The following is a 144,179-nucleotide window of genomic DNA, read 5'->3' as shown; positions in this document are numbered from 1 at the left end:
TGTGTTACAATGTCCAAGATTGTCAGACAAAAAAAATAAAAATGGAAGACATGTCAATCTTAGATCCCAATCGCCAATGAAAGTCAATGGCCCAGGGAAAGACAAAGCATAGCACACTGGCGTCATCTGTGTGTTTTCTGTATTTTACGTAAAATGGGAAGGAGAAGAGACTTAATATTTTATCTTCATATGAGAGAAAACAGATGAAACAAGAATTGTTAAAACTGACACAGATTAAAAATGGGGAAAAGCATCGTGAAAAAAACATAGATCGTTTTTCACAAGAAAATTAAATTATTACGGGTGTAACCAGCTTTAGTTTGTGCTGTGTTTTTGCTTGGCCGTAATACTGGGCATGTACTCTAAGTGTGCGATATTCATATCTGCATTTTGCCCCATATCTTGTGTATGTGAGACTCGCATGGATTTCACCTGTAGAAATAATCTTAGCACAGGCTTTCTCTAGGCAAGACAAGAATCCAGATACACAAGTCAAGAAGAAAAACATGACCAAAGTACACTCTTCATATAATAACACTGAGTACGGAGGCAGAGGGTAGGAGATAATAGTTGTCAGTTGTCTCATATTACAGCTCAACAACACTGGACTCTGACTGATCTTCAGTACCAGATACAACCCAGCATAGTGCTCTTTCGGGACACAAAAATCAAGACTTTATATATATATATATATATATATATATATATATATATATATATATATATATTTGGTCTGTACTATAATATATATATATATATATATATATATATATATATATATATATATATATATATATATTAGTTACCAAGGTTGAAAAAAGACCTAGGTCCATCCAGTTCACCCTTCCTCCACCAGTTCTACATTTGGACACAAAGTCATTTATAACCAACAATGTTGTGTGTACTGAGGAAATCATCCAGCCCTTTTTTGAAAGCTGTTATAGTATCTGCCATTACTACCTCTTGTGGTAGGGTATTCCACAGTCTGACTGCTCTAACTGTAAAGAACCCTTTCCTATTTAGCTGTCGGAATCGCTTTTCTTCCACTCGCAGTGAGTGCCCCCTTGTTCTTAGTATTGTCTTCGGAAGAAATAAGTCATGTGCCAGTCCTTTATATTGACCACACATGTATTTATACATATAAATGAGATCTCCTCTGAGACGTCTTTTTTCTAAGCTAAACATATCTAACCTTTTCAACCTGTCATCATATGGGAGGCCTTCCATTCCTTGTAGTAGTCTAGTTACGTGCCTTTGAACTGACTCCAACTTCTGAATGTCCTTTTTAAAATGTGGAGCCCAAAACTGAATCCCATATTCCAAATGTGGCCTTACAAGTGATTTATAGAGGGGTAACAATACGTTGGGATCACGGGATCTAATCTCTCTTTTTATACACCCTAGAATCTTGTTTGCTTTTGCAGCTGCTGCTTGACATTGAGTGCTGCTGCTCAACTTATTTCTAATGAGAATAGCCAAGTCCTTCTCCTGATCTGTAGTCCCGAGTTTACTTCCATTTAATGTATATGCAGTTATAGGATTACTCCGTCCTAGGTGCATTACTTTACATTTATCAACATTAAATCTCATTTGCCAAGTATCTGCCCATTCTGACATCTTATCCAGATCTTTTTGTAATATTATACTATCAAGGTCAGTTTTTAATATGCTACATAGTTTGGTGTCATCAGCAAAGACTGACACTTTACTATCAATCCCATCCACAAGGTCATTAATAAAGAGATTAAAAAGAATTGGTCCTAGCACAGATCCCTGCGGCACCCCACTGCTGACTATGGCCCATTTAGAGAATGTTCCATTTATGACTACTCTTTGTTTCCTATCTTTTAGCCAATTCCTTACCCAGTTGCATATAGTTTCCCCTAGTCCTTGCTTCTGGAGCTTTAGTATAAGGCTATTATGTGGTACAGTATCAAATGCCTTTACAAAGTCCAAATAAATCACATCAGCTACATTACCAATATCCAGGTTTGCACTTACCCCCTCATAGAACCCCAACAGGTTGGTTAGACACGATTTATCTTTCATGAATCCATGCTGTCTGTCAGTTATTATATTATTTTCTGCAACATATTTTTGCATGTCATCCCTTAAAATGCCCTCAAAAACTTTGCATACTACTGATGTCAGGCTTACTGGACGGTAGTTGCCTGGATCTACCCTCTTACCTTTCTTAAATATCGGTACCACATCAGCAATCCTCCAATCCTGAGGCACCAACCCTGTTACAAGCGAGTCTAAAAAGATAAGATACAGCGGTCTGTCAATTACGGAGCTCAATTCCCTTAATATTCGTGGATGAATGCCATCTGGCCCTAGGGATTTGTCAATGTTTAATTTACTCAGACGTAGGCGTACTTCTTCTTGTGTTAAATTAATTATATCGGGTGGTGAACTTTGATTTTTCACTTGTTGAATGATGCCTGGTACAGTCAGTTCCTTGGTGAACACAGAAGAGAAATGCCTATTTAATATCTCAGTCTTTTGTTTGTCCTCTATAACTAACTTGTTATTATATTTTAAGGGCCCATATATATATATTATAGTACTGACCAAAAGTTTGGACACACTTTCTCATTCAAAGAGTTTTCTTTATTTTCAGGACTCTGAAAATTGTAGATTCACATTGAAGGCATCAAAACTATGAATTAAAACATGGGGAATGAAATACTTAAAAAAGTGTGAAACAACTGAAAATATGTCTTATATTCTGGGTTCTTCAAAGTAGCCACTTTTTGCTTTGATTACTGCTTTGCACACTCTTGGCATTCTCTTGATGAGCTTAAAGAGGTATAACAATTTCGCCATCATACTTATAACACCATGGAGGCCATAAATGGAGACCCCCTATGGCAAGAGCCTACTCCAAATAGCATGCATAATAGGAGGACAAAGGAGATTGGGCAACAACGTGCACATAAAAAATTCAATTTTATTAGATAAAATCATGTGAAAAACAACTAGTACAAAAGACATATAGTAAGACAAGTCGTACCAGGATGAGGAACAATAGAAAAAAGTGGTAAAAATTAGGTGGGCAAATCAATGCCACACAGCCTGCCCATATACTGTACAGGAGTAAAAAGGCGTCACATTCCACAATTATATGGCGTGGTGATATAGCAATAGAGTGACAGCCTAATGGAGAAAAACAATAGCAGGCATAAAGTGGCGTGCTAAATATTTAGAGTCTTAAGTATACAAGACTAATATTAAATTATATTGTCTCCATATAGGCACATCATAAAAACAATAACACCGCGTCACAGGGGCACTCAGGCAAGGACAAAAGGGAAATGCTATCCCAGTATGGGTATGCGCTGATGGATATGTCCCAGCATGAGTGACCCGGCTGTCAAAATAACACAGGGAGCGTGAACAATACCTGAGGTGTAGCGGGGCAGGCTGTGGGGGCAGAGAGCCTCCTTGACAGCTGTTTCGCCTATGGCTTTATCGAAAGGAGGTGTAGATACTACATGTTGCACCATTTTTATTTAGGAACCAACAGGTGTGTGTGATCAAACTGACTGCGACGTGTGTACTGCGCGTGCGCCGGCGCCGGAGTACGGAGGGCGGCAGGGAACAAGGAGCCCGCTGTGTAAGGCGCACGCGCGGGACCACAGGACGCGTCGCTATGGTACCCGGGCGCGCGCACCAGCCAGGCTCGCTCCCCACCGTCGCCCGCAGTCAGCGCGCCGAGGGACGCGCAACACCACAGCCAGGTGATCACAGAAGGAGTACACTGGCGGTCGGACACTGTGTAAGTATACAGTGCATTAGATGAAACCAGAATAGCATATATTAAGACCACCAGTGACGTGATGAAATCAATATCAAAATAGCAGGGTAATCTTGTCCAAAAGGAGGAGACGTGAAAGGGACCTAAAAAGAGAAAAACAGACATAAAACGAAAAAAGTAAATATCAGATAAAAACAACACATTAAAATAAGGGAGCCCACATGATACCACTTATTCCATATAGCATGTGCCACACACATATTGTGAGGCACAAATGACCCGAAAATAATATCCTAAGACAGTGGAGTATAAAACCTCCACTTCACAGGCAATCAATTAGGAATTACAGGGATAGAAGCAAGGGAACGGAAGACATCACAAAAATGGAGCATAGCTCACCACTTCATTTAAACCAAAGGGCACGAGGGTGTTCAGAGAGACAATCCACCTCGACTCCCGCTGGGCGAGGATCTTGCGTAGATTGCCGCCCCGAACACCCCCGTGAATAACATCAATGCCCCTAAACTGCAGAGATTTCGGGCTGCAATTATGAACAGTTCTAAAGTGGCGAGGCAATGTTTTCAGCAGAGTAATGTCCTCCACTGAGGCCGCCGCAAGGATGTCTCTCACGTGCTCCCTGACCCTAATGCGGAACTCACGGGAGGTGAGTCCGACATAGATCAGGGAGCACGAGCATGTGGCATAATAAACCACATGTGTGGTGCCACATGTAATGTAATCCTTGATGGAAAACACCTTTTTACCATCCGAAGAGGAGAACGTAGGTGCCCTGACGATATTACCACATGCGGCACAATGACCGCATGGAAAGCAGCCACGGAGAGGACCCCTGGACCCAAAAGGATTTTGTCTGGGGGGAACATAATGGCTCCTGACGAGAAGATCCCCCAGGTTCTTCGCCCGTCTAGCCGTCATGAGGGGTCTCCTAGGAAGCACACCGGCCAAAGTAGGCTCGGTGAACAACACCGGCCAGTGCCTCTCAAGGATTCCCCTCATCGTGTCCCATTCATGATTAAATGTCCCAATAAACCGGATCTCACTGCTCATGGTTGGCCGACGTTGTTTGTATTGGAGAAGATGTTCTCTGGGGGTATTTTTTGCACGCAAATAGCCTTTTTTAATACATCTATTGCTATACCCCCTCGCTCTAAACCTGCACCGGAGATCGGACGACTGGGTTTCAAAGGTGGAAGAGGTGGAGCAAATCCGCTTCATCCTCAAGAACTGTCCGGTCGGGATGGCGCGTATGGTTGACATGGTATGACCCGAGGATGCGTGTAGGAGGGCATTCACCGACGTGTCCTTACGGAAGACGTCGGTTTGAATGCCCCCCAACGCATCCACATAAATATTGATATCCAAAAAATCCAGCTGTGTTTTGCTGGATCTATATGTCAATTTGATGTTAAGGGAATTGGAATTGAGGTCATCCATGAACTGGCTGAGCTGCCCGGCAGTGCCCTGCCAAACAATAAAAATATCATCAATGTAGCGGAGCCAGCACTGCACATGGGAGCCCCCCACAGCGCCACCATCCCCAAACACCAACCTCTCCCAGAAACCCAGAAAGAAATTGGCGAAGGCGGGCGCGCAGGAAGCCCCCATCGCAGTGCCGCGCCGCTGCAGATAAAAAAGATCTTTAAAAACAAAAAAATTATGTGTCAGGGCAAAGTCGAGCAGCTCTAAAACCAGGGCAGCCATGGCGCCATCGAGACCGGAGGTTGAGAGGTAGAAGCGGACCGCCTCCAGACCGTCCGCATGTCCGATGCAGGTGTAGAGCGACTCCACGTCGGCACAAACCATGAGCATATCCGAATCCATAAAGATGCCATCAAGGCGCCTCAGGACGTCCGTGGTGTCCTTGACATAGGAGGGTAAGTTTTCAACTAAAGGTTTCAAATAAAAATCAACAAATTTACAAATTGGTTCACATAACCCTCCTATGCCGGACACAATCGGACGTCCCGGGGGGTTGAGGGCATCTTTATGGATTTTGGGTAACAAATAAAATGTAGGGACACGTGGACAGCTAGTGAGCAAACCCTGGAGCATCTTCTCGTCAATGATGCCTTTTTGGTGAGCCTGTGTCAAAATTTTCTTTAAAAGGAGGGAAAAAGAAGTGGTGGGATTATAACTCAAACGTTCATAAGTTGTCTTATCCCTCAATTGCCTATATGCCTCTCTTTCATATTTATCAACTGGCCAGACCACTATGTTCCCCCCCTTGTCTGCCCCCTTGATAACAATGTCATCATAACTCTGTAGAGAGGTGACCGCCGACCTCTGCCGATAAGTCAAATTATCATACCTACGTTTTGTAGAGATTTTCTTGAGGTCCGCGGTCACCAATCTGAGGAAAATGTCTATGGCCGGGCAGAGAGACATGGGGGGGAAGCGCGTGGATCTGGGCCGCAAAAAATCAGGAGACCCACCTGGGTTGGAGTTTTGTTCCTCAAGTAGATCCTGTAGATCCTGAAGGGCGCCCCTCTCGGTCTCGTCCAAATCATTCTGTAGTTGTCCCCGTGAATATAACTTTTTAAGAAGTAATTTCCGGGCAAATAAATTCGTGTCCTTTAGCGCTAAAAAAAGATCAAAAGAATTGGTAGGACAAAAATTAAGTCCCCTGGAAAGCACATCAAGCTCATCGTAAGACAGGACATGTGTTGATAAATTAATTACCTGCAATGTACCCTTATTGTTGCTTCCCCCGAGTGGTTTGGAAAGAACGTCAGATGTCTTTTGGCGACTTCGGGTCCTGGCACCAATTGGATTTGCAAGGTTGCGTGTCCTGTCAGATGAGCCCGATGGTGCCTCCTCCAGGGATGACTCTGAGAAGAGTGAAGTTGAACGAGAACGAGAGGGGGGCCCTTGTCTTGAGAATTTTCGACCTCGGTTAAACCGATGGCTCCACCTATAGGCTGTCCCCGAGGAGTAGTCCTGGGCGTCACGTTGGAACTTTTTTGATTTTAGGTCACAAACTTCTTTTTCCCACTTTTGGGCATCACCAGCAATTTCTTGGTTGAATTTATCAAAGGCATCAGCCAAGCATAAACTCTGAATGGTCCTTTCCAGAGCCTCCAATTCAGATTCAAGAGCCTCCAATGCCGTACTGTTGTGTTTGGACAGGAGGTCCATGCATTTAAGAGAGCATGATTGCAAATTGGTCTCCCACTCATTCTTAAATGTATCCTCAACCATGGGGAAGGAAGGGAATACCTGTATCCGGAGTCCCCGGGGTACCCAGGAATTCTCCGTATATTTTGTCAAAAAGGCACGGTTCCACCATAGGCGGATCCTCCTCCTATACAACTCCCTGTATCTCTGCATGGAAAGTTGTAAGGATTCATTTTGCATATTAATCGGGTCACTAGTAACATTAAAACTTGTAGTCCCACATTCCTGGAAGACTTTGTCCACTTGAGTGCGCCACGCTTGGTCGCGTGAGCGGAAATTCATTTTAATTGGCTTAAAGGCTGTGAAAAACACAGAGAGACAAATTAGGTATAACAATTTCGCCATCATACTTATAACACCATGGAGGCCATAAATGGAGACCCCCTATGGCAAGAGCCTACTCCAAATAGCATGCATAATAGGAGGACAAAGGAGATTGGGCAACAACGTGCACATAAAAAATTCAATTTTATTAGATAAAATCATGTGAAAAACAACTAGTACAAAAGACATATAGTAAGACAAGTCGTACCAGGATGAGGAACAATAGAAAAAAGTGGTAAAAATTAGGTGGGCAAATCAATGCCACACAGCCTGCCCATATACTGTACAGGAGTAAAAAGGCGTCACATTCCACAATTATATGGCGTGGTGATATAGCAATAGAGTGACAGCCTAATGGAGAAAAACAATAGCAGGCATAAAGTGGCGTGCTAAATATTTAGAGTCTTAAGTATACAAGACTAATATTAAATTATATTGTCTCCATATAGGCACATCATAAAAACAATAACACCGCGTCACAGGGGCACTCAGGCAAGGACAAAAGGGAAATGCTATCCCAGTATGGGTATGCGCTGATGGATATGTCCCAGCATGAGTGACCCGGCTGTCAAAATAACACAGGGAGCGTGAACAATACCTGAGGTGTAGCGGGGCAGGCTGTGGGGGCAGAGAGCCTCCTTGACAGCTGTTTCGCCTATGGCTTTATCGAAAGGAGGTGTAGATACTACATGTTGCACCATTTTTATTTAGGAACCAACAGGTGTGTGTGATCAAACTGACTGCGACGTGTGTACTGCGCGTGCGCCGGCGCCGGAGTACGGAGGGCGGCAGGGAACAAGGAGCCCGCTGTGTAAGGCGCACGCGCGGGACCACAGGACGCGTCGCTATGGTACCCGGGCGCGCGCACCAGCCAGGCTCGCTCCCCACCGTCGCCCGCAGTCAGCGCGCCGAGGGACGCGCAACACCACAGCCAGGTGATCACAGAAGGAGTACACTGGCGGTCGGACACTGTGTAAGTATACAGTGCATTAGATGAAACCAGAATAGCATATATTAAGACCACCAGTGACGTGATGAAATCAATATCAAAATAGCAGGGTAATCTTGTCCAAAAGGAGGAGACGTGAAAGGGACCTAAAAAGAGAAAAACAGACATAAAACGAAAAAAGTAAATCAGGTGTTTGGGGATGGTGGCGCTGTGGGGGGCTCCCATGTGCAGTGCTGGCTCCGCTACATTGATGATATTTTTATTGTTTGGCAGGGCACTGCCGGGCAGCTCAGCCAGTTCATGGATGACCTCAATTCCAATTCCCTTAACATCAAATTGACATATAGATCCAGCAAAACACAGCTGGATTTTTTGGATATCAATATTTATGTGGATGCGTTGGGGGGCATTCAAACCGACGTCTTCCGTAAGGACACGTCGGTGAATGCCCTCCTACACGCATCCTCGGGTCATACCATGTCAACCATACGCGCCATCCCGACCGGACAGTTCTTGAGGATGAAGCGGATTTGCTCCACCTCTTCCACCTTTGAAACCCAGTCGTCCGATCTCCGGTGCAGGTTTAGAGCGAGGGGGTATAGCAATAGATGTATTAAAAAAGGCTATTTGCGTGCAAAAAATACCCCCAGAGAACATCTTCTCCAATACAAACAACGTCGGCCAACCATGAGCAGTGAGATCCGGTTTATTGGGACATTTAATCATGAATGGGACACGATGAGGGGAATCCTTGAGAGGCACTGGCCGGTGTTGTTCACCGAGCCTACTTTGGCCGGTGTGCTTCCTAGGAGACCCCTCATGACGGCTAGACGGGCGAAGAACCTGGGGGATCTTCTCGTCAGGAGCCATTATGTTCCCCCCAGACAAAATCCTTTTGGGTCCAGGGGTCCTCTCCGTGGCTGCTTTCCATGCGGTCATTGTGCCGCATGTGGTAATATCGTCAGGGCACCTACGTTCTCCTCTTCGGATGGTAAAAAGGTGTTTTCCATCAAGGATTACATTACATGTGGCACCACACATGTGGTTTATTATGCCACATGCTCGTGCTCCCTGATCTATGTCGGACTCACCTCCCGTGAGTTCCGCATTAGGGTCAGGGAGCACGTGAGAGACATCCTTGCGGCGGCCTCAGTGGAGGACATTACTCTGCTGAAAACATTGCCTCGCCACTTTAGAACTGTTCATAATTGCAGCCCGAAATCTCTGCAGTTTAGGGGCATTGATGTTATTCACGGGGGTGTTCGGGGCGGCAATCTACGCAAGATCCTCGCCCAGCGGGAGTCGAGGTGGATTGTCTCTCTGAACACCCTCGTGCCCTTTGGTTTAAATGAAGTGGTGAGCTATGCTCCATTTTTGTGATGTCTTCCGTTCCCTTGCTTCTATCCCTGTAATTCCTAATTGATTGCCTGTGAAGTGGAGGTTTTATACTCCACTGTCTTAGGATATTATTTTCGGGTCATTTGTGCCTCACAATATGTGTGTGGCACATGCTATATGGAATAAGTGGTATCATGTGGGCTCCCTTATTTTAATGTGTTGTTTTTATCTGATATTTACTTTTTTCGTTTTATGTCTGTTTTTCTCTTTTTAGGTCCCTTTCACGTCTCCTCCTTTTGGACAAGATTACCCTGCTATTTTGATATTGATTTCATCACGTCACTGGTGGTCTTAATATATGCTATTCTGGTTTCATCTAATGCCCTGTATACTTACACAGTGTCCGACCGCCAGTGTACTCCTTCTGTGATCACCTGGCTGTGGTGTTGCGCGTCCCTCGGCGCGCTGACTGCGGGCGACGGTGGGGAGCGAGCCTGGCTGGTGCGCGCGCCCGGGTACCATAGCGACGCGTCCTGTGGTCCCGCGCGTGCGCCTTACACAGCGGGCTCCTTGTTCCCTGCCGCCCTCCGTACTCCGGCGCCGGCGCACGCGCAGTACACACGTCGCAGTCAGTTTGATCACACACACCTGTTGGTTCCTAAATAAAAATGGTGCAACATGTAGTATCTACACCTCCTTTCGATAAAGCCATAGGCGAAACAGCTGTCAAGGAGGCTCTCTGCCCCCACAGCCTGCCCCGCTACACCTCAGGTATTGTTCACGCTCCCTGTGTTATTTTGACAGCCGGGTCACTCATGCTGGGACATATCCATCAGCGCATACCCATACTGGGATAGCATTTCCCTTTTGTCCTTGCCTGAGTGCCCCTGTGACGCGGTGTTATTGTTTTTATGATGTGCCTATATGGAGACAATATAATTTAATATTAGTCTTGTATACTTAAGACTCTAAATATTTAGCACGCCACTTTATGCCTGCTATTGTTTTTCTCCATTAGGCTGTCACTCTATTGCTATATCACCACGCCATATAATTGTGGAATGTGACGCCTTTTTACTCCTGTACAGTATATGGGCAGGCTGTGTGGCATTGATTTGCCCACCTAATTTTTACCACTTTTTTCTATTGTTCCTCATCCTGGTACGACTTGTCTTACTATATGTCTTTTGTACTAGTTGTTTTTCACATGATTTTATCTAATAAAATTGAATTTTTTATGTGCACGTTGTTGCCCAATCTCCTTTGTCCTCCTATTATGCATGAGCTTAAAGAGGTAGTCACCGGAAATGGTTTTCCAACAATCTTGAAGGCGTTCCCAGAGATGCTTAGCACTTGTTGGCCCTTTTGCCTTCACTCTGCGGTCCAGCTCACCCCAAACCATCTCGATTGGGTTCAGGTCTGGTGACTGTGGAGACCAGGTCATCTGGAGTAGCACCCCATCACTCTCCTTCTTAGTAAAATAGCACTTACACAGCCTGGAGGTGTGTTTGGGGTCATTGTCCTGTTGAAAAATAAATGATGGTCCAACTAAACGCAAACGATATGGAATAGCACGCCACTGCAAGGTGCTGTGGTAGGCATGCTGGTTCGGTATGCCTTCAATTTTGAATAAATCACCAACAGTGTCACCAGCAAAGCACCACCACACCTCCCCCTCCATGCTTCACGGTGGGCACCAGCCATGTAGAGTCCATCCGTTCATCTTTTCTACAAAGACACGGTGGTTGGATCCAAAGATCTCAAATTTGGACTCATCAGACCAAAGCACAGATTTCCACTTGTGTTCTTTAGCCCAAACGAGTCTCTTCTACTTGTTGCCTGTCCTTAGCAGTGGTTTCTTAGCAGCTATTTTACCATGATGGTGTGCTGCACAAAGTCTCCTCTTAACAGTTGTTCTAGAGATGAGAAGGTGTGTCCAAACTTTTGGTCTGTACAGTACACACACACACACACACACACAAACACACACTGGAGATCAAAATTAGAGATCAACACACAATTTCCTAAAATGTTAAGGTCATTGTGTTGTCCTATGTGATTATATCCTAACATGAGTAAGCTCACAGTATTTTAAGCTTATTTCATAAATTGAATTTTTTCAAAAGCACATAATAAAAATGTAAATGGGATAAATGAAAAAGAACACTGATCAAAATTAGAGAACACTTTCACATACCTGCAAGGTATGCAAGGTTAATCTGGCACCTGGTGCTAATTTCCTTAAGTATGGGACAAAACCTATTTAAGTTGCAGCCTAATTTTTAATTTTGCACTGACGTGTCAAAAATGGTGTGCCGTTCCAAAGTGGCAAATCCTCCAGCAGCAGGTTGTCCAGATGAAGGCCAAAGGGGTGACCGTATCAGTCATAGCAAGAGAAATTGATTGTTCAAAGTTTGTGATTTCGAGAATATTGCATTTTTTTTATAACACCACAAACTCTTTCAGGTCCCCCAAGAAGGCTGGTCGCCTTTGAAAGACAAATTCAAAAGAGGACAGAATAATGCGGAGAATCTCTATGGGTAATCATTTGAACACTGCAGCTGCAATTGCTTGCCAGTTCAGCACTGAACAGGGATAGGCTCTGTCTAATCTTACAGTGTCACAATGTTTAAGAGCATTTGGACTGAAAGCCTTTGACCAAACCTCTCATTAGCAGAAAGAATCAAAAGGCTAGACTCATCTTTGGTGAGGAGCTTGTTGTGTGGACAGAGGAGAAGTGGTCCACAGTTCATTTTAGTTATGAAAGCAAGTTTAATTTATTTAGGTCTAATGGGAAACATATTTGTAAACAAACTGAGGAAAGACAACCCAAGTGTATTAAGAAGTCAGTGAAAGGTGGTGGAGGAAGGGTCATGGTTTGGGGAATGTTTTTTCCAGCAGCTACATGGCAGAGTGAATGCAAGCGTGTATCAGAACCTTCTTCAACAATACATGGTTCCCTACTTGTGTTTATCCCTCAATCAGCCAGCAATTGTCATGCAGGACAATGCCTCCTGTCACACAGCAAAATGGTTAAATAAGTTCCTTGCAACTGAAAACATTGAAACAATGACATGGTCAGCCCAAAGTTCTAATCTAAAGGCCCAGTCACACTAAACAACTTACCAGCGATCCCAACAACGATACAACCTGATAGGGATCGCTGGTAAGTTGCTAGGAGGTCGCTGGTGAGATGTCACACTAAGCGACGCTTCAGTGATCCCACCAGCAACCTGACCTGGCAGAGATCGCTGGAGCGTCGCTACACGTGGAAGCATGCTGCGTTTGGTAACTAAGGTAAATATCAGGTAACCAACCCGATATTTACCTTGGTTACCAGCGCATACCGCTTAGTGCTGGCTCCCTGCACACCTAGCCACAGTACACATCAGGTTAATTACCCGATGTGTACTCTGCTACGTGTGCAGGCAGCAGGGTGCCGGCTTCTGCGGACGCTGGTAACCACAGTAAACATTGGGTAACCAAGAAGCCCTTCCCTTGGTTACCCGATATTTACCTTCGTTACCAGCGTCCGCCGCTCTCACGCTGTCAGTGCCAGCTCCCTGTTCCCTGCACTCCTAGCCACAGTACACATCGGGTTAATTACCCGATGTGTACTGCGGCTACGTGTGCAGGGAGCAGGGAGCCGGCAATGACAGCTGAGAGCGGAGGACGTTGGTAACGAAGGTAAATATCGGGTAACCAAGGGAAGGGCTTCTTGGTTACCCGATATTTACATTGGTTACCAGCGTCCACAGAAGCCAGCTCCCTGCTCACTGCACATTTAGTTGTTGCTCTGTCGCTGTCACACACAGCGATGTGCGCTTCACAGCGGGAGAGCAACAACTAAAAAATGGTCCAGGACATTCAGCAACAACCAGCGACCTCACAGCAGGGGCCAGGTTGTTGCTGGATGTCACACACAGCAACATCGCTAGCAAGTTGTGCCTCAGCAGCGATGTTGCTAGCGATGTTGCTTAGTGTGACGGTACCTTTAGCCCAAGAGAAAACCTCTGGACAATCCTTGGTGACAAAGTTATGGCCAAGAAACGAACAACAGTCAAAGAACTGTGGAGGAGTTTGGACGAAGAGTGGACAAAAATCACACCAGAGCAGTGTGAGAGACTAGTGATGTTCCGTGGCTGCAGATGTGCTGAAATCATTCAAAGCAAAGGCCTTTACACATCCTACTGATTGGTGGCTGTTGTTACCTTCAGAACATTTAGTTAAACTCTTTCTCTATACTACAGTCATTGCTATTCTCTAATTATGATCATCACGTTTTGAACAAAATAAAGGTTTTATTTTGATAAACGTTGTATCTTTTATAAAACACTGCTTTAGTGGCATGGTGTAACTCTTACAAAAAAAATAAACAACAAATGTTGATCAATGTAGATTACATTATTTCAGAAAAAAATCAAGTGATCATACATTGTCCTCTAATTTTGATCTCCAGTGTACAATATTCACTTTCCAGGCCTAAATAAAGAAGAAAACCATTATGTGACTGGAGTGAACAAAGGCTGATGGGATGTGTCACTACAGCCACGTATGAGACAAGCTGATGATTAGAGATGAGCGAACCGGTCCCGGTTCGGCTCGAGGTCGGTTCGCTCTTGGCAGGCAATCACAAACACAGAAAAACACCTACAAAACACCCTCAAAGGTGTCCAAAATGTGACAAACAACTCACAACACAACACAAACACATGGGAAAGTGAAGAGGACATATACTCATGCGAAAACAAAACAGCTGGACAAGGAAAAAGAGGAGGACACACAGATATATGAGTATATGCAAGGAAACATCGATTCCATTATTGTGCAACTTGAGCCCTGCTCATTTTAGGCTTCCAATCTTGATAAATTGCCTGAGCTCGCCACGTACGCCTTGGGGATCTTGTCGTGTCCTGCAGCCAGCGTTCTCTCGGAACCTGTCTTCAGTGCTGCTGGGGGTCTGCTGGCAGATAAGCACACGTGTCTGTCCACTGACAATGTGGATATGGCTCTCAAAGGACTTTTCTTCCCCTGGGTCAGCCAGGGGACGGGAAAGGCACGCGTATTTTTGAGAGTGCTTCATGCAAAGCATCTTTTTCATCTTGAAAATTGGGTCAACTGATGCCAGTCAAGTGGGGTGTGTGTGGCCCAGTTAGTGGCAACGAGGGAGACTGTGGTTGGAGTCCCCTCGCTGTGTTTCTAAAAGAACCAAGATGAACAAGTCATGGCTCTCAGAGGACTTTTCTTCCCCTGGGTCAGCCAGGGAACGGGAAAGGCACGCGTATTTTTGAGAGTGCTTCATGCCAAGCATCTTTTTCTTTTTCAAAAGGGAAGGTCAACTGATGCCAGTCAAGTGGGGTGTGTGTGGCCCAGTTAGTGGCAACGAGGGAGACTGTGGTTGGAGTCCCCTCGCTGTGTTTCTAAAAGAACCAAGATGAACAAGTCATGGCTCTCAGAGGACTTTTCTTCCCCTGGGTCAGCCAGGGGACGGGAAAGGCACGCGTATTTTTGAGAGTGCTTCATGCCAAGCATCTTTTTCTTTTTCAAAAGGGAAGGTCAACTGATGCCAGTCAAGTGGGGTGTGTGTGGCCCAGTTAGTGGCAACGAGGGAGACTGTGGTTGGAGTCCCCTCGCTGTGTTTCTAAAAGAACCAAGATGAACAAGTCATGGCTCTCAGAGGACTTTTCTTCCCCTGGGTCAGCCAGGGAACGGGAAAGGCACGTGTATTTTTGAGAGTGCTTCATGCCAAGCATCTTTTTCTTTTTCAAAAGGGAAGGTCAACTGATGCCAGTCAAGTGGGGTGTGTGTGGCCCAGTTAGTGGCAACGAGGGAGACTGTGGTTGGAGTCCCCTCGCTGTGTTTCTAAAAGAACCAAGATGAACAAGTCATGGCTCTCAGAGGACTTTTCTTCCCCTGGGTCAGCCAGGGGACGGGAAAGGCACGCGTATTTTTGAGAGTGCTTCATGCCAAGCATCTTTTTCTTTTTCAAAAGGGAAGGTCAACTGATGCCAGTCAAGTGGGGTGTGTGTGGCCCAGTTAGTGGCAACGAGGGAGACTGTGGTTGGAGTCCCCTCGCTGTGTTTCTAAAAGAACCAAGATGAACAAGTCATGGCTCTCAGAGGACTTTTCTTCCCCTGGGTCAGCCAGGGGACGGGAAAGGCACGCGTATTTTTGAGAGTGCTTCATGCCAAGCATCTTTTTCTTTTTCAAAAGGGGGGGTCAACTGATGCCAGTCAAGTGGGGTGTGTGTGGCCCAGTTAGTGGCAACGAGGGAGACTGTGGTTGGAGTCCCCTTACTGTGTTTTACATGCTTTTAGAAGGGCATGACATGGCTTAGAGGTTGACTTTCAGCATCTGGAAACTGTTGGCTACCAAAATTCTGCCTTTCCAACCTTTTTAACCGAGGATTTTCGAGACCTTATGCCCATCGCAGTGCCCCAAGAGCTAATGCCCAGGCGCCACTCCTTCTCCAACAAAGGCGTGCACGCGCTACACCAGCATGTCGCACTAAACATCTGTCAGGGCCCGGCGGTCGGGCAGACCCAGGAGGTGGATCCACTGGGCCGAACTCTAAGATGGTGGTAAGGAGTCCGGTAGCTGAAGCACTATGGGCAGTAGAACAGTCCGTGCCAGTGAGTGTAACGAAGAAGTCCCTGGGACCACGGAGTCACAGATGGTAGTCCGGGTGACGTAGCTCAGGTTCGGAAGCCGAGGTGATGTCAGGCGGGGTCCGGAACCTTTGGAGCGAGATGACGGGTCACCGCAGGGATCCGAGATGGTACGGACTGTCAGATGGCAGACGGACAGCGTGCGGGGTTCGGGATTCAGCAGGACCGGATGGCGAGGCAGGATCAGCTCTAGAAGAGAGATACGTGAGTATGGCACGAAGACACAAGGAGACCTGACTCCTAGCTTGGAAAACACGAAGATCAGGCCCCGCCCTCTTGGACAATACACCCCTTTATACCCTGTACCTGTTTAGCCTCATTTCCTGTTAATGGACGCTGGCCCTTTAAGAAAGGGTCAGTGACCGCGCGCGCGCCCTAATGCGCATGCGCGCAGCCCGGGTGCCAGAAGCCAGGGAAGGAGGCTGAGAAGAGGACGCAGGGGAGCCGGCCAGGGCCTGGGAAGCCGTCGGGTGGCGCGATCGGAGACCAGGGGGCCTGGGAAGGACGGGCACCGGAGCCAAGGACCCGGGGAGCGTGGCAGGTGAGCCGGGGAGCGGGGCTGAGGACCCGGGGAGCGGAGGAGAGGACCCGGAGAGGGGAGCCAAGGACCCGGGGAGCGTGACAGTACCCCCCCCCCCCACGCCCCCCTCCCCGCAACCGGGACAGGAAGGCACGGATCAGAGGAGTGCCCACGTTCTCCCTGGGCTCCCAGGACCTATCCTCAGGACCATACCCCTCCCAGTCCACCAGGAAGAACTGTCGACCTCGTACGGTCTTCATGGCCACGACATCCCTTACCGCATAGATGTCGTCATCGGCAATAGGTGGAGGAGCCGGACTGGCAGCAGCGGAGAAGGGACCAAGGACAACCGGCTTGAGCAGGGAGACGTGGAATGAGTTGGGTATCCTCATCGTGGCCGGGAGCTGTAGCTTGTAGGAGACCTCATTGATCTTGCAGAGGACCTTAAACGGCCCGATGTAGCGAGGGCCCAGCTTGTAGGAAGGTATCTTCAATCGGATGTACTGGGAAGCAAGCCAGACCAGGTCACCAGGAGAGAAACACGGAGGGTCCAGACGCCTCTTGTCAGCGTGTTTCTTCATCCGCTGGGAAGCGCGTCCAAGGGACGCCTTGACAGAGTCCCAAATGGTAGCGAAGTCACGGGCTACAGTATCAGCCGCAGGGACATCCGAAGAAGGGGATATAGGCAATGGAACGGAGGGCTGAAGTCCGTAAACGACATGGAAGGGAGATTTGGAGGACGACTCACTGATGTGGTGGTTATGTGAGAATTCAGCCCAAGGCAGAAGCGTGGACCAGTCGTCGTGATGGGCGTTGACATAGTGACGTAAGAAGGATGTCAAGATTTGATTGACCCTCTCCACTTGGCCATTAGACTGAGGATGGTATGCGGAAGAAAAGTCCAGAGTTACTCCCAGATGTTTGCAGAGCGCCCTCCAGAAGCGGGAGGTGAACTGAGTTCCTCTGTCGGACACGATGTGGGATGGAAAGCCATGCAAGCGGAAGATGTGATGTATATAGGCTTCCGCGAGTTCCTGAGCAGAGGGCAGTCCAGCCATGGGGATGAAGTGAGCCATTTTGGAGAACCGGTCCACCACGACCCATATGACTGTGTGTCCAGAGGATAATGGCAAGTCCGTAATAAAATCCATCGCTATGTGTTGCCACGGAACTGAGGGTATAGGCAGAGGCAGAAGACGGCCATAGGGCGGGTGTTTGGGCGTCTTGTTTCTGGCACAAGAGGAGCAGGCAGAGACAAAAGCAGCGACGTCCGTGCGAAGGGATGGCCACCAGTAATGGCGTACAATCGCACCCCATGTTCTCTTCTGGCCTGCATGACCGGCTGTTTTTGAGGCATGACCCCAGTGTAACACTTTTTGCCTGTCAGTCTCAGAGACATAGGTCTTTCCGGGCGGTATCTGGGCCAGGGTGACAGGGGCCACCGAAATGATCTTGCTAGGAGAGATGATGGGTTGGGTAGTCTCTTCCTCCTGCTCCATGGGCATGAAAGACCTAGACAAGGCATCAGCGCGTACATTCTTGTCCGCGGGTCGGAAATGGAGCTGGAAGTCAAACCTGGCAAAGAATAGGGACCACCTGGCTTGCCGTGGGTTCAGTCGCTGAGCGGACCGCAGGTATTCCAGGTTCTTGTGGTCCGTGTAGATAATCACGGGGTACACTGCTCCTTCCAGGAGGTAGCGCCACTCCTCCAGAGCCAGTTTGACCGCCAATAGTTCTCGGTCACCGATGGTGTAATTACGTTCAGGCGCTGAGAAGCTCTTGGAGAAGAAACCGCACGTCACCATCTTGCCGGAGGAGGACTTCTGCATGAGCACTGCTCCGGCTCCCGAGGAGGAGGCATCCACCTCCAAGGTGAACTGGCGGTTTAACTCCGGACGGTGGAGTACAGGAGCGGAGGCAAATGCTCGCTTCAGTGAGCAAAACGCGGCGTCGGCCGCAGGTGACCAGTCCTTTGGATTAGCCTCCTTTTTGGTCAAAGCGGAGAGAGGAGCAGTCAGGGCAGAGAAGTGAGGGATAAACTGGCAGTAGTAGTTGGCGAATCCCAGGAACCGTTGGATTGCCTTCAGTCCAGAAGGGGGAGGCCAGTTGAGTATGGAGGAGACCTTCTTTGGATCCATCTGCAGTCCAGTGCCCGAGATGATGTATCCCAGGAAAGGGAGAGAGGACTGCTCAAAGACACACTTCTCATATTTGGCGTAGAGACGATTCTCTCTCAGTCTTTGTAGAACCAGCTGTACGTTCTCTCTGTGGGTCTGGAGGTCCGGAGAGAAGATAAGGATGTCATCCAGATAAACTACTACACAGATGTAGAGGAGGTCCCGGAATATGTCGTTCACCAATTCTTGGAAGACTGCTGGTGCGTTACACAGGCCGAAGGGCATCACGCAGTATTCATAATGCCCATCGCGAGTATTAAACGCGGTCTTCCATTCGTCCCCAGAGCGGATACGAACTAGGTTGTAGGCACCCCGAAGATCCAGCTTGGTGAACACACGGGCTCCTCTGAGCCGGTCGAACAATTCGGGGATGAGCGGCAGAGGGTACTTGTTTTTTACGGTGATCTGATTCAAACCCCGGTAGTCGATGCATGGGCGTAGGTCACCCTCTTTCTTCTTAACGAAGAAGAAGCCTGCTCCCGCAGGCGAGGAGGATCTCCGGATGAATCCCTTTGCCAGGCTTTCTGTGATGTAGGTAGACATGGCCCTGGTTTCGGCTGGAGACAACGGATATATCCGTCCTCGAGGCGGTGTTGTTCCTGGGAGCAGGTCGATGGCACAATCGTAGGGACGGTGTGGCGGAAGTACCTCAGACTCCTTCTTGTCAAAAACGTCTGCGAAGGACCAATAGGCCGAAGGCAGTTCCGGTAGGTTCTCTGGAACCGGAGGTCGTCGGATGGGTTGTATGGACTTCAGACACTTCTCATGACAAGCAGGACCCCATCGGGTGATTTCGCCAGTACCCCAGCTGACTGATGGTTCGTGTGTCCGCAACCAGGGAAGTCCCAGCAGGATTTGATGGGACATGTGTGGAAGGACGTAGAGAGCGATGTTCTCGGTGTGCAGGGCACCGATACGCAGTTCGACCGGACTGGTGACCCAGGAGATGGTATCAGAGAGGGGTCTCCCATCCACAGAGGCAATCACTAGGGGCTTCTCGAGTGGAGTAACAGGCAGCTGGTACTTGTCCACCGTGGCCTGCTGGATGAAATTGCCTGCTGCTCCAGAGTCGAGGTATGCCTCAGCCGTGAAGCGCGTCTCTCCCGTTGACACTTGCACAGTCCACATAACCGGGTCTGAGAGAGTCCCAGCACCTAGGGTGGCCTCTCCTACCAACCCTAGGCTTTGGAGTTTCCCGGCCTTTCCGGACAGGAGCGTAGGAGGTGTGTGTCCTCTCCGCAGTAAAAGCAGAGACCCTTGGCGAGCCGCTCTGCTCGACGTTGTTCAGACTGTCGTACTCGGTCGATCTGCATGGGCTCGTGGACGGGAATCCCAGCTGTTGATGACTGAGATACGGAGGGCTTCTGTGGAGGAGAGGAATGCCGTACCGGACGTCTCTCACGAGACAGCTCTTTGGAGCGCTCCTGAAAACGAATGTCCACTCGAGTTGCTAGGGCAATCAGGGCATCTAGGGTGGAGGGCACGTCACGACCCGCCAACTCATCTTTGATGCGACTCGAGAGTCCTTCCCAGAAGGCGGCTGTTAGGGCCTCATTGTTCCACCCGAGTTCTGAAGCCAAAGTGCGGAAACGGATGGCGTATTGGCCCACCGTCAGTGTTCCTTGACGTAAGCGGAGGAGGGATGAAGCAGACGCAGAGGCGCGTCCCGGCTCGTCAAAGGTGCTGCGAAAGGCCTGCAGGAACTCTTGAAGATCCTTGGTCATAGGGTCCTCCTTCTCCCACAACGGGTTCATCCACGCCAGTGCCTCGCCCTCCAGGTGAGACATGATGAAGGCGACCTTGGCTTGGTCGGAGGCAAACAGATGTGGCAGCTGCGTGAAATGGAGGGAGCATTGGTTTATAAACCCCCTGCAGGACTTGGGATCTCCGGCGTACCGGGGTGGTGAGGCCAAACGCAGTCTGGAAGCATCCGAAGAAGCAGCCACGGGAGCGGGGGACGTGGCTTGACTAGTGGCGGCTTGGGATGTCGAAGACGTGACTGCCGCTTGTAGCGTGGTCAGGCGGGTGTCCACGGAAGTCATAAAGTTCAGCATGCGGGTCTGGACTTCACGCTGGCGTTGGAGTTCCTCTTGCAAGGCTGCTAGTGCTGCAGCGGGATCCATGGCCTGATCTTACTGTCAGGGCCCGGCGGTCGGGCAGACCCAGGAGGTGGATCCACTGGGCCGAACTCTAAGATGGTGGTAAGGAGTCCGGTAGCTGAAGCACTATGGGCAGTAGAACAGTCCGTGCCAGTGAGTGTAACGAAGAAGTCCCTGGGACCACGGAGTCACAGATGGTAGTCCGGGTGACGTAGCTCAGGTTCGGAAGCCGAGGTGATGTCAGGCGGGGTCCGGAACCTTTGGAGCGAGATGACGGGTCACCGCAGGGATCCGAGATGGTACGGACTGTCAGATGGCAGACGGACAGCGTGCGGGGTTCGGGATTCAGCAGGACCGGATGGCGAGGCAGGATCAGCTCTAGAAGAGAGATACGTGAGTATGGCACGAAGACACAAGGAGACCTGACTCCTAGCTTGGAAAACACGAAGATCAGGCCCCGCCCTCTTGGACAATACACCCCTTTATACCCTGTACCTGTTTAGCCTCATTTCCTGTTAATGGACGCTGGCCCTTTAAGAAAGGGTCAGTGACCGCGCGCGCGCCCTAATGCGCATGCGCGCAGCCCGGGTGCCAGAAGCCAGGGAAGGAGGCTGAGAAGAGGACGCAGGGGAGCCGGCCAGGGCCTGGGAAGCCGTCGGGCGGCGCGATCGGAGACCAGGGGGCCTGGGAAGGACGGGCACCGGAGCCAAGGACCCGGGGAGCGTGGCAGGTGAGCCGGGGAGCGGGGCTGAGGACCCGGGGAGCGGAGGAGAGGACCCGGGGAGGGGAGCCAAGGACCCGGGGAGCGTGACAACATCACTGATTCCTTGAGAAACTCTGTGTGACAGGGTGCATTTCACCACAGATAATTGGCCCAGTAAGCATGGACAGGGGCATTACATGTCGCTGACTGGGCAATGGGTTACTGTGGGGAGAGATGGAGAAGGGTCTGCTGTACAAGTCTTGCCGTCCCCACGAGTTGTGTCAATCCTTCTTCTGTATGTAGAAGTTAATACACTGCTTCTGCCTCTTCAACCTCGTGTGGGTCCTCCACCTTGGCGCAAACCCTGTGTGGTCAGGCCACCCTTCCTTGTAACTGCGCACAAGGACTACCACACACCTCCTTACTATGCTGGCAGCAGAGCTCAATGCCATCAGGCGGTCAAAGGTTTACTTTGAAATGTATGGGAAATGTGAGTCACACCGCTGAGAAGTTGTGGACGGTTAGCTCTGGAGACCGAGTTTCATCAAAGGTTGTCTCCACTCAACCAGAAGCCAGGGAACGCCGGGTGCGACAATGATGCAAACATGGGTGCGGCCCTTCGCTGTGACAATGTGACACACGTGCCTTGTGTGGTTCACGTGTTGAACCTGGTTGTCCAGCAATTTTTAAAGCACTATCCTGGCCCACATGGCCTTCTGCAGAGAGCACGGTGTAACGCCTTCCTTGATCCACACACTCAGATGGGCTGTAAATGATAGGCTAGAGGGAAGCCAGTCACCAAGCAGGACCCCTAGAACCCTGAAACCCTTTAACCCCTATACAGGTATTAGGAATTACACAGGGCCCAAGGTGATCAATACCTGTGGAAGGCTGCAGTTCCAGAGAATAGTAGTCAGGCAGGGTCAAAACATTAATTGAGGAACAGGAACAGAATGGGACGGCCAGGACTTAATCAGAAAACAAGCAGAGGTGAAATGCGGATCGGCCAACAAGGTACATAAACAGCAAGCAGGAAAAGTAGTCAGGTAACAAGCACACAAAATCATAAAACTGAACTGGGGGTAAAATTAACCAGAGGTTCATAGCTATGTCTGGCAGTGGTCTGCAGACAGGATGGGCATAAAAAAGGGTGTGGTGTCTTCCCATTGGTTGTAGCTGAATGATGGTATTTCATCTGTGAGATACCCACCAGCTACATTCAGCCAGAGATTCTGCATCTGTCAAGGTAATGCAGCCCAGTGGGTGAGCATAACCTGCGTCCACCTGCGCCGCTGGCATCGACTCCTCTCCCATCATCAGCACTATGCATGAAAGGAACACGTTGTCACCTGGCGACCGGAGTACAAATTGACGGAGCGTACTCCGTTGGTGACTTAACAGCCGTGTGCGGCAATGATGCAAACCTGGCTGCGGGCCATCGTCAGGGCAATGTGACACACGTGCCTTGTATGGCTCACGTGTTGAACCTAATTCTCCAGCAATTTTTAAAACACCATCCCGGCCTACATGGCCTTGTGCAGCGGGCACGCTCGCTATGTGCTCACTTCCATCGTGCGCACACAGCAGCTCAACAACTTTCATCACTCCGGAAGTCTTAGGGTCTGGCAGTTAAATGCCGGAAATGCGATGTTCCGACACGCAGGAATTGGAATCTGCACATGTTGCAGCGTGTGTGGCAGCACCGCAGAGCCCTGCTGAAATACGGTTTGACATATAGCCTGGGATAACTTGATCCAGAGGTGGTGCAGATCACGCTGCTGGAGTGGTGTCAGATCAAGGACCTATGCACCCTGCTACACAGTTTACAAATGTCGACGAAGATGTTTAGCACTGGTAATGTCATTCTCAGCGTGACAATTCTGGTCATCTACATGATGGAGCACACTGTAATTATTATTCGGAGTCAGGTATTGGGACAAGAGGAAGGGGAGGAAGTACAGGAGGAGTCATACGCGGAAGGGATAACAAGATCTACGAGGTCCAGATGGTCAGCGGCACCTATGCGGCAGTCATGGTGAGGGAGAGGGATTAACAAGGGCGCATAGTATCAGCAAAAAGTGTTGAGGAAAGTGCAGGAGCCCATGAAGAAATGGAGGACGAACTGGCGATGGGCATGGAAGACTCAGCAGATGAGTGAGAGCTTGCTCACATTTCGGTTGTGCGAGGTTGTGGGGACAGGGCAGAGGAAGGAGGCACGATTCTCACCTCTCTGCCACCAACACACCAAGGACTTGGTCCTCCTGGATGCACAAGACACATGAGCGCCTTCTTGCTGCACTACCTACATGACCCTCGGATTGTACGAATTCGAAGTAATCCTGAATACTGGGTTGCCACACTGTTAGATCCCCGGTACAAGACAAAATTTGGCGAAATAAGTCCTGCCATAGAAATGGACGCACGTATACAGGAGTATCTGCAGAATGTGGTACGCAATCTTAGATCTGCTTTTCCACTAAACACCAGTGCTGCACAGAGTGAATCTCAACGCTTTGTCATGGATAGGAGGAAATGGTCTTTTTCTTGTCCACATCGGAGGGACCGAGGGATGGCTGCTGTGCTGAGATGGCGTTGAGTACGGTGTCCCTGCAGAGTTGCACTTTTGGTCATATACCAAAATGAGTTGAAAAAGGACAGATGCTGGTGGAAAGGGGAACAGGTGTGTTGGAAAGGGGAAAAAAGTTTTGGTCCATGGATTTGGTGGTTAAGCAAAAGTAACATTTGATGAAGAAACACCATCTGTTACAGTGGGACTGGCAGATTTGGATAAGGTGGTATATACTATGTTACCGCTATATAACGAAAATTAATAAGAAAAGAAAGAGAAAGGTATATATCCCCATCAGCAGTCAGTGTCCACCGTGCTCCCAGTTGGAAAAGGAGAGGTTGGCAACTGGAAGGTTTGGTGGAGGATACAGAGCTGTGTGGCTATGAAACTAATAGTAGCCTGAACCGAGTTAGACGCCATTCGGATCTGGAGACTGGGAGCCCTGTTAGCGTCACAGGGTCCACATGCCCACCCAGCCCAGGAAGTCTCTGTTAACAACACAGGAGCCATTGAGTACGCTGACCGTGTGCGTAGGGGCCACACCTGTGGACAGCAGGCGCATCAGCAGCAGCAGGCCTGTTAATGCCACTGGGCTGCACAAGCAGGACTGGTAGGACAGGAGCTGGTCTTAACCGTTCTGCGTTACCAACTGTGGTGGTAGCCTGCATCGACACCCTATCCCTGCCTACCTCTGGCCTAAAGCCGCAATGGGTTCAACACATGGAGGTGTGCTCTTTCGGAGCATAATAGAAGAATGCGCACCTCCTTGTTGGCTCCAGCCCCTTTTATAACCTGGGTCCGCCCCAAACCAGGGTGAACCACAATGAACCTCCTGGAGACAAAAGTAGAGTGACACGTCATGAGTGGCATAACTAGCGTCCTATTTGGAACCGCAACTTCAATGATGACCTCATGGCTGCCATGACCCAAACACCTCACCAGTCATCGTCTGACCATCAATAATGTGGTGACAAGTCATAGGGGTGGGCCTCTGCAAGCCATTTGGGAGGACACCTGATGCCCTGTGGTCTATATGGAACCCCCACATCAGGGGCAGGGCCAAAGAGTTAATTACCGGACCTAGTCTCTGATGCAGTAAGTGCCTGAGCATGCTCAGTAGCATGAAATACAGTCTCTGAAAAAAGACTATCAGCTTTAGCATGGTGTCTAGGCACAAAACAGGACTTAGACCCGGCACGGAATGCAAGTACCTGTGCAAAGAGGCTTTTGACACTTAGTGTGGGAGCATGCGCTGTATCCCGAAATGAAGACTTAGCGTCAGGAATGGCACAGTCAGGCTGAGCATACTCACTAGGCGAAACACTGGAGTTAGGCTGCAGCTGGGGTAAATCGGCACACGCATGCGCACTAGCTGCCTCTCCACACTTTGACGTCGAGGAGAAATTGCTCTTCGGGTGTGAACTTGGAGATGCTGTCTATGAACAGAAGGAAAAGCTAAAGGAAGCCTCACTTTCTATCCCTCCGAATTATCAAATGCAGCAATGAATTCCCTGAGTTTGCTATAACATTAGCGTAGCAAAATGTGCTTTAGGGTGTCATGTAGAGGTGCTAGAAATAGCTTGGCACCAGTGGGGCACTAATGGAATACAACAGCCAGTTCTATGATGCCACTAAATGGCAGTATTTTTTGCTATCATTATAGCTTATTAAAAACAGAGCAGGAGGGTGTCATGCACAGGTGCTAGAAATAGCTTGGCACCAGTGGGGCACTAATGGAATACAACAGCCAGTTCTATGATGCCACTAAATGGCAGTATTTTTTGCTATCATTATAGCTTATTAAAAACAGAGCATGAGGGTGTCATGCACAGGTGCTAGAAATAGCTTGGCACCAGTGGGGCACTAATGGAATACAACAGCCAGTTCTATGATGCCACTAAATGGCAGTATTTTTTGCTATCATTATAGCTTATTAAAAACAGAGCAGGAGGGTGTCATGCACAGGTGCTAGAAATAGCTTGGCACCAGTGGGGCACTAATGGAATACAACAGCCAGTTCTATGATGCCACTAAATGGCAGTATTTTTTGCTATCATTATAGCTTATTAAAAACAGAGCAGGAGGGTGTCATGCACAGGTGCTAGAAATAGCTTGGCACCAGTGGGGCACTAATGGAATACAACAGCCAGTTCTATGATGCCACTAAATGACAGTATTTTTTGCTATCATTATAGCTTATTAAAAACAGAGCAGGAGGGTGTCATGCACAGGTGCTAGAAATAGCTTGGCACCAGTGGGGCACTAATGGAATACAACAGCCAGTTCTATGATGCCACTAAATGACAGTATTTTTTGCTATCATTATAGCTTATTAAAAACAGAGCAGGAGGGTGTCATGCACAGGTGCTAGAAATAGCTTGGCACCAGTGGGGCACTAATGGAATACAACAGCCAGTTCTATGATGCCACTAAATGGCAGTATTTTTTGCTATCATTATAGCTTATTAAAAACAGAGCAGGAGGGTGTCATGCACAGGTGCTGCACATAGATTTGCACTAGTGTGACTAGACAAAAGTCCAATAGCCACGTTTAGGATGCCACTAGGTTCACTGACTGTTTGCTAGTATAATGGCTTAGTTAAAAAGAGTTGGAGTGTGCAATGCAGGCAGTCGTGCTGCAAATATCTTTGCACTAGTGTGACTACACAAAAGTACAATAGTCACGTTTAGGATGCCACTAGGTACACTGACTGTTTGCTAGTATAATGGCTTAGTTAAAAAAAGTTTGAGTGTGCAATGCAGGCAGACGTGCTGCAAATATCTTTCCACTAGTGTGACTACACAAAAGTCCATTAGCCACGTTTAGGATGCCACTAGGTACACTGACTGTTTGCTAGTATAATGGCTTAGTTAAAAAGAGTTGGAGTGTGCAATGCAGGCAGACGTGCTGCAAATATCTTTCCACTAGTGTGACTACACAAAAGTACAATAGCCACGTTTAGGATGCCACTAGGTACACTGACTGTTTGCTAGTATAATGGCTTAGTTAAAAAGAGTTGGAGTGTGCAATGCAGGCAGACGTGCTGCAAATATCTTTCCACTAGTGTGACTACACAAAAGTACAATAGTCACGTTTAGGATGCCACTAGGTACACTGACTGTTTGCTAGTATAATGGCTTAGTTAAAAAGAGTTTGAGTGTGCAATGCAGGCAGACGTGCTGCAAATATCTTTCCACTAATGTGAATACACAAAAGTCCAATAGCCACGTTTAGGATGCCACTAGGTACACTGACTGTTTGCTAGTATAATGGCTTAGTTAAAAAGAGTTGGAGTGTGCAGAGGACAGGAGGGTACAGTGCCAGGATTGTGGGGCTCTGGGTAGAGGAATGGAAGCCTGCCTTTCTATTCCCTCCTAATGGGGAAATGCAGCGACGAAATCCCTGACCTTGGCTACACAGACGCTGTCTCTGTTTTCAGGACTTGTCACCTATGGCTCTGACCCTGCCGGTTTGAGCCCTTAAAAGGACTGATAGAAAGTGCTCTCCCTAAGCTGTCTAGCGCTGTGTATGGAACGCATACAGCTGTATCGGCGATAGGACAAAGGACGGAGCTGCGACAGTGATGTCTGACACCCATGACGCAGAAGAGATAATGGCGTCCTGGAGGAAAATGTCCGGTTTTATAATGCAGGGACATGTGACATGGACATCCTATCACACATGCCGTTGCTTCTCTGGCTAAAAGTCCACTTAGCTGTGTGTGTGTCTGGGATTGGCCGACATGCTGGCCCGCCCCACTACACGCGCGCGCTTAGGGAAGGAAGACAAGGAAAAAAAGAAAAAATGGCGATCACCATTATACAAACAGCAGTGATCTGAAGGCGCTGTTCCCGCACACTATACACTGAAATGTCATAATAGTGTGAGTCACAGAGTGACTTACACTATTACAGCGGAAAGCCAGCTAGGAATTAGCTGTTTTTTTGCTGCTAGAACCGTTCTCGAACGTTTCTAGAACTATCGAGCTTTTGCAAAAAGCTCGAGTTCTAGTTCGATCTAGAACAGGCCCCAAAATCACTCGAGCTTAGAACTGGAGAACCTCGAACCGCGCTCAACTCTACTGATGATGCCTACAGCTGCTGAAACTATGATTTCTCCCAACTCTTTGAGAAGCAGCATCAGCCGTGACCATGGGTTGGATATGGCTTTGCAGCTCACCTCCATTCACTTCAATGGGGAAGAGTTAAAAAACCAGGTGCTATCCATATATAGGGGTGGCATTATATCTAAAGAAAAGCAGCCATGTTTTTTTTTTTATCCCAGACAACCCCTATGGGTCAGGAGTTCGCATAGCACATTTGCTACTGAATACCCACAGTATAGGGCATGAGAATATGGGGTGTAACCAAGGATTCCATATGCTTACCTCCATGCCTTCTTAATCCCTCACAGGGCTTTATTACAATGCTAGAGAGTGGATGTTGGCTCCTCGTTTCAGAGGCATAAAGCCATTATTTAGTTGAACCCCCACTTTTTTTCTCTTTTTCCTTCTCTTGCCTGCTTCTCCCCTATTCCTCAATTCCTCGTGGTTTTGGTTTAGCCACACACTTAGGGGTACTTTCCACGTTGCGACATTGATACTACGATATCGTCGGGGTCAAATCGAAAGTGACGCACATCCGGCGCCAGTAACGATGTCGCAACGTGTAAAGCCTGGATACACCGATAAACGATCACAAAAGCGTTGTAAATCGGTGATCTGTGTAGTGTCGGTCATTTTCATAATTTCACTGCAACAACAGGTACGATGTTGTTCCTCGTTCCTGCGGCAGCACACATTGCTGTGTATGAAGCCGCAGGAGCGAGGAACTTCTCCTTACCTGCCTCTACCGGCTATGCGGAAGGAAGGAGGTGGGCGGGATGTTTACGTCCCGCTCATCTCCGCCCCTCCGCTTCTATTGGCCACCTGCCGTGTGACGTCGCTGTGACGCCGCACGACCCGTTCCCTTAGGAAGGAGGTGGGTCGCCGGCCAGAGCGACGTCGCAGGGCAGGAAAGTGCATGTGAAGATCACAAGATATCGCATGTGCGACGGGGGCGGGTGCTATCGCGCTCGGCATTGCTATCATCGGCTAGCGATGTCGCAGCGTGCAAAGTACCCCTTACAATAATTTGGCCTGGTCTGGCCTGCAATTTCATATTTTATCTCTTTATGCACTTATAATGCAGCATTGTTTACTAAAAGCTCTTCTCTGGTCTTTATTAAAGTCTAGGGGTGGGAAGGGATGCTTCTAGAAGAAACAAGGAAGGTATTCTTAGCCCTGGAATCTGACCACTGCTCCGATGTTCACTGCTGCATCTTTAAAAAGATGACATCCTGATCAGTGGCCTTAATAGTGAGGTGATTGATAACCATAACATCTTCTGGATCAGCGGAGACAGTCAGAATGGTGGCACTGGAGCAGAGGGCTGATTGCAATGGTAAATATATCTTCTTTACTTCTTTCAGAACCATTTTTTCCAAATGTTAATTATTTTTGGAGAACGTCTATAATTCTCTGTGAGGTTGATTTGTTCATAGATTTGTGATTGGTTAACAAGGTTGTATTTTTCACTACTGAATTCTTAGTCCATTTATATTCTTGTTTACAGAGACAAGTCCTTGCTGTGTCATTTTACACTGGTACTAAAACACTGCAGTAAAAATCATAGACAAGGTTGGGGTGGAACCAATACTCGTGTACAGGCAGAGAAACATCCATCTGGATTTGAGGACTTATTTGTTCAAAGAGATGCACGGTCATTACATCCACACCAGGATTTTTGGGGAAGATAGACATCTGTCTCTTAAAAAAATAGGGAAGTATAGCCACTTTTTTAAAAGACAAACACATTTTAAATTGAAGTTTAATGTAGATAAATGTAAGGTCATGCACTTGAGCCGATAAAATATAATGTACAATTATGTACTAAGTAGTTAATGTTTAAAACATTCACTGAAAAGACTTGCGTGTATTGAGGGACAGGGCTGCCGTTAGGGCATTACTGCTCTTACTGGTGTTTTGGGCCCGGCGGGCAGAAGCAAAGAGGGGGGCCTGGACTAGGTGAGACACACTGGCAGCATGTCTCACCCAGTCCGGACCCCCCTCCTTTGCTTTTGCTCATCGGTCCAAGAGTCAGGATTCAGTCTATTTAGTATTCAACTGAACGTGAGTAATCAGACGCACATTCAGTTTAAATATATTCCTGCATGGCAGCAGACACCAGTCAATCAGAGGCTGCAGCCAGGCAAGAAGAAAGTTGTTGTTTTTTATTTGCTTGTACTGAAAATCCGCAATATGGGGAACAGATATATAGGGGGCCAAGATGGAGAGACATGGGTTCAGGATGGAGAGACATGGGTTCAGGATGGAGCGACAAGGGTCTAGGATGTGACACATGGGGCCAGGATGGAGAGACATGGGGCCAATATGGAGAGACATGCCCTGCCTAGGGGTTGTCTGTACCTACCTTTTACATGTGTGCATATGGAATAAACCATATGGAAATTTATATTGAAGAGTGCCTTCCTTTCTGCGCTGGATCTCATCTTACAAATATGGAGAGATATGGGGCCAATATGGAAAGACAAGGAGCCAGGATGTAGAACATAATTACAGGAAGGGGCCAGGATGTGGGACAATATTACTGTAGGGGCTAAATAATGGATATTATTACTACTGTGATTTATTGTATATTTGAGGATACAGTTTTCAATTGGGGGGAAAGGGTCCTGTAACTGCGCAGGGCCACACTGTCGCTTTTTTCTTCATCTGGCAAAGTGGAGAAATCATGGAAACTGTGGAAAATGTGGTCTTGAATCGATCAGCTATAGATAATTGTGTGTTATTTTCTGCAGAGATGTGTCCTGGCTGGAAGAAATTATGGCGGTCTGTGCTGGATGAAGAAGAAAGGCGAAGATGAATTACTTCATCTAGAGACATCACTGGAAAGTCATTGTATTACACTATACACTGTGTATAATGTCCCTGTTGATCACTGTATTGTCTGTACACTAGACACTACATTAAGAGATCCAGTGTATAATGTCACTGGTGAGTCACTGTATTTCCTGTACACTGACACTATACACTGTATACTATGTACAGAGCTCCTGTGTACAATGGCAGTTATGGTAATATTAGTATTGCTTTTTTTTTTATTAATTATCAGTATTATAGTATTCAGTCACTATGTGGTGGTAATATGTGATCTGATCATGGAGAGGCGGTAATTTGTCCTTTGTATGTGGTATCATTCAATCACTATGTGGTGGTAATATGTGGTCTGGCCATAGTGTGACAGTATTTTCCCCTTGTATGAGGTATTATTTGTCACTTAAAAAAAAAAATGTATGCGACACATTTCCTTAAAGAAAAATAAATAAAATGTACCTATATACCTAAAAAGAGTATTGGATATTTTTAATAGGTTAGAGTAGAGTAAGGCCTTACTAAAAGAGTCTGCCTTGTCATAGTAGCAGGCTTAAAGAAATCTTTTGGCAAAACAAAAGCTGATGTACAGTTGAAACCAGAGGTTTGCATATAGTATCTACAAAGACAAATATGCATGTTTTTCTCACAAATCAGAAAAGAATTTTCCCGCTTTAGGAGAGAGAAAGAGAGAGAGAGAGTGTTAGAGTTTTAAGGCATATTTATTACTTTCTGCAAAATCAAAAGTTTACATACACTAAGAGTACTATGCCTTTAAACAATATGTGACAGCCCATATGATTATTTCGTGTCCTTGGAATCTTCTGATTCTGAGGTTTATTGGCAACATCTTTGTTAATTAGAGACACACTTGTAGATGTATTTTAATGCACTCCTGAAACACACTGCTTCTTTGCGTGGCATCATGGGAAAGTCAAAATAAATCATACAATACCTCCGGAAGAGAATTGTGGACTTGCACAAGTCTGGTTCATGCTTGTGTGCAATTTCCAGATACCTGAAGGTGCCTTGTTCATCTGCACAAAGAATTATACCCAAGTACAAAAAAGGTGGCAATGTTTATCTATCATACCATTCGAGAAGGAGACAGACTGTGTACCAGAGATGAACTTGCTTTGGTCAGACATGTGCATATCAACCCAAGAACAAAAGCAAAAGACCTTGTGAAAATGCTGGTGGAAGCTGGTAAGATTGCATAGCAATGCATAGGCACACTGTGTGATTCAGAATTGAGGGGACATTGTGGTAGAAGATTGAAGAAATAATCTCACCCTTTGGAAAACAAGGGGTGAAATGAGCTGCTTCCCCACTCCTTTGCAATTATTCCCGCAGTGAAATTCCGCTATTGAAATCGATGCTGAACCCAAAGGAGAAGTGTGCTGCAGTGGAGGGTGAACATTGGACTTTGGCAGCCTGCATTATCGTACGTGAATGAAGTTAACTAAGACAGACCGCTGTGGTGACACACCGTCTGTTCCCCACTCAATGTGTGTTGCCTGTATGTGGTCGATGATGCCTGGTCCTGGGAATTTCCCACCTTTTGCTTGCTCTAACAATTTTTCCTGCTTGTGAAAGAGTTAACAATAATAGGGAAATGATAACGCCAAGCAGGTCTCGCTCTAGGGTGGAGATTTTGGCAGTGAAGCAGGAGGACTACGGTGGGTTCATATAAGATATTGTTCCTGCAAATGGAGTCTTCCCCAAGACCTGTCCACTTATCCACAACATACTAATGGATTGTCGGAGCGAGTGCCGTGATGTACCTCAGGCAACGCTCACGGGTTTTCAACAGGTATATGAAGTGGATTGTACTCCAAAAGTGAAATATAAACTACAAATATGCTCCTTATATGCTTCCTATTGATATAAATGGAAAGTCCTCACTGCTATTTCTACACCTTTGTTTTACAATTTTTTCCACAAGTTTAATAGAAAAAAAGTAGTAACATACAGTATCACTTCAATAGAAAGTAGTGACATATCACTTCAATAATGTGGATTTCTCATGGAATGTGCTCCAAGCTTGATGCTGTCATGATAAAAGGCTGCAAAATGCTTTGGGGGGGAAAATACTTGAGAACCCTTCTTCAAGACCGCATCAATAAATTCTTCAAAAACAAAGTCAAATCTTCTTTAAGCAAAAACAAAAAAACAAACAACATTGAATATGTCCTAATCAAAAACCTGTGTGAACATACCCTTAAGAGTACAACAACTATGGACGTCATCTATCATACAGCAAGCTACATTTAGAGTACTTTCACACTTGCATTGTTTGGCAGCCGTTGCAATCCACCGCTTTGGGAAACAGCGCAATCCGTTAACGGATGTGCGCTGTTTCCTATTGACTTGTATTGATGACGCATTGCGACGGATGGCCTTGTGTTTTATCCGCCGGCTGACGCTGCGTTGCATCCGCCGGGCGGAAGAACGCAGCATGTAGCGTTTTTCTGTGCTTCCCAGAGTGTCATTTTAGTCATGCCTTAAACAGAGCAATTTATTTTCTTTTGAACAAAAAATTGCTAAACACGATTCCTGATGATCATCAGAGTTCTAGCTGGTCTTGGTAAAGAGATGCGCTGGAGACAGAGGCTTCAGATTCATGAAGAACCCTTCATCAGGTGTATCAACTGAGCGCCGTTTGTGCCTCACCACAATTACTGCTTCAGTACCTGCTGGGTTTGGGGCCTAGCGAACGCCGTTCCAACCCACCTCTGCCCACTTTGTCGGAGGGGGCAAAAATGGCATGAAACCACCAAAAGTCACTACATGTTAGCGCAGCCTTGCGTTGCGCCAAAGCTTTATGACTTTTAAAACCTTTTTACGCCAGAGTAAAAGCTTTAATAAATCAGGCCCGAAGACTCATAAGGTCACACAGATATTTACAGAGGAGGTTTCCATACATGTCCTCATGGTGCTCCATGATTCACTTTAAAGTGACATTTGAGAACATACTATAAATACAGTAAATATAGGTCATTTAATCTCTATAGGTCATTTAATGTCACGATCTTGCAATATCTCTAATTGTTACTTTTTTGTTTTTAGCAGTCTACTCAAGGAATGGTTGCCATCTTCTGTCCAACAGTAGTATTACACCCAATAAAAAAAAAAAAGAACCATTATTTTTTAATCTTTGACGAGCTGTCCAAATGACTAAGTCCATGTGCACACGTGGCATTTTTGCCTTTTTTTTTTTTTTTTTTTTTAAGAGTCCTGAATTGTTATGAACATCTTGAGGATATTCTCCTTGCAGATTTGGTGCAGAAAATAATCTGCATCTCAGTTGTTTCAGTGTTTTGCAGCATTTTTTCCCAAATTGACTTCAATGGACTAAAGTAAAAAACGCTATAAAAATGTGGGTATAAAGACAGTGGCGTTTGTGGAGTGGCGACAGTGGAGTTTGGGCCTGAGGCCCCCCTTCATGTACACTGACACTTGGGGTACGCGATAATAACGCTTAGCTCTTACCCATGCACCCCTATATTTCATGTATAAGGTGTCCTTCATTTTGTATTATGCAGCCCCATACTCCTCCATATATAATGCATTCCTATAGTCTACGTATAAGGTGTCCTTCATGCTGTATAATGCAGCCCCATAGATCTCCATGCATGTATTATGCACCCCTACAGTCCATCTATAAGGCGTCCTTCATGTTTATTATGCAGCCCCATAGACCTCTATGTATCATGCAGCCCCATACTCATCCATGTATAACGCACCCCTACAATATATCTATAAGGTGTCCTGCATGTTTATTATGCAGCCCCATAGACCTCAATGTATCATACAGCCAGCCCTCCCCTCCAGGCCTCCATGTATCATACATCCACCTAGGCCTCTGGCCACCGTGTACTCACAGATTTATAAAAATAAAAAAACATAAAAAACAACAAGTACTCACCTCTCTCCTCCTTCCACCGCTGCTCTGTCCTCACCTCTTCTTGTTTCACCACTGATCCGTCCTCACCTGTCCTCCCCCGCTGCTCTGGTCAGTGTCCTCCCGTCCTGCGTTCTGTGCTCTGCATGCCTCAGCACAGCAGTTGCACAGGAGTGATGTCACCACGCAGGCACAGGGGGAGAATGATTATGCATGGAGCGGCGCCGGACACTCGATGCTTTATCATTGCTGTGTGCGATGACGGGGGCCTGGTGTCAGCGGCGGCGACACAGAGTCATATAGCAGCCGTTTTGTCTGCGACAGAACAGCGCGGCTCCTCTCTCACACAAAGGAGCTGGCTGCTGATCTGCAGGGCAGCCACGGGCCCTTAACCTCAAGGGCCCGGTTGAAATGGTGACCCCTGCAACCGCGGTAGTGACGACCCTGTATAAAGGATTGCTGCGGTTTTTTTGCATGCTTTTTTTTTCCTATAGAGATAGATAAATATAGACCGGCAGACAAATAAACATAATTTCACAGCATCCTAACATAATAAAAACCTGCACTCTTTGGATCTTATTGGACAGCTTTTTATGATTAAATAAATGAACAAAAAAAATGACATGGGGATCTCCCCCCCCCCCAATTTTGATAATCAGTAAAGGTAAAGCAGACAGCTGGGGGCTGATATAATCAGGCTGGGAAGGTCCATGGTTATTGGGCTCTTCCCAGCCTAAAAATAATAGTTTGCAGCCACCCCAGAAGTGGTGTATAACATAAGATGTGCCAAATCTGGCGCTTCTCCTCGGCTCTTCCCAATTGCCCTGGTGCGTTGGCAATCCTGGTAAAGCTAGTTGGGGTTGTTGTGTAGTGTTAGCTGACATCAAGCCCTGGTGTTCGTAATGGAGAGTGGTCAATCAGGGGGGGGAAACCCCCCCAAAAAAACCACACAGAAAAATACTTTATTTCAATAAACACTCCCCGAAACTTTCATTGGTTCACCATTATGTTAAAAAAAAGTTTCTACCCTAGTCCAATGTAGTCCAGGAAATCCGACGTAGTCCACAAATGGAAACCTGAAAAACATAAAAAGGAGAGACAAAAATAAGTCACTGTTCACAAAGTGTTGTCACTGCGTGGTAACTTTGCTTTCATCTAAACTGCTGAACGAGGGAGACTTAAATTTTCTCTCTTTTCAGGTTTTTTTTTTTTTTTTTTTTCAGGTTTCCATTTGTGGACTATGTCGGATTCTCTGGACTACATTAGCACTGCATGGAAAGTTTTGTTGTTTTTTTTTAATTAAATGGTGATCCAGGGAAAGTGTGGGAGAGTGTTTATTTAAAACTAGTTTTGTGTGTGCATTTTTTTTCTTTATTTACTAGGTTAGTAATGGGGGTGTCTGATAGATGCCTCTCCATTACTTATACCAGGGCTTGATGCCAGCTGACACTACCTAGCTGATCTCAACCCAAAATATATCATTACCCAATGGGGAAGAGCCGAGGTGAAGCGGCAGAATTGGTGTATTTAACGTGGGGCGGTTGTGGGCTGCTATTTTTGGGCTGGGAAAGGCCCAATAATCATGGACCTTCTAGTCTGATCAGATCAGCCCACAGCTGTCTGCTTTACCTTTGCTGGTTACAAAAACTGGGAGAGACCCAACATTTTTTTCATTTATTTATTTCTTGAATCACAAAAAGCCGTCCAATAACCTCTGCAGGGTGCAATTTTATTATGTCGTGGTGTTGTGCAGTTATATGGCTGTTTATCTCTCTCTCTCTACAGCATTCATTCCTGCCCAAAAACACTAGAAAACGCAGGTGAAAAATGCATTAAAAAAATGCAGCAAAACATTTTATAGCTGTGTTGTTCGTGCCAATAGATGCAGAAATGGTGCAGAAATTTCTGCTTCCAAATACTCAATGTGTGCACATACCCTAAAACTCCATATACATACTAAGAAAAAAAAAGGATGCAGCCATTAGAAAAGTTTTGGTCATATGGCCAGCTGTATCACATGACTATATTTCTGCAGTACAGGTATATGCTTATAAAAAAAAAAAGAAAAAAGAAAAGTTGAGATATTTTGTTTACGGCACTAGAAATATTTCAATGAAATTCATCATCTCCATGAGCCCATTAGACTGCCTGCCGACAGGGCTGAATAGGTCTTGAGGAGTCCAGACTACATGCAGTATAAAAAAAAAAAATATAATTAAAAAAAAATAAAATATGCAGGCTGACAATCCTCATTTATCAGTATTCATCCAATGAGCTCTCTGAAGACACTTCGGCCCCTCCTGGAGACACTTGGGCCTCCCCTGAAGCTATTTGTGTAGGCATCATAAGACTTCTCTCTCCATGGGTCAGTTTAAAGGGAATCTGTCACCCTGGTTTTGCCACCTAATCTGAGGGGATCCTAATGCAGGCACAGAGATCCTGATTCCAGTGATGTATCACTTAGTGGGCAGCTTAAGGTAGGTTTGATAATATCAGTATTAATCAGAAGTAGATTTTCATTAGAGGACTACTTGGTGTGTTGTCAGGTAGTCAAGCATATTCCTAAACTCTGTATAAGGGCTGCTTCTCACTTGCGAGTTTCTCGCAGTAGAGCAATGCGAGAAAAACTCGCATTGGAATCGGACACATGTTAGTGAATGATTCAGCTCTCATCTGCGATTTTTTTCTCAGTCCAAATCGGACCGAGAAAAAAATCGCAGCATGCTGCTTTTTTTGCGAGTTTCTACTGCGAGTTTCTCCAATGCAAGTCTATGGGAGCGTGTAAAAAAATCGGATGTCACGGGACGGCATTCACACCATCTTAGTGACATCCGATTTTCTAAATACATTTCTCGCATGTTTCCTAAAACACTGGAAACGAGCGATGTCTCCCAATGTCTGTCAATCACTATTCCGTCAGTCGGTCTCTCCCTCTCGGTCTCTATTCTCTCTCTGTCGGTCCGTCACTATCTCTGTCCCTCTCTCACAGTCTGTCGGTCAGTTTCCACCCCTCTCTCATACTCACCGTTCCCCGATCCCCCGGCGCGGCACTGCACGGCTTTCTCACTGCTCCGGCGGCTTTTACTATTTTGAAAAAGCCGGCCGCTCATTAAAGAATCTCGTATTCCCTGCTTTCCCCGCCCACAGGCGCCTATGATTGGTTGCAGTGAGACACGCCCCCACGCTGAGTGACAGGTGTCTCACTGCACCCAATCACAGCAGCCGGTGGGCGGGTCTATACTGTGCAGTGAAATAAATAAATAAATAATTAAAAAAAATGGCGTGCGGTCCCCCCCAATTTTAATACCAGCCAGATAAAGCCATACGGCTGAAGGCTGGTATTCTCAGGATGGGGAGCTCCACGTTATGGGGAGCCCCCCACCCTAACAATATCAGCCAACAGCCGCCCAGAATTGCCGCATACATTATATGCGACAGTTCTGGGACTGTACCCGGCTCTTCCCGATTTACCCTGGTGCGTTGGCAAATCGGGGTAATAAGGAGTTATTGGCAGCCCATAGCTGCCAATAAGTCCTAGATTAATCATGTCAGGCGTCTATGAGACACCCTCCATGATTAATCTGTAAGTTACAGTAAATAAACACACACGCATGAAAAAATCCTTTATTGGAAATAAAAAACACAAACACATTCCCTCATTACCAATTTATTAACCCCGACAAACCCTCCATGTCCGGCGTACTCCACAGACCTCCAGCGTCGCTTCCAGCATGAAGGTGACAGGAGCTGCAGAAGACACCGCCGCTCCGGTCACCTCCAAGCAGCAACTGAGGTGAGTAGCGCGATCTGCTGAGCTGTCACTGAGGTTACCCGCTGTCACTGGATACAGCGGTGACAGCGGGTAACCTCAGTGACACCTCAGCAGATCGCGCTACTCACCTCAGTTGCTGCTTGGAGGTGACCGGAGCGGCGGTGTCTTCTGTAGCTCCTGTCACCTTCATGCTGGAAGCGACGCTGGAGGTCCGTGGAGTACGCCGGACATGGAGGGTTTGTCGGGGTTAATAAATTGGTAATGAGGGAATGTGTTTGTGTTTTTTATTTCCAATAAAGGATTTTTTCATGTGTGTGTGTTTATTTACTGTAACTTACAGATTAATCATGGAGGGTGTCTCATAGACGCCTGACATGATTAATCTAGGACTTATTGGCAGCTATGGGCTGCCAATAACTCCTTATTACCCCGATTTGCCAACGCACCAGGGTAAATCGGGAAGAGCCGGGTACAGTCCCAGAACTGTCGCATATAATGTATGCAGCAATTTTGGGCGGCTGTTGGCTGATATTGTTAGGGTGGGGGGCTCCCCATAACGTGGAGCTCCCCATCCTGAGAATACCAGCCTTCAGCCGTATGGCTTTATCTGGCTGGTATTAAAATTGGGGGGGACCGCACGCCATTTTTTTTAATTATTTATTTATTTCACTGCACAGTATAGACCCGCCCACCGGCTGCTGTGATTGGGTGCAGTGAGACACCTGTCACTCAGCGTGGGGGCGTGTCTCACTGCAACCAATCATAGGCGCCTGTGGGCGGGGAAAGCAGGGAATACGAGATTCTTTAATGAGCGGCCGGCTTTTTCAAAATAGTAAAAGCCGCCGGAGCAGTGAGAAAGCCGTGCAGCGCCGCGCCGGGGATCGGTGAGTATGAGAGAGGGCTGCTAACTTCAGTCACTCGGGGGATTAGTGGTCACCGGTGAGCCCTTCACTGGTGACCGCTAATCAGGACGCGGCACAGACAGAGCCGCAGCATGACAATGAAGTCGGGTGAAGTTCACCCGAGTTCATTCTGACAGTGCGGCTCTGTCTGTGTCTGCTGTCATCTGCCATTCAGCTCTGCTACATGGCTGTCTGTGTCTGCTGTCAGCGGCCATGTAGCAGCGCTGAATGGCAGATGACATAGTAAAAAATACGCATTACACACGCATTACACACGCTAGTAAAATCTCAGAAATAGCATCGCACTTGCGTTGCACTCGCACCTAACGTGAACTAAAATCAGCCGAGTTTTTTTCAGCCCAGTCGGACCGATTTTACTCGCATAGATGTGTTTCCACCCTAACTGCTAGATCTGCAGCAGAGAAAACATTGATTTTATCAAAATAACAGGAAACTCAGCTCAGTAAGTGACACCGCTAGAATCAGGGTCTCTGTCTCTACATTATGCTGCTTTCAGATGGGGGAGCAAAAACCTGGTGGTAGAATACTTTTAAGTATTTATTCACATATTTGAGAGTTATCATGTGGGAGAATCTGGCCAATTTATTTCTCAGGTGGCTCGGTGGTTAGCACTGCAGCCTTGCAGTGCTGGGGTCCTGGGTTCAAGTCCCACTAAGGACACCATCTGCAAGAAGTTTGTATGTTCTCTTCGTGTTTGTGTGGGTTTCCACCCCATCAGTATGTTTTTGGAGTGTGAGCCCCAATGGGGATAGTGATGATGAGGTCTATAAAACTGTAAAGAATTAATGGCGCTGCGTAAGAGAGAATAATAAATTAAAAGAAAAAAACAAAAATAAATGTTTGAAACTCATATAGAAAAGCATGTTGTGAGTCATCCTTTTTACATTAACATTCATACATTTTAATGAGTCTGACCAGCACAATGGATAAGAAGACAACATGCTCTGAGTCTCACAAATTGGAAGATTTGTTTTGATTTAAAACCAATTCATATATCAAAATCGATGAAACTCCATGGCTCAGAGCAAGGCCCAAGAAAAAAAAAAAAGACAGCACTAAGGCTATGTCCGCACGTTGCTTTTTACCTGCTTTTTTGCTGCTTTTTCAACTGCAGCGTTTAATGCCAAAAGGGTTGTGTTCTGCTTTTCAAGCAAAGTCTATGGGAATTTGGGTTTCTTGTCTGCACTATGCTGTTCAAACTGCAGCCTTTTTGTTGCAGAACTTTGGTCAAAAACTCAGCTTTCAAGTGGAAAACCCAAATGACAAAAACAACTGACATGTCAATTGTTTTTGCCATTTGGGTTTTGCACTGCAAAACTGAGTTTTTGACCAAAGTTCTGCAACAAAAAGGCTGCAGTTTGAACAGCATAGTGCAGACAAGAAACCCAAATTCCCATAGACTTTGCTTGAAAAGCAGAACACAACCATTTTGGCATTAAACGCTGCAGTTGAAAAAGCAGGTAAAAAGCAGGTAAAAAGCAACGTGCGGACATAGCCTAACACTTGTCTGAAGGATGTGTGAATGTAGCCCAACACATACAGCGGGTAAAATATGAATTGAACACGTCACCAATTTTCTAATTATATACAGTGCATTGCGAAAGTATTCGGCCCACTTGAATTTTAACCTTTTCCTACATTTCAGGCTTCAAACATAAAATATAAAATTTTATGGTGAAGAATCAACAACAAGTGGGACACAATTGTGAAGGTGAATGATTTTATTTTTTACAAAAGTTAAAATAAATAACTGAACATTGGAGCATGCAATATTATTCGTCCCCTTTACTTTCAGTGCAGCAAACTCACACCAGTAGTTCATTGAGGATCTCTGAATGATCCAATGTTGTCCTAAATGACTGATGATGATAAATATAAGCCACCTGTGTGTAATGAAGTCTCCGTATAAATGAACCTGCTCTGAGATAGTGTCAGTGTTCTGTTTAAAGCACAGAGAGCATCATTAAGGGTGGAAACACATCTATGCGAGTAAAATCGGTCCGACTGGGCTGAAAAATACTCGGCTGATTTTAGTTCACGTTAGGTGCGAGAGCAACGCAAGTGCGATGCTTTTTGCTCGCGTGTGTGTTGCGATTAAGAGGTTGCATGAAACTAGCATCGCAATTACATAAAAGCTATTACACATGTGTCATTTAATTAACCTATGGGAATGTGCTGTCACATTCATCTAATGAGCGAAGTTACTGCCACACTCGCAAATGTGAACGGTGGTGCGCGTGTGTGATGCTACTTTTAATCCCCTTCCATAGGAAATCATTGGGACAAATGGTGCGAGAAACTCGCAAAAAAGCAGCATGCTGCGATTTTTTTCTCGGTCCGATTTGGACTGAGAAAAAAAAAAAAAAAAAAAAAAAATCGCAGATGAGAACTGAATCATTGACTAACATGTGTCCGATTTCAATGCGAGTTTTTCTCGCATTGCTCTACTGCGAGAAACTCGCAAGTGAGAAGCAGCCCTAAGACCAAGGAACACAACAGGCAGGTCCGGGATACTGTTGTGGAGAACTTTAAAGCCGGATTTGGTTGCAAAAAGATTTCCAAACCATCAAATATCCTAAGAAGCACTGTGCAAGCAAGCATATTGAAATGGAAGGCGTATCATACCACTGCAAATCTATCAAGACCCGGCCGTCCCTCAAAAATTTCATGTCAAACAATGAGAAGACTGATCAGAGATGCAGCCAAGAGGCCCATGATTATTCTGGATGAACTGCAGAGATCTACAGCTAAGATGGGAGAGTCTGTCCATAGGACAACAATCAGACGTACACTGCACAAATCTGGCCTTTATGTAAGAGTGGCAATAAGAAAGCCATTTCTCAAAGATATCCATAAAAAGTGTCATTTAAGTGTCATTTGCCACAAGCGAACTGGGAGACACACCAAACTTTTGGAAGAAGGTGCTCTGGTCAGATGAAACAAAAAATTGAACTTTTTGGGCGCAATGCCAAACAATATGTTTGGTGTAAAAGCAACGCAGGTATCACCCTGAACACACCATCCCCACTGTCAAACATGGTGGTGGCAGCATCATGGATTGGGTCTGCTTTTTTGCAGCAGGGACAGGGAAAATGGTTAAAATTGATGGGAAGATGGACAGATCCAAATACAGGACTATTCTTGAAGAAAACCTGTTGGGAGTCTGCAAAAGACCTGAGACTGGCACGGAGATTTGTCTTTCAACAAGACAATGATCCAAAACATAAAGCAATATCTACAATGGAATGGTCCACAAATAAACGTATCTAGGTGTTACAATGGCCAAGTCAAAGTCCAGACCTGAATCCAATCAAGAATCTATGGAAAGAGCTGAAAACTGCTGTTTACAAACAGCTCATGCTGAGTGAGGTTGGATGGAGAGCATTTGTGAAGGAAGAATGGGCAAGAATTTCAGTCTCTCAATGTGCAAAACTGATACACATACCCCAAGCGACTTGCAGCTATAAATCGCAGCAAAAGGTGGAGCTAAAAAGTATTAACTTAAAAGGGGACGAATAATATTGCACGCCCCAATTTTCAGTTTATTATTTTTTTATATAAAATTTAAAATAAGCAATAAATTTCGTTCAACTTCACAATTGTGTCCCACTTGTTGATTCTTCACCATAAATTTAACATTTTTATCTTTATGTTTGAGGCCTGAAATGTGGGAAAAGGTTGAAAAATCCAAGGGGGCCGAATACTTTCGCAAGGCACTGTATATTTCTGAAGGTGCTAATGACATGAAATTCTCACCAGATGTTGGTAACAAGCCATTCAATCCACACCTTTCTTTCTTTGAGTGTTCAATACTTTTTCCCTGTGTAATTTCTTATTATTACACAGCACTAAATTTATGGACATCTATGGTTTGATGTCTTTGCCCGTGTAGATTGGATGGATTGTTACAGACATCTGGTAAGAAATTCATGTGAGTAGTGCCTTTACAAATATATTTACTTAGAAAATTAGTGACGTGTTCAAAAAATTATTTTACCCTCTCCACCTGTATGTATAATAATATGTAAATAAAAAAAAAAAAAAATCACATTACGATTCTAAAGTTTTTTCACATTGTATTTATTCTTTTTGATAAATATTCTTAAAAACGTACACCGACAGTTTTGGAAAGTACAAGAAGGCAATTATTTGGAAAAAAATATGACATTAATGACTTTTCTAAGATTAGCTGTGAATCAATACCGAATAAAAGTTAATATAGAATTAAGTGGCATACAGGATATTGTGGAAAATATGCCCATCTTACTACTGTACTTATATACTGTGGTGGTATATGAGGTCTCCTACATAGGAAGAGGCGAGAACAGTACTTTTGGAGGGAGTCAATACTCCGGTTATCACATCACTTTGAACTGTGACCTCATTTACTTCAGTGGCTTTAAATGGAACCTGTCAGGTGCAATATGCACCCAGAACCATGAGCAGTTCTGGGTGCATATTGCTAATCCCTTCCTAACTGTCCCTGTATACACTAGCATAGATAAAGAGATCTTTATAAAAAGTATTTCTAAAGATGTTATCTTATGCTAATGAGTGCGGGGACTAGTCCTCTTGGCGTAGTTACCGTGGCTAGTCGGCTCCATTAGCATGTTAGTATGCCCCTGTGGGTGTGCTAACATACTAATGAACATGCAGCGTCAGAGGATGATCTCACTCACCTCTCCGCCGCCATCGTCACCCGAAGCTTGACCGAAACTCAGGGTCATGTGCACGGAGCCGAAATCCAGTGTCTGATGCGATGGCAGCGGGAGAGGTGAGATCATCCTCTGACGCTGCGTATTCATTAGCATTTTAGCACACACACAGGAGTGCACTAACATGCTAATGAGGCTGTCTAGCCAGGAGAACCAACACCCAGGGGACTAGTTCCCGCGCTCATTAGCATACGATAAAAGATCTTTAGAAATACTTTTTCTAAAGATCTTAATCTATGCTAGTGTATACAGGGACAGTTAGGCAGGGATTAGCAATATGCACCCTGAACCGCTCGTGGTTCTGGGTGCATATTGGAACTGATAGGTTCCCTTTAAGAGCTGATTCAGGGCATAAAATAGCCGCCATTAGCTTGTGTAGGTGACCTGTGCAGCCCGGCAAAATATATTATACACTTGTGCCATAAAAGCACACATACACAAACACACACACACACACACACACATGACACAGTGGACATTAGTTTACAACAAAACAATGATTCAACATGAAAAAAGTAGGAAAATGTTAGAATTTTTAAGCCAAAATTAGGAAATGGTGTAAAAAGATGGCTTGAAATAATAGAAAAGAAAGCTTTGGTGAACCTGACAACGGATACATGGATTAGGCAGCATGTGAAAACACTGCAGTGTTAAAATATACTTTAAAAGCCGCGACGGTCCGAGTCACACTGGAGACTAGTCAGACAGGCGGATCCCTGGCAGCTTTTCAACGGCCACTACCTGTAATGACTGGTGTCTTCCCTCGTGCCTACAGTCAGAGGGAGGGAAGAAGTCACCTGTCTGACTGGTCTGCAGTTCCTAGTCTGACCATTAAACTATATTTTTCTCATAGTCATACATACCGAGATGAGATACTACAGCCAGTTCCTGGCACATGTCGACTATGGATTGGGCATCATGTACCAGGCCGCTCTACTCTGCTCCTCCCGACAACCCCTGAGGTCAGTCAGGGTCCACCGCCTGTGACAGCAGCATTATGTGCGGTGCAGGTCAGTACACATCCACACTGGCCTTTCTTGCAGCAGATTTGTAGTCTGGATTATCTGGATGGAAAATCTGCTGGGTGTTACAGTATAGACATCGTTGATGACATTATCAGGTCTCATACACGCGCTGCAGACATTCTGCTGCTGATATTCACCACTTATCACCCTTTACAATGCAAACAGTAAAGTCAGCAGTATATGTGCGGGATTATGCAGTGGAAACCACCATGATATAGGCAACATTTTGTGTGGCTAATCCTATTGCTGAAATTCCACAGCAAATATGTCCTATGTGGAAGAACACAGATGGGCCATGTGTACCACAACGAACGCCACTGCTGTGAGCAAAGAGCCCACTGTGCATTATGTGGTGCATTGGGTGCAGACATCAATGCACCATACACACAATGCTCAGCTGCGCCTTTGCTCTCGGGGGAAGATCCTGCTGCCAGAGGCTTTTGCTGTGGCAGACTTTGCACTGCAGTAAATAAAAGTGTACAAATCCTGCATTTAATGAGAGGATATAAAAGTCCAAATAAAGCATGTCCGGGATTATCAGAAGAGGAAACGCGGTGTACAGATCTGACCTTAATATAATGCAGCTGGAAAACAAGGCAAGAGAATCGAAGCCCACACATCATACTAATCGGGGCTCCTACTAACACTAGAACATAGAATAGCACGGATTTCCTTTCCTGGAAGTAACAACCTTTGCATATAAAAACAAAAACACACACAAAGCAAAAAAAAACAAAAAAAACAAACACACACACAAGTAAGAAGTCCTCCACATATGAAAGCTGTGCTGCGAGTCAGTGGGGTGCGCACAAGCCCCTGGACAAGGGCCAGACTCGGGCGTTCTCCTTTCACTTTTCAAACAATGGAGGGTCAGTAGAGGTTAGTGCAATGTTTTTAGCAAACTCATTACAGCAGATATATTTCTACAAAGTCTGGTACAGGCTAAAGCTGCGGAGGGAGAAATTCAGTTACTGAGTGGTTAATAAACATTCCTTGAATTCTATTCCTTGGTGTGTCTTGGCAAGGTGTTGAAGTGTTTGCAAAATCACATTCAGAGAAGAATATACAAAACTGACCCTCCATGGATAACATGAGCAATATTGCATAGCCCGCCTGCTACTGTAAAGGTCCAGTCACACTAAGCAACTTACCAGCGATCCCAACAACGATAGGGATCGCTGGTAAGTTGCTAGGAGGTTGCTGGTGAGCTGTCACACTGCGACGCTCCAGCGATCCCACCAGCAACCTGACCTGGCAGGGATCGCTGGAGCGTGGCTACACGAGTTGCTGGTGAGCTCAGCAACCAGTGACAAGCCCCCAGTCTCCTAGTTACAGCACACATCAGGTTAATTAACCCGATGTGTGCTGCAGCTAAATGTGCACAGAGCAGGGAGCAGCGCACACTGAGCGCTGGCTCCTTGCTCTCCTAGTTACAGCACACATCGGGTTAATTGCCTGATGTGTCCTGCAGCTAAATGTGCACAGAGCAGGGAGCAGCGCACACTGCTTAGTGCTGGCTCCTTGCTCTCCTAGTTACAGCACACATCGGGTTAATTACCTGATGTGTGCTGCAGCTACATGTGCACAGAGCAGGAGCCGGCACTGACAGTGAGAGTGGAGGAGGCTGGTATCAAAGGTAAATATCGGGTAACCAAGGACAGGGCTTCTTGGTTACCCGATGTTTACATTAGTTACCAGCCTCCGCAGAAGCCGGCTCCTGCTGCCTGCACATTTAGTTGTTGCTGTCTCGCTGTCACACACAGCGATCTGTGCTTCACAGCGGGACAGCAACAACTAAAAAATGTCCCAGGACATTCAGCAACAACCAACGACCTCACAGCAGGGGCCAGGTTGTTGCTGGATGTCACACACAGCAACATCGCTAGCAACGTCACAAAAGTTGTTCGTTACCAGCGATGTTGCTAGCGATGTTGCTTAGTGTGACGGGGCCTTAAGGCCTCATTCACATATGTTTGAGCTTTGGTGTGTAAACAGTGCGGTATATGGAGTGCTGATCACAGTCAGTACTGTTCTATAGGGGTCCTGTATAATGCACTGTATGGAGAGCTACATTTCATCAGATATAACATGTATTATGCAGTATGTGTGGAAAGATGTCTGTGCAAAACAGAATACACTGAACACTAACATTACACACAATGGTGAATGAGGCCTACAGCAGAAATGTACTTCAAGTGCAAGTAATAAACAGTGGTGAAGCATGTAACAGACGAATACAATTCCAGTTCTTCAGTGGTTATTCCAGTACATACCTTAAATAAATACAGAGAAGCCATTTGCTTTTAGTTAAAGAAGCACTCCAGCACGTTTTGCAGATTAAGGGGCCGATTCATCAAAGGTTTAACATTAGAAACCTGGTGAAAAAAAGCTATGAAAAGTTGCAACTTTTGTGACTTGGTGGTTTCACACTAGTTTCACACTATCGGCTCGAAATGAGCTAAGCTGGGAGCAGACGGGGGCGTTGTGAGCCCTGCCTGTCGGGTTCAATCAAAATTGCCAGCTTTTGTACACCAGAAATGCTATCCTAGGCACTGACTGGCACAGCATTTCTGGCACAACGCACATGCCACTTAATGAGTTAGGCACCTATCCTAAGTGGCATGTGCCTCAAAGAATTCAGCACCTTCTACTCCTGTAAGACGATTGTACGCCGTAGCAGACTTGATGAATCGGCCCCACAATGCTTACCCACCAGCAATATCATTACTATAGAATTTATTTTATCCTACTATAGTTGTTCCCAATCATATTAAACCTCCCATTCATCACATCTGTGATACATGACACTGACTTTTTTTTAATCCAGAGCTGACTTCATAGTCCCCGTAAATTTGGTTTATGGTGTACATTAAAGGTTTTCACTAAGCCATTTGATATACCCATCTCTAGTTCTGGCACCAGCTGAGAAATAAGTTGGCCAGGTAGCAAAGAGCATGCAGCCATGGAAGCCATCTTCGTAATGATCATGAGTGACGTCAACACCAGCTTCCTCCAGCCGCTTCGCATACATGGTCCCATCATCCCTCAAGACATCATGTTCACAGGTTAAGATATAAGTTTTTGGAAGCCTCTGAAGGGTCGCCTTGTGTGCAATCAATGGAGAAGCCCGGGGGTCAAATAGAGAAGGTATCTCTTGAATAATGCTGGGGTTCCCTATAGTTTGTATCAGAGGCATGTAGTTCTTTTTAAAAGTCAAAGGCAACAATGAATTCCAGTTCAAAAGTTGCCGAGGTGCAACAGCTTCATGTACGTCTAAAGATGTGTGATTATTAACCAGCATGGCCTGGGCAAACGTGTGGCTCCCATTCAGGTAATCCAGCCAGAACTTTATCATGACGTAGCGGGAAAGTATTGGCATATCCATATTTTGCTGGTAGGATGGAGTGTTGAAATCGAATATCTGGAGTACTGGATAAATCAAAGCTTGAAGTTTTACTTTGGTTGTTACATTTTCGTCTTGCATCAGCTATATAAGAAGCAAAAACAGAGAGTAACGTAAGTATCATTGTTATTAATAACCTACACCTCATGTAACAAAAATGATGGAGTGTTGGGAGATTTAGAACTCAGCCTTAGGCCACGTTCCGTATTTTATCTCAGCATCTGTAGCCAAAACCAGGAGTGGAACAGTCAGAGGTAAAAGTATAATAGAAAGACAAAGCACCACTTCTGGATTTAGTACCCACTCCTGGTTCTGGCTACAAATACTGAATGTGTGAGTATGTTCCGCTCTTATTCATTCTGGAAAAGTATGAGAAAAAAAAGCCATCTTGGTGTTACGATCACTTTTGTCAATATGGTTTACAAGTTTGTACTGTACCCAAAAGCCACCATTAAACTTACGGGGTGCTTTCAACTAAAACATTATGGGATACCATTCGTATATGCCACAAATGTCTGAGAGGGTCCATTTTTGAGATTCACCATCAGAAAAATGAGAGAAGGGTGGGGGTCTCTTGCTCCCTAATACACAAAGGGGAAAAGAGATCCCTGCCCAGCAAGCTGTATTGCAGATTCTGGAAGTTATGAAAAATACAAGCGTTTTACAATAAACTAGAATGTGGAGAAGAGCACATATACTGTAGATTTCCCATAAATCTTTCCCCTGGAGTAATCTGGCCAAATCTCATACAGAATTAGGTCTATTACAGAGCCTAAAAGATGGAACATGAAACTGATTAAAAAATATGCATAAAGTGAAAATCCGTCATGGTTAGTGCATGGCATAGTACAATAACAGATCTGCTCATCTAAAGGGGGCTTTACACGCAACAACATCGCTAACGAGATGTCGTTGGGGGTCACGAAATTCGTGACACACATCCGGCCTCGTTAGTGACGTAGTTGCGTGTGAAACTTACAAACGACTGCTAACGATCAAAATTACTCACCTAATCGTTGACACGTCATTCTAATCCCAAATATCGTTGCTGTTGCAGGACGCAGGTTGTTCGTCGTTCCTGAGGCAGCACACATCGCTATGTGTGACACCCCAGGATTGAGGAACAACACCGTACCTGCGTCCTCCGGCAACGAGGTGGGCGTCACTTTCTTTCGGCTGCTTTCCGCCCCTCCGCTTCTATTGGACGGCTGCCGTGTGACATCGCTGTGAAGCCGCACGAACCGCCCCCTTAGAAAGGAGGCAGTTTGCCGGCCACAGCGACGTCGCAGGGAAGGCAAGTCCGTGTGATGGATCCTAGCGATGTTGTGCGCCAAGGGCAGCGATTTGCCTGTGACGCACAACCGACGGGGCGGGTGCTTTCACCAGCGACATCGCTAGCTTAATCCACCTCTCCCCTCGCTACTCCCCAGCCTCGCCACTCTGCCAATCCCTTCACTGGCTTCCCATCGCCCAACGACTCCAGTTCAAAACATTAACCATGACATACAAAGCCATGCACAACCTGTCTCCTCCCTACATCTGTGACCTAGTCTCCCAGTACCTACCTGCACGCAACCTTAGATCCTCACAAGATCTCCTTCTCTGCTCCTCTCTTATCTCCTCTTCCCACAATCGTGTACAAGATTTCTCCCGTGCATCCCCCATACTCTGGAACGCTCTACCTCAGCACATCAGACTCTCCCCTACCGTGGAAAGCTTCAAGAGGAACCTCAAGACCCACCTCTTCCAACAAGCCTACAACCTACAATAGCCCTCAGCCCAGTAGACCACTGCGCAACCAGCTCTGTCCTCACCTATTGTACCATCACCCATTCCCTGTAGACTGTGAGCCCTCGCGGGCAGGGTCCTCTCTCCTCCTATACCAGTCTGTCTTGTACTGTTAATGATTGTTGTACGTATACCCTCTTTCACTTGTAAAGCGCCATGGAATAAATGGCACTATAATAATAAATAATAATAATAATAATAATAGCGTTGTCGCTGCGTGTAAAGCAGCCTTTACTCCATCAAGTTGCTTAGAATAGAGACCATACAATTCTCACACAGAACAGTGCCATCCTCATGGCTGAGGGCAACATGTGTCCACAGCTTGCAGATTCTAAGGTTCTACTGCACAGAGTTTTACATTATCACCATCAACTGGACATTGGCAGAATGTTGTTTTGGATTGTTCATGGATACTGGCGTCTCTTATTAAGGCTTCTTGGTGTTGGCTACTCCACTTAGTGTGTACTGAGGAACACTGTGGTACTTACCTTTTCACCCATGTACAGGCATATGGCATTCATTGTTAACAGCAATTGGCTGCATCCATTGAGTAGCTGCTGATGGAGTCAACTAGCCAGATCAATAACGGGGGATAGAAACAATAGAACAATGCAGAATCAGAAAGAAAAGACCAGGTCAAAATGGTAGCCAAGGTTAAAGGCCCCAATACACAGAGCAATCTCGGGATGAACCTGCTAATATCAACGGGTGAGGCTGACACTTGTGTGTATTAGAGCATGGAAAAGATATCCATTAGCTGGTCTGATTTCGGACTGCTTATCACTTTATTCTCCTGGAGATAAGGTGCAAGCAGAGATCTCCGAGGGTGGTTTTCTGATAGATGACACAGGGGCACTTGGCTGAGTGAGCACTCCGGTGTATAGGAGAGACTGCCGAGATAACGATGGTCCATTCAGCCATCAGCTCAGTCAACAGTCTTAGGTGCATGGACGGCTTAAAGGGGGCTTTACACGCAACGACATCGCTAATGAGATGTCGTTGGGGGTCACGGAATTCGTGACGCACATCCGGCCTCGTTAGCGACGTTGTTGCGTGTGAAACGCACGAACGACCGCTAACGATCAAAATTAGTCACCATATCGTTGATACGTCGTTCTAAGCTCAAATATCGTTGCTGTTGCAGGACGCAGGTTGTTAATCGTTCCTGAGGCAGCACACATCGCTGTGTGACACCGCAGGAACAAAGAACTACATTGTACCTGCGGCCGCCGGCAATGAGGAAGGAATCAGGTGGGCAGGAAGTTCCAGCCGCTCATCTCCGCCCCTCCGCTTCTATTGGGCGGCCGTTTAGTGACGCCGAACAAACCTCCCCCTTAGAAAGGAGGCGGTTCGTCGGCCACAGCGACGTCGCTAGGCAGGTAAGTAGTGTGACGGGGACTAACGATGTTGTGCGCCACGGGCAGCGATTTGCCCGTTACGAGCACAACCGACGGGGGCGGGTGCTTTCACTGTGTAAAGTGGCCTTTAGTCTAGAATATCAGGCAGATACAGCAGGCTAAAGAGAGGTCACACAGTCCAGGTCAAATCCAAAATAGCAATACCAGGATTTAACAATTGGAGTTGTTAAATAAGCCGGGTCAGATACCAGAAAAAAAAAAAAAAAATACATCATGAATGGAACACGATGCTATAACTGGAAGGGTCAATGTAAGCTTCCTTTGTATAACTAGAGTGCAAAGCACACAGAATGACCACTGATCTTCACCATGTCCTTAGTTTGCTTCATAGCCCCTGACACTGGCCAGTCAGCAAACCCTAATCTATATATATAATTGCCTTATTCTGTCTGTCTGTCTTGCTCCAAAATTGTGTCCTTACGGTGACACAAAGCGGATTGGCCGCTGGCCTCGCCATGACCCCACCCCCCGCACGGATTGGTCGCTTGCCCTGGCTCCCTCCCCACACGGATTGGCCGGCCGCTCGCACAGGCTCCGCCCCCCACATGGATTGGCCTCTCGCCCCGGCACCCTGCACGTATTGGCAACTTGCCACGCCCCGCCCCCCTCACGCAATGCACGCTTGCTCTGGCCCCGCCCCCCGCACGCATCCCCCGAACTGACAAGGAGACACGACTCCCAGGTGAGTACTGTACCCCCGGGAGCCCACACCAGCATACGCCACCAACCCAGCCGACACAAACCCTCGCATTGCTGGGTTTTGCCGCCGTATGCTGGTGTGGGCTCCCGTGCGAGTGGGGGACGTGATGCGCTGGTAACCATGGTAGCATAGTTACCAGTGCATCAAGGTCCTGCAGCGGCGGAACATCCACACACATAACAGACACACACACACACATCAGATCACACTCACTCTCACACACACACACCTCACACACACACATCAGATCGCATCCACATACTCACAGCATCCGGAGATATCGCTTGCTTCTCGGCCGCGATACTGTGCTGTGAGCTTCCAGGACCTGCCGGAGGATCACATGGCCAGAAGCATGTGGTATCTCCGGATGTTGTGAGTGTGAGCGCGTATGTGCAATATCGTCAATCGGGTGTGAGAGTGTGTATGCCATCGGGTGTGTGTGTGAGAGTGTGTATGCCATCGGGTGTGTGTGTGAGAGTGTGTATGCCATCGGGTGTGTGTGTGAGAGTGTGTATGCCATCGGGTGTGTGTGTGAGAGTGTGTATGCCATCGGGTGTGTGTGTGTGAGTGTGTATGCCATCGGGTGTGTGTGTGAGTGTGTATGCCATCGGGTGTGTGTGTGTGAGAGTGTGTATGCCATCGGGTGTGTGTGTGAGAGTGTGTATGCCATCGGGTGTATGTGTGAGAGTGTGTATGCCATCGGGTGTATGTGTGAGAGTGTGTATGCCATCGGGTGTGTGTGAGAGTGTATGCCATCGGGTGTGTGTGAGTGTATGCCATCGGGTGTGTGTGAGTGTATGCCATCGGGTGTGTGTGAGTGTATGCCATCGGGTGTGTGTGTGAGAGAGTGTATGCCATCGGGTGTGTGTGTGAGTGTATGCCATCGGGTGTGTGTGTGAGTGTATGCCATCGGGTGTGTGTGTGAGTGTATGCCATCGGGTGTGTGTGTGAGTGTATGCCATCGGGTGTGTGTGTGAGTGTATGCCATCGGGTGTGTGTGTGAGTGTATGCCATCGGGTGTGTGTGTGAGTGTATGCCATCGGGTGTGTGTGTGTATGCCATCGGGTGTGTGTGTGAGTGTATGCCATCGGGTGTGTGTGAATGTATGCCATCGGGTGTGTGTGAGTGTATGCCATCGGGTGTGTGTGAGTGTATGCCATCGGGTGGGTGTGAGTGTATGCGATCGGGTGTGTGTGTGTGTGTGAGTGTATGCGATCGGATCTGTGAGTGTCGGCAGAAGAGCACGGCGTGCTGGAGGAGGCTGGGAGGAGAGAGGCTGATCCTGGGGAAGGCTGGGAGGGGGAGGCTGATGTTGGGGGAGGCTTTGAGGCTGTAGGCTGATGCTGGGGGAGGCTGATGTTGGGGGAGGCTGGGAGGGTGTAGGCTGATGCTGGGGGAGACTGATGCTGGGGGAGGCTGGGAGGAGAGAGGCTGATGCTGGGGGAGGCTGATGCTGGGGGTGGCTGGGATGAGAGAGGCTGATGCTGGGGGAGGCTGATGCTGGGGGAGGCTGATGCTGGGGGAGGCTGATGCTGGGGGAGGCTGATGCTGGGGGAGGCTTGGAGGAGAGAGGCTGATGCTGGGGGAGGCTGATGCTGGGTGAGGCTGGAAGGAGAGAGGCTGATGCTGGGGGAGGCTGGAAGGAGAGAGGCTGATGCTGGGGGAGGCTGATGCTGGAGGAGGCTGGGAGGAGAGAGGCTGATGCTGGGGGAGGCTGGAAGGAGAGAGGCTGATGCTGGGGGAGGCTGGAAGGAGAGAGGCTGATGCTGGGGGAGGCTAATGCTAGGGGAGGCTGGGAGGAGAGAGGCTGATGCTGGAGAAGGCTGGGAGGAGAGAGGCTGATGCTGGGGGAGGCTGGAAGGAGAGAGGCTGATGCTGGGGGAGGCTGGAAGGAGAGAGGCTGATGCTGGGGGAGGCTAATGCTAGGGGAGGCTGGGAGGAGAGAGGCTGATGCTGGAGGAGGCTGGGAGGAGAGAGGCTTATGCTGGGGGAGGCTGGGAGGAGAGGCTGATGCTGGGGGAGGCTGGGAGGAGAGGCTGATGCTGGGGGAGGCTGGGAGGCAGAGGCTGATGCTGGGGGAGGCTGGGAGGCAGAGGCTGATGCTGGGGGAGGCTGGGAGGCGGAGGCTGATGCTGGGGGAGGCTGATGCTGGGGGAGGCTGGAAGGAGAGAGGCTGATGCTGGGGGAGGCTGATGCTGGGGGAGGCTGGAAGGAGAGAGGCTGATGCTGGGGGAGGCTGATGCTGGGGGAGGCTGGAAGGAGAGAGGCTGATGCTGGGGGAGGCTGATGCTGGGGGAGGCTGGAAGGAGAGAGGCTGATGCTGGGGGAGGCTGATGCTGGGGGAGGCTGGAAAGAGAGAGGCTGATGCTGGGGGAGGCTGGAAGGAGAGAGGCTGATGCTGGGGGAGGCTGATGCTGGGGGAGGCTGGAAGGAGAGAGGCTGATGCTGGGGGAGGCTGATGCTGGGGGAGGCTGGAAAGAGAGAGGCTGATGCTGGGGGAGGCTGATGCTGAGGGAGGCTGGGAGGTGGAGGCTGATGCTGGGGAAGGCTGGGAGGAGGGACGCTGGGAGGGGGGAGGCTGAGACAAGAGAGGCTGAGGCTGGGAGGAGAGAGGCTGAGGCTGGGAGGAGAGAGGCTGAGGCTGGGAGGAGAGAGGCTGAGGCTGGGAGGAGAGAGGCTGAGGCTGGGAGGAGAGAGGCTGAGGCTGGGAGGAGAGAGGCTGAGGCTGGGAGGAGAGAGGCTGAGGCTGGGAGGAGAGAGGCTGAGGCTGGGAGGAGAGAGGCTGAGGCTGGGAGGAGAGAGGCTGAGGCTGGGAGGAGAGAGGCTGAGGCTGGGAGGAGAGAGGCTGAGGCTGGGAGGAGAGAGGCTGAGGCTGGGAGGAGAGAGGCTGATGCTGGGAGGAGAGAGGCTGATGCTGGGAGGAGAGAGGCTGATGCTGGGAGGAGAGAGGCTGATGCTGGGGGAGGCTGGGAGGAGGGAGGCTGGGAGGGGGGAGGCTGAGAGAAGAGCGGCTGAGGCTGGGAGGAGAGAGGCTGAGGCTGGGAGGAGAGAGGCTGAGGCTGGGAGGAGAGAGGCTGAGGCTGGGAGGAGAGAGGCTGAGGCTGGGAGGAGAGAGGCTGAGGCTGGGAGGAGAGAGGCTGATGCTGGGAGGAGAGAGGCTGATGCTGGGGGCAGAGAGGCTGATGCTGGGGGCAGAGAGGCTGATGCTGGGGGCAGAGAGGCTGATGCTGGTGCAGCATGGGGGATGGAGCGCGATGGGGGGTGCGCAGCATGGGGGATGGAGCACGATGGGGAGTGCGCAGCATGGGGGATGGAGCACGATGGGGAGTGCGCAGCATGTGGGATGGAGCACGTTTGGGACTGCGCAGCATGGCGGATGGACCACGTTTGGGAGTGCGCAGCATGGCGGATGGAGCACGTTTGGGAGTGCGCAGCATGGCGGATGGAGCACGTTTGGGAGTGCGCAGCATGGCGGATGGAGCACGTTTGGGAGTGCGCAGCATGGCGGATGGAGCACGTTTGGGAGTGCGCAGCATGGCGGATGGAGCACGTTTGGGAGTGCGCAGCATGGCGGATGGAGCACGTTTGGGACTGCGCAGCATGGCGGATGGACCACGTTTGGGACTGCGCAGCATGGCGGATGGACCACGTTTGGGAGTGCGCAGCATGGCGGATGGAGCATGTTTGGGAGTGTGCAGCATGGCGGATGGAGCACGTTTGGGAGTGCACAGCATGGCGGATGAAGCACGATGGGGGGGTGCGCAGCATTGGGGATGGAGCACGGTGGGAGGTGCACACCTCCCCCCAACACACACACACACACACACACACACACACACACACACACACTGGGAACCACAAACACCGCCGTACACAGACACCCACACACACACAACACCCAACACACAAACACTGCGGCATACATAAATATACGCACATACCACGCAACACACACACATTGCACAAAACATACCTCCCCCCAAAACACACCACACCCACACAAACCGCGCAACACACACACACACACACACAACGCTACAGACACACAGCGCTCCACAAACAACGCAACACACGCAACACACATACAACACCGCTCTCACCCCCCGCCACACCCAGACAACACCCAGAACATGTACAGCGCCCTACACAAACACTTGGTAACTACACATAACAACATCTATATATATAACAAAAATCATACATTAACTACACAATATGTAAATTCTAGAATACCCGATGCGTAGAATCGGGCCACCTTCTAGTTGATATAGTATTAATTCAGTGTCAGTGATCATGCTGCCCCGCAGCACAAAGTACACCAGGACAAGGGTATGACTGTCTACCTCCACTGTTGGGTTAACTTGTCACCCAGTGAGTAAACCGGCTGAGGTCCACAACTGTGTAGCCACACATCGTTACCAATGGGAATATGAAGTCCCATTTGTTAATTTATTAATTCACAGGAAGAATAACAGGAACAGAGTTCAAAAATATAGCTCAGAAGTTGTTTTTTTTTTTTTTTTAACTATACTAGATATGAGGAGAGATCAGGTCTTCAGTAACATTTTTTTTTAGAAAAATGTACCCAGAAATGGAAAAACAGATGAATCATAATCTTTTGGCTTGTTCTAGAAGTGAATCCACATGCTGCATAATAAGATGATCTATTTTTTAGAATATGAGCATAATCTCCTCCATTAGTGATCGTCATCGTTTAATTCAGGTTAAAGTTGAATTTGAGCATCTGAAAATGACGAGAAGCAATACAAAAAGTATTGGAAAAAAGATGGGAGGAAATATTAAGGCCCTGTCACACACAGAGATAAATCTGCGGCAGATGTGTGGTTGTAGTGAAATTGTGGACAATCAGTGCCAGGTTTGTGGCTGTGTACAAATGGAAGAATATGTCCAGGATTTCACTGCAACCACAGATCTGCCAAAGATTTATCTCTGCGTGTGACAGGGCCTTTATTCTCTTCTGCCTGGTAAAATGGTAGGTCTATTATAAAGGAGGACACTTCCATCATCTGGTGTAACTGTACAACATGCAGAGAACCAACAGTGCCCCTTAGTGGTCAGCAATGGGATGGCTGTTTACAATTTGTGAACATATATTTTGCAGTATCATTCTTTTAGTAAAAAAAAAAATATTTTAAAACCTTAGTAAAAGTTGTAATTGATTTCTTGCAGCCATTTCCATACCTCCCATTGACTATTGAGCAGTTCCATGGAGGTTTGACGGCCACATACAACTCCTAAAAATAGATGACCTGTCCAAAAGAACAGGGTACCAGGGTCCGCCTAGTGATCAGTGAAGTTTCCAATGAAATGGTCTCTAGTGAGCCAACATGTGTAGAAGGCCTTTCATGGGGTTTCCCATAAACATTTACCACCCCACCGCAGAATAGATGGTGAATGTGTGACTACTAGGGTTTTGGCCTGAGACGCTCAAGGATTCCGAGAATGGAGGGGCCTAGAGCATTTGATTGAAGATGCCTGTTCTTGTGATTAAAAGGCAGGTTTAGCAGCTTTAATCAAAGAGGCCATACATATAACATTAAAGGGAACCTGTCAGCAGAAATTTTGCTTTAAACCTAAAAGTTTCCCCTTCTGCAGCTCCTGGGTTGCATTCTAGCAGTGTTCTATAGTTATTGTACCCCCTTTTAGACCAAATTAAATACTTTATAAAGTTGTACCTTTTGGTATGCAAATCTTCTAAATTATCCATGGGGGCGGGTTGTCTGGTGTCCGTTACTGTCCCTCAGCAAGTGTCCACCCATAATCTCGTGCCCGCCCTTTTCCCTCTGCCTCCAGCGTTTTGCGCAAGCGCTGGCCAGATCACCCGACGGCGGCAGTCAGTGGCGGCGGCAGTCAATGGCGGCGGCAGCAGCGGAGGCAGCCAGCGGCGGCAGCGAAGGCAGCCAGCGGCGGCAGTGAAGGCTGCCAGTGGCGGCAGCGAAGGCTGCCAGCAGGAGCGGAGGCAGCCAGCGGCAGAGACAGCCAGTGGCGGCAGCCAGTGGCGGCGGCAGCCAGTGGTGGCGGCGGCAGTGAGTGGCGGAGGCAGTCAGCGGCGGCGGCAGCGGAGGCAGTCAGCGGCGGCGGCAGCGGAGGCAGTCAGCGGCGGCGGCAGCGGAGGCAGTCAGCGGCGGCGGCAGCGGAGGCAGTCAGCGGCAGCGGAGGCAGTCAGCGGCGAAGGCGAGTCAGTAGTTGAGCAGGCTGGTGCAGTGAGTGTCCCAGTGTCCGCAGTCCCGGTTCAAATGATGGCGCCTGGAGCGAAGCATGTGCAGATGGAGCTCTCATCCAAGGGCTCTATCTGCGCAAGCGCTGACTCCCGGCACCATCATTTTAACTGGGACACTCACCGCACAGCCACCGCAGTCCGCACAGCCACCGCAGTCCGCACAGCCACCGCAGTCCGCACAGCCACCTGCCCGCACGCACAGAGTGCCAGCCAGCAGGCCGCCCACCCAGCCGCACAGAGAGGCAGCCGCTTCTAGGACAGAGAGGGAGTCGGCACCGACAGGCACCCAGCCACAGGCACCCGGCCACCCCATAGACAGTCCCCCCCCCGGTAAGCTATGTTCGGATTTTAAGATGCACCCCTCATTTTCCTCCCAACTTTTTGGGAGGAAAAGTGCGTTTTATAATCCGAAAAATATGGTACATTAGCTTAGATATCCAAGGTTATGGCCACGCATATAGGGAAAGTTAGTTAATTGCTAGTGGTCGTAACCATGGATACCTAAGCTACTGCAATGAGCTACCTACCTACACATGAGCTAACATGGCTAACAGAAAAACTAGACTACATGTATCATGTATAATTGGAGGCATTTGGTAATATTACACCTACTACATTTTAAAATATAACCTTGAAGATGGGAATACCCTTTTAAAGGCAAATATCTTAAAAATGTACGATACTTTCCCAATGGAAATATTAAAATGCTCAACGGTTTATGGAGAAATCTTTATATATTAACCATCTTTAAAGGGTTTATCTCGGACTTTCCTTATTATTTTTTTTAGGGGCTAAGTATTTGCTGGTAGATAGTTGCTACATCTCTGCCTGTTCTACTCAGTGATGATCTCTGCCGGCTCAGAGTGGTCAGGGACCAATTTTACCGGCAATTTCTTCTGAAGTTACATTAACTGAGCAGTTTCTTTTCTTCTGCTTTGCTTTGTTGAAATGGCATTACTGCAGTCGTCATGCTGATTGATAGTTGACTCCCCCGCTGCCTAACTGCATGGAGCTGGCTCTCAATTGAATGACGTCAGCAGTAAACGCCCCATAGACAGAGCAGAGCAGAAGAGAAAGAGCTGTTCTGTTGACATGTAGTGAAATGAAGCAGAGGAATCGCGGCCTAAGATGGGAGCGATCTCTGCAGGGCAGCACAGGCAGGCAGTTAGCGACTATCTGCTGTTCAGTTTTCAGATCCATAAAAATAAAATAAAAAAAAAATACCCAAAGTCTTGGATAAACCCTTTAAAGGAAACTTGTCAGGTCCAATATGCACCCCAGAGCCACGAGCAGTTGTGGGTGCATATTGCTAATCCCTGCCTAACTGTCCCTGTATGCACTAGCATAGAGAAAGGGATTTTTAGAAAAAGTATTTCTAAAAGATCTTTTATCTTATGCTAATGAGCGAGGGGACTAGTTCCCTGGGCGTACGTTCTCCTGGCTAGTCAGCCCCATTAGCAGGTCAGTATGCCCCTGTGGCTGTGCTAACATGCTAATGAATATGCAGCGTAACAGGATGATCTCACTCACCTCTCCACTGACATTGCGTCCGCAGGGGGATTTCGGCTCAGTGCACATGATCCAGGAGTTTGGGTCATGCGCACTACTTCAGTTTGAAGCCAGGAGGCGTACACCCGGCTTCATAGAGTTTGGGTCATGAGCACTAAGCCGAAATCCCCCATCGGACGCAATGAAGGCGGAGAGGTGAGTGAGATTATCCTCTGACGCTGCACATTCATTAGCATATTAGCACACCCACAGGGGCGTACTAACATGCTAATGGAACCGACTGCCAAGGGGAACTAACGCCCAGGGGACTAAAGCCCTTGCTCATTAGCATACGATAAAAGATCTTTAGAAATACTTTTTCTAAAGATCCCTTTATCTATGTTAGTATATACAGGGACGGTTACTCAGGGATTAGCAATATGCACCCAGAACTGCTCGTGGTTCTGGGTGCATATTACATCTGACAGATTCCCTTTAAGTAGTCACATCTACATTGATATCTTTAAGGTAATTGAGGAGTTAATCATTCCTTCCATAGAAAAGGTAATGGGATGAAAGAAAAATTATTTCCCCATTATGTGGCAGTTTGCCTGCAGTCATATGAAACAGATTGTGTTGTGGATTTTTTTGTGGTTGTCCTGTTACCTGGCAGAAGTCACCGAATCATTTTCAGATGAATAGAATGGACTTAGAGTCACAGAAATGTAAATCTTGTGTAAAAAACGTATGAAGTAAGAACACTACTCAATACACAGATGGTTACCTGCTGACACAATGCTGCCGCCAGGTTTCCTCCAGCACTGTCTCCAGAAAGTGCAATCCTGTGCGGATCTACAGAATACGTGGCGAGGACTTCTGGTTTTAAGAAGTATTTAGTGGCGGCATATACGTCATGTATTTGCTCTGGAAAATGTACATTTGGTACTAGTCTGTACCTAGAAATAAAGAATAATATGCATAAACATATACATAGGAAATCGTGCTGTAAAAGCCAAATGCTGTGAGTGCAGGAGGCTGAAGAAAAATCTTGGGAAATGCGATATTCGAGTAGCACACCAGCTCTTTCATTTTGTGCCAAAAATGATAATTCACCAACAATATTCCAGAGGTGTCACTTATTTCATGCCTGCTCAGTTACATCTATATATACACACACACACATTAAGTAGAGATGTACCAGGATTTCCATATATCACAGCACTCGGCTATCTCCATTAGTCCTATATGGAAGGAGTGGAATAGCCGTGCACTGGCCCGACCATCGCTCCATTCAAGTAGGAGCACGGGACCCCTGTTCTTGAGATTGGTGAAATTATCACGCATTGCTCCAGGGCTGCATTGTACTTGTGATGGGGGCCCAGCAATGTTGGAAGAGTGGCCAGACAGTTCATGATATCACGAGTCTCTTGAGCGTCAATGCGCTGGATCCACTTTACTTGTACATGTTCCATTGAAGTCTCTAGAGCACATAGAACTCTATAGAGAGGTCAAAGCATGAATTAAGAAAAACATATTGGCTAGGGGAAACTGGTGAGTGTGCGCAGGACACATCAAAACAAAGCTGCCAGAGATTGTACAGAGGTTTTAGAATAACATATGCTCTCATCCAAACAAGGTCTATGTCAGGAAAGCCCTCCCATATTTCAGCAAAACAATGGCTAACCAACCACATATTGCAAACATCAAACTAGCATGGCTTTATAGAAATGGAAGAAGAGGAGTTCGGGGGAAGAAGAGGAGTTCGGGGGAAGAAGAGGAGTTCGGGGGAAGAAGGGGAGTTCGGGGGAAGAAGAGGAGTTCGGGGGAAGAAGAGGAGTTCGGGGGAAGAAGAGGAGTTCGGGGGAAGAACCGACCGCCTGCAGTCCAGATCTTTCATCAATACAAAACATTTAGTGCATTAGGAAACAAAAAAATCCGGCAAAGAAAACCCAGGACGGTGGAGCAGCTAGAATCCTACATCAGACAAGACTGCAACAACATTACTCCCCCCAAACTCCAGCTATCAGACTCCTCACTTTTCAGAAGTTCACAGACTATTGTACTAGGAAGAGGTGATACCACACAATGGTAGACATGATCATGTCCAAACTTGTTTCAGATGTGTTGCTGCCATCAATTACTAAAAGGACTTTTCTTTTCAAATTAAATGGGAACATTAAGGGACAATATGGCTATACGAGATTTCCAATAAATTGCATTCTTGTCATTCATTTGACACTGCGTCAACTTTTTTGCAAATCGGGGTGGTATTTTTAGAATGACCCACTTATTTATTAATGACTGAATAGTTGCTATAAAAAAATGCTGCAGTTTGGCATCCAGTGATACTCCGCTCACTTTGGGTGGATCTGGTGTACAGCGTTTCACATCTTTGGCCTATTAAACTCCTTACACAGAGCAATTAACATAACTCACCAACTCGGAGAATAAATATTGAAACTCCAATAAGGTGACCACAAATGCCAGTCCTATGTACATCAGACAAGTCACACAAGCAAATATATGTAAAAAGGAGACAGAAGACAAATACATTGAAAGAATATGACATTTTTTAGCCAAATATTAAGGAACTAGTAAAATTCAGTCAGATATGCACGAAAAGTAAACATAGCAAATATATACACCGAGCACTACCAGATGGGCTGAAAACCAGAAGCAACAGACACCAGGGCAGTGTTTCGCCCAATGCCCTGTAATCTGTATAGACACACATATTATATCCTTATTTATCAAAGAAGAGGAGGAGGAAGGATCTAGAAGTCATCCCACCTCCATTATACATGGAAACTTAGTAGTAATTGTCATTTCCTATCTCAATAATTAGTGATGAGCGAGCACTACCATGATGTGGGGGGCTCGGTACTCGCAACAAGCAGTTGGACATGACTCATGTACTGAGTATATTGGAGGACCTTCCGGAAAAATGCTAGAGTTCCCCATTGACTTCTGATCGACTCAAGCACATAGTATAACGCGTTACGAGTACTGACCATGGTAGTGCTCGCTCATCACAAGTAATAATCTGTCTTCACTGACTACAGATTTTACCCAGAAATTGAGAATTTTGATGATTGATCAGTCTGGGTAGATAAAGAAGCAAATTTGTCCGAGAAGATATTATAAAGTTTCTCATTTTCCCTTGTACTATTGATTTATGACATAAAAACGATGGTTACACTGTAACTTATATTAGCTATATGTCCTGCGGTAATATGTAGTGAAAAGAAGCACTAATTCAGGCCCCTTCTCTCCTCTGTACTAACATTAGTACTAATATTAATGGATTGTGCAGCTGGCACACAAAACATATTTTTATAAGAAGTAAAAACATGAACAATGAAATAACTTGTCTAATAATGTAGATCCTCCCCAGTTTGACCTGAGGCATGGACTCCATAACATCTCTGGACCTTTTCATGATTACTGGTATACCTTGGACTAATCCCTGTATACCAGGAACACATCTTAAGACCTACAATATTAGAGATGCCGAAACTCTCTTCTTTATCCGTTCCTACTTGGTCAGTGTCCATCTTCCCACACGTCAAATTCAAGAACTGACTGTCCCCTTGCTGCTCACTTTCCCAACTCCTTGACCGCTGCCATTGCTAGTCACCTCACCTCAGCAGGTTTTATTGCCCTCATTTTATTCCCGCTGCTCCCCTCAGTATTTTCTTTTTCTGAATCCATCAATTAAATAATTATGGGATGTTTTATTTAGTGCTAATTTTTATGGTCTTCACCAAGGAAAGCTGCCTACAGACACACACCCAGAGAACCCTGTGAACCACGTCTGCTTGGTGAAGACCATAAGAATCACCACTAAGTAGAAAGGCCGATATCTCTGGGACCATGCGGCAGAATTTAAAAAGAAAAAGAAAAAATAAATCCACACAACCAGAAGTGAACAGTCAGGGAGCAGCGGCAATAAAAATAAGAGCAAAAAACTTACCAATTTTGCCCTGGTGGCAAGTTCACTTTAACCCCTTAATTGCAATATCACATACATATACAGTGGTACCTCGGTTTTAATTTACACAGTTATCGTTAGTTTCGCTTTTTGTTGATTTCTTGCATTCAAAATTTGCTTTGGTTTTTGTTGATTGCCTTGTTTTTGTTTGTTTTCGTCTGCATGCCTACGTGACTACGCTGCTAATTTAGAGACAACAAAGCGTGATTCCATATCACCCCGCTCATCAGTTTCAAAATGTATGCACGATAAAGAAGGGAATTTTGTTTACTTACCGTAAATTCCTTTTCTTCTAGCTCCAATTGGGAGACCCAGACAATTGGGTGTATAGCTACTGCCTCCGGAGGCCACACAAAGTACTACACTTAAAAGTGTAAGGCCCCTCCCCTTCTGGCTATACACCCCCCCGTGGGATCACGGGCTCCTCAGTTTTAGTGCAAAAGCAAGAAGGAGGAAAGCCAATAACTGTTTTAAATACAAATTCAACCCGAGAAACAACCTCGGAGAACTGAACTGTTCAACATGAACAACATGTGCACCCGAAAAGAACAAATTTCCTAAGAAAAACAGGGCGGGTGCTGGGTCTCCCAATTGGAGCTAGAAGAAAAGGAATTTACGGTAAGTAAACAAAATTCCCTTCTTCTTTGTCGCTCCTAATTGGGAGACCCAGACAATTGGGACGTCCAAAAGCAGTCCCTGGGTGGGTAAAAGAATACCTCGTGATAGGGCCGTCAAACAGCCCTTTCCTACAGGTGAGCCACCGCCGCCTGAAGGACTTGTCTACCTAGGCCGGCATCCGCCGAAGCGTAGGTATGCACCTGATAATGCTTGGTAAAAGTGTGCAGACTCGACCAGGTAGCCGCCTGGCACACCTGCTGAGCCGTAGCCTGGTGCCGTAATGCCCAGGACGCACCCACGGCTCTGGTAGAATGGGCTTTCAGTCCTGATGGAATCGGAAGCCCAGCAGAACGGTAGGTGTGAAGAATTGGTTCCTTGATCCAACGCGCAAGGGTGGATTTGGAAGCTTGTGACCCTTTACGCTGACCAGCGACAAGGACAAAGAGTGCATCCGAGCGGCGCAGAGGCGCCGTGCGGGAAATGTAGATCCTGAGTGCTCTCACCAGATCCAATAAATGCAAACCTTTTTCAAATTGGTGAACTGGATGCGGACACAAAGACGGTAAAGTGATATCTTGATTGAGATGAAAGGAAGATACCACCTTGGGAAGAAATTCTGGAATTGGACGCAGAACTACCTTGTCCTGGTGAAACACCAGGAATGGAGATCTGCATGATAACGCCGCCAGCTCGGACACTCTCCGAAGAGACGTGACCGCCACTAGAAAGGCCACTTTCTGTGAAAGACGAGAAAGGGAAACCTCCTTCATAGGCTCGAAAGGCGGCTTCTGGAGAGCAATTAGAACCTTGTTCAGGTCCCAGGGCTCCAACGGCCGCTTGTAAGGGGGGACGATATGACAAACCCCTTGCAGGAACGTGCGTACCTGAGGAAGTCGCGCCAGGCGTTTCTGAAAAAATACGGATAGCGCGGAGACTTGACCCTTAAGGGAGCCAAGCGACAAACCTTTTTCCAACCCAGACTGCAGGAAGGAAAGAAAAGTAGGCAATGCAAAAGGCCAGGGAGAAACTCCCTGAGCAGAGCACCAAGATAGGAATATCCTCCACGTCCTGTGGTAGATCTTGGCGGAGGATGGCTTCCTAGCCTGTCTCATGGTGGCAACCACTTCATGAGATAAACCTGAGGCCGCTAGGATCCAGGACTCAATGGCCACACAGTCAGGTTCAGGGCCGAAGAATTCAGATGGAAAAACGGCCCTTGAGACAGCAAGTCTGGACGGTCTGGTAGTGCCCACGGATGGCCTACCGTGAGGTGCCACAGATCCGGGTACCACGACCTCCTTGGCCAGTCTGGAGCGACGAGAATGGCGCGGCGGCAGTCGGACCTGATTTTGCGGAGCACTCTGGGCAACAATGCCAGAGGTGGGAACACATACGGTAGCCGGAACTGCGACCAATCTTGAACTAAGGCGTCTGCCGCCAGAGCTCGGTGATCGTGAGACCGTGCCATGAAAACCGGGACCTTGTTGTTGTGCCGTGACGCCATCAGGTCGACGTCCGGCATCCCCCAGCGGCGACAGATCTCCTGAAACACGTCCGGGTGAAGAGACCATTCCCCTGCGTCCATGCCCTGGCGACTGAGAAAGTCTGCTTCCCAGTTTTCTACGCCTGGGATGTGAACTGCGGATATGGTGGATGCCGTGTCTTCCACCCACGTCAGAATCCGCCGGACTTCCTGGAAGGCTTGCCGACTGCGTGTTCCCCCTTGGTGGTTGATGTATGCCACCGCTGTGGAGTTGTCCGACTGAATTCGGATCTGCTTGCCTTCCAGCCACTGTTGGAAGGCTTGTAGGGCAAGATAGACTGCTCTGATCTCCAGAACATTGATCTGAAGGGTGGACTCTTTCCGAGTCCACGTACCTTGAGCCCTGTGGTGGAGAAACACTGCTCCCCACCCTGATAGACTCGCATCTGTCGTGACCACCGCCCAGGATGGGGGTAGGAACGACTTTCCTTTTGACAATGAGGTGGGAAGAAGCCACCACCGGAGAGATTCCTTGGCTGCCTGAGAGAGGGAAACCTCCCTGTCGAGGGACGTCGACTTCCCGTCCCATTGGCGGAGAATGTCCCATTGTAGTGGACGCAGATGAAACTGCGCAAAAGGAACTGCTTCCATTGCTGCTACCATCTTCCCTAGGAAGTGCATGAGGCGCCTCAAGGGGTGCGACTGGCCCTGAAGGAGAGATTGCACCCCTATCTGTAGCGAGCACTGTTTGTCCAGTGGAAGTTTCACTATCGCTGAGAGAGTATGAAACTCCATGCCAAGATATGTTAGTGATTGGGTCGGGGTTAGATTTGACTTTGAAAAGTTGATAATCCACCCGAAACTCTGGAGAGTCTTCAGTGCCACGTTCAGGCTGTGTTGGCATGCCTCTTGAGAGGGTGCCTTGATAAGTAGATCGTCCAAATACGGGATCACGGAGTGACCTTGCGAGTGCAGGACTGCTACTACTGCTGCCATGACCTTGGTGAAGACCCGAGGGGCTGTCGCCAGCCCGAAAGGTAGAGCTACGAACTGCAGGTGTTCGCTTCCTATAACGAAGCGTAGAAAACGCTGATGCTCTGGCGCAATTGGCACGTGGAGATAAGCATCCTTGATGTCTATTGATGCTAGGAAATCTCCTTGAGACATTGAGGCGATAACGGAGCGGAGAGATTCCATCCGGAACCTCCTGGTTTTTACGTGTTTGTTGAGCAGCTTTAGATCCAGGACGGGACGGAACGACCCGTCTTTCTTTGGCACCACAAACAAATTGGAGTAAAAACCGTGACCTTGTTCCTGAAGAGGAACAGAAGTCACCACTCCTTCCGCCTTTAGAGCGGACACCGCTTGTAGCAGAGCATCGGCTCGGTCGGGCGGTGGAGAAGTTCTGAAGAAGCGAGTTGGAGGACGAGAGCTGAACTCTATCCTGTACCCGTGAGACAGAATGTCTCTCACCCAACGGTCTTTGACCTGTGACAGCCAAATGTCGCCAAAGCGGGAGAGCCTGCCACCGACCAAGGATGCGGAGAGAGGAGGCTGAGAGTCATGAGGAAGCCGTCTTGGTAACGGTTCTTCCGGCTGGCTTTTTTGGGCGTGATTGAGTCCGCCAAGAATCTGAGCCCCTCTGATCCTTTTGAGTCCTTTTGGACGAGTAGAATTGGGACCTGCCTGAGCCTCGAAAGGACCGAAAACCAGACTGTCCCCTCCTCTGTTGGGGTTTGTTTTGTCTGGGCTGAGGTAAGGATGAATCCTTACCCTTGGAGTGTTTAATGATTTCATCCAAACGCTCACCAAACAATCGGTCACGAGAAAAAGGCAAACTGGTTAAGCACTTCTTGGAAGAAGAATCTGCCTTCCATTCTCTCAACCACAGGGCTCTGCGTAAAACCACAGAGTTGGCTGACGCCACCGCCGTACGGCTCGTAGAGTCTAGGACAGCATTAATCGCGTAAGACGCGAATGCAGACATTTGAGAGGTCAAGGGTGCCACCTGCGGAGCAGATGTACGTGTGACCGTGTCGACCTGTGTAAGCCCAGCTGAAATAGCTTGGAGTGCCCATACGGCAGCGAATGCTGGCGCCAACGACGCTCCAATCGCTTCATAGATGGATTTTAACCAGAGCTCCATCTGTCTGTCAGTGGCATCTTTAAGTGCCGCCCCATCTTCCACTGTAACTAGAGATCTGGCTGCAAGCCTGGAGATTGGAGGGTCCACCTTGGGACCCTGTGTCCAGCCCTTGACCACGTCAGGGGGAAAAGGATAGCGTGTATCTTTAAGCCGTTTGGAAAAACGCTTATCTGGATAAGCGTGGTGTTCCTGGATTGCGTCTCTAAAGTCAGAGTGGTCCAGAAAAGTGCTTAATTTACGCTTGGGATACCTGAAATGGAATTTCTCCTGCTGTGAAGCTGCCTCCTCCGCAGGAGGAGCTGGTGGAGAAATATCTAACATCCTATTGATGGACGCTATAAGATCATTCACTATGGCGTCACCATCCGGGGTATCTAGATTGAGAGCGGCCCCAGCATCAGACTCCTGATCAGATACATCCGCCTCATCACACAGAGAGTCGTCCCGCTGGGACCCTGACCAGTGTGATGAAGTTGAGGGTCGCTCATAGCGAGCCCGCTTAGGTTGTCTGGGACTGTCGTCCGAGTCAGAGCCGTCACCCTGGGGTGCATGTGACACCCCCGGAGCTAGGAAGTGGTCCAGCTGAGGGGGACAAGGTGGCAATGAATCAACAGTGCCCATGGTCTGAGTTACTAGTCTAGACTGCAATGTTTCAAGAATTTTAGACATAGTCATAGACAATCTGTCAGCAAAAGCTGCAAACTCCGTCCCTGTCACCTGGACAGCATTCACAGGTGGTTCTCCCTGGGTCACCTCTAGCAGCGGCCCCGGCTGAGCAATTGCCACAGGGGCCGAGCACTGCACACAATGGGGGTCAGTGGAACCTGCCGGTAGAGTAGCCCCACATGCGGTACAAGCAGCATATAAAGTCCGTGCCTTGGCACTTTTGCTTTTTGCGGACGACATGCTGTTGTCTCCTTGAGAAATCTAAGGAGGGTATATAGCAGAAAATCACCAGCGACTGTACAGTGCAAAGTATTGCCAGCACAAAATACAAAGTACACTATGGCACAAGTGGGGGAGAGCCCTTGAGGGCTGCTTACCACCCGCTGAAAGCGGGTGTGAGGTCGTAGAATCCCTTGTCTGAGTCTCCCCGTCTCCCCTCTGCAGCTCAGCGTGCAGGCAGGAATGGCTGCCGGCGTCCTGTGAAGAGGGGCGGACCGTGGGCGTCACAAACAAAAGTGCGGGAAACTGCGTCCCACTGTGCCTAGTGTGAGGGCTGGAGTATGTAAAACAGACTCCAGCTCTTAGCGCTGCTGGTCTGTACAGCGTCCCGCCCTCCTCCTGACTGGCAGGTCTGGGGGCGGGAACGATACGAACTAGGCCGCAAAAGCCGGGGACTGTAGTAATCTAGCGCGGCCGTCATATATGCACGGCCAGCGCGGAAGTCCCCGGCGCACCACAAATCCCAGCCGTGACGCAGTAAAAACTGACCCCCGCGGCCGGATCGGCCGATCGTACTAAGTCACCTCACTCAGCAGAGCTGTAGTGAGTAACGGCACAAGCGCAGCAGCGCTGTTTACCCCGGCGCACTAACACACCCAGCAATGCTGCAGTGTGCGTGCGATAAGCACGGGGACACGGAGTACCTTGATGGAGCAGGGTCCTGTCCCTGAGGAAACTCCGCTCCGAATCCAGCAGATCCTCCAGGGGCTGTGGATGGAGCACGGCCTCAGTGCCCGGAGACTGGTAAAGTCCCACTTCACCCAGAGCCCTAATGGGGATGGGGAAGGAATCAGCATGTGGGCTCCAGCCTCCGTACCCGCAATGGGTACCTCAACCTTAACAAACACCACCGACATAAAGTGGGGTGAGAAGGGAGCATGCTGGGGGCCCTCGTATGGGCCCTCTTTTCTTCCATCCGACATAGTCAGCAGCTGCTGCTGACTAAACAGTGGAGCTATGCGTGGATGTCTGGCCTCCTTCGCACAAAGCATAAAACTGAGGAGCCCGTGATCCCACGGGGGGGTGTATAGCCAGAAGGGGAGGGGCCTTACACTTTTAAGTGTAGTACTTTGTGTGGCCTCCGGAGGCAGTAGCTATACACCCAATTGTCTGGGTCTCCCAATTAGGAGCGACAAAGAAATGTATTTATTCTTTACATTAGTATTTTATATTCCTTTCTTATTGTTTTTAGTATTAAACACTATCTTTATTCTCTATAATGTGTTTTTTTGGAATGTATTTTTGAGTGTCTAAAACTAATTAAATTGGATTTACATTGATTCCTATGGAAATAATTGCCTCAGTTTTCATTGAATGTATTCAGACGGATTATCAACGAAAACCAAGTTATCACTGTACGTATGTGATTAAGGGGTTGAGTGCCAGATACCAGCAATATTAAATAGTTGTCATCTGTCTTAAAATAAAAAAACAAACAAAAAAACCCCAAAAACTGTTAACCAATAAAGCGCCGCTGTCAATCTCTAACAGTGGTGTTTAAATAGAGCGAGCACCACAGCTTATAGGCTCTCACCAGCCCCCACAATGCAATTGCAGAGTGACGATGGGTTACCATGAAAGCCGGGGGCCAGGTAAAGCCCCCTCTCCCTCATTGCTGCCATCTGCCATCTTGGTACTTCTATAAAGGGTGGTGCTTCAAAGGAGATCGTGATTTACACTATAGACCAAAATATTACAGAATAGTATTATATAGTATAAGAAATTAGGCAATCAAAAGTTCTAGTCCGATGTAGGAACTTAAAAAAAACAAAAAACAAAACAAAAACCTTAAAAATATAAAACTGGAACCCCATTCAGGTGAAGAAGTATCTTTACTTATTTTTTTTTTTACATTAAAACCATTAACAAGTTCATATTTTTTTCAATTGTTGATTTTTTTTTTTTGACACATTCCCCTTGAGTGGTTGGTTCAATTGACCTCACTCATCAAGATCAGTGTCCAGATTTGGCCGCTGGTGGCTTACTGAAAGCTTTCATGTCTATCAAGATGGTCCTACAGAGGTTTTTAAATTGTATAGTGTACAATCCACAATGGAAACTTGTATTGGAGTTCCAGAGTTTAAGAATTAATGGACATGGCATGTTTCTTTAGCGTGTGCATTATACAAAATTACAAAAATGGATGCAAGGTTTTAATTTAAGGCCAAAAATAATCTTACATTGGCCGTAGGTTGTGTAAAGAAGAGAAGTACAAGCTGTAGTTGTTAAGCCGTTGTGTAACTCTATACCCAGCCCCTGCTGCCAGAATATGACTCACAAGAGCTTGAGAGCCCCAGGTTGCTCAGGTACTACACCCAGAGTCTATAATCTCGGAGAGAGCCCCAGGTTGTGTAGATACTACACCCAAAGTCTATAATCTCAGTGAGAGCCCCAGGTTGTGCAGATACTACACCCAGAGTCAATAATCTCAGTGAGAGCCCCAGATTGCTCAGGTACTACACCCAGAGTCTATAATCTCGGAGAAAGCCACAGGTTGCTTAGGCACTACACCCAAAGTCTGTAATCTTGGTGAGAGCCCTAGATTACTCAGGTACTACACCCAACATCTGTAATCTCGGGGTGAGCCCCAGATTGCTCAAGTACTACACCCAACATCTGTAATCTTGGTGTCTAGAATAAAAGTAAAGACCAGTGGAGAAATTGAAAAGTGACTGCTGCTTCCATGCCCAGATTATAAATTTTACTTCATCTTTTCAGGCATCACTAAGCAAGCATTTCATTTGTTTAACACTCATCTAATAAGAAGGGTGACCGAGCTGACTGCATTTCATCACTGGGTGTGAGAAGAGGATTCATGTCTGGATGTGATTAGAAATCAGGTCACTGATTTCTGGAAATGTGCTCTGAAGAATTCATACTCACTCAATAGACACGACAACTGCGTTCACATCTTCTGAGATTTTTCGGCACAGGCTATCATAAGATCTCATTCCTAAAACATTCAAGATAAGAAAAAAAAAAGTCAACATGGGTAAAACAAAGTGTGCTAGGTAATGCAGAGCCCTGCTACATGTTTATCATGGAGAAATCCTTGCAGACTGTAAGACACTGGGCTGGAAGTTACATCCATCAGCAAGATGAAGTTTCCTAAACCGGTTATACAGGCATGTATGTCAAACACATTGTACCCTAAGGTGTCATTCAGATGACCGTTCTGTTTGTCCTGGTCAGTTCCTGTTTTTTTGCGGACCTACTGACAAGACCATCTTTTCAATGTGTTTTATGTAGGATCGGATGGCACACGGAAGCACTTCTGTGTGCATCAGTTCCTACAAAAAAAAACCACATCGGATACCGTATGTCCGTTCCGTTATTATGCAACATGTCCTATTCTGTTCCGTAATTCTGGACCGTCACACAATACAAGTTAATGGGTCCGCAAAGTCCCCAGAAGCCACTCGGAAGCTCTTCCGTGTGACCTCCGTCGGGTGCCCCTGCAGTCTGTGTCCCGCTCCTGCGCCAGCCCCGCAGCTGCTCGCACAGCAGTGTGTAAGCATCTGCGCGCACAGCAGTGTGAGCAGCTGCGGGGATGATGAGCGCCAACATTAGGAGGTTAGCAAAGTTCATTACCTGCTGTAATGAAGTCTGCTGCACTCCTGACGTCAGCGCTCGTCACTGACATCCATTGTCCGCCGCATACTCACATGAAGTCTTGTGGGCGGCCCGAGACTGTGACTAGCAGTGACGTCAGAGGCCGCTCGCAATACTTTGCTTGTGAACGCGATGGAGAATGGAAGTCAGTCACGAGCGCTGACATCAGGAGTGCAGTGGCGTTCATCACCCTGCTAATGTACCTCACTAGCCTTATGAAGTCAGCGCTTGTCATAACCTGCAGTGACCTAGGCTGACCTGATGATGTTGGCTCAGGTCACTGCACTGCTCTCCCAGCCAATGGGGAACATTCTGCTCTTCATACTGGGACAGTGAGTATGGATCGTCGCGGGACCAGTTATTGGATTACGCCGGACCCGGATTTGTTTTTTCTTTCAAATGCAGTCATATGAAAAGGTTTGGGCACCCCTATTAATGTTAACCTTTTTTCTTTATAACAAATTGGGTTTTTGCAACAGCTATTTCAGTTTCATATATCTAATAACTGATGGACTGAGTAATATTTCTGGATTGAAATGAGGTTTATTGTACTAACAGAAAATGTGCAATCCGCATTTAAACACAATTTGATCGGTGCAAGAGTATGGGCACCCTTATCAATTCCTTGATTTGAACACTCCTAACCACTTTTTACTGACTTACTAAAGCACTAAATTGGTTTTGTAACCTCATTGAGCTTTGAACTTCCTAGGCAGGTGTATCCAATCATGAGAAAAGGTATTTAAGGTGGCCACTTGCAAGTTGTTCTCCTATTTGAATCTCCTATGAAGAGTGGCATCATGGGCTCCTCAAAACAACTCACAAATGATCTGAAAACAAAGATTATTCAACATAGTTGTTCAGGGGAAGGATACAAAAAGTTGTCTCAGAGATTTAAACTGTCAGTTTCCACTGTGAAGAACATAGTAAGGAAATGGAAGAACACAGGTACAGTTCTTGTTAAGCCCAGAAGTTGCAGGCCAAGAAAAATATCAGAAAGGCAGAGAAGAAGAATGGTGAGAACAGTCAAGGACAATCCACAGACCACCTCCAAAGACCTGCAGCTTCATCTTGCTGCAGATGGTGTCAATGCGCATCGGTCAACAATACAGCGCACTTTGCACAAGGAGAAGCTGTATGGGAGAGTGATGCGAAAGAAGCCATTTCTGCAAGCACGCCACAAACAGAGTCGCCTGAGGTATGCAAAAGCACATTTGGACAAGCCAGTTATATTTTGGAATTTTGGAAGAAGGTCCTGTGGACTGATGAAACAAAGATTGAGTTGTTTAGTCATACAAAAAAGGCGATATGCATGGAGGCAAAAAAACGGCATTCCAAGAAAAGCACTTGCTACACAGTAAAATTTGGTGGAGGTTTCATCATGCTTTGGGGCTGTGTGGCCAATGCCGGCACCGGGAATCTTGTTAAAGTTGAGCGTCGCATGGATTCAACTCAGTATCAGCAGATTCTTGACAATGTGCAAGAATCAGTGACGAAGTTGAAGTTACGCAGGGGATGGATATTTCAGCAAGACAATGATCCAAACCCCGCTCCAAATCTACTCAGGCATTCATGGAGAGGAACAATTACAATGTTCTGGAATGGCCATCCCAGTCCCCAGACCTGAATATCATTGATCATCTGTGGGATGATTTGAAGCGTGCTGTCCATGCTCGGCGAACATCAAACTTAACTGACCTGGAATTGTTTTGTAAACAGGAATGGTCAAATATACCTTCATCCAGGATCCAGGAACTCATTAAAAGCTACAGGAAGCGACTAGAGGCTGTTATTTTTGCAAAAGGAGGATCTACAAAATATTAATGTCACTTTTATGTTGAGGTGCCCATACTTTTGCACCAATCAAATTTTGTTTAAATGCGGATTGCACATTTTCTGTTAGTACAATAAACCTCATTTCAATCCAGAAATATTACTCAGTCCATCACTTATTAGATATATGAAACTGAAATAGCTGTTGCAAAAACCCAATTTGTTATAAAGAAAAAAAGAAAAAAAAAGGTTAACATTAATAGGGGTGCCCAAACTTTTTCATATGACTGTAAATTGGTGAAAGAGTGAATGTATTGGAGAGTGTTTTTTCAAATAAAAATTTCTTTGCCGTCTTTTTTTTTTTTTATTACTGACTTGTTGTGATGTTGGGTATCTGAGATGCCGTGACATCACAATCCCAGGGCTTGATGCCAGGTGACATTACACAGCTGATATTAACTCCATATATTACCCTGTTTGCCACCACACCAGGGCAATCGGAATGAACCAGGTAAAGTTCCGGGACTGTCGTATCTAATGGATGCGGCAATTCCGGGTGTCTGCTGGCTGATATTTTTAGGCGGGGGGAGCTCCCAATAACGTGGGTCTCCCCAGCCTGAGAATACCAGCCAGCAGCTGTGAGGCTTTATTTTGTCTGGTATCAAAATTGGGAGGGACCACATGCTGTTTTTTTTTTTTTTTAATTATTTATTGTACTGTGCAATATAGACCCGCCCACCGGCGGCTGTGATTGGTTGCAGTTAGACAGCTGTCACTCAGCGAGGGGGCATGCCTGACTGCAACCAATCACAGTTGCTTGTGAGCAGGAAAGCAGTGAATATGAAATGAGCCTAATGAGCAGTCGGCTTCCGAAGAACAAAGAGCTGCCGCAGGAGCAGTATGACAGCCGCCCGGTGATCGGCGAGTATGTAGTGCTTGCTCCTACCCCTTTGCGCCGGATTCTGTTCCCCATAGACCTTATATGGGGACCAGCATCTGGCCAGAAACCCTAGACTGTATGTAACTCTAATTACATTTTTTTTTGCGAATGGCAAAAAAACCCCAAGAAATGGAAGTCACACGGATAACACACAGACCGTATACGGAATTAAATGGATGCGGTTGGTACACGGATGCTCCGTAGAAAAACAGAACTGTTTTTCGTGGACTACAAAACGGAACAGTTGTATGAATGTAGCCTTATATCCACTATCTGCTGGCTGAATCTAGAGATGGGCACAAACTTTGCTATATGCAAATTAGGCAATAAATACTTTTTTCCCAACCATAGAACTTAAAGAATGTGCCTTATGAGGTTACATCCATCCTCAGCACCTCAAACTCTTGTTGTGACATCAGGTACCAGCAAGGAACCTAGCGCCTGCGCAGATCAAAACTCTCCTCACTTCTGTGCCCCGCTAAGTGCACTGGCTTCAGTAGTTTACTGACTACGTGCCAAACTGACAAATGAGTACACAACAGGAAGTGAGAGCTACAACTGTTGCTCACTTCCTGTCTAACATACGTCTGAAGGCAGGAAGAGAGAAGGTGATGGTGATTGGCCGAGGGACTCGAGTAACATAACCTCACATGACCCCTGGAAATGCGAGTGCAGACACTGCTGGAATGGACAGGAGTAGAGGCTTTTTTATTTTAACAGGGGAAAACAGGGGTTATCCTAGTAGTGGACAACTCTTAAGTGGGTGTGACAATGCATTTAACGCCTCGTATGATTACAAAAATTGTAGATTTACCTGAATTCAGGTAATGGATTGCAAATATAAAAAGGTAAGAATGAGTTCACTGACCTACATGCCCATATACAGTTTACCTCAAAGTTTTGCAAATATTTTATTACACCTTTTCAAGGGACAACACTGACTACCTTATTAAAGTAGTCAGTGTGCAGCTTGTGTAACAGTGTAAATTTGGTGTCCTCTAAATATCTCACATAGTCATTAATGTCTAAACCACTGGCAACAAAAGTGAGTACACCTCTAGGAGAAAAATGGCCAAATTGTGCCCAATTAGCCATTTTCCCTCCCCGTTGTCAGGTAACTCAGTGTTATTTCACACGCTCTCGCATACTGGTCACTGGAAGTTTAACATAGCACCTCATGCCAAAGAATTCTCTGAGGATCTGAAAAAAGTGATTATTGCGCTAAATAAAGATGACCTAGGCTATAAGAAGATTGCTAACACCCTGACACGGAGCTGCAGCACATTGGCCAAGACCATACAGCGGTTTAACAAGACCGGTTCCACTCAGAACAGGCTTCACCATGGTCAACCAAATATGTTCAGTGCGCGTGCTCAGCGTCATATCCAGAGGTTGTCTTTTCAAAATAGACATACGAGTGCTGCCTGCATTGCTGCAGAGGTTAAAGAGGTTGGGGTTCATCCAGTCAGTGCTCATACCTTGCACCGCACACTGCATCAAAATGGTCTGCATGGCTGTCATCCCAGAAAGAAGCCACTTCTAAAGATGATGCACAAGAAAACCTGCAGTTTGCTGAAGACAACCAGACTAAGGACATAATTACTGAAACCATGACCTGTGGTCTGGTGAGACCAAGATAAACTTATTGGGTTCAGATGGTGTCAAGAGTGTGTGGTGGCAACCAGGTGTGGAATACAAAGACAAGTGTGTCTTGCCTAGAGTAAAGAATGGAGATTGGAGCGTCATGGTTTGGGGCTGCACGAGTGCTGCCAGCTGTGGGGAGCTACAGTTCATTGAGGGAACCATGAATGTCAATGTGTACTGTGACATCTGAAGCAGAGCATGATCATCCTGCCTTTGTATTCCATCATGATAATGACCCCAAACACACTTCCAAGATGACCAATGCCTTGCTAAAGAAACTGAAGGTAAAGTTGCTGGACTGGCCAAGCATGTCTCCAGACCTAAACCCTATTGAGCATCTGTGGGGCATTATCAAATGGAGGTGGAAGAGCGCAAGGTCTAACATCCACCAGCTTCGCGATATCGTTATGGAGGATGGAAGAAGATTCCAAAGGCTTCAGCAAAGCTCTAATAAACTCCATGTCTAAGAGAGTTATAAGGAATCTGTCACTAGGTTTTTGCTCCCCTATCTGAGAGCAGCATAATCTAGAGACAGAGACCCCGATTCCAGCGATGTGTCACTTACTAAGCTGTTTGTTGTCATTTTGATAAAATCAATATTTTCTCTGCTGCTGATCTAACAGTTATACCGAGCTCAAGAATATGCTGGACTACCTGGCAGCATGCCAAGTAGTCCTGTAATGATAAAATTACTGTTTAATCAGCAGTAGATCAAAACTACACTAAGCAGCCCAGTAAGTAACACACAGCTGGAATCAGGATCTCTGCTCTCAGATTAGGTGGCAAAAACCTGATGACAGATTCCTTTTAACACAGTACTGGAAAATAATGGTGGCCACACAAAATAGTGATACTTTGGCACTATTTGGCCATTTTTAATTACGGGTGTACTCACTTTTGTTACAAGCATATTTGACATTAATGACTGTGTGTTGTTATTTAGAGGGGACACCAAATATACTCTGTTATACAAGCTGTACACTGAGTACTTTACATTGTATTATAGTGTTATATCTTCAGTGTTGTCCCATGAATGATAAAATAAAATGTGAGGGGAGTACTCACTTTTGTAATGTACTGTAGGGCTACATGCGCACGCTGCTTTTTTTCCTGCTTTTTTTCCTGCTTTTTTGGCTGCAGTTTTGTCAGCTGAACTTTCCGACATTTGACTTCCCAGCAAAGTCTATGAGAAGTCAGATTTGTCATGCGCACACTGCAGTTTATTTGTCAGCGTTTTTTTTGTCAAAAGTTTGTGACAAAAAAAATGCAGCACGTTCATTCTTCCTGCGTTTTTGTCATCATTTGTCACCCATTGAAAACAATGAGGGCATCAAAAACGCAGGAAAAATGCATGCTAATCAAAAGTGGTGCATTTTACCTGCGTTTTTGGTACCAAAAACGCAGGTGATTTGTCAGGAAGTGAGGTCAGGCAAGTGGTCCCGTCCCATCCTCCACGTGTTCCCCGAAGTACCACTGTCCCCAGCGTGCACGCACAGGGGAGATGATGTGGAGGACGGGACTATCAGCAGCGGCGGCAGCGAGAGGGAAAAATCAATGTTTTCAGCTGCCAACGTCCATCCCCCTCTCGCTGCCGCCGCCGCTGATAGTCCCGTCCTCCACGTGTTCCCCGAAGTACTGCTGTCCCCAGCGTGCACGCACAGGGGAGATGATGGACCCCTCTCACTGCCACCGCCGCTGAAAGTCCCGTCCTCCACGCTCCTGTCGTCAGCTCCACGCTCCTGTCGTCAGCTCCACGCTCCTGTCGTCAGCTCCACGCTCCTGTCGTCAGCTCCACGCAGTAGCGCGATCAGCTGAGCTGTCACTGAGGTTACTCGCGGCCACCGCTGGATTCAGCGGTGGCCGCGGGTAACCTCGGTGACAGCTCAGCTGATCGCGCGGCTGTCTTCATTAGCTGCATGGAGGTGACCGGAGCGGCGGTGTCTGCTGCTTCTCCGGTCACCTCCATGCAGCAGAGCTGGATGCGACGCTGGAGCATGCTGGATTACGCCGGACATGGAGGGCTTTGTCGGGGTTAATAAATTGGTAATGAGGGAATGTGTTTGTGTTTTTTATTTCTATTAAAGGATTTTTCGGGTGTGTGTGTTTATTTACTGTAATTTACAGATTAATCATGGAGGGTGTCTCATAGACGCCTGACATGATTAATCTAGGACTTATTGGCAGCTATGGGCTGCCAATAACTCCTTATTACCCCGATTTGCCAACGCACCAGGGCAAATCGGGAAGAGCCGGGTACAGTCCCAGAACTGTTGCATCTAATGGATGCGGCCATTCTGGGCGGCTGCTGACTGATATTGTTAGGCTGGGGGGCTCCCCATAACGTGGGGCTCCCCATCCTGAGAATACCAGCCTTCAGCCGTATGGCTTTATCTGGCTGGCATTAAAGTTGGGGGGGACCGCACGCCATTTTTTTAAAATTATTTATTTATTTCTAAATTTTTTTTTTTCAATTCAACAAGCTTTATGGGCTTGTTTGAACTAAAAAATACATGAAACAATTGTTGACAAAACTGCAGCCAAAAACGCACCAAAAAAGCAGCAAAAACGCACCAAAAAAGCACCTACATTTTTTGTGACATTTCCAGGCTCTCTCTGACAAAGTGCAGTTTTGGCTGCAGTTTGTGAACACGAAAAAGAAGCAGCGTGCGCATGTAGCCTAAATGGTTTAGGTGAGGGTGTGATCATGCTGACAGTCCCTTCAGCTCACCTTCCCATTACACACACGCTGATTACATCCCAGAATACAAACGTACTTGCACTCCCAAGCGCCCATCCTCCCCCATGGACATAGATGATGCTACGTTGCAATGAACCATGTAGCTCCTTCTTGGGTTCGAAGATTCGGACTTCCACTCCATCAAACACAGTGTCTGTGACTGTTAAATGAGCAGATGATGTTGGATCAAACTTGTCAAAGTAGCTGGACACAAAATTCAGGACTCGCAAATGATGGCCGAGACCCACATAATGGGCGAAGTTGCACTACAAAAGTCAAAACATAAAAGGTTTATGGACATTATGTATTAAAATTACATGGTCATTTGTAGACACCGTCTTATAAGGCAGTTTTTCTTAACCCTTTCATGATTGATTGCTCCCAGTAAAAGGCACAACATAATCTTGATACCTTTTAATGGCTGACAAAAATAAAAAAAGCTTGCTTTGTAACATTATATAGTTTAAGACTAATAAGACTTTTCATAAGGTGTGAATAAGTGGCACACTCAAAAAAAAATGAAGGTGTTATGCAGTAGGTATCCGTAGGTGATTTTATTACAAGGCAAAATCTCAAAAAAAACAAAAAAAAAAAAAAAAAACACAAACCAACGTTTCGGCTGAGGGAGCCTTTATCAAGGTTATGCATCTGTGTAGAATACATAATATGGAGATACAATAAAGAATTAGTTATGTACACCAAAAGAAGGGGAAATATATTCACAAATCATATAAAGTACACGAATAATAAAGAAATTGTATACAATAATATAGAAAATTGCGTAGTATACAGCCGTAATATCACAGGGTATATACAAAATGAACGCAGTCACTTACGGCAAGAAATGAACACTAAGGGAATCATCATTATCACTGTTACTAATCTAAATAAAGGACATACCTAATAAAAAAAGATGTTAAAGCACTGTATTTATGCTTTATTTATTTGATATGGTTCTATTGTTCCTGGGGTAGAGAGAGGGAGAGAATATGCACCCATCTGAGCATGCTCAGTTACGGGGGAAAAAAAAAAAAAAAAAAAAAAGATCCGTCGCCGGATTCAGTCATGTGATGAAACGTGAGGCCATCTGTCACTAATATAAGTCGGTGAGAAAAAAAAAAAACCCGATCCAGCAGCATCAGTTGCTGGATTCGGTTTTTTTTTCTTTGTTTTTTTTTTAATTCGACGGATTGTGACTGATGGGAAAAAAAATGGATTTGTGAAGGGTGCCTTACAGTATTACGTACAAGTGACTGCATTAATTTTGTATATACTCCGTGATATTAACGGCTGTATACTACGCAATTTTATATATTATTTTATACAATTTCTTTATTATTTGTGCACTTTATATGATTTGTGAATGTATTTCACCTTCTTTTGGTGTGTATAACTAATTCTGTATTGTATCTCCACATTATGTATTATACACAAATGGACAACCTTGATAAAGGCTCCCGAGCCGAAACTTTTTTTTGTTTGAGATTTTGTCTTGCAATAAAAATCACCCATGGATACATACTGCATAATGCCTTCATTATTCTCCCCCCCCAAAGTGTGCTGAAGTTATTCTATTTATTTGGACTCATCCCTTACTTCCGAGCACCTCCCTACCATAGTTAGTGAGCCAGGTGGACTCCTCTTTACTTTTCATAAGGTGTGGTATAAAAGTATCTGAAGAAACGCATACTACCGGTCCACACTTGCATTGAGGGAGGTCGCGCCCATCTAGCCAGATTCTGGTCAGGATTATGCATACTCACAGGCACGTGACCGCCATTACTGGCTCTGACATCGGAGAATCCCCACAGTGCGAGGTGAAGATTCACAAGATCAGAGACCTGAAGCCCTATATGGAGTGCATTACAGACTGAAATTTGTATTTCCAGACCCCCATCTCTTTGAGACATAACTTTCAAAAGGTTTATGACGTGTCCTGAAGCACAGACATGTTTCGGCACAGCAGATGGGTCTTTTGTCTGCTGTGGTGAGGACACCTCATCCATGCTTCAGTTTCTGAACAACCAAGAAAAAGAGGCGATCAATTGGTTCCAGGGATATTTTTATTATCAATAATTGCAAACAGGTGAGAGGGTTAAAGGCAGAAAAACGAATTACATCACCACAGTTACAAGGTAGAATTATGAAAATTAGTTGGCAGGCAATGCATAGAAAATATGTATGTTAAACCCATGTTAATGTGTAGACCATCCGATAATTACCGTGGTTTGAATTGTTTGTAAATATAACATATAAATATGTCACTATCACATCAATAACATAGGGTTAACATCATGGACACATATATATCTACGATTGTCCATTACCTATAATGCGTACCATTCAAAGATAAACAATGGTGAACATATATCCATACTTGTAACCCAATTCAATACAGCTATGTCTATATCATGAAATATTCATTGTTCCATGGTCAAATAGATCGATCATAAGATATACTATGATATGCGCCCATGCCCACCATACAAAGCAATATGACACATGACGGAGTATTCATAACAAAATCCATATTTTAATATAATAGTGGAAATGAAGATATGTTACCACTACAAAGATATCAAAATGACACTCCAACAGGTCAGTGTGAGCAGCAAGAGACGGGCAGAGGCACACATCACCATACATCACAACATGCCCATGAAAGAAATTCAAATATTCCAAGTGCAGCATATATCCACATATGTCAGGGATTAATGATTACTCTATGGGCACGAGAATCAACCATACAAGAACTCAAAAATCACATGTCCATGTGCGCTCACCAGACCCCATAAACACATGGTGGAATGCATATAAGAAATCACCGTACATATATATAAAAATGGAGATATATCCTAAGGAAATTTGTCACTGTAGAATCACAGCAGATGTCTAATCTGCATTCCAGCAAATAATTGCGGTCAAATAAGGGACCAGCATATATCACTCCATGTCCACATATGTCAGGGGGCGTGACGAAGGTACACACCGAAATGTGCATCGGGCGCATTACCACCACAGTGTTTACTATCATCTAGGTAATATAGTTTATGCTGGCCTGTGTTTTGCAGTGCAGTTCGCTTCTATCTTGTACCATTGTATAATTGTCTCTTGGTATATCGCTATGTCTGTGGCACCTTGGTGCCGTATGTGCCGTATTCTGTCTGTGTCCTTTATGGACATGTAGGGATATATGCTGGTCCCTTTTTTGACCACAATTATTTGCTGGAATGCCGATTAGACATCTGCTGTGATTCTACAGTGGACAATTCCCTTAGGATATATCTCCATTATTATATATTTGTATGGTGATGTCTTATATGCATTCCACCATGTGTTTTGGGGTCTATTGAGTGCACAAGGACATGTGATTTCTGAGTTCCTTTATGGTTGATTCTTGTGCCCATAGAGTAATTTATAATCCCTGACATATGTGGATATGGAGTGATATATGCTGGTCCCTTATTTGACCGCAATTATTTGCTGGAATGCAGATTAGACATCTGCTGTGATTCTACAGTGACAAATTTCCTTAGGATATATCTCCATTTTTATATATATGTACGGTGATTTCTTATATGCATTCCACCATGTGTTTATGGGGTCTGGTGAGCGCACATGGACATGTGATTTTTGAGTTCTTGTATGGTTGATTCTCGTGCCCATAGAGTAATCATTAATCCCTGACATATGTGGATATATGCTGCACTTGGAATATTTGAATTTCTTTCATGGGCATGTTGTGATGTATGGTGATGTGTGCCTCTGCCCGTCACTTGCTGCTCACACTGACCTGTTGGAGTGTCATTTTGATATCTTTGTAGTGGTAACATATCTTCATTTCCACTATTATATTAAAATATGGATTTTGTTATGAATACTCCGTCATGTGTCATATTGCTTTGTATGGTGGGCATGGGCGCATATCATAGTATATCTTATGATCGATCTATTTGACCATGGAACAATGAATATTTCATGATATAGACATAGCTGTATTGAATTGGGTTACAAGTATGGATATATGTTCACCATTGTTTATCTTTGAATGGTACGCATTATAGGTAATGGACAATCTTAGATATATATGTGTCCATGATGTTAACCCTATGTTATTGATGTGATAGTGACATATTTATATGTTATATTTACAAACAATTCAAACCACGGTAATTATCGGATGGTCTACACATTAACATGGGTTTAACATACATATTTTCTATGCACTGCCTGCCAACTAATTTTCATAATTCTACCTTGTAACTGTGGTGATGTAATTCGTTTTTCTGCCTTTAACCCTCTCACCTGTTTGCAATTATTGATAATAAAAATATCCCTGGAACCAATTGATCGCCTCTTTTTCTTGGTTGTTCTGTTATTCCATAGCGATTTGTTCCATATATGGTAGTCATCTTATGCATTTATGGTATATATATATATATATATATACACGTGTATAGATATATCCTTATAAATATGCTAATGTTTATGCCGTTATTGATAATGCTTCAGTTTCTGAAGACCCCCAGTAGGACATTTACTGCACAGAATCAGGTACACCATATTAAATGTAGAACATGTCAATGTCTCAGGAATCTTTAAGTCCTGTATCCTGTCTGTGGTCTTTATATAAGGAAAGGTTTTGCAGTTTCTCACATTGCAAGGGGAGGTTCATTTGGTGCATCGAATGAATTTTTTTTCCAGCTATTTTAGGGCCTATTTATATCTGTCTTTGAGCAAATCCAGGCAAAAATTCCCCCCCAAAAAATTAGAGCAGATATCTGGAAGCCAAAACTGGACTTTATAATCAATGTGGTCCATCTGATGCCCGGAAGGGAGTGAGCACGCCACTTCCATTATTTTTGTATTTCTGATCCTATACCACTATTGAGCTTTATATGGAAGAGAAGTGAGAAGTAGGCGGGCTGTGGAGATGGAGTCGGTGTCCACTTAGGTGGAGTCAGAGATGGTATAAAATGGACTGCCTCCAACACCTAAAATATATAATAAATTGGGTACAGCGGTTTCAAAGTTATGAAATGTCCTATAAATGACTGTTCTATTCCTGATCAAAGAATCTCGGCTTTTAGTTGAGATGAATCTGTGCTGCACTTCAGTTACATGATGCAAGTAGTGATGTCACCATTTTACTACAGTAAATTTATCACAAACATGAGCCATGTACAGTTGAAGGTAGGTACAATAGCAGGGCCTAAAACTTTACATTTCATCTAACAATTAAAATAGAACATCAAAGTGCAGTGCATCATACAAAATACAAGGTGCCAAAGAGACAATAACAAGGATAAATCTCACCCGATCTTTCTCCACAGGCAAGGATAAGCACCAATCATAAAGGAGAGGACTCAAAGGCTGGAATAATCAGGGCCAGCAGTCAGGTTATTGTGTATCAGCCCGTCATGCCCTGTAGATTAACTTCCGCCCTGACAAGGGCAGCACCCTAGTAAGATGTCTGCCCCACAACCTCATCAAAAAGAAACGCCCTCCCAACGCGTTTCCCTCTCAATAAAGAGAGTTCATCAGGGGAGAGAAAATTATATATCAACCTGAAGTGGTAGGGATTGGTACAAAGATTGCAAGTAAAGAACTTGTGTATGCAGAGATAGACGGTGGTAATGCACACCTTAAACATTGCTAAAAAAAAAAATCAGCCAAGATCTCATGAGGAGAACTGTGACTTGCACAAGTCTGGTTGATCCTTGGGTGCAATTTCCAGATACCTGAAGGTGCCTCGTTCATCTGTACAAATAATTATACACAAATACAAACAAGATGGGAATGTCCAGCCATCATACTGCTCAGGAAGGAGATGGGACTGTGTACCAGAGATGAACGTGCTTTGGTCAGACATGTGCATATCAACCCAAGAACAAAAGCAAAAGACCTTGTGAAGATGCTGGTGGAAGCTGGTAAGATTGTGTCATTATCAACAGTGAAACGAGTATTGTATCAACATGGGCAGAAAGGCCTCTCTGCCAGGAAGAAGCTATTACTCCAAAAGAAACATAAAAAAGCCAGATTTATGTTTGCAAATGCACACAGGAACAAAGACCTTAATTTTTGGAGATGTCCTGTGGTCTGACGAAACTAAAATTGAACTGTTTGGCCATAATGACTATCATTACGTTTGGAGGAAAATGGGAGAAGAATTGAAGCCTAAGAACACAATCCCAACTGTGAAACACGCGGATGGCAGCATCATGTTGTGAGGTTGTTTTGCTGCAGGAGGGACTGGTGCACTTTACAAAATAGATGGCATCATGAGGAAAAAAGATTATGTGGCAATACTAGAAAAAAACCAAAGAGAAAATTGCATGAAAAATACCCTGACTATAAATAAATAAATTGCAAGTGCTTAATAACAGGGTACTTAAGTGTATACATTTTTGCAAAAAGGTAAAAAGCTGTCTCACCTCGTCAAGGTGTACCCATCTGAGACAGTCCCTAACCTACTGAAGTTAAAAACATTATCCATACCTGACTTGTGTCATGTCAAACTCCAATATGAATGGTGGCAAGTGGTCAGCTGTGTCCCAGATTAAATACACAGTGAAGTGAGACGCAATTAGTTGTTCAGTCTCAGTATTAGGAGGGCTGCACCCCCAACTTGCAAAAAAGCAAGATAACATACAAAAAACACAAAAAACCTGAGCTGAAACAATGTTCAGTAAACATGCAACATTAAGCATGTGAATTGCAGCCTTAAGACTAGAAAAAAACCAAAGAGAAAATTGCATGAAAAATACCCTGACTATAAATAAATAAATTGCAAGTGCTTAATAACAGGGTACTTAGTGTATACATTTTTGCAAAATGAACAACTAATTGCGTCTCACTTCACTGTGTATTTAATCTGGGACACAGCTGACCACTTGCCACCATTCATATTGGAGTTTGACATGACACAAGTCATGTATTGATAATGTTTTTAACTTCAGTAGGTTAGGGACTGTCTCAGATGGGTACACCTTGACGAGGTGAGACAGCTTTTTACCTTTTTGCAAAAATGTATACACTAAGTACCCTGTTATTAAGCACTTGCAATGTATTTATTTATAGTCAGGGTATTTTTCATGCAATTTTCTCTTTGTTTTTTTTCTAGTCTTAAGGCTGCAATTCACATGCTTAATGTTGCATGTTTACTGAACATTGTTTCAGCTCAGGTTTTTTGTGGCAATACTGCAGCAACATCTCAAGCCATCAGCCAGGAACTTAAAGCTTGGGCGGAAAAGGGTCTTCCAAATGGACAATGACCCAAAGCATACTGCCAAACTGGTTACAAAGTGGCTTTAGGATAAAAAAAAAGTCAATGTTTTGGAGTGGCCATCAGAAAACCTTGATCTCACTCCTATTGAAAATGTATGGGCAAAGCTGAAAAGGCAGGTGCGAGGCGAGAAAGGAGACCTAAAATCATGGCTCAGTTAGTCCAGTTCTGTCTGGAGGAATGAGTCCAAATTCCTATCAACTATTGTGAGACGCTCAGTGAAGAGTATCCAAAATGTTTCACCCACATCATACAGCTTAAGGGCAAGGGTACCAAATACTAATTAAATGGATGTAAACTTTTGACTTTGCAGAAAGTAATAATGTCTTAAAACATTCTCTCTCATTATTCTGGCACTTGGCAAATATAAAGAATTTTGGTTCCTAATTGACCTAAAACGGGAAAGGTTTATTCTGATTTCATGTCAGATAGTGAGAAAAACATGCATATGTGTCTTTATAGATAGTGTATGCAAACTTCCCGGTTTCAACTGTATGATTGAGGCTAGGTTCACAATTCCGTTGTTTTAAATCCGTCAGGTCCATCAGCGACGGAACCGTCGTTTTTTAGATGGCAACTGACGCAACGGATGTGTTTTTCACAGGATTCCATTCACAGGAATCCTGTGAAAAAAACGTATCTGTTGCGTCCGTTACATCCGCTGTGTGTACGTTTTTTGACGGATCCATCTGTGTTTGGGACAGCCCAGTGGGTGTGCCAAACATGCTGGGCATGCTCAGTAGAGCATGACGGAATCCAGCACTAGATTCCATCGTAAGACGGATTACGACGGAATCCAGCAGCATAGATATCCATTACAAGCTTGACGGATTGCGACGGATTCCTGCGCGGTGCGTTAATTTTGACGGCCCAAAAAACGTTACATTCTGCATGGTTTCCAATCGGCGGTCAGTCCAAAGACGACTGATCTACCGCACAGCGGATGCAACACAAGGTCATCAGTCGCAATCCGCCACTCATTCAAGTCTATGGGAAACAACAGAATCCGCCAAACAGATTCCGTTGTTTACCAGAGCCGCGGATTGTGACTGATACAAGTTGACGAAAATGTGAACCTAGCCTGAGCCGAAGTCAGAATCAGGTAAATTGAGGAGTCGGAGGTTTTGCTTACTGACTCCACAGCCCTGGGCAGAAGTCACAGATGATAAGCTTCTGGCATCTTATAGTGGGTTATGAGCCTTCATGCACTGTCCTGGACGATCAGATGCCAGAGTACAGGAATGAGTACAGGCAGAAGCCATTATAGGACATTTGGCTGATGATCCTACAATAAGTCGGACGGCTATTCTACCTCAGGGTGTACAGGCGTGTGTGTGACCTCCTACTCCACACCTCATGCTAAAAACCCACACAGCGTCTAGCAGTGGGTTTTCCATGGTCGCACAGGCATCCGGTATCTATCTGTTATATATGTATGGTTCATTAAGGGTTAATTGTTGTTTTCATAATATGGAGTAGTCAGCTGGTAACACGGACAGCTGGAATTAACCGGTTTTGGCCAGCTGTTGCGCGCCTGTTTTTCCGAGGTTCCTGATTGGCTGAGCGTAAAAAGTGCGGGAATTTGAACTATATTTAAGGCAGTGTCCGTGGGTCAGCTGTGTAGTTCCAGCTGACTGAAGAAAGAAGCATGGAAGAAATGCTGCAGGAGCTGGTGCGGAGAGCGGGGGAAGAAGGCGGAGAAGACTGGCTGCGGGCGTGCCTCGCTACTGCGGCACCGTTACCAGAGCCTGAAGTTATGGAAGCAGCGGCGATGGATGAAGGGAGCGGAGAAGAGGAGGTCGCGCCGCGTGTGGATTCAGCTTCTAGCAAGAACCTGCGGAAGAAAAGAAGCCGGCGGGATGTTTACTCATCTCCGCCGCTGCCAGCGAGGAAGGCAACAAGCAGGAAGACGTCTGTGAGGCGGCGAGATCAGGACAACTCCTCGTGAGAGCGGTGTCGTCATGGAAAAGGGATGGTCGGCGTGTCAACAGGAAGTGCGACGTCATCAAGCAGCGCGGACCGGAAGAAGATGGCGGCGGCCGGTGAACGCGGCCGCCGTAGAGACCGGAGTGTCGCGCCGCTGCCCATGCAAAAGAGCCTATCTGGGGCAGCGGCGGCGCTCAGGGTCTGGGCAGGCAGTGCGCCTGTAGCAGCGGTGAGCGACAGCCGGTCGGACGCTGGGCGGCAGCTGATCGAGGATGAAGAACCGGTGATCTTGGACGCTGCCCCCAGTGAGAATAGGGGTGAAGAAGTCCGTGGCTTACTGACAAGCGGAAAGGGTAAGAACACCCATACATTGACTAATGTTTTAAATACTAGTTTTGATGCTAATGAGTTTAGGGAATTAGTAAATGATACTGTATTGCAGGTATTGCAGAATAGGGTTTGTATTAATAAGGCATCTGAGGTGTCTGCCTTACGTAAGGACAGACCCTCAGGTGTATCGGACACTTGTTTTAAGGAGGCACTTACCGTATTTTTCGGACCATAAGACGCACTTTTTTTCCCCCAAATGTTGGGGGAAAGTTGGGGGTGCGTCTTATGGTCTGACTATAGGGCTGCGGCCGGGAACGAGGGTGCTGTGGTGGAGCGGGTCATCGGGGACACGAGCAGGCAGCAGCAGCGCCTGCCGTGACCACGTGGGCCCGCTCATTACATATGCACGCCCATCCTCCCGGCCATCTCTCAGCGCAGAAGCCGGCGCTGACAGGTGGGCGGGAGGACGAGCGGGGACGCGCGCATAGTAAAGAGCTGGCCGCATGATCACCCCTGGCAATTACAGCCTGGAGTGATCATGTGCGGCTGTATTCACTGCCCCCCGCGCGTCATTACCAGCGCGGGGTGCAGTGAATCAGTACACTCACCCGTCCCCGTGTGTGGAGCCGCCCCCTGCTGCACGCGATGTCTTCCTGTCTGTGCCGGTCAGCTGATCTGTGCTGAGCCGGTCAGCTGATCTGTGCTGAGCTGGTCAGCTGATCGGCACAGACAGAAAGACATCGCGATGCAGCAGGGGAACGGCTCCACACACACAGGTCAGCGTGCCAGAGAGGAAGATGATCGGTGCTGCAGGGAGTGAGGAAAAGGTGAGTATAAACGTTTATTTTTTTTCTCTGTGCTATAGGATACAGGCCATATACCAGGATGGTATATGAGCACGATGGGGGCATATAGCAGGATGGGAGTATGTGAACAGGCTGGATGGAGGGGGGGAATGTGAACAGGCTGGATGGAGGGGGTTGTGAACAGGCTGGATGGAGGGGGGGGGGGATGTGAACAGGCTGGATGGGGGGGGTTGTGAACAGGCTGGATGGAGGGGGGGGGATGTGAACAGGCTGGATGGAGGGGGGATGTGAACAGGCTGGATGGGGGGGGATGTGAACAGGCTGGATGGGGGGGGGGATGTGAACAGGCTGGATGGGGGGGGGATGTGAACAGGCTGGATGGGGGGGGATGTGAACAGGCTGGATGGGGGGGGATGTGAACAGGCTGGATGGGGGGGGGGGATGTGAACAGGCTGGATGGGGGGGGGGATGTGAACAGGCTGGATGGGGGGGGGGTGTATGTGAACAGGCTGGATGGGGGGGGGGGGGTATGTGAACAGGCTGGATGGGGGGGGTATGTGAACAGGCTGGATGGGGGGGGTATGTGAACAGGCTGGATGGGGGGGGGTATGTGAACAGGCTGGATGGGGGGGGGGTATGTGAACAGGCTGGATGGGGGGGGGGTATGTGAACAGGCTGGATGGGGGGGGGTATGTGAACAGGCTGGATGGGGGGGGGGTATGTGAACAGGCTGGATGGGGGGGGGTATGTGAACAGGCTGGATGGGGGGGGTATGTGAACAGGCTGGATGGGGGGGGGGTATGTGAACAGGCTGGATGGGGGGGGTATGTGAACAGGCTGGATGGGGGGGGGTATGTGAACAGGCTGGATGGGGGGGGTATGTGAACAGGCTGGATGGGGGGGGGTATGTGAACAGGCTGGATGGGGGGGGGTATGTGAACAGGCTGGATGGGGGGGGGTATGTGAACAGGCTGGATGGGGGGGGGGTATGTGAACAGGCTGGATGGGGGGGGGGTATGTGAACAGGCTGGATGGGGGGGGGGGTATGTGAACAGGCTGGATGGGGGGGGGGGTATGTGAACAGGCTGGATGGGGGGGGGGGTATGTGAACAGGCTGGATGGGGGGGGGGGTATGTGAACAGGCTGGATGGGGGGGGGGGTATGTGAACAGGCTGGATGGGGGGGGGGTATGTGAACAGGCTGGATGGGGGGGGGGGTATGTGAACAGGCTGGATGGGGGGGGGGTATGTGAACAGGCTGGATGGGGGGGGGGGTATGTGAACAGGCTGGATGGGGGGGGGGGTATGTGAACAGGCTGGATGGGGGGGGGTATGTGAACAGGCTGGATGGGGGGGGGGTGTATGTGAACAGGCTGGATGGGGGGGGGGGTATGTGAACAGGCTGGATGGGGGGGGGGTATGTGAACAGGCTGGATGGGGGGGGGGTATGTGAACAGGCTGGATGGGGGTTTATAGCAGGATCATATACAAGGCAGGAGGATCATTACCAGGATGGGGTACCTTAGTAGAAAATTTGGGGACATTACCCCCATAACAGTTTCAGCAGCAGATCCTCGCCCCATAACAGTGTGTCATGACCACATTTTTTGCTTAAAGTTTTATTTTCCCATTTTCCTCCTCTAAAACCAGGGTGCGTCTTATAGTCCGGTGCGTCTTATAGTCCGAAAAATACGGTACTTGTGAAATCTCCCCTTTAGGTTTTCATTTGAGTGCCTCCTTAAAAGAGAAAATTTGGAACAGAGAGTTCATTGATTTGTTCTCCCTGTTGCCTTATACTAGAGAACAGCAGCATAAATCGGATAAAAGAGATGAGAAACAGGATTTGGAGGGTAGGAAGGTGTACAAATCTTTTAATAATTGGGTGCAAGCGTTTGCCATTTATGCTGCTGTTCTAGGTGAAAAACGTCCGGAGTTGTGCAGTGGACTTGGGAAAGAAAAAGTTATATTGAAAACGTTGCAGTCATTGCTAGGATTATTGAATTTTAGTTTGAGAATTATTCCAATGGGTAGAGTCTTTTCTAGGAGCTTGTATGATGCAACGAAAGGGGTTAAATCTAACAGGTGTCATATTAGAGTGACGAAGCATATGAGGGATGATTTAGTTGTTTGGTTGGAATTTTGGAGAATTTCAATGGGATTAATTGTTGGCAGGATGAATTTCAGTCGTCAGATGCTTTATCGTTATTTTCTGACGCAGCTGGCGGTGTTGGATATGGAGTATTGTTGGGTAATCATTGGTCAGCAGAGTTGTGGCATGAGTCTTGGGTTAGACAAGGCGTTACCAAGAATATTTTAGTATTAGAATTATTTCCAGTTTTAGTGGCTTTAGTGCTTTGGGGTAGTGTTTTAGCAAACAAGAGGATATTGTTGTTTTCAGACAATCAGGGAGTGGTATTTAGTGTTAATACCTTGGGGTCCAAATGTCAGTGGACTGTCAGGATTTTAAGGCAGATAGTGTTATGCTGTCTTAAATTCAATATTTGGATGAAAGCGAAGTATATTATGGGTAAGTCTAATGTCATGGCGGACTCTTTCTCGTCAGCAGTGGGAGGAGTTTCATCGGTTGTGCCCGGAGGTAGATCAAGACAATACAGCCTGCCCACCACATCTTTGGCATGTTTTATGGGATTGATTCCAGTTGTTATTCAAAACTCATTGACGCATAGTACATGGACGGGGTATGCATCGGCATGGGTTAAATGGAGAAAATTTTGTGCTCTGAACAGTATTAATCCGTATGTGACTAATTCTGTTTCAGCATTGCAATTTGTTAATGAATTGCTTGAGGCTGGTGTCACTTATGCTTCATTAGCGAAATTGATCGCGGGTATTTCCTTTTTTCTGAAGCTTGGTGGTAGTAAGCCTTTGAGTGGTTTGTTTTCAATTGTGCAAGTGATGAAAGGGCTGAAAAGATTGAATTTTCAGCCGGATACAAGAAGACCTATATCCATTGACTTATTATATCAGTTATGGGAGGTCTTGAATTTGGTATGTAAAAATGAGTTTGAGACTTGTTTGTTTCAGACGGCATTCATTTTAATGTTTTTTGCTGCATTGCGGGTGGGTGAATTACTCAGTGCTAGCAAACGTCGTCCTTCAGGGTTGAGAGTGGACGATGTGTCTTTAGTTAACAATCAGTTGTTAATTAATATTAGAAGATCTAAAACAGATCAGATGGGGAAAGGGTCAATAATAAAGCTGAATCCTTTTCTTAACACATCTATTTGCCCGATTGCTAACTTAAAAAAGTGGTTTCAAGTACGGCCTATTGGTAAGGGGCCTTTGTTGGTACATACTGGAGGTGATCCTGTTACAATATTTCAATTCAATAGCGTATTGAAGAAATGTTTATGGAAGCTGAACATGGGTAAGTGTAACATTTCATCACACTCATTCAGAATAGGTGCAGCTACAATGGCTGCAGGGTGTGGTTTTAGTGAGGATAGTATTAAAGCTATAGGGCGGTGGCAATCAAAGAGATTTAAGTTATATGTCAGGCCTAATTTACTAATTTAATTGATCCTCATTCTTTCAGGCCCAATAATCGTTTGGATATTGGGACATTCTTACGTTCATTGGGCACAGAAGAGGGCGAGTCAACGGCAATATACAGAAAATTTGTCGTTTGATTTGGACTTTATTCAGGTTCTGTGGTTTGGTTATAGAGGCATGGTTTGGTCACAGTTAATGGGTAAGGTAAGAAAGTTGTTATTGTATTATCCTTCCCCTGATGTGATCATTATTCATCTTGGTGGGAATGATATAGGTAAAGTAAATACTGTAAACTTGTTATGGGAAATGCATAGAGACCTTGTAGCCCTTAAAAATTATTTTCCCAATTCATGTCTAGTTTTTTCAGAAATAATCCCGCGTTTAGCGTGGAAATTGAGTGGAGTGCAATTTATGGATAAAATTCGTAAGAGGGTCAATAGAGATTTAGAGAAGTTTTTCAAATTGTTAGGTGGCTTTACATATAGACACCTAGACCTTGAAGGCTTTACGCCGGGATTATTTAGACATGATTGGGTTCATTTGTCGGATATAGGAATGGACATTTTTAATCTTGGGTTGCAATCAATGGTAGAAAAATGGCTGTGTGGTTTTGTGGGGGGGGCCACGCCTGTGTAGTCGTGTCCTGGTGGGAAAAAAAAATCACCCAGTTTTTGCTGGGTGGATTTGGTGTTTTTATTAAATAGAAGTATGGTTGATGAAAAATGCTTTATTAATTCAGTTTAAAGGTGGATTTGTGAATATTTAATTTTCTATGTTTCTGGTTGTTTTAATTCTTACGAAACTCTTAATAAATCATCACGGCCATTTTTCACCATTATTGACTCTGCTGTTTTTATTTATTATTGTTTAGTGTTATTAATTAAGAATTATTTATATTAAAAGGTATGCCTTGTGCTACCATGTCCTGTGACCACGTTCAGAGCTCAGTGTGTGAGATTTGTGGCGAGTGTGCAAGAAGTGGGGGAAAGGTCATGTGTACATGGATCAGGAGCTGTAAACCGGAGAAAGTCAGGAAGGACGCGGTGATCCACAGCGCATCACCCTATTGGCACAATATACAGAAGATTGGGTTACAAATAACTGGCATCGCATTGTCTCCAAGATGTGCCATTCTATTTTGTCACAGGGATTGCAAAATCCCACACGACCTATAACCACAGCTAGCTGAAAGATGAAGAAATTATCATCTGACCATACAGCGTGTGCAGACTGCACCAAAAGACAGACTAATGGGTGAACAAGTCAGCACCACGGGGACAGGTCAATGACCCTCCGCACCCATGCTCCAGGATATAGGTTTCCAGATGCCAAGGTCAGTGCAGAGATAAGGAATCCGCACTTATTATTTAGAACACATCCCAGATACCTGGTGAGAAAACTGTATCTTGGAACACGTGTACCACGAGTCTATGGACACACGGTGAACATGTCAGTGGCCCCACGTTATACTCAATGCATGAGTGCAAACACAGACACTCCAAAAAGAGTGGAGTCATATCAGCTTGAAAGAAACAGCGCCACTCTTGTTCATAGGCACTGACTGGTATTGCAGGCCCCATCTTTCTAAGCTCATACAACCATTATAAACTAAATTCCAGATACTTATCCATAGATATAACAGAACATGGTTTCTCTGCCTACCAGCTGTCAAAACCTGATCTTGTGCATACAATAGAGCGGCTGGTGATAGTACACGTAATAACTCTGCAGCCGTGAGGTAACACAATGGCTTGTCTGGACACACTGAGTGACATAACCAGAGGCTAAACTGCTTACATGCTGCCACGAATTACTGAGGAGAGGAGTGGAACCCCCGCCCGTTCCTAAAAAAACCCCAAAACACTAATTTGGAGATCCAGGTGGTGTATTGAAACTTAAGCCCTCCCTCCAATACAGTTTAGGCCTCTTTCACACGTACGTACCTCCGGTATGTGTTTGGCAGTTTTCTCACGTACCGGTGACACAAACACACGTAGACCTATGTATTCTTATGGTTTTGGACACACGCAGGTTTTTTCGCACGGAACGGGTGTCCGTTCCGTACTTACATGTGTCCGTGTGTTTCTCACACAGTCATGTCAGTTTTATCACGGGTGTCACACGTAACACACACGGACGTGTTCCGTGTGACACGCACCAGAGAAAAGACGTGTCTGCGAGAAAAAAAAAAAAAAAAAAACAAAACACTTTACTCACCTTCTCTAGCCCTGCTGTCTCTGCCACTGCTGTCACTTTCTGCCGACCGCCGCTCATTATGCTAATTGAATATTCACTGCACTGCGGCCGGCAGCAGCAGCAGCAGGGAGTCGGCAGGGCTGGAGACCGAAGATCAGCACCACGGACAACGACGCCAGGGACAGGTGAGCAGAAAGTTCCCGTTCTCCATGTGTTATCACGAATAACACAAGAACACACATAGGCAATACACACAGCACACCGAGGGCAATACGCACCATTGACACATCCGTGAAAAACGTGCGTGATTTTAGCTGGCAGCCAAAACCTCCCTCTCACGATTCTCATATACAGGAGCGCAGTCAGACACCTCCCACGGTCACTTGTCTTTTAAAGGGAACCTGTCACCAGAATTTTCTCTATTAGGCTATGTGCCCACGTTGCGTTCTGTCACAGCAGAAATTTCTGCAGCGATTTGGACAGCACACGTGTGCGTCAAATCGCTGCAGAAACAGTGCGTACTGAAAAGCCGATTTTATGCGCTCTGGATGCAGTCCCTCCCATAGACAGAGCGGGGGCTGCATGCAAAGTGCATGAAATAAGTGAGATGTCACTTCTTAGAACGCAGCGCTTCGGCAGCAGCCCTAGCGCTGCGTTCTAATACGCCACGTGGGCATGGATTATGCACAATCTTCATAGATTGTGCTGGGGACGCAGGACGCATGCAGTTACGCTGCGGTGCAAATCGCAGCGTAACTGCATGCAAATACGCTACGTGGGTACATAGAAGAATCCTTCTGCAGCTCCTGGACTGCATTCTAGAAAGGTTCATCTTGCTACTGGCCCCCCTTTCAGACCTAAATAACTTTATAAAATATTACCTTTTTGCTATGGTAATGAGGTTTGCTGGCCTCGGGGACGGGCTGTATTTCGTCTGTTATCCCCCCCCTGCCGCTCTTCGCCGCCCTCCATTGTTCATTTACATAGATGAGGCAGCTGCCCTCATCTTCCGTAGTGTTACGGAAACTCGTGCAGTGGCACTATCGCGGGACTGAGCACTGTTTTCAAATCGCCAGCGCCGGTGATATTATTGCGCAGGTGCAAGATTGTGGGCGTGTACTTGGATGACGCTGGTGATGACATTCACAGTCCCGCCCATAATCTCGGGCTTGCGCAAAAACATGTCCTGGAATCTTATAGTCCTGCTGTGTGTTAAGGATCCCTGCAATGTAAACAGCTGCAAAACCTGCACTCATGTAGAGACCAAAGACCGGATACAGATCCCCAACACACAGCAGGACTATAAGATTCCAGGGACATTCACATGTTCCTCATCCAACGTGGTGTACTTAATCCTGTGCACTATATGTCCTATTGGGGGCCTCTATGTTGGAGAAACAGGACAGAGACTGAGAGCACGAATGAGATCTCACCGGCACACAATAACAGACTAAAACACGCATTTACCTGTGGCCAAACATTTCTGTGCTTCAGGACACAATATAAACCACATGGAAGTCGTCATATTAAAAGGCAACTTCAGATCACAAATTCATCGGAGGGTCTGGGAATACAAATTCATTAAACTGTTTAACTCTGTGGACACAGGACTCAACCTGTCAGGAGGATTTATGACCCACTACAAAATCTGAGGAGTCTGTTCTGTACCAGAGACTGCTAGGGCACCATACCTCTGATCCTACATGGATATTGGGACAATAAACCTTTCACATCACTAATCAAAGCTAATTAAGGATTCACTCTCTAAGCTCAGCGTTTATTTAAAATGTCCTTTTATTATGCCATCCCTCTGCTCTGTGTATATATATATATATATATATATATATATATTTTCGTTTCTTCACATATTTTGTCATGCCATGCCTGATGAAGGGACCAGAGATGTCTTGAAAGCTTGCTTTATAACATCATATTTTATTTTAGTTAGCCATTAAAAAGGTATCACAACTACAAAATTTTAATTTTGTTTCTCTCACTGAGAACAATCAATCATTTTTTAAACTGTCTAACATGGCACCAAAACCCTTTCTCTTCACAAAAACACTGACAATTTCTCTGCTGTCCAGACTTGAGTTAACCTTTCACCCCGAGCCTGTTTTCATCTTCCTGACCAGTGTCACTTTGACAGGTTATTACTCTGGAACACTTCCATAGTGATTCTGAGAATGTTTTTTGTGACATATTGTACTTCATGATAGTGGTTAATTTAAACCATTTACCCCCGGGCGATTTTCCATTTTGTTTGCTCCCTTTCCTTTTGAGAGCTGTAACTTTTTTATTTTTCCGTAAATCTTGCCATATGAGGGCTTGTTTTTTTGCGGGACGAATTGTACTTTTAACACGAGAAGTCCCAGAAATGTCGTGCTCCCCCCTGAAGTCCCAAAAGAGGGTCAAATGACCCTTAGGGGTACTTCTCACATACCGAGATCGCTGCTGAGTCACGGTTTTTGTGACGTACCAGTAACCTCACCAGCGATCTCGCTGTGTGTGACACTAAGCAGCGACCTGGCCCCTGCTGTGAAATGGCTGATCGTTACACACAGGGCTGGTTCATTTTTTGCTCATTGCTCTCCCGCTGTGAAGCACACATCGCTCTGTTTGACAGCGAGAGAGCAACAATCTGAATGTGCAGGGAGCCGGCGTCTGTAAGCTGCGGACGCTGGTAACCAAGGTACACATCGGGTAACCAAGCGAAGCGCTTTGCTTGGTTACCCGATATTTACCTCGGTTACTAGCGTACGCTGCTCTCAGGCTGCCAGTGCCGGCTTCCTGCACACGTAGCCAGGGTACACATCGGGTAATTAAGTGAAGTGCTTCGCTTAGTAACCAGATGTGTACCCTGGCTACGAGTGCAGGGAGCCAGCGCTAAGTGGTGTGCGCTGGTAACCAGGGTAAATTTCGGGTAACCAAGCAAAGCATTTTGCTTAGTTACCCAATATTTACCTTGGTTACCAAGCGCAGCATCGTTTCCACGAGTCGCTGCTGGCTGGTGAGATCTGCCTGATTGACAGCTCACCAGCGACCATGTAGCGACGCACCAGTGATCCTGACCAGGTCAGATCGCTGGTGGGATCGCTGGAGCGTTGCTTAAGTGTGACGGTACCCTTCGTCCAAACTGAATAGAACTAACTAGAAACTAAATGGCTAAACTCAATGGAAAACAACAACAACCTCCTGTGCTGCGACAGTAATGGCCTTAATTACAGAACAAAAGACGGTGATTATAGGATGCTAGCTAAAATCCTTCAGGTCATTCGACCCGTCTCTGGGTTCCAAAGGTAGAAATGTTAAATGACCCCTCTCTGGGACTTCTAGTGTTGAATGAAACCATAAGTTTTACCATATAGTGTACTGGAAAAAAGCAAAGAAATTTCAACTGTGGAAAAACTGCAAAAAAAAAAAAAAAAAGTGCACAAGTTTTGGGATATTTTATTCACCATGTTCACTATGTCTCAGGTCGGTATGAATTTGTAGACATCAAACATGTATAGGTTTACTTTTATCTAAGGGATTAAAAAAAATCCACAAGTTTGTTCAAAAAAAGTGGCGCTCTGTTTGTGCCATTTTCCAAAACTTGTAGCGTTCTCATTTTTTGGGATCTATGGCTCAATGACTGCTTATTTTTTGCGTTTCGAGCTGACGTTTTTAACACTAGAACTACTGGACTCGTGACACCTATATAGAAATACATGGTGCAAAGTAGTCAAAATGACTACCTCAGTAGTTCTAGTGTTAATGGTACCATTTTTGCGCAGATGCTATGTTTTGATCGCCTGTTATTGCATTTTGCGGCGACCAAATAAAAAAGTAATTTTGGCATTTGGAATTTTTTTTGCCGCTATGCCGTTTACAGATCATATTAATTGATTTTATATTTTGACAGATCGGGTGTTTCTGAACGCGGAGATACCAAATGTGTATATTTTTTAACCCTTTCATTTTCAATTGGCCGAATGGAGGGTAATTAAAACTACTAATTTTTTTTTTAATATTGAAAAACTTTTTTTTTTTACTTTATTTTACTAGGTCCCTTAAGGGACTATAACAATCAGCAGTCTAATTGCTCTTCTATTTCTCCAGATCACAGCTGAGATCTGGAGAAAAGCAGCTCTCCTCTCACACACGGCCCTCTGCTGGCAGTGAGAGAAAGTGACTCATGATAGCTACAGGAGTCATCACATGACCCTGTGCTACCATAACAACCACCAGAAGTCACGTGATCAAGTCACATGACTTCCAATGGGGGTGGGTAAGTTATACTTACGGCAGCGTGCTGATACATTTTGCTGTCAGAATTTGACAGCGAGATATAAGGGGTTAACAGGCGCGGGTGGAACATGATTCCACTCGCGCCTGGCAGGCACACGTCAGCTGTTGAAATCAGTTGACATGTCCGCGGATTGCCACGGACTGTCCACGGCAGCCCGCGGGGATTAACCTCACACGATCCATGACGTACCCAGTACGTCATGTGTCGTAAAGAGGTTAAGACAATAAATACTTTTGCATTTATTTGTAAGAATATTGCAAGGTTGAGGAAAAAATGTTTTGCAATTTTCAAACATTTCATTTTTAAGTTCTTAAACTAGACCTAGGTCACACAAAGTAGTTACTAATTTACATTTCCCCCATGTCTATTTTACATCTGCACAATTTTTCAAACAATTTTTTTCGTTAGGAAGTTAGAAGGGGTCAGAGTTTATCAGCAATTTCTCATTTTTCCAACAAAATCATTTTTTTTTTTTTAGGCAGCACGACACATTTGAAGAGACTTTAAGAAGCCTAGGTGACAGAAAATACCCAAAAGTGAGACCATTCTAAAAACTGCAACCCTCAAGGTACTCAAAATCACATCTATGTATTTTATTATGCCTTCACGTACTTCACAGAAAATTAAGCAATGTGGAAGGAAAAAAAAATGAAAACTTTACTTTTTCCCTTAGTCTCAAATTTTTCATTTTCACAAAAGTAACAAGAGAAAATGCACTTTTTGTGCAATTTCTCCAGAGTACGCCAATAACTCACATATTGTGGAAATCTACTGTTTGGGCACACAGCAGGGCTCGGGAAGAAAGGAGCGCCATTTGAATTTTGGAGCACCATTTTGGCTAGAATAGATAGCAGGTGCCATGTCACATTGGCAGAGCCCCTGAGGTGCCAAAATCCCCTAAAAGTGACCCCATTTTACAAAATGCACCAATTAATGAATTCATCTAGAGGTGCAGTGAGCATATTGACACTACAGATGTGTGACAAAATGTTATACTATTGGGCAGTGAAGAAAAAATAATTACATTTTTACAGCCAAAATATTCCTTTAACCCAAGGTTTTCCAATTTTCATAAGAAAAATAGGTTAACAAAAAAGCCCCATAATGTGTTACACAAATTCTCCTGAACGTGGCTATTTGACCGCACCACAGGGCTCGGGAGGGAAAGAGCGCCATTTGAATATTGGAGCACAGAATGTTGTAGAATAGTTTGCGGAACAGAAGGCAACGCCTTAAGTGACTAAACATTGGAAATTACACCCCTCAAGGAATTCATCTATGGGTGTAGTGATGATTTAGTCTCTGGAAAACACCAGCTGAACGCAGTGAATTTTGCAGAATTAATAATTGCAAATAAGCCCTTGTCGTGCCCAGTACATTGTAGTGCCCGTACATTGCGCCCAGCTCGTGCTTCTGGAGACACACACCCCGTAAATTAGACCGGCTTTCCTCACTACAATAATGACAAACATGAGGACGCTGTGATTTAAGCATTTTGTGGTGCTTAGAAGGGATGGGGGCATTTAGATTTTGGAGCGCAGATGTCGCAGGATTTCTTTTTTTGGGGGAAGCTATAGCACTTCTCCAAACCCTTTGTGCTACCAGTAATGTGGAAGCCCCCTATTTTTCCATTGAGAGGAGTGGGAACTTGTTTTGTGGTGGGTTGAGTCGTATGCTATTTATGTACAGAACATTTTGGATCAGTTCATATTTATCCTGTGCTCTATGCTGAGCACTTACATCGGAGTTTCCATCAACATCTCTGAAATCTGTAATTCAGATGAAACCCCCAATGAATTCATTCACTAAAGAGGCAGCAGACTCTGTTCAGCGGGGTCCAGCTTTTCAAAATGGTGCACAAAACTATTGTTGACCGGATTTTAAAAGCTATCATTTTGTTTTCTTATTTTTCTGCCAAGAGTCATGTGATGGTTTGTTTTTTAAAGGATGAGTTGGAGTTTTTAATGGTACCAATCTGCCATAAGACAGCCCAGTGCGCCCCATCTCTACTCTGCCATCAGAAAGCCAAGTGTGCCCCACCTGCCCCCTCTGCCAGACAGCCCATTGTGCCCCATCTGTCCCCTCTGTTATCAGACAGCCCAGTGCGCCCCACCTGTCACCAGACAGCCCATTGTGCCCCATCTGTCCCCTCTGCCATCAGACAGCCCATTGTGTCCCATCTCTACTCTGCCACCAGACAGCCCAGTGCGCCCCATCTGACCCCTCTGCCACCAGACAGCCCAGTGCGCCCCATCTGACCCCTCTGCCACCAGACAGCTAAGTGCGCCCCATCTGTCCCCTCTGCTCCATCCGTCCCCTCTGCCATCAGACAGCTCAGTGTGCCCCATCCGTCCCCTCTGCCATCAGACAGCCCAGTGTGCCCCATCTGTCCCCTCTGCCACCAGACAGCCCAGTGCGCCCCATCTGTCTCCTCTGCCATCAGACAGCCCAGTGCGCCCCATCTGTCTCCTCTGCCACCAGACAGCCCAGTGCGCCCCATCTGTCTCCTCTGCCATCAGACAGCCCAGTGCGCCCCATCTGTCTCCTCTGCCATCAGACAGCCCAGTGTGCCCCATCCGTCTCCTCTGCCATCAGACAGCCCAGTGTGCCCCATCCGTCCCCTCTGCCATCAGACAGCCCAGTGCGCCCCATCCGTCCCCTCTGCCATCAGACAGCCCAGTGCGCCCCATCCGTCCCCTCTGCCATCAGACAGCCCAGTGCGCCCCATCTATCCTCTCTGCCCCATCCGTCCCCTCTGCCATCAGACAGCCCAGTGTGCCCCATCTGTCCTCTCTGCCCCATCCGTCCCCTCTGCCATCAGACAGCCCAGTGCGCCCCATCTATCCTCTCTGCCCCATCCGTCCCCTCTGCCATCAGACAGCCCAGTGCGCCCCATCTATCCTCTCTGCCCCATCCGTCCCCTCTGCCATCAGACAGCTCAGTGCGCCCCATCTATCCTCTCTGCCCCATCCGTCCCCTCTGCCATCAGACAGCCCAGTGTGCCCCATCTGTCCTCTCTGCCCCATCCGTCCCCTCTGCCATCAGACAGCCCAGTGCGCCCCATCTATCCTCTCTGCCCCATCCGTCCCCTCTGCCATCAGACAGCCCAGTGCGCCCCATCTATCCTCTCTGCCCCATCCGTCCCCTCTGCCATCAGACAGCTCAGTGCGCCCCATCTATCCTCTCTGCCCCATCCGTCCCCTCTGCCATCAGACAGCTCAGTGCGCCCCATCTGTCCTCTCTGCCCCATCCGTCCCCTCTGCCATCAGACAGCCCAGTGCGCCCCATCTGTCCTCTCTGCCCCATCCGTCCCCTCTGCCATCAGACAGCCCAGTGTGCCCCATCTATCCTCTCTGCCCCATCCGTCCCCTCTGCCATCAGACAGCTCAGTGCGCCCCATCTGTTCTCTCTGCCCCATCCGTCCCCTCTGCCATCAGACAGCCCAGTGCGCCCCATCTATCCTCTCTGCCCCATCCGTCCCCTCTGCCATCAGACAGCCCAGTGCGCCCCATCTATCCTCTCTGCCCCATCCGTCCCCTCTGCCATCAGACAGCCCAGTGCGCCCCATCTATCCTCTCTGCCCCATCCGTCCCCTCTGCCATCAGACAGCTCAGTGCGCCCCATCTATCCTCTCTGCCCCATCCGTCCCCTCTGCCATCAGACAGCTCAGTGCGCCCCATCTGTCCTCTCTGCCCCATCCGTCCCCTCTGCCATCAGACAGCCCAGTGCGCCCCATCTGTCCTCTCTGCCCCATCCGTCCCCTCTGCCATCAGACAGCCCAGTGTGCCCCATCTATCCTCTCTGCCCCATCCGTCCCCTCTGCCATCAGACAGCCCAGTGCGCCCCATCTGTCTCTGCCCCACCTGTCCCCTCTGCCACCAGACAGCCCGTTGTGACCTACATCCCTGATCTCGTTATCAGACCAGTGCAGGCAATGGAGGCTCCTGCCGTCACAGCTGCTCCTCAGTAAGCCGCGTACGCCCGGACATTGGCGTGTACTCACCAGATCCTGCGCACATCGGAAGGTGGCGTCCAGCAGCATGAGCTTCCAGGGCTCGGCCAGGGTGCTGGGCAGCGGGCTGTACACATAGTAGGCAGTGAGCGCCGCCAGCGCGATGAGCAGGGCCGGCACAGGCTTCATGCTGGCGGCCGCTCTGTATATACGAACTCCTCACAGCCCAAGTTTGTGTTGGTTTCATTGAAGGAGTTCAGCCCACAGCAGCCAATCACAGGGAAGCAGATCTGAAAGCCAGCCAATCAGAGGGCTGCAGATAAGGAAACTAGCCAATGTCACGTCCTTGTGCAAGTAACCCTGAGCCAGATGTGCTCAGCAGCGCCACCGCGTGGCTGATAGTGTGCCAGTGTTCAGCGCTGCACTTATTACTGGGGCGTGGTTGGAAGGACGAGGCTCCGCCCACTGTCTGCACTACACAGGCCGCCTCCAGAGGGAGCGCTCACATGGGCAGCACCTACCAAAAGAAGAAGCCGGACCATAGCGACTACGGAGAGCCATGGAAGACACGGCAGACCAAAGACAATGGCGACAACCCCCTCACAAAGGAACAATTTCCGTTTTTGTTTTTTCCTAGAGCCATACATTTTTTATTTTTCTGTCTGTATAGCCATATGAGGGCTTGTTTATTGCAGGACTCGTACTTTTGAACGACATAATTCATGTTACCATATAGTCAGTAGCGTAACTAGAGTTTGATGGGCCCTGGTGCAAAGTTTGGACCTGCCACCCTCCACATACACCGACACTCGAGGTACAGGATAATGACACCGACACTCGGGGTACAGGATAATGACACCGACACTCGAGGTACAGGATAATGACACCGACACTCGAGGTACAGGATAATGACACCGACACTCGAGGTACAGGATAATGACACCGACACTCGGGGTACAGGATAATGACACCGACACTCGGGGTACAGGATAATGACACCGACACTCGGGGTACAGGATAATGACACCGACACTCGGGGTACAGGATAATGATGCTGACACTTGGCTCTTACCCACAGTACCCAGGTTTCCCATGATCTGAAATCTATCAGCACCCTAAGGCTGGCTTGAGCTCTGCGGCTCAATCCGGCTGTGCAAGCTATGCAACGGATGCGGTGAAAACACCGCATCCTTTGCATACGTTTTTCCCATGCGGCCCGTCCGGTTTTTGCCGCTTGCGGCATGCTACTGAGCATGCGCAGTGGCAAAAACCGCATGCGGCGGCCGGATGCGGTTTTTGACGCATCACGCCGCATCCGGCCGCCATAGGCATGCATTGAAAAATGCGCCGCATCGGCCGAATGCGGCGCGATGCGGGTTTTTTTGCCGCACGAAAAAACGTGCCAGGCAACGTTCCATCCGGCCGCCGCATCGGCTAAATCTGCCGCATGCGGCAAAAACCGGATGGAACGCAAGGCCTTGCGGCACAATGCGGCACTAATTACAGTCTATGCAGAAAAAACGCAACCGGCAGCAAAAAAAACCAGTTGCGATTTTCCTGCAAAGTGCCGTATTGTGCCGCATTCCAGAAACCGGAGGTGTGAAAGCAGCCTAACATACAGTCATGGCCAAAAGTTTTGAGAATGACACCAAAATTATATTTTCACATTATCTGTTGCCCTCTGGTTTTTAATTGTGTTTGTCTGATGTTTACATCACATACAGAAATATAATTGCAATCATATTATGAGTACCAAAAGGTTATATTGACAGAATGAGTTAATGCAGCAAGTCAATATTTGCAGTGTTGACCCTTCTTCTTCAGGACCTCTGCAATTCTCCCTGGCATGCCCTCAATCAACTTCTGGACCAAATCCTGACTGATAGCTGTCCATTCTTGCATAAGCAATGCTTGCATTTTGCCAGAATTTGTTAGTTTTTGTTTGTCCACCCATCTCTTGATGATTGCCCACAAGTTCTCAATGGGATTAAGATCTGGGGAGTTTCCAGGCCATGGACCCAAAATCTCTATGTTTTGTTCCATGAGCCATTTAGTGATCACCTTTGCTTTATGGCAAGGTGCTCCATCATGCTGGAAAAGGCATTGTTGGGCGCCAAACTGCTCTTGGACAGTTGGGAGAAGTTGCTCTTGGAGGACATTCTGGTACCATTCTTTATTCATGGCTGTGTTTTTAGGCAAGACTGTGAGTGAGCCGATTCCCTTGGCTGAGAAGCAACCCCACACATGAATCGTTTCAGGATGCTTAACAGTTGGCATGAGACAAGACTGGTGGTAGCGCTCACCTCTTCTTCTCCTAATAAGCTGTTTTCCAGATGTCCCAAACAATCGAAAAGGGGATTCATCTGAGAAAATGACTTTACCCCAGTCCTCAGCAGTCCACTCCCTGTACCTTTTGCAGAATATCAGTCGGTCCCTGATGTTTTTTCTGGAGAGAAGTGGCTTCTTTGCTGCCCTCCTTGAAACCAAGCCTTGCTCAAGCAGTCTCCGCCTCACAGTGCGTGCAGAAGCACTCACACCAGCCTGCTGCCATTGCTGAGCTAGCTCAGCACTGCTGGTAGTCCGATCCCGCAGCTGAAACAGTTTTAAGATACGGTCCTGGCGTTTACTGGTCCTTCTTGGGCGCCCTGGAGCCTTTTTGGCAACAATGAAAGCTCTCTCCTTGAAGTTCTTGATGATGCGATAGATTGTTGACTGAGGTGCAATCTTTGTAGCTTCGATACTCTTCCCTGTTAGGCCATTTTTGTGCAGAGCAATGATGGCTGCACGTGTTTCTTTAGAGATAACCATGGTTAACTGAAGAGAAACAATGATACCAAGCACCAGCCTCCTTTTAAAGTGTCCAGTGGTGTCATTCTTACTTAATCATGACTGATCGTCAGCCCTGTCCTCATCAACACCCACACCTGTGTTAATGGAACAATCACTAAAACAATGTTAGCTGCTCCTTTTAAGGCAGGAATGCAAGGATGTTGAAATGTGCTTTGGGGGTTAAAGTTCATTTTCTTAGCCAATATTAACTTTGCAAGTAATTGCTGTTAAGTTGATCACTCTTTATGACATTCTGGAGCATATGCAAATTGCCATTAGAAAAACTTAAGCAGTAGACTTTGTAAAATTAATATTTGTAGCATTCTCAAAACTTTTGGTCATGACTGTACATAGTAACATAGTGTCTAAGGCTGAAGGAAGACCTTATGTCTAGTGATGGTCGGGATTGGGGAGACTCGTCCGATCATTTTGTAAAGATCGAGATAACACGATCTTGCGTCCGATCACCGATCTTGGACTTTACAGTTATGGGATGGGGCCGGGGAATACAGTTAATAAACATTGTGATTATACTTACAGGTCCCGTGACATGTCCTGCAGATTCTGTCTCCCGCCACTTCTGCTTCCAAGTACGATCATCGCTGTGCCGTCCGGTAACCAAAGGACTTTCAGTGACGTCATAGCATGTGACCAGTCACGTGTGAATGTAGTATGATCTCATTGGCTACAGACTTGTCACATGACTATGATGTCATGCAAGGTCCTGTAGTGTCAGCATGCTCGCCAGTACATGGTGCTCACCCTCAGTAGTCAGAATACTCGGTGAGCACCCTGTACCGGCGAGATGCTCGGGCACATGCTCGGCTCCCCCTCCTTGCATGTTGGAGCTCTTTACAGAGTCAGGCCACATACTGGAATTTGCTGCCACAGCCGGTGAATAGTGGCGCCGGGAATCAGGTGATCGGAGATCACCGTTGCTATAGTAACCCACTCGTTAGGTTACTATGGCAACGGTGGCAGCGCTGGCGTCACCGCTTACCAACCCGCAGCCATTGCTCACTCATTGAGTGAATAGACTCCACGGGGAGCAGAAGTGTTCTTCCTCCCCCGTATGTCTAATATAGCAGTGCTAGATCAGTTGAAGAAGACAGAAGACCAGGAACGTGGAGGGGTGATAAAGATGGAGTCCCTAAGTGTGTCTGTGTATTTATTTCTAATAAAATATTTTTTTTCGGTGTGGTGTCTTTTTTAACCCTTTATTGGAGATTCTTAATGGCAGGGTCAAACTTGGCCTGACATTAAGAATCCCGGGCTTAATACTAGCTGGGAAAACAAAGCTGGTATTAACCCCTTATTACCCAGCGTGCCACCTGGCACCAGGGCCACTGGAAGAGTTGGTTACAGTGCCAGAAGATGATCTATGAAAGCGCCATTTTCTGGGGAGGCTGCAGACTGCAATTCGCAGTGGGGGGGTCCAGAAAGCTTGGGTCACCCTGCGCTGGGGATTCCAATCCCCAGCTGCCCAGGTGTACCTGGCTGGACACAAAAATTGGGCGAAGCCCATGTCATTTTTTTTAACTATTTCATGAAATAATTAAAAAAAGGGCTTCCCTATATTTTTGGTTCCCAGCCGGGTACAAATAGGCAGCTGGGGGTTGGGGGCAGCCCGTAGCTGCCTGCTCTACCTGGTTAGCATACAAACATATGGCGAAGCCCGTGTCATTTTGTTTTAGCTTTTTGGCAAAAAAACAAACAAAAAAAAAATTGCTTCCCTAGATTTTCCCTTGCTAGTGAAGGTAACACCAAGAAGTGTGGGTTAGCAGCCGGCAGCTGCTTGGATTACCCTTAGCAATAGAAAATGCAGCGGGAGTCCACGCATTTTTTTTTTTAAATAACTAAAAAAAAATATTAAAAAATGGGCTTCTCTGTATGTTGATTGGCAGCCATGGTAAAGCCAGGCAGATGTGGGTGGCAGCCTGTAGCCATCTGCTTTATGTGAGCTCAGAATCAAAAATACCGCGGAGCGCTATTTATTTTTATTTATACAACTATATATTGTGTGTGAATATATATATATATATATATAATATATATATATATTAAGCAAAGGGAGAAAAAAAAGGAACAGCACTCACCGGTAATTGCTGTGAAGTATTCAGGTTTATTTCATGGTCGGAGGATACATGCTTCGGCGTTACAGGGAGGGAATGAGGATGGTTAGCACAGAAAGACTACGGCCGTTTCGCCCCTGTAGGTGGGGCTTCGACGGTAAGACCCGTCGAAGCGCCACCTACAAAGGCGAAACGGCCGTAGTCTTTCTGTGCTAACCATCCTCATTCCCTCCCTGTAACGCCGAAGCATGTATCCTCCGACCATGAAATAAACCTGAATACTTCACAGCAATTACCGGTGAGTGCTTTTCCTTTTTTTTCTCCCTTTGCTTAATGTCTCATGCTCTGATGCTTTTGGAACAAGCACCCCGTAGCTGTATTCAGTATAGTCTGACCTGGAAGTTTTCTCTTGTCACAGCAGAGATCAATAGCACCGCGTGTGCTTTCTGCAACTAGCCGCTGGTTGTTTGATGTGGACAGTCCTCAGTGGAAGTAGTGCCCCGCAAATCCTTCTTGTTATTACTGCATATATATATATATATATATATATATATATACGCAGCTCTGGCAAAAATTAAAATTAAGAGACTGCTGCAAAACTTTCAGTTTTTCTGATTTTTTTATTTAGATTTTTGAGTAAAATGTAAATTGTTCTCTTAATACATTTTGTATTTACTTTCTGAAAATACTAGTTTATAGAATAAAAGATCAATTTACATTTTACTCAAAAATATAAAGAGAAAAATCTGAAAAACTGTAAATTTTGCAGTGGTCTCTTATTTTTTGCCAGAGCTACATAAATATATATACAGTTAGGTCCAGAAATATTTGGACAGTGACACAATTTTCGCGAGTTGGGCTCTGCATGCCACCACATTGGATTTGAAATGAAATCTCTACAACAGAATTCAAGTGCAGATTGTAACGTTTAATTTGAAGGTTTGAACAAAAATATCTGATAGAAATTGTAGGAATTGTACACATTTCTTTACAAACACTCCACATTTTAGGAGGTCAAAAGTAATTGGACAAATAAACCAAACCTAAAAAAAATATTTTTATTTTCAATATTTTGTTGCGAATCCTTTGGAGGCAATCACTGCCTTAAGTCTGGAACCCATGGACATCACCAAACGCTGGGTTTCCTCCTTCTTAATGCTTTGCCAGGCCTTTACAGCCGCAGCCTTCAGGTCTTGCTTGTTTGTGGGTCTTTCCGTCTTAAGTCTGGATTTGAGCAAGTGAAATGCATGCTCAATTGGGTTAAGATCTGGTGATTGACTTGGCCATTGCAGAATGTTCCACTTTTTTGCACTCATGAACTCCTGGGTAGCTTTGGCTGTATGCTAGGGGTCATTGTCCATCTGTACTATGAAGCGCCGTCCGATCAACTTTGCGTGCGGCATTTGGCTGAATCTGGGCTGAAAGTATATCCCGGTACACTTCAGAATTCATCCGGCTACTCTTGTCTGCTGTTATGTCATCAATAAACACAAGTGACCCAGTGCCATTGAAAGCCATGCATGCCCATGCCATCACGTTGCCTCCACCATGTTTTACAGAGGATGTGGTGTGCCTTGGATCATGTGCCGTTCCCTTTCTTCTCCAAACTTTTTTCTTCCCATCATTCTGGTACAGGTTGATCTTTGTCTCATCTGTCCATAGAATACTTTTCCAGAACTGAGCTGGCTTCATGAGGTGTTTTTCAGCAAATTTAACTCTGGCCTGTCTATTTTTGGAATTGATGAATGGTTTGCATCTAGATGTGAACCCTTTGTATTTACTTTCATGGAGTCTTCTCTTTACTGTTGACTTAGAGACAGATACACCTACTTCACTGAGAGTGTTCTGGACTTCAGTTGATGTTGTGAACGGGTTCTTCTTCACCAAAGAAAGTATGCGGCGATCATCCACCACTGTTGTCATCCGTGGACGCCCAGGCCTTTTTGAGTTCCCAAGCTCACCAGTCAATTCCTTTTTTCTCAGAATGTACCCGACTGTTGATTTTGCTACTCCAAGCATGTCTGCTATCTCTCTGATGGATTTTTTCTTTTTTTTTCAGCCTCAGGATGTTCTGCTTCACCTCAATTGAGAGTTCCTTAGACCGCATGTTGTCTGGTCACAGCAACAGCTTCCAAATGCAAAACCACACACCTGTAATCAACCCCAGACCTTTTAACTACTTCATTGATTACAGGTTAACGAGGGAGACGCCTTCAGAGTTAATTGCAGCCCTTAGAGTCCCTTGTCCAATTACTTTTGGTCCCTTGAAAAAGAGGAGGCTATGCATTACAGAGCTATGATTCCTAAACCCTTTCTCCGATTTGGATGTGAAAACTCTCATATTGCAGCTAGGAGTGTGCACTTTCAGCCCATATTATATATATAATTGTATTTCTGAACATGTTTTTGTAAACAGCTAAAATAACAAAACTTGTGTCACTGTCCAAATATTTCTGGACCTAACTGTATATATTTATTTATATTTATTTATACATACATATTATATATATATAGATATATATATATCTATATATATATAAAATGATTTTATATATATATCTATATATAAAATGTACACAATATATAGTTGTATAAAGATAATAATTTTAAAACATGATGTAGCGCTCTGTGGTAGTTTTGATTCTCAGTGCAGATAAAGTGGACGGCTACGGGCTGTCACCCTCACCCCCATCTGCCTGGCTTTACCTTAGCTGGTAATCAAAATATAGGGAAGCCCATTCAATTTTTTTTATTTGAAAAAATAATTTTAAAAAATGCGTGGGCTCCTGCCGTATTTTAATCGCTAGTCAGATAAAGCCAGGCAGCTGGGGGCTGAGATTCTCGGCAGTCCGCAGCTGCCCCTGGAAATGGTGCAATGTTTCTTCGCGCCATTTCCAGGCGCTTTACACGGCTCATTCAGCGGCCCTGATGGTGGTGGCTAGCTGGGTAATAAAAGGGTTAATACCAGCTTTGTATTCTGAGATGGTAATAAGCCCGAAATTCATGGTGTCACACCAAATTTGACATGGCTACCATGAATTTCTAGTAAACAGTAAAAGAAAAACACAACACAGACTCTATTCCACTCAAGCAATCCACTAGTGGGTGTGGTGGGTGTGGTGCAGGGTGTATCTAGGATTTGATTAGCTGATGTAGGCAACACCGTATAGTTACGGACCCAAAACCAAGAAGGAGGTGGATACTGCACGGGAGGGCAGATTGTGCAATACCCTGTGACGACCCGATAGTCCAGGGGCGTCACACATCCATGTATAATGCACCCCTACAATCCATCTATAAAGTAGCCCTCATAGCCCTCCAATTATTATAATGAATTTCCCATAGTTCTCCATGTATTATAATTCACCCCATAGTTCTCCATATATTATAATTCACCCCATCGTTCTCCATTTATTATAATGCACCACATAGTCTTCCATGTTTTATAATGCACCCCCATAGTCCATGTATAAGGTAGGCTCCATAGTCCTCCATATATTATAATGTAGCCCCCATAGTCCTATATGTACTATAACGCAGCCCCATAAACCTTCATATTGTATTATGCAGCCCCATAGTCCTCCATGTATAATGCACCCCTATATTCCATGTATAAGGTGTCCTTCATTTTGTATTATGCAGCCCCATGCTCCTCCATGTATAATGCACCCCTATAGTCCATGTATAAGGTGTCCTTCATATTGTATAATGCAACCCTATAGACCTCCATGTATAATGCAGCCCCATAGACCTCCATGAATGTAAAATGTACCCCTACAGTCCATGTATAAGGTGTTCTTCATGTTTATTATGCAGCCCCATAGACCTTCATGTATAATGCAGCCCCATAGACCTCCATGTATCATGCAGCCAGCCCCCCAGGCCTCCATGTATCATGCAGCCAGCCTCCTCCCCAGGCCTCCATGTATCATGCAGCTAGCCCCCCCAGGTCTCCATGTATCATGCAGCCAGCCCCCCAGGCCTCCATGTATCATGCAGCCAGCCCCCCTAAGGCCTCCATGTATTATGCAGCCCGTCCCCCAGGCCTCCATGTATCATACAGCCATTCCCCCCAAGCCTCCATGTATCATGCAGCCAGCCCCCCCAGGCCTCCATGTATCATGCACCCAGCCCCCCCAGGCCTCCATGTATCATGCAGCTGTAGCCCCCAGGGATATGGGGTACTCTGTTCCGGGCAGTGTGCATCTTGGGAATGTCACGATGGTGGCCGTTACCTGGTTCCGTGCCCTGGGCCCTATTTGTAATGGAGATATTTACAGGGGATTGGTGAACAAAGTTTTTTCATGACGCCACTTGCGGTGTTGCAGCTAATTGTAGGGAGCCGCCGCTGCAGAATATCTCTACTGGGGCTGGTAGTATTAGAAGCTAGTATGGTAGTCCCTCCGCAAGTAGGGTATTGCCCGAGAGAGTGTATGGTGCAGGGGGCGTCGGAAGAAGGGAGTCCAGATAGGTATTCAGTGCAACTGGTTTAGTCACTTGGGATGTCAATTGGTTGCCTGAGGCCGGCTGGTTTCACCTCCAGGTCCCCTTCGTCCCAGGGGCAGTCTGGTTCTCTGTTACCTTCCTCCCCTGCACCTGTCTCTAGTAAGTGGGTCCCCGTGGTATAGAACACTGGGGGTCCCCGTTCTGTGGGTTGTCCACTTCTGTCCGCCTATGGTAGCGTGAACCCTGTGGAGTTGGAGTCTCTGGTCCTGTCCTCGGTTCTCCCTTTGTTACTGAGTCTTTGGATTCTTTAGGGTCAGCAAGGTCCTTGATGGTCCCCTTTACTGTGCAGGTGTTAACAGGTCGGCTTGAAGCTGTTTCCTGTCCTAGGGTCCTGTACCCTGTCAGTACGTAATGCCGGGAGTACTCCACTGGCAACCACTTCTCCTGGGTACCAGGTCACCGTCAACCCGAGTCAGGATGTTCCTCAGTTACACCTTTACACTTCTACTGTCAACTCTGTTCTCGTTACTCCACACAGTCTGCCCTTCCCACCTGGTCAACTAGTGGACTGGATTGGCTCCACCTCTAGGAGGCCTCCATTGTTCCCACCCTAGCTAAGTACCATTGTATGGGGGATAGTTGGTGAAAACTCGGATTACCTGGGTTTTTGGTGTTACTGGCACTTGGGTTCTGGGTCCCTAAGGGGGTAGGCCCTGCATCTTGGGGGGGATGCAGAACCTTGTAGCACCCTGATAGCTTCAGGGGCACTACACAGCCATCCCCCCCAAAGCCTCCATGTATCATGTAGTCAACCCCCCAGGCATCTGGTTCACGGGGGAAGAATGATGATGCATTGAGTGGCACCGGCTGCTCGATACAATATCATTGCAGTGTGCAATGATGGGGGACGGGAGCCCAGTGCCGCCGCTGACACCGGTTTGCACATAGTTAGCTCTCCCATAGCACAGACTGCTCCAACACTGTGGATCCCGCAAATGAGACACACCTTGCTGTGCACTGCAGGATTAAATGTATTCCCCGGATATGGTTTTATTTCAAAACCCGGACTGGAGGGACAGTTCCGTCCCACTACGAAAACTACAGAACTCTACAAAAATAAAAGCCCTAACTGATTTCATTAAACAAAATACTTGGTCAAATATCATTTTTATTTTGTGTTACACTCACAGCGGTGACTGTGACTACAACACACTCCAGCCGGCCTCACAGGGTCTCCAAGCACATTCTGGGGGAAATATAGCGACCTTCATATATGACACCTGTCACTGCCTTACACTAAGCATAAATTCCTATTATGGAGCAAGCTCCTTTTATCAGTCCCAGGACATATTAATTTAATAAAGATGATATTGCTCCCTAAATGTAGCTATTTTCTCCAGTATAGCATGGTAATAGTCCCTAAGTCCTTTTTCTCATCCATAAATACGTTAATAACTGGGTTCGTATGGGGTAATGTGAAGCCTAAATTAAAGCGGACTACTCTACATAGGTCCAAACAAATAGGGGGATGGCGCCACCAGACTTCTATTTTTTACTTAGTGTGTGTCAGTTAAAGGCGATATCCTCATTGATGCCCAGTTCCTTCTTGCTTAACTCTGAGAGTCATTTAGCTTATGCAGTTGGGACAAATTGTCTACTTGATTTTTTTGAAATGGAGGAGTTGGGAGCAACGGAAGTTGCGGCCCCTTTATAGATTACCGTGGCAGATATGGAGGCAAGTGAAGAGGGCTGTACATTTTTCTGATATTATAGCTGAAATACCCCTATGGCAAAATGTATATTTTTCCACATTATCGGATCACCCATCTTACACATTCTGGAGTTCGCATGGTGTTTTCTCTCTCAATGAGATATGAACAAAATGTTATGTTATCCTTTGACCAGATTTAGTCCAGGTTGAATGTTGCTAGATGCCATTTTTTAGATACTTGCAGCTCAGAACGGCGATCCAGCATTACATGAGGATACTTGGGACCGCTCTAATATCTCCTTTTCCTTTGATAGGGTTGATCTCCTCTTCATATACATACTTGTTTTCCGTTGGGAATGAATCCCAACCTTTGGCAGTTAAAGGAAAGTGGGAGCTAGTTCCGAACATACGGGGGGGGGGGGAGAGAGGGGGGCGAATGGGAGGAGGTTTAAGAATCGTCCATTAAGATTTCCCCGCCAAATAACAATAGAATGATCCAGGTTCATATAATACCCCAGGCATATCTTACCCCACTGAGACTATTTAGGATGCAACGCTGGGAAATACCAGAGTGTGTGCGGTGTTATGGGGAGGGTGCAGACTTTGTCCACATGATTTGGGGCTGCTCGGTAATTGCCACCTTTTGGTGTGAGGCGGTTTCGCTCCTATCCACCCTGGCCGCCTTTCCTATACCTCTGGCTACGCTTCTCTGCCTGTCTGGAGTCCTGGACAAGGGAACTTGGTCTCATCACCACAACATTTTTCTCCGGGAGTCCCTCTTTATGGCCAGGAAACTCATTTCCCTGCGGTGGATGGGCAATTCCCACCTGGGTGTACGGGCATGGATGGAACTAGTAAATGCAATGCTTCCCTATGAACAGACGGTATATCAAAATAGAAGTTGCCCTGAGAAATATTTCTAAGGTTTGGAAATGTGGAATTTCTTTCCTTTGACATTATCGGTTTAAATGTGATAAGTCGCTTGTTCACTGTCATATTATAGTAATTGAATTATGGACTGGCAATAATGACGAATGCTTCTAGGTTCGCGCCTAAAGTGGAAAGGGTCACTATGTTATTTATTTTAGATTTTTTTTGTTTTCTATATCTTGATAAGGTGTATATACACCCCCAGGTACCTGGACTATGTTCTTTCTTTATGCTGAATTCCATCACAGCTCTGTAAAACTTGTACATCTATTTTTTTTTATTCTGTACCTGGCTTATTTCTGTTATTTAATAAACTAACTTAAAAGAAAAAAATGTTTAGACAGTGACTGAATCTTTGTGATTTGGACCCTGCAGGACATTATTTTTTATTTAAAATGAAATTGAGATACAATTGAAGTGTAGACTTTCAGGTTTAATTAAAGAGGTTGAATGAAAATATTATGTAAAACATTTTAGTAATTGCATGCATTTTTCTACAAAGCCTCCGCATGTCAGAGATTCAAAAATAATTGGACAAATTTACTTTACCATAAATAAAAGGTTCACTTTTAATACTTTGTAGAGAATCCTATGTAGGCAATCACTGCCTGAAGTCTGGAAGCCATGGACGTGACCAAACGCTGGATTTCCATCTTTGTGATGCTTTGCCAGGTCTTTACTGCAGCGGACTTAAGTGGTTGCTTGTTTATGGGTCTTTCTGCCTTAAGTTTTGTCTTAAACCTGTGAAATGTAACTTGATGGAGTTTAGATAAAGATTGACTCAGCTATTGTAGAATATTCCACTTATTTGGTTTAAAAACCTCCTGGGTTGCTTTCACACTATGTTTTGGGTCTTTGCCCATCTATACTATGAAGCCCCGTCCAATCAACCTTGCTGAATTTGGTTGAATCTGAGCAGAAAGGATCATCCTATACACTTCAGAACTCATCCAGCTGCTTTTGTCTTCAGTCGCATCATCAATAAATACTAGTGACCCAGTGCCATTGAAAGTGATGCATGCCCGGCCATCACATTGCCTCCACCATGTTTTACAGAGGATGTGCTGTGCTTTGGATCATGAGCCGTTCCAAGCCTTCTCCATACTTTCTTCTTACAATCAATCTGGTACAGGTTGATTTTACTTTCCTCTGTTGAAAAATATTTTCCAGATGTGGGCTGGCTTCATTCCATGTTTTTTTTCTTGCAAACTCTAATCTGTCATTTCTAGTTTTAAGGTTGGATAATGGTTTGCACCTTGTGCTGAATCCTCTGTATTTGCTCTCATGAAGTCTTCTCTTTATGGTAGACTTAGCTAATGAAATACTTAATTCCTGGAATGTGGTCTTCACTTGGATGAATGTTATGAAGGGTTTTATCTTCACCACTTAAAGGGTTCTGCAATCCTCCACTACTGTTGTTTTCCGTGTATGTCCAGGCCTTTTTATGTGTCTAAGCTCAACAGTGCGCTCTTTTATTTTTTTGGATGTACCAAATCAAAGAGGGGCAGGTAAGGGGGTTAAAACAAGCAGTTGGGAAGGTGTATTTTAATGACTAGCCCTGCCCTGATGCAAGAGCGCCTAAGGGTACCTTCACACTTAGCGATGCAGCAGCGATCCGACCAGCGATCTTACCTGGTCAGGATCGCTGCTGCATCGCTACATGGTCGCTGGTGAGCTGTCAAACAGGCAGATCTCACCAGCGACCAGTGAACAGCCCCCAGCCAGCAGCGACGTGCAAGCGACGCTGCGCTTGCACGGAGCCGCCGTCTGGAAGCTGCGGAGACTGGTAACTAAGGTAAACATCGGGTATGGTTACCCGATGTTTACATTAGTTACCAGCGCACACCGCTTAGCTGTGTGTGCAGGGAGCAGGGAGCCGCGCACACTGAGCGCTGGCTCCTTGCTCTCCTAGCTACAGTACACATCGGGTTAATTAACCCGATGTGTAATGCAGCTACATGTGCAGAGAGCAGGGAGCCGCGCACACTGCTTAGAGCTGGCTCCTTGCTCTCCTAGCTGCTGTACACATCGGGTTAATTAACCCGATGTGTACAGCAGCTACATGTGCAGAGAGCCGGAGCCGGCAGCACAGGCAGCGTGAGAGCTGCAGAGGCTGGTAACTAAGGTAAATATTGGGTAACCACCTTGGTTACCAGATGTTTATCTTGGTTACAAGCTTACCTCAGCTGTCAGACGCCGGCTCCTGCTCCCTGCTCGCTTCATTTTTCGCTCTCTCGCTGTCACACACAGCGATCTGTGTGTCACAGTGGGAGAGCGCCTTTGAAGAAAACGAACCAGGGCTGTGTGTAACGATCAGCGATCTCGCAGCAGGGGCCAGATCGCTGCTCAGTGTCACACACAGCGAGATCGCTAATGAGGTCACTGCTGCGTCACAAAAAGCGTGACTCAGCAGTGATCTCGGCAGTGAGCTCGCTGTGTGTGAAGCACCCCTAACTTAGCTTGAATAGTCATTGTGTGTTGACAGAGTCACTTTAACAGCACAGGACTAAAGCTCATGTGACAGGCAGTCAGGCTAATCTGTGTAACCTCGTAAACACCACTGGTTAGCAGCTGACAATTCACAGTGTACACAGGAAGCTGCCAGTCAGAGGTGTGGGTGAGGTTATACATAGTTTAACTATTTATATCAGACAAAACAAGTATTCTATGAAAACTACACCAAGCAGTCTAGTAACACATTGCTGGAATCAGGCTGATCTCAGATTTTCAAACAAAATCCTGCTGACAGATTCCCTTTAAGTCACCCCCGGTCACTAAAACACCCTAATGACGGGGCCAGTTTTTGCAATTCTGACCAGTGTCACTTTGACAGGTTATAACTCTGGAATGCTTCAACGGATCTCGGCGATTCTGACATTGCTTTTTTTGTGACAAATTGTACTTTATGTTCGTGGTAAATTTAGGCAGATATTTTTTGCGTTTATTTGTGAAAATTTTGCAATTTTCAAACTTTGAAATGTTATGCCCATAAATCCGAGAATTATGTCACACAAAATAGTTGCTAAATAACATTTCCCACTTGTCTACTTTACATCAGCGCAATTTTCGAAACAATTTTTTTTTTCGTTAGGAAGTTAGAAGGGGTCAAAGTTCATCAGCAATTTCTCATTTTTCCAATAAAATTTAGAAAATTATTTTTTTAGGGACCACATCACATTTGGAGTGACTTAGAGAGGCCGAAGTGACAGAAAATACCCAAAAGTGTCCCCATCCTAAATACTGTACGCCTCATACTGCTCAAAACTACATCCAAGAAGTTTATTAACCCTTCAGGTGCTTCATAAGGACCAAAGCAATGTGGAAGGAAAAAATGAAAATGTTACTTTTTAACACAAAAATGTTACTCTACCCATAAAATTTTGTATTTTGACATGGGAGAAAAGAGAAAATGCACCATACAATTTATTGTGCAATTTCTCCTGAGTACGGTATATGTGGTAAAAATCAGTTGTTTGGGCTCACGACAGAGCTCGGAAGGTAAGGAACGCCATTTGAATTCTTGAACGCAAAATTTGCTCCACTAATTAGCGCACGTCATGTCGGGTTTGAAGACCGCGTGAGGTGCCTAAACAATGGAGCTCCCCCACATGTGACCCCATTTTGGAAACTAGACGCCTCAAATAATTTTTCTAGATGTTTGGTGAGCACTTTGAACCCCTGGGGGCTTCACAGAAGTTTATAACGTTGAGCCGTGAAAACAAAAACATTTTTTTACCACAAAACTGTTGCTTCAACCAGGTAGCTTTTTTTCACAAGAGTATCAGGAAAAAATGCACCATAAAATGCACCATAAAATTTATTGTGCATTTTTTCCTGAGTACGACGATACCCCATATGTGGTAAAAATCGATTGCTTGGGTGCACAGCAGGACTCTGAAGGGAAGGAGCGCCATTTGAATTTTTGAGTGCAAAATTAGCTGGACTCATTAGCGGACGCCATGTCGGGTTTGAAGACCCCCTGAGGTGCCTAAACAATGGAGCTCCCACAGAAGTGACCCCATTTTGGAAACTAGAACAATCAATAAATGTATCTAGATGTTTGGTGAGCCTTTTGAACCCCCGGGGGCTTCACAGTAGTTGATAACGTTGAGCCATGAAAATATATATATTTTTTTTTTTACCACAAAACTGTTACTTGAACCAGGTAGCTTTTCTTTTCACAAGGGTATCAGGAAAAAATGCACCATAAAACGTATTGTGCAATTTTTCCTCAGTACGCAGATACCTGATATGTGGTGGAAAGTAATTGTTTGGGCACATGGTGGGGCTCAGAAGGGAAGGAGCGCCATTTGACAGCAAAATTGGTTGGAATTATTAGCGGACGCCATCTCACGTTTGGAGACCCCTTATGGTGCCTAAACAGTGGAGCTTCACCAGAAGGGACCCCATTTTGGAACTAGACCCCTCAAGGAATTTATCTAGATGTTTGGTGAGCCCCTTGGACCCCCAGGGGCTCCACAGAAGTTGATAACGTTGACGCGTGAAAATAATTTATTTTTTTTTACAAAATTTTTGCTTCAACCAGGTAACCTTTTTTTTTTACAAGGGTATCAGGAAAAATTACACCATAAAACGTATTGTGCAATTTCTCCTGAGGATGCAGATACCTCATATGTGGTGAAAATCAATTGTTTGGGCGCAAAGCAGGGCCTTGGAAGATAAGGAACGCAATTTGACTTTTCAAATGGACAGACGCCGTGCTCTGATCGGCCGCTGCAAGATGCAAGGATGGATGAGATACAAAAAGCGACCGGGGATACGGAAAAAAAAATGTGACCCTGAAAATTGAGCACGGATGCCGATCCATTATGTGCATCCCTGATCAGCGCTCAGCCACTGCAGGACGCACACACAGATGAGGTGCAAAAAAACAATACAGGATACGGAAAAAAAAAAAAAAAGTCCTGCCGAAAATTGACCACGTTATCTGCATCACTGCAGCGCTCGGCGGGATGCAAGGACGGATGAGGTGTAAAAACAGATGCGATACAGAAAAAACTTATACTCACAGGACCCAGAGAATTTGCAGAAGGATCACTGACCAGAGGAACTGCAGGAGGAATAGAAGGCAGCAAGTGGACAGCTTATTATAGGAGCAGCAGGCAGGAAGTTGGACAGCTCATTTGTGAAGACCCAGGAAGGACCTCTCATGATCCAGGCCAGCTTTTCCCTGTTGCTGGTTACTCCCAGCTCTGGCCTGGTCATGTCAGGGATTAACTTCCCTTGCTTCGTTCTGGATCCCAGGATGCTATATATTGCCTTTCTACCTATGGCTCACTGCCAGTGATATTTCTGTCTTGCTGCGTGTATACTGGCTCTGCTGAGTGTTCCTGATCTATTCTGCTTCCCTGCTACTGTGTCCTGACTTGTACCCTCCCCCGTTTGTCTGCCTGTCCCGGTCCCTGACTTCCCGCTCCTGTCTGTTGTTTGTGTTTCCCTCTGCATACCAGATCTCCCAGCTTCTGACTTGGTTCTGCTTTCTGACTTTGATATTGATCCTCCCTTTGCAGTGACTCAACTTTCCTAGCTAGACCCTGACTGTTTGACTACTCTTTTGCCGCCTGGTGATTCGCCTGTTAACATTGCTGAAGTTAGTCTGCTATACTTCAGCTGCCTTTCCGTTACAGTGTTTCTTTGTCTCTCCTTCACTACTCTGCTGCCACCTAGGGGGATTACGCTGTACTGCGTCTTACTAGCCTTTGTACAGCATGACAGGACTCAGGAATGACCCAGTGATGGAGGCAGATGTGATCGGACCAGTGAAGATCTCGGCCGACCGTGACAGCAGATAGGGGACGTCGGAGGAACAGCAGATGGAGAGGGGGGAGACCGGAGAAGCAGAAGAAAGGAAGCAGAATAGATATTGCGGGGTGGGCAGATTGCAGGGGGGGGCAGATTAGGGGGCACACATCGACGGGGGCAGTGCCATCACGGGAGAGCGTAGGGGCCATCATGGGAGCACGCAATACTCACGGGGAGCAGGAGCGGCGATTGGACAGTGGCGTCGGCAGCATCAGCAGCGGCGTGGTACTACAAGTACCAGCCGGTGCACGCAGCAGACATGCTGGGGGAGGGCTGCTCAGGCTATCACAAGCCTGGGGAGGGCGGTCACCTCCAGATCAAACCACCCCACTGCACGCTGATTGGAGCGATTGCGTATCATAGCACTATCGCTCCAATCAGTGCTGCAGGGGCTGGGAGCACCATGTTTGAGCTCTAGCTATGATCTGCTGCAGCTGCTGCAGCACTTCATAGCAGGATCTCACAGGATTGCACTGATTCAGGCATTGTTTTAGTCGAAACCAGTGCGATCGATGTGGTTATTGGTTCAGATTTGAACAGCTAATCACAGCGATCGTCGATGGGAGGTGGCAATGCAACCCCCCCTAGGGTCAAGCAAAGGTCTCCTGCTGTAAGAAACAGCAGGGGGCATCATTTGAAAGCCATTGCTATGGCCACGGCAATCAAATGAACTTTAGGCCTCTTTCACACATCCTTGTCTCCGGTACGTGTTTGGTCCTTTTCCTCACGTACCGGAGACACGGGCACACGTAGACTATTAAAATCAATGGGTCTGCGCTCACGTGCGTGTTCTGCCATGGACCGTGTGTACGTGTGGAGCTTACGTGTGTCCGTGTGCTCCACACGTCAACATGTCCGTTTTCCTCCGGCATCACGGGTGTCACACGGAACGCAAACGGACCACACGGAGGTGTTCCGTGTGACACACGCCGGAGAAAACACATGTGTCTGAGAAAAAAACAAACTTTACTCACCTTCTCCAGCCCTGCTGTCTCTGCCGCTGCTGTCACTTGCTTCCGACCGCCGCTCATTATGCTCATTGCATATTTACTTCACTGCGGGCCGGAAGCAGCAGCAGCGGGGAGTTGGCAGGACTGGAGACAAAGACCAGCACCACGTAAACCATAACATAACACGGCTCACGCAGGACAATACGCACCTTTGACACGTTTGTGAAAAACGTGCGTGATTTTCACGAACATGTGAAAGAGGCCTTAGACAGTAAAGTTACATCCCTGGTCGTTAAGACATGTAAAAATTGGATGTAACTTTACTGCCCGCGGTCGTGAAGGGATTAAGACGGCTACAAAATGATCGCACGTCAAATGCAAGCATTTTGCTCATTCATTGGGTGTTTGCTGAACTCTTTGAATGGACTTTTTTTCAACACTAATGCATTTTTTTTTATCCTGGGGGGGCAGAATGACAGTTAATTAAGGGGAAAGGACAAGAATGTGTGAATAATAACATTCTGATTTATACAGGTAGCACTTCTGCTAGAGGCCACAGGGGGGCGACAAAGGGAACAGTACAGTGAATGTAAAATGTCAGGTTGTTTGTTACACTGATTGTACAAAGAGGTGAGGCAGGAAATCGCCAAACCTTTCTGAGAAAGACCAGAGTCCAGTCCAGATGATTTGAAGCCTTATTCTTATTGTGAATCATATGAATGAGGCTACACTGCGTCTTTGGCTGTGACTTGGGTGGCGTGACCAAAGATTGCTTTGTGCAGCTGTTACAGAGCAGAGTAATGCAGCAAAATAGGGTCACAATGTGTCAGCAAACAGTAAAAAGTTGGAACTAAATGAAATTTTTAGTCATACCTTAGGGGTCACAATGTCACCAAATTCACACTCATAGTGCTGTGCTGCGTCTCAGTCAAAGTTGCCAAGTAGAAAAAAAACAAACGAAGAAAATATGAACATATACCCTGCTGTATCTAAAATAAAAGCATAATGCATATAAATGAACATAGGGGACTTAGTAAACACCTATTTTGATCAAAAAAGCGTAAAGCCATCCCTCCACGACAAGGTGTACCCAATCGGGACACTACCTACACTTTCTAATATTAAAACCTCACCATGTGTCAGAACAGACCTCAGTCGGAATAAAGGCAGAGAGTAGCTGGGTCCCAAATAGACACACAGCCACGGGAAGCACTCTCTGCCCTTATTCAGATTGAGGTCTGTTGACACATTGTGAGGTTTTAATATTAGAGTGTAGGTACTGTCCCGATTGGGTACGCCTTGTTGCAGTGGGATGGCTTTACACTTCTTTGATCAAAATAATAATAATAATAATAATAATAATAATTTTATTCATTTATATAGCGCTATTAATTCCACAGCGCTTTACATACATTTGCAACACTGTCCCCATTGGGGCTCACAATCTAGAGTCCCTATCTGTATGTCTTTTGGAGTATGGGAGGAAACCGGAGAACCCGGGGGAAACCCACGCAAACACGGGGAGAACATACAAACTCCTTGCAGATGGTGTCCTTGGTGGGATTTGAACCCAGGACCCCAGCGCTGCAAGACTGCAGTGCTAACCACTGAGCCACCGTGCTGCAATAGGTGTTTACTAAGTCCCCTATGTTCATTTACAGTATATGCATTATGCTTTTATTTTAGATACAGCAGGGTATATGTTCATATTTTCCACTTTTGTTTTTTTATGTCTTATGGCCAGTGTGAACATGGGCTTATAAGTTACATGTACACCAATTCATACTCTGGCTCACTTTTTTGCTTTTTTAAACTTACCAAGTAACCCCAGACTACACTGTGTGCAGAATTATTAGGCAAGTTGTATTTTAGAGGATTTTTATTTATTATTGATCAACAGCTATGTTCTCAATCAACCCAAAAGACTCATAAATATCAAAGCTTAATATTTTTGGAAGTTGGAGTGTTTTTTTTTTAGATTTGGCTATTTTAGGAGGATATCTGTTTGTGCAGGTAACTATTATGCAAGCGTCACACGAGACGATCTATCGTGCGATATATCGTCGGGGTCACGGTTTTCGTGATGCACATTCGGCATCGTTTGCGACGTTGTTTCGTGTGACACCTCCAAGCGACTCTGAACGTTCGCAAATCAGTAACAAATCGTGTATTGTTGACACGTCGCTCATTTTTTTTTCTTTGCGCTGGTTGTTCATCGTACCCGGGGCAGTGCACAACGCTCCGTGTGACACCCCGGGAACGATGAACACAGCATACCTGCGTCCCACGCCTCCCGATGGCTATGCGGAAGGAAGGAGCTGGGCGGGATGTTTATATCCTGCTCATCTCCACCCCTCCGCTTCTATTGGCTGGCGGCTGTGTGACGTCTCTGTGACGCCCAACGTCCCACCCCCTTCAGGAAGTGGATGTTTGCCGCCCACAGCGACGTCACTCAGCAGGTAAGTATGTGTGACGGCGGTTTAATGACTTTGTGTGCCACAGGCAACTAATTGCCCGTGACGCACAAACGACGGGGGCGGGTACAATCGCTCGTGCGATTGCACGATAGATCGTATCGTGTGACGCCCGCATTACTGTGCAGAATTATTAGGCAACTTAAGGCCCTGATACATGCAACGACGTATCTAACGATATATCGCCGGGGTCACGGATTCCGTGACGCACATCCGGCATCGTTAGCGGCGTCGTTGCGTGTGAGAGCAAGGAGCGACTGTTAACGATGGAAAATACTCACCAAATCGTCCATCGTTGACACGTTGTTCCTTTTCAAAAAATCGTTAATTGTTGAGCACGCAGGTTGTTCATCGTTCCTGAGGCAGCACACATTGCTACGTGTGACTCCTCGGGAACAACGAACTGCAGCCTACCTGCGGCCGCCGGCAATGAGCAAGGAAGGGGGTGGGCGGGATGTTACGTCCCGCTCATCTCTGCCCCTCCGCTTATATTGGGCTGCCGCTTAGTGACGCTGCACGAACCGCCCCCTTAGAAAGGAGGCGGTTCGACGGCAACAGCGACGTCGCTAGGCAGGTAAGTCCCGTGTGACGGCTCCTAACGATTTTGTGCTCCACGGGCAGCGATTTGCCCGTGACGCAGAAACAACGGGGGAAGGTGCTTTCACCAGAGATATCGCTAGCGATATCGCTGCATGTAACACCCCCTTTAATTAAAACCAAATATATTCCCATCTCACTTGTTTATTTTCACCAGGTAAACCAATATAACTGCACAAAATTTAGAAATAAACATTTCTGACATGCAAACATAAAACCCCAAAAAATGTGTGACCAATATAGCCACCTTTCTTTATGATGACACTCAACAGTCTACCATCCATAGATTCTGTCAGTTGCTTGATCTATTTACGATCAACATTGTGTGCAGCAGCCACCACAGCCTTCCAGACACTGTTTTCCCTCCCTGTAGATCTTACATATTATGAGAGACCACAGGTTCTCTATGGGGTTCAGATCAGGTGAACAAGGGGGCCATGTCATTATTTTTCCATCTTTTAGACCTTTACAGGCAAGCCACACTGTGGAGTAGCTGGATGCATGTGATGGAACATTGTCCTGCATGAAAATCATGTTTTTCTTGAACGATACCAACTTCTTCCTGTACCACTGATTGAAGAAGTTGTCTTCCAGAAACTGGCAGTAGGTCTGGGAGTTGAGCTTCACTCCATCCTCAACCCGAAAAGGTCCCACAAGTTCATCTTTGATGATACCAGCCCATACCAGTACCCCACCTCCACCTTGCTGGCGTCTGAGTCAGAGTGGAGCTCTCTGCCCTTTACTGATCCAGCCTCCTGCCAATCCATCTGGCCCATCAAGAGTCACTCTCATTTCATGAGTCCATAAAACCTTTGAAAAATCAGTCTTAAGATATTTTTTGGCCCAGTCATGATGTTTTATCTTATGTTTCTTGTTCAAAGGTGGTCGTTTTTCAGCCTTCCTTACCTTGGACATGTCCCTGAGTATGGCACACCTTGTGCTTTTTGATACTCCAGTAACGTTGCAGCTCTGAAATATAGCCAAACTGGTGGCAAATGGCATCTTGGCAGCTTCACGGTTGATTTTCCTCAATTCATGGCCAGTTATTTTGCACCTTTTTTGCCCAACACGCTTCTTGCGACCCTGTTGGCTATTTGCCATGAAACGCTTGATTGTTCACACTTTTGGCAATTTCAAGACTGCTGCATCCCTCTGCAAGACATCTCACAATTTTGGACTTTTCAGAGCCCGTCAAATCTCTCTTCTGACCCATTTTGCCATAGGAAAAGAAGTTGCCTAATAATTAAGCACACCTTAAATAGGGTGTTGATGTCATTACACCACACCCCTCCTCATTACAGAGATGCATATCACCTGATTTACTTAATTGGTAGTTGGCTCTCAAGCCTATACAGCTTGGAGTAGGACAACATATATAAAAATTATCATGTGATCAAAATACTCATTTGCCTAATAATTCTGCACACAGTGTAAGGCCTCATTCAGATGTCCGTGATTTTCCTTGTACATAAAAACACAAACTGTGTTTTGAATCCGGGTTTATCAGTGTTTGGTCTGTGTGTCCGTTTTGACCATCAGTGATTTTTCACACAGGTAAATTAGAAATAAACTGAAAAGCTTCTTCTATCTCTTACAACGAACTCATAGACAGCAGACGGACTCATACCATCCATGTGCTGTGTGTTATTTTCACCGACCTACAGACTTGTATGGGAAATTTTAATTCATGACTTAGATCTAAAGCGCACATACCCCCGAGATATTTTGTCAATATGTGACAGCGCCATTATGATAGCGATCGCGCTATAATGTTAGTCACAGGCCGATACCAGAAGTCATGTGACGTCATCACGTGGATCTGGTGGTTGCCATGGTAGCACAGGGTCATGTGATGACTCCTGTGCTCACATGACTCAGATCCTGTAAGAAACAGCCGAGTGCTGCTTGTTACAGATGATCATTTCTCCCGGTCTGAGTGGTGCTTCTCTGATCGGGAGAAATGAATGAGCTATCAGACAGCTGATCGTTATAGCCACCTAGGGGAGTTAGTAAAATAAAATAAAAAAAAAGTTTAAAAAAAAGTTTTGAAAAATGAAAAAAAAAAAAAAGTTCAAATCACCCCCTATTTGCCCCATTGACAATTAAAGGGTTAACAAAATAAAAAATATACACACATTTGTAATCGCTGTGTTTAAAAACGCTCGATCTATCAAAATTTATAAGCAATTAATCTGATCAATAAACTGCGTAGCGCCAAAAACAATTCCAAACACAAAAATAACATTTTTTGGTCGCCATAATTTTTTGCGCAAAATGCAATAACAGGCGATCAAAACGTTGCATCTGCGCAAAAATGGTAAGGATAAAAAAGAAGGGGCTAAAGACTGGCGGCTTTTATAGACCACCCCATTAGAAGCTTGAAATGTGTTCTCTTGTACAATGGTAACCGTTATGCGTCTCTTCCCGTTGCTCATTCAACAAAACTTAAAGAAAATGAAAATGTAAAAATCGTATTACAGAAAATCTGTTATCATGAACATCGGTGTTTGATCTGTGTTGATCCGAAGATAGTGAACTTCTTGCTTGGACAGCAATCCGGATATACAAAATACTCATGCATTATGTGCCTCTGGGCTAGCGGGGCAAAGCAAGGTCATTGGACAAAGGTACCATGGCCTATAAGGGAAGAAATTATTGTTGATGCTGAAAATATCATCAACAAGCTGCTGGTGGGCAAGAACAAAATCATTCTCCCAGCGCTTCATAGGCATGAATTAATCAAGCAATTTGATATCTTTCGACAAATTTAGTAATTGCCTCAAGTACATTTGTAGATCATTCCCTGGGATGAGTATAGAAAAACTAAAAGCTGGAATCTTTGATGATCCTCATACTCGTAAACACATAAAGGTTATGTGTGCACGTAGCGTAGTGTCCATGCTGAAAAATCTGCAGCGATTTGGCAGTGCATGTGCGCTTCAAATCGCTGCAGAAACACTGCGTAATGGATGCAATGTGTCTGCAGAATAGATGCCGATTTCATGCGCTCTGGATGATGCCTCTTCCATAGACAGAGTGGGAGCAGCATCCAAAGCGCACAAAATAAGTGATATGTTACTTTTTTGAGAGAAGCGATTTAGATGAAAATTTCAGCATGCTGCGCTCAAAAAAGCAACGTGCAGATGGATTATGCACAATCTTCATAGATTGTTGCTGGGGACGCAGGATGCATGTGTTTACGTTGCAGGGCATTATGCAGCGTAAACGCATGAAATTACGCAATGTGCGCACATAGCCAAACAATTCCAATTGTACCACATGCATGAATGACACTGAGGATCAGCCTGGAAGAGTTCTGTCTCTGTTGTGTAGAACTACTTGGACAATCACAGAGCAGATAATTAGGAAGAATTGGTGCAAGATATGCTCGCTAACTTCAGAAATTTGGGAGTTAATATGAGCATAAAGATGCACTCCACTCTCCATAGCCATATATACAGATTTCCAGATAGACGTGGAGACTTCAGCGAGGAACAAGGCGAGAGGTTCCACCAGGATATGAAGGTGATGGAGGAGAGATATGAAGGCAGATGGGATGTACACCTGATTGTAGACGGGACGTACACCTGATGGCAGAGGGGACACACACCTGATGGCAGAGGCGACACACACCTGATGGCAGAGGGGACACACACCTGATGGCAGAGGGGACACACACCTGATGGCAGAGGGGACACACACCTGATGGCAGAGGGGACACACACCTGATGGCAGACGAGACACACACCTGATGGCAGACGGGACACACACCTGATGGCAGAGGGGACACACACCTGATGGCATAGGGGACACACACCTGATGGCAGAGGGGACACACCTGATGACACACGGGACGTACACCTGATGGCAGAGGTGACAAACACCTGATGGCAGACGGGACACACACCTGATGGCATAGGGGACACACACCTGATGGCAGAGGGGACACACACCTGATGGCAGACGGGACGTAAACCTGATGGCAGAGGGGACACACACCTGATGGCAGATGGGACACACACCTGATGGCAGAGGGGACACACACATGATGGCAGAGGGGACACACACCTGATGGCAGATGGGACACACACCTGATGGCAGAGGGGACACACACATGATGGCAGACGGGACACTCGATGGTAGACGGGGCGTAAACACGATGGCATATGGGACGTACACACGATGGTAGACGGGACGTACACATGATGGCAGACGGGTCTCTCCTATCTGCTCCTAATCACATCCTCTGATTAACATGGATGACATGTCCTGCGTCATCCACATAGTGAACGGAGATCTCATACCTGTGTAGGGTCCCCAAATGTGGTCAAAGCACAGAACATCACTGCCGAGAGACATCAAACTAATTTCGGCCCTTATGAATCATGTATGAAATATGATGTCTAGGGTCAAATTAATTAGCAAAACATAGGAAAAAGATATCCTCTAAAAACATCAAATTTTATTAAGTATTAAAAAATACCCACACCTATGTGTTCAAGCAAACAAAATAACAGATAAACGATAAATAAAAAACAATGGGGTGCCCCTGCTTGCCCTGTTAAGGCACTCCCCTCTGTGCCCTGTCAGCAGAGGTCAGCACCCTATAGGATTATGTGGCACCCCCAGTCCCCATCGATTTCCCCTAACATCACCCTACGTATCCCAGCCAGAAAAAAAGTGCAAATACATCAATTCATTGCAGTATATTTACCCTCCACCAGCCAGTCTTCACTATAGCACTTTTCTGTGCACCCCAGTGTTTTTTATTTATCATTTATCAGTTAGTAAGTTTGCTTCAATACCTAGATGTGGGTATTTTTTAATCCTTAATTAATAAAATTTGACGTTTTTAGAGGGTATCTTTTTGCTATGTTTTGCTAATTTCGGCCCTTACAGTAGGGCAGAGCAGAGTATGCTGGCTTGCAAATCTACTGTACAGGTGTAAGATCTCCGTTCATTATGTGGATGATGGAAGACATGTCATCCACGATACGCAGTCCAGGACGCGATAAGCAGCACAGAGGAGGGACAGACGCCGCAGCAAGGACACCCATCGAACAACTAATTTGCATACAGTGTGGGAGCACATCAAATGGTATTTTGGGGGGTATACAGGGGAGTCAACAAAGGGTGGTAAAGTCAGCTCACCCAATTATGGAACCATGCAATGGGATCAGGTGGTGCACAGCTGTAGCAATAGATAAAACAATCCAGCATCATACAATCTCCACTATATGGATTTTGTTCATTGGAGATTAAAAAAAATATACTACAATAAATGACTGTTTTTATGGATCCTGGACGCCGGACTGTTCTACCTACAGGGGCAGTCAGGTGCTGGTAAGACATGTTTGTAGAAAGCGGCAAAGAACAGTTAAAGGTGGTGTCATTTATTCATAGGGTAAAAAACTGGTGACCGAGTCCCAGTACTGTAAGGCTATGTGCCAACAGGACAATGAACCCGCGGATATATCCGCAGGTTTCCCGCAGAAGCTCCCCGGATTCCACAGCTATCCATTACTGCGGTATATGTGTGGAGTTGTTGCAGTAAACCTGCGGGACAAGTGCGGAAATACATGCAGAAGTTCCGGCCTCTATCTCCATAGTGGAGGGCCGGGAATTCCGCAGATATTTCCGCATGAATAATTGACATGCAGTTACGTGCGGCTGCGGGAGTTCCTCAGCATATTCCGCAGCCACACATGCCGCAGCATTGATGCAGCACTCCCCAAATCCCATAGGATAACATGGGGAGTGTCTGTACTTGCTTAAACCTGCGGATATATCTGGAAAATCCAGATAAATCCGCAGGTTTTCCGCAGCAAAATCCGCGGGTACATTGTCCGGTGGGCACATAGCCTAACCATTCAGACATCATTAGCACCAAAATCCCTGTACACAGGATTATTTATCAGGACACAGGAGCGTGGGAAGGTTAGTAAAAAAAAAAGAAAAAGAGAAATGTGAAAAACTTGAAAAAAATCAGAATATACTGTGTGCAGTAACGTATTTTCCACTACAAAACTGGTGCAGTCAATAATAAACCGCCCAAGCAGAGAAAAAAAAACTAACTACACATGATGGGCACCTTGGGTTCTGTTCACACTGCGCTCCATGGCGGCTGCGGCGCTGTTAGGCTAAGGCCTCTTTCACACATCAGTTTTTTACCATCAGTCGCAATCCGTCGTTTTGTGAAAAAAAACGGATCCAGCGCTGGATCCGTCTTTTTCTGATTGACTTGTATTAGCGACGGATGGGCTCACGTTTCACCCGTCGTGCGACGGATCCGTGGAAAAATGTTTGTCCGGCCGACGGAGCAAACGTCCACATGAATGTTTTTTGTGTGCGTTGAAAAAGCAGACGACGGATCTGTCGGCATCCATCGTTTCTTATATTGGAAGCCTATGGGCGCTGGATCTGTCGCAATCCGTCAAATGACGGATTCCGGCGATGGATCCGTCTTTTTCTAAACCTCCTTTCACATTGTATTCACAGGGGACCTGTAGTCGACTACGTTCGGGTGTCCGTCTGCAGAAAACGTATATGTGCAGAAATGGTACAAAACAGAGCACACGCTAACGTAGTGTGCTCTATTACCGTCAATGGCCCTGCCGGCGCATGTGTCCGAAACACGCTTTGCAGGGTGGGGAACGGGCGGTTCGGACGGATGCCCCGACGGGACCACCAAACGTAAGGCAAAACGCAATGTGAAAGGAGCCTAACCGAGCATGCTCAGATGTGTAAATTCCATTCTGGTCAGAAAATATCTTCTCTGCCTCTCTTTCGCTCTCGTTCAGGATGGGTTCAAATAGGTTTTCAATAGCAAATAACCTTTTCCATGAAAAAAAAAAGTGGTACGACGGATCCGTTTTTTTACAGGATCCGTCGCATCAGTTTTACCACAATCTGCGGAGGATCCGTTGCTCCAGTCACAAAACGGATTGTGACTGATAGAAAAAAAAATGATGTGTGAAAGAGGCCTAAGTTCACACAGGGCATCTTTTGTTGCGTTTTTGAGGTCACAAAGATGCAGTAAAATACATGCCTTTCCTTCTCCCAGCAAAGTCTATGAGATTTCTATTTTGCTGTCCACTGTGCATCTGTTGTTGGCTGCGTTTTTGAAAATGCAGCATGTCAATTCTTTTTTCGTTTTTCCAGCGTTTTTGCCCTTCCAGTCAATAGATTTGTCTTAGGAATTGGGCAATTTGGTGCGGTTTTTGGGACAAAAACGCATCTTTAAAAAAAATAGATGCCGCGTGTGAACATACCCTTAGACCGCTGTGCGGATTTGTTACCCATCAAGGGAGGATAAACATGATTCTCCTTAGGCCGGTTTCAGACGTCCATATTTAATCAGGTACCAGTCACACGCATGGTTATGATCACACGTGTGACATCCGTGTTTGCATACGTGTGACACGTACCAGGTAAAACACGTGTCGCTGCAATGAAAAGATGTTCTATATTTACCTGTATCCAGCGATACTGTCTTCTGCTCTGCTGCCTCCTGCTCCTGACCCCCGCTCATTATTTTCATTGATTATTCACTGCCCGAGGATTTGAGTATCGCTGGTGACAGGTGAGTATACAGCAGTTTGTGCAGTGACATCCAGGGGCTTATCAGAGTTCCCAATGAACTCTCATGAACCCCTGGAAGTCACCATTGTGACACTCGCTGTAGCGCAGTTGTCGCAGGGGTGTCATCAGGAGGTCATCAGAGTTCATTGGGAAATCCGATGACCTCCTGGATGTCCCTGAATACACACTGCTGGCAGGATACTCACCTGTCACTAGCGATGTCCACAGCGATGCTGTCCTCAGCGGTACTATCTCCAACGCTGTCACCGCGATGTCCCTGCTCCCAGCAGTGAATAATCAATGAAAATAATGAGCGGAGGTATAGGTAAATATAGAAAATCTTTTTATGTAAAAAACAGTGTTTTCTCCAGTCCGTGTCACACTGATGTAACATGGAATACATCAGTGTGCGGTCTGTGTGACACCCGTGCTGCTGCAGAAAAAACGGACACGTCTCCGTGTGAAATAGCGGAGCCACACGGTCCATGTGAAAACACGGCCGTGTGAGTACACAATAGGGTAACATGGGTACGTGTGAAATCCATGTTAAAAACGGATGTCACACGTACGTAAAACACGGGCGTCTGAAACCAGCCTTAACAAATAAGAAATAACGTTTGGAACTCCATTCTATGTCTGAACTGGGTGCAAAAACCTAAAAAAATAATCACTATGGGGAGATAAGGTATGCACACCAGTGACTATGTAAGGGGAATACATGAAATAGCAGAAACTGCTGTGTGAATACTGACTTGAAAAATTCAATAGCTATATGTAAGAATGAAATGTGAAAAATGGAACCTGCATTACTGCCATGAACATATGAATCAAGAGAAATTTAGCTACTGAATTGATCAATGCAATAGAGCCCCAACACTACGCCAAAGTATTTCTCTACGTTGGGGTCCCTAGCTTGTTTGTGTCCTCTCATGCAGTTAAAAAACTTACCGTGTATGGGAAGCTGAGACCCAGGCTATATATACGATGTGGATTGGCAATAGGTGTGTATGGGGAGGGTTCACAAACGAAAAACTACTAACAAATCTTTTTATGTAAAAAACAGTGTTTTCTCCAGTCCGTGTCACACTGATGTATCATGGAATACATCAGTGTGCAGTCTGTGTGACACCCGTGCTGCTGCAGAAAAAACGGACACGTCTCCGTGTGAAATAGCGGAGCCACACGGTCCATGTGAAAACACGGCCGTGTGAGTACACAATAGGGTAACATGGGTACGTGTGAAATCCATGTTAAAAACGGATGTCACACGTACGTAAAACACGGGCGTCTGAAACCAGCCTTAGGCCTGCAACACACTTCCGTGCCGCCGGTACGTGTTTGGTACATTTTTACACGTACCGGCGGCACGAGCACACGTGCACCAATGTTACCCTATGGTAACAGGCACACACACGTAAAGCCACACGGAACGTGTGTACGTGTGTGCGTTTTTTTCACACGGCTGACATGTCCGCGTTTCTCCGGCATCACGCAGACACGGACACGCTAAAGTCAATGGGTCTGTGCCTGCACGTACGTGACACGCAGCATATACGTGTGCTATCCGTACCGTCTGTGTGCGTTTATAATCCAAACATCACCTCCACTTGTTTCCAATCCTGCAGGTCAATTAAGGTCATTATGTCTGGCGCCAAAACCTCATATCCTGAGGGTACTTTCACACTTGCGTTCAGCGCAGTCCGTCACTATGGAGAATAGCGCAGTCCGTTAACGCTCTGCGCTATTCTCCATAGACTTGTATGGACAACGCACTGTAACGCAATTGTCAGGGTTGCATCCGCGGGACGATGCAGCGTCGTTATTTTGACATTGCGTCGGGCAGAGGGAACGCAGCATGTAACGTTTTTTTTGAGCGGCGGAAACCTTTATTTTTCACTGCGCATGCTCATTTTTTTTTTTAATCACAGAAACTTTATTTTGTTTCTTCAGCTGAACATCCGGCTGCCGACATGTGAGAGCGCTCAGCTGATCGCCCCGGGCGCCGCCAGCATGTGAGAGCTCTCAGCTGAGCGCCCGGCCGCCGGCATGTGAGAGCTCTCAGCTGAGCACCCGGCCGCCGGGTGATTTTCTCCGGCGCATGTCACACAGGACCGCATCCACACTACACCCGTGTGGAACGGGTGCAGGCCGTGTGACACCCGTGCTGCTGGAGAAAAAACTGACATGTCAGCGTGTAGAAAAGCGCACACAAGTACAAACGCACACGGACACACGTTCCGTGTGTGTGCCTGCTACAATAGGGTAGCATTGTTGAACGTGTCTCCGTGCCGCCGGTACGTGCAAAAAATGGCAAACACGTACCGGTGGCACGGATGTGTGTCGCAGGCCTAAAACTGTAAAGAAAAAGCTTCCGTTGTTTTGTACGATCCGTTGCATCTGTTGTGCCATTATATGCAACGCATCCGTTGCATCCGTCACACAACGCAATGGATGCCGTTCAACGCAAGTGTGAAAGTAGCCTGCCTCACTTGCTCTCAGGACTGCAGCTGTGCAGCTTCCCTCTCTGCTCATGATTAGGCATTTTCATTGTCATTTTCCATCAGAAACGGATCAAGACAATCGGACTGAACACGGACATGACACGTACGTATCTCACGCATACACAGACATTCAACACGCACGCATGGCGAGCATACGCCATCACACGGATGTCACACGTACCGGCGAAACAGACATCAAAAACAGAACACGGACACGAAAAACGGAATGTGAGACACGCACGTGTTTTTTGCGTGTGTTGCAGGCCTTATGGGGAGAGCTCAGACACCAGCCTCACACTGAAACAGCATGGGGCAAAGCTAGAAGCTTAAAAACTAACGCAATTCTCAGGGCCAGAACTACGACTCCTGGCCTCTCAGGACGCCGTGGTACCGAGGCTACAGCGAGCAACCGGCCGCATACAGGCTCAGAAGAACACTGAAACCGGTGCACCCAGACACGCTCCAATAACGGAAGTAAACAAACATTCACCAATCAGACAGCGTCTTATAACGACGTCACCAGACAGAGCCCGCCCCCCAGTGTCTACTGTTCCGAGTCCGTTATCATCCAATCGTTCAAACGTACCAGTGACCAATCAGAATCAGAATGACGTTATCCCCTGAGACCAGGAGGGAAGGTCACAACCAATCATAGCGCGCGTGGGGCCTAGCATGCTCAACTTTACCCAATGACAGACAGGCTGACAACTTGTCATCCTTCCACCAATCAGAGGAAGGCTTATGTTTTGGCTCGAGATTTGAATACGGTTGATGGCCGCTGTCGGAGCCGTGTGGTGAGTGAGGGGCACCTGCCGGCTGTGGTGCTGTCCTGCGCAGCGGCCTCCGACGGGTAACTACGTGGTCGGCTGGGGGCGGGGGTCTGTGGACCGCAGCGCTGTGTGGGAGCGGCCGGGCAGGGACTTTGCTCGCTGTGTTCTCATCACCCCTGGTAGTCACATTGCACCGTCCGCGCAGGGCGGAGGCAGGGACGGAGCCTGAGGCCGGCACACACTCTATGGACCCGGGCTACTTCAGGTCTGTATTGTCTGTCAGTGGCTGCCTGAGCGTGCCGGGCGGCAGGAGCCCAGAGTGGGGGACCCGTGTGTCTGCTGCCACTGTCCTACTCGGCAGCGCCATTGCCTGGCAGCGTTACTCGGCATATTTCTTTTAAAAAGCCATTAATTCCCGTGTGGTGCACATGTGAGGAGGGGAGAGGACCCAGCCCCTCTACAGTAGCATCGCCCCAACCCTCATCACCGCTGGCCACATTCAACTCAGAGAATGTCGCTGCCAGCTACATCAGACCCTGACCACCTGAGAAGAGACATCCCAATCTCCTCAAAAGGGTCATCCTCACCCTTCCAACCCCCCCCCCCCCGAGAAGGGACGACATCGGACACCCCAAGCCCCCCCCATCCCGTGACCTGTGAAAAGACACCCCAACCCCCACTGATTTCCCCCCTCCCCCCCCGCCGACCTGACAAGGGACACCCTGACCCCCCCCCCCCCGCTGACCTGACAAGAGGCACCCCACTGATTTCTCCCCCCCCCCCCGACCTGACAAGGGACACCCCCAACCCCCACTGATTTCCCCCCCCTGACCTGACAGGGGACATCCCAACCCCGATCCCCCTGACTTGACAAGGAACATCCCGTCTCCCCCGACCGGAAAAGGGTCATACCATCTACCCCAACCCCCCCCCCCCCCCCACCGACCGGAAAAGGGTTGTCCCAACTAGAGATGAGCGAATCTGAGCTCCTTTCGAACGAAACACCAAATGTAAAAATCAAGGTTCTGGTTCGGACGATGAATGTGTGAACATAACTCGCACGAGCAATGCTGTGCTCAGGTATACTTAGCTCTCTGTGTGAGCCGCTCGCAGTGTTTGAACGGCTCACACTGGGGGTAACCGCGTACTTGGATGTAGTATGCCACAAAAAAAGTTTCAAAAAGCCTGCCCACCCTCCCCTGGAAGTGATCTGCTTATGACTGGGTGTATGGGGGTGGAGACTCAAACTATGGGTACGCTCACACGAGCGTGAAAATCGGACGAGTGCAATGCGAGAAATTCTCGCATTGCACTCTGACCAATGTTAGGCAATGAGGTTGAGCTGTTGGTCAGCTTTTCTCGCATCCAGATTCTGGATGCGAGAAAAGCGGCAGCATGCTGCGTTTTGCTGCTACCGCCGTATCTCTCGCACCCATTCAAGTGAATGGATGCGAGAGATACATCGGACTGCACTCGGATGTTATCCCAGTGCAGTGCGATCTACGCACAGGCTGACAGTGGAGGAGATGGGAGGATTAACCCCTCCCTCTCCTCCGCCGCGCCTGCACTCAGCTTCACAGCTGTGACCCGATCGCAAGATCGGTTTAACAGTCGCATGACACCCGGCTTACGCTCGCAGCAGAGCCTGAGCCGGGGGACATTAGCATATCGCATCCCATGCTCTCGCATCACATGCCATACGCTCGTGTGAGTCCAGCCTACCAATCAGTGTTTCTGAACCTCATTGTGCAAGGTTTGGTCACATAGAGGGTCGGTTCGTTTGAGGCCAGCAAACTGAACCTCCAAAGGTTCACTCATCTCTAATCCCAACACCTGCCTCCGAGGGGGCCATCCCAACGCCCCCCCCCCTTCCCCTGCCTCCAAGGGGGGCCATCCCAACGCCCATCCCCCCCTTCCCCTGCCTCCGAGGGGGGCCATCCCAACACCCCCCTCCCTTCCCCTGCCTCCGAGGGGGGCCATCCCAACGCCCCCCCCCTTCCCCTGCCTCCGAGGGGGGCCATCCCAACGCCCCCCCTTCCCCTTGCCTCATAAGGTAAGGGCTGGTTCTAGAAATCTTTTGAGTCTGAGGCAGCAGGTGATAGTGAGGGATTGGATGTGATTTTGAAGGCTGTGGCTGAGTCAAGCATTCCACCCTGGCAGCAGCCTTGTGATACAGGGGAAGCGTGCTGTCACTTACTACGGATGGGTCTGCTCTTGAGTCCTGTATGCAGATCCAACCAAGAGCAACATCTGCACAGTTAGCCTGTCCTCTCCATGATCGAATTTTCTGTACATTTTTTTTTTTTTTTAAGTTTCAAGCCTAAAAGCTTGCATTAAAAAAAAATCCCCATCATTGCTACTCTCTCCTCCTGCCTCTCCAGCGCTGCCTCTTTTCTGCACATTGTCTTTAACGTGACTGCTGCGACTAATAAATTAGCTCGGTGGTCTTGTGCAATCTATCTGGGCATCGCCACTGGGCTTGTGGGGGGGGGGGGGGGGATTGGCTGAATTATGCCGGTTTTACCCAACATATGTTTGTCTCAGTGGTCACTTACTGGTGTGATTAGGCAAACAAAACTCAGACTGTACAGAACTATTTTAGTGAAGCCCTCCTATAAAAATTGTGTGCTCTTCAATGCTGATAGCTGGACCAGCTCTGCCTCTGCAGAATGGGAGCAAAATGGGCAGTGAAGCGGAGAGATGAACCAGCGTATTGGTACAGCCCTCCCCCCCCCCCCCCCCGACCCTGTCCAGACAGGAACATGAATGTAGGGGGCTACAGTGTGATCACAACTCCTCAGCAGAAAGAGCCGATGATGTAGACACTACTCCTTTACTAAAGCTATGTGCACACAAGGTGTGTTTTGTTTTGTTTTTTCTGCATTATTTTTTTTTTTAGCATGGTTTCTGCCTTGGTTTTATGCAAATCCATGCTAATAGAACGCTCTAGCAAAGGCTGTGAGATTCCTGAAATCTCTTGCACATGCAACACCTGCGTTTTTTTTTTCTGGCTGTTTTCTCAACCTACTTGGTTTTTGCCATGTTTTTTAAAAGATTGATCATGTTAATTCTTTTCAGCATTTTTTTGCCATAGTTTTTTTTACCCTACAAGTAGTGATGGGTAGACTCAGATACCCAGAATTGATCCCGGGTATCTGGCCGGACGCCGGTCCCCATATAAGTCTCTGGGGACTAGAATCTGGTGCTTAAAAATGGTGGTAGAAAGGATAGGGGGATTGGAGCAAGTTAGCTATACTTGCTGAGTCACCTGTGCAGCTGTTATTGCTCCTGCGGCCGCACAATCTTCTTCTGCTGCCGTTTATTAGCCTCATGCATATTCACTGCTTTCCCCGCCTACCGGAATCTGGGAGTAGTTGCACTCAGACGCGCCCCCAGCCTGTGTGACAGCGTCTGACTGCAACCAATCACAGACCCTGTCTGCAGGTCACTATCATTGTATAAAAATAAATAAAAAAAAGTGATGTAGGGTCCCCTCATTATGATACTCAACACAAAGCATCCGGCTACAGGCTGCAGCCCCCAACCGTGCACTTATCTTGGCTGTGTATCAAAATAAGAGGAACAGCATGCAGCTTTTTTTCTTTCTTAACTTAAGTAATTTTAAAAAAACAGCGTGTGTCTCTTCCCCACCCCCCCCTCCCCCCCCCTCCCCAAAATTGATACCCAGCCATTATAAAGCGAGACAGCTGAGGACTGGTATTCTCAGGATGGAGAGAACCATGCTTATTGAGCCACCAGCCTAAAAATAGCAGCCTGTAGCCACCCGGGATTGTCGCATCCACTAGATGCGACAGTCCCAGAACTTTACCCGGATCTTCCCGATAGCCCTGGGGCATTGGCAATCGGGGATAATATAAGGGGTTAATGACCTCCCCATATTACTAATCTGTAAGTGAAATAAGAATTATTCTTACCGATAATTCGCTTTCTAGGACCTTCCACGACAGCATAGGAGGTTGTCTCTCCACGCCCTAATTGGGACAGGAAGTTCAAGAGGTTTAAAAGGACCCTCCCACCTCCCATAGCCAGTGTCTTACAAAGAATCCATAGCATATGAGAAGTACTACACATTCAGGAATACATGAATACATAGGGGAGGGAATTACCTGCTGTCGTGGAAGGTCCTAGAAAGCGAATTATCGGTAAGAATAATTCTTATTTCTCTAGTCCCTTCCACGACAGCATAGGAGGAATACCAAAGAATTGATACCTAGGGGGGGACCACAGCCTGCAGGACTTTCCTGCCAAAGGCCAAATCCCTGTTGGAATCCAGATCCAGACGATAATGCTTCGTGAAGGTATGGAGCGAAGACCACGTAGCTGCCTTGCAGATCTGCTCAGGGGAGGCCCCTGCCCGTTCGGCCCAGGAGGCAGAGGTAGCCCTGGTGGAGTGCGCCGTGAATCCAGTAGGCGGAGAGAGATGCTGAGCGAGGTATGCATCTCTAATTGCTCGCACAATCCAGTTGGCGACTGTACTCTTAGCCACCTTCTTGCCCTTATTGCGGCCAAAGGGCTGGATGAACAGGTTAGAATCAAGGCGCCAAGAAGCAGTAACCTCTAGGTAGTGCAACACTATCCGACGGACATCCAAAGAATGAAACACTTCCTCACCCGAAGTCCGAGGATTCTGACAGAATGAAGGCAGGACGATGGACTGCGAACGGTGAAAATCCGAAACCACCTTGGGAAGGAAGGAAGGGTCCAGCTGAAAAACAATGCTGTCATCTCTGATGGTCAGATAAGGTTCCCTAACAGACAAAGCCTGAAGTTCGCCGACTCTGCGAGCAGATGTAATAGCCACAAGAAAAGCAGTCTTGTGAGAAAGGGAACGAATGTTACAAGAGCACAGAGGTTCAAACGGAGATTGAGACAGTCCTGTAAGGACCACATTGAGATCCCAGCGAGGCGTCAGGACCCTCCGACGTGGACAGAGTCTACCAGCGGACACAAAGAACCGACGGATCCAACGATGATCTGCCAGAGCCGTGTCAAAGACTGCACAGAGTGCTGACACCTGAACTTTCAGGGAGCTGGGCCTAAGACCTAAGTCTAAACCACTTTGGAGAAAGTCCAGAATCTGCGCAATATTAGGCCGAAAAGGGTCAGGAGGCCGAGAACCACACCAGGAGGAAAATCTCTTCCAGATTTTGTTGTATATACTATTAGTCACAGGTTTACGGTTCTTCTGCAGCGTAGCCACAACTTTGTCAGAAAGCCCTTGAGCCTTCAGTGCCCGGGCCTCAGAAGCCAGGCAGCCAAGTTGAGTTTCTGAGGAGCCGGATGGAAAATCGGACCCTGTGACAGTAAGCTGGGGTCCGAACCTAAGAGGACTGGGCCGTCGATTCCTAGCGTCATGACCAAGCTGTACCAACTCCTCCGGGGCCACAGAGGGGCTACCAGTATAGTTGGGACCCCCTCGTCTCTGATCTTCCTCAGGGCCCGTGCGAGAAGAGGAAGAGGGGGGAACGCGTAAGCGAGGCGAAAGGACCAACTGTGGCAGAAAGCGTCTACCCCTAAAGCCTCGTTCCTTGGGTTCAGGGAGAAATATGTTGCGACCTTGCGATTCTCTGCTGAGGCAAAGAGGTCCACCTCTGGTGCACCCCACCTTGCCACTAGAGAGCAGAACACTGCCTGATCCAGTCTCCATTCCCCTGGATGAACATCCCGACGACTCAGGAAATCCGCCTGAAGATTGAGGGAGCCCTTCAGATGGACCGCAGAAAGGGAGAGCAGAGATTGTTCTGCCCATTGAAAGATTCGGGAGGATACCGACTTCAGGGCGCCTGAGCGTGTACTGCCCTGATGGCGGAGATGTGCCACTGTTGTGACATTGTCTGAATATACCAGGACGTGAGAGTCCCGGACGAGGTCCTGAGCCGCAAGGAGGGCTTCCCTGACTGCCCTGAGCTCCCGGTAGTTGGAGGATTGGGAGCTGACGTAAGGACTCCAGACCCCTTGAAATGGGGAATTTGCCACCATTGCCCCCCATCCACGTAGGCTGGCATCTGTGGTCAGTGTAACCAGGGGTTTCTGAGTCCAGGCAACCCCCACCTGCAGGTTGGCGGGACTCAGCCACCAGAGAAGGGATGAGGAGACGGACTCCGAGAGGCGAAACCTTCTGTTTAGGGATGACGGGAGTCTGTCCCAGTGTGTCAGGATATGATCCTGGAGACACAGAGAATGGGCCTGAGCCCACCTGACCGAGGGGATGCAGGATGTCATGGAACCCAGGGCCGACATAGCCGCTCGAAGCGTTGGGCGAGCCTGCCTGCGGAGCTTCGAGATTTTGGATAACAGAGCTATCCTGTGGCCCTCTGGGAGAAAAGATGCCTGTCTGTCGGAGTCCAGCAGCACTCCGAGAAACTGCCGTGTGGAGGAGGGGGTTAACTGTGATTTTTTGAGATTGGGAATCCATCCCAGAGACCGAAGGATTCCCAAAGACCTCTCCACATGGCTCCGGAGGGTTGGAGCAGACGGAGCCATGAGAAGAAAGTCGTCCAGATACGGAACTAGACAGATACCCTGCAATCTTATGAAGGCGACCACCTCTGCCATGATCTTGGAAAAGATCCTTGGAGCTGAGGAGATCCCGAAGGGAAGTACATTGAATTGGAAATGAAGTACTTCTTCCCCGTGAAGCACCGCAAACCTGAGGTATTGTCTGTGTCCCGGATGG

General features: G+C 46.7%; 2 protein-coding genes across 3 annotated transcripts in view; one reads left to right on the top strand and one right to left on the bottom strand.

The window, feature by feature from the left end:
• Nucleotides 1-43,903: 43,903 nt before the first annotated feature.
• NCEH1 (neutral cholesterol ester hydrolase 1) lies at nucleotides 43,904-105,053 on the bottom strand. Its single transcript, XM_075340616.1, has 5 exons — nucleotides 104,850-105,053; nucleotides 80,538-80,766; nucleotides 72,678-72,747; nucleotides 61,396-61,567; nucleotides 43,904-49,060 (listed from the first exon to the last, which is right to left on the bottom strand). Exons 1-5 carry the CDS (start codon nucleotides 104,985-104,987, stop codon nucleotides 48,443-48,445), a joined length of 1,227 nt encoding a protein of 408 aa, XP_075196731.1. The 5' UTR covers nucleotides 104,988-105,053; the 3' UTR covers nucleotides 43,904-48,442.
• Nucleotides 105,054-137,459: 32,406 nt separating this feature from the next.
• ECT2 (epithelial cell transforming 2) overlaps nucleotides 137,460-144,179 on the top strand; it is a 303,927-nt gene continuing 297,207 nt past the window's right edge. For both annotated transcript variants that reach the window (XM_075338550.1, XM_075338549.1), the window contains exon 1: nucleotides 137,460-137,506. The gene's annotated coding sequence lies outside the window, so the exon portion shown is untranslated. The remainder of the gene's footprint in view (nucleotides 137,507-144,179) is intronic.

The sequence above is a fragment of the Anomaloglossus baeobatrachus genome, chromosome 3 (assembly GCF_048569485.1).
Source record: "Anomaloglossus baeobatrachus isolate aAnoBae1 chromosome 3, aAnoBae1.hap1, whole genome shotgun sequence".
Classification (NCBI taxonomy): domain Eukaryota; kingdom Metazoa; phylum Chordata; class Amphibia; order Anura; family Aromobatidae; genus Anomaloglossus; species Anomaloglossus baeobatrachus.
Note: the sequence above shows the minus strand (reverse complement) of the source record. Positions and strands in the feature narration are given on the sequence as shown.

Bases quoted from the DNA above. Each gene is read 5' to 3' on its own strand.
- NCEH1 (XM_075340616.1), bottom strand. From the start codon at position 104,987: ATGAAGCCTGTGCCGGCCCTGCTCATCGCGCTGGCGGCGCTCACTGCC. The intron at 61,568-72,677 runs GTGAGTATGAAT...CTTTATTTCTAG, and splicing joins GCAGTTGTCGTGTCTATTGA to GTACAGACTAGTACCAAATG. The intron at 49,061-61,395 runs GTAACCATCTGT...CTTCTTATATAG, and splicing joins CGGCAGCATTGTGTCAGCAG to CTGATGCAAGACGAAAATGT.